Here is a 144,179-nt window from a genome sequence, read left to right on the forward strand (position 1 = left end):
AGAATTGCCTTGTTGCTTGGCTGACTGTCAGGGGTAGAGAGGAGGGACAAGATAGCCTGACAATTAATAATTGGGGAATCTTGTATATCATACTACCAGGGCCCAAGATAGGGAATATAGATGGAAAAATGGTCTGAAGGTAGATATTCTACTATTTTAGGTATATTGTTCAGGAAATGCTTGTTGAGAAGAGATGTCTAAGTAAGCAGATGGAGACATAAGTCTATATGTCAGGATTGTTAATTTAGATTTTAGAGTCAAGGAATACTTGTGAGTTGAAGGCATGCAAAAAGTGAGATCAACCAGGCAGAACCTATTACACCAGTACAGAAAAAGACAAAGACTAAACATCAGAGATATAATAATATTTAAGGGTCAGGCTATAAGGTGGGGTGGAAGTAACCCAGGAAAAGCCCCAAAATGACTAGTCTAGATAAACTAGATATAAATTAGGTATTGGGAAGAAAAATAAAGAAAGTGACATGACATATAAAACCAAAAGAAGAGAGACTTTAGAGGGAAGGTCAACAAATTATCACAGAAAAGATTAAAAACATGAGGACTAGCAGGTGTTCACTAGTAATGCTTTGAAAGCTTCAGTGGATTATATAAAAAGGAATTCATGGGGCAAAAAAGAGGTAAGGGATCTACAGAAGATAATAAGCATAAGCAAAGTCACAGAAACAGGAAATAGTAAAGTGTGCCTGGTTTATCTCATTTTTGTGTAGATTAGAAAAAAGCACCCATTTGGGCAGACATTACTCCAAAAGTGCTCAGCTAGGCAAGAGTGCAAGCTTATCCCTGTGCTTTTGTTTAGTACATAGATTGTGCAACCATTTGCAACAGCTACAGGGGAACAGTCCCATTTAGTTGAAATGCAGGGTATAGAAAAGATAGTACTAGAACATAAATATGGAAAGACGACTTATAGATCACACTTGGATAATCTTGAAAGACAGTTGAGACTTTTGTGTTCAATTCAGGGGTCAATGGGGAGCCATCCATGTCTGTGACATTCACTTAAAGAAGATGATTCTAGCAACAAAATGTAGTATGAGTGAGAGGAGGAAAATGCAGGCAGTAAGGAAACCACGTGGAAAGCTATTGCAATTGTATAGCTTAATGCATAGGTTTATTTTTCCCTTTGATCTGATTTAAGAAAATTTTAATGAAGTCTAAGGAGAAAGGCGGTGCAGAAAAAGCACAGTGTTTATCTATGGAGCTTTCATTTCCAAATGTAAAAAGAATTAGCTCCTCCAGGAGCAAATTAGGCAGATACAGAGAAAGGCACTCTCTTCTCAACTTGGCAATATGATTAAGTGTCCTGCTTTTCCAGTCCCCTAAGGAACTAAAATGCTTTGAACTACTATATGTGGCCTTTCCCTTGGGTCATCCTCATGTTTTTCTGCTACTAGGTGAAAAGCTGAGTCCTAGAAGTCCAGAACTTTAAAAACTAAAATGTTTAATCAAACCAACTATTTGGCCTCACATGGATTGTCTTTCCTGCTCATCCCAGAAAATACTCATAAAATGACTACTATCTGATTTACAATTACTTACTTGATTTTTAAAACAAATCAGTTAACCTGGCTTAATGAATCTAAAGAGGCAAGTTAAAGAAGGAAAAAGGGGAAAGGAATGAGAACATAATAGGAAAATGAAGAGAAAGACAAGTTAGAATAAGTTAAGAATTATTAAGTGCATATTTGTGCACCTTGTTCCATGTGAAAAACGAGACACATTATATAATCCTCATAACAATCCTGCTATTGTTATCAACATTTTACAGATAAGAAATACTACTTAGAGATTTGACTTGCCCAATTATACCCATGGCAACTGATTTTAAATGATGCCAAGTCATTAATAAGGAAATAAATATTGATATTATCATGATATTCCTACTGAACAACAGTTAAAATGAATATACTAATTCTACATGAATCAGCAGGGGTAAACCTTGATCCATACTGTTGAGTAGAAAAAGCAAGTTTCAAAAGAATGTATATAGAAGGAAAACATATATGTAACATTTTTAATTAAAAAACAAAAATAACATCCAGTTCATTCGCATCCAGCCAAGATGGAGTAACAGTGATCAGATTTATCCTTTATCCTCCCTACTGAAACGATTAGAAAAAATATCAAGAAAAGAAACAAATGAGGTGAGCCATAGATTACTGCCTTGAAAGAAATTTCAGTCTGTGACAGAGAAGGAATTAAGAAGACTGCATGAGTTAAAGAGACAGCTGAGATCCCTGGGAGATTAGGCAACCAGATTTCATAGGAAAAGTACCAAAGAGGACAGAGCTGCACAGGGAAAAGACCCTGGAGATCTGTAGAGGACCACATTCTGCCACCCCACTCCACCCCCATGAGCATTCAGCAGAGCACTGATCAGTGCAATTGTGTGAGAAAATTATCCAAGGCAAGGAAAAACTATTGGAAATGATTAGAGAGAATATACCCAGCACTCACATAGGGTAAGATCAGTGTCTTTTCTGACCAGCAAGACTGTAAAAGCTCTTAATTTACAGGGCAATGGAAAGAGTACCCAGGAAGGTATCATTTCATTAGTGGAGAAAAATTAATTCTAGAATGAGCAGTGAGCCAAATTTACCAGACAAATCATTTTTATAATTTCCCAGATCCAAAAGAAAACAAAGAAACTAAAAACAAAACTGTAAAGATTTATAGGAATACAAAATTATCCAGCACCAAAAAAGATAAAATTCAAAATGTCTGGAAGCTAATCAAAAAATATCATGCATGTCAAGAGACAGGAAAACACAATTCATAATGAGGAGAATAACAAATCAATTGAAATTGATCCAGAATTGACATAGAAGCTAGAATTAGCAGACAAGGACATTGAAACATTTACTATAACTATATTCTACATGTTTGAAAAGTTACAGACATAGAAGACATTTTTTAAAAGACCCAGATACAACTTCTAGAGATGAAAACCACCATATCTGAAGTGAAAAATACACTAGCCAGGATTAATGGCAGATTAGACATTGCAGAAGATAAGATGACTCAACTTAAAGGTAAAACAATAGAGAATATCCAAAATGAAATGCACAGAGAAAAGGGGAATTTTTTTAATGAAAAGAGCATCAGAGAGCTGTATGACAACATCACTTGGGGTCCTCAAAGGATAGGAGAGAGGGGGGAAGAACCAAAATAATATTTGAATAAATAATGGCCAAGATTTTTCCAAATATTATGTACAATATTCACCCCATATCTAAGAAGCTCAATGAACCCCAAGCATAAGAAACAGGAAGAAAATTTCACCAAGGCATATCATAATCAAATTGCTGAAAAGCACTGATAAAGAGAAATTCTTAAAAGAAGACAGAGAAAAAAGGTATGTGACATAGAGAGGAGCAAACCTAAGAATTACATCAGAGTTCTCATCAGAAAGAATGCAAGCAAGAAGAGAGTGAAGCAATGTCTTTAAAGTACTGGTGGGGAAAAACAACTGGCAACTTGGAATTCTATACCCAGTAAAGTCTATACTTTATTTTTCTTATAAGTAAGTTGTAGACAATGATAGTATCTACCTCAAAGTGTTGTTGTGAAGATTAAATTTTGTGATTTGTGTGTGAATGTGTGGTGTGTATGTGTTTGTGTGTGTCTGTGTGCCAGCCAGAATAATGACTGGCATAATAAAGCACTAGAATTGTTTGCTATTACTTATGGTTCTACATATATATATATATATATATATATATATATATATATATATATATAAAGTAAAAGTAGGAAAACATGGATGAGAAGGACATACATAAAACAACCCTACCACCAAATGAAACTTAAAAGATTTTGCACAGCAAAGGAAACCATAAACAAGACGAAAAGACAACCCTCAGAATGGGAGAAAATATTTGCAAATGAAGCAACTGACAAAGGATTAATCTCCAAAATTTACAAACAGCTCATGCAGCTCAATATCAAGAAAATAAACAACCCAATCCAAAAATGGGCAGAAGACCTAAATAGACATTTCTGCAAAGAAGATATACAGGTTGCCGACAAACACATGAAAGAATGCTCAACATCACTAATCATTAGAGAAATGCAAATCAAAACTAAAATGAGATATTACCTCACACCAGTCAGAATGGTCATCATCAAAAAATCTACAAACAATAAATGCTGGAGAGGGTGTGGAGAAAAGGGAACCCTCTTGCACTGTTGGTGGGAATGTAAATTGATAGAGTCACTATGGAGAACAGTATGGAGGTTCTTTAAAAAACTAAAAATAGAACTACCATATGACACAGCAATCCCACTACTGGGCATATACCCTGAGAAAACCATAATTCAAAAAGAGTCATGTACCACAATGTTCATTGCAGGTCTATTTACAACAGCCAGGACATGGCAGCAACCTAAGTGTCCATCGACAGATGAATGGATAAAGAAGATGTGGCACATATATACAATGAAATATTACTCAGCCATAAAAAGAAATGAAATTGAGTTATTTGTAGTGAGGTGGATGGACCTAGAGTCTGTCATACAGAGTGAAGTAAGTCAGAAAGAGAAAAACAAATACTGTATGCTAACACATATATATAGAATCTAAAAAAAAAAACAAAAAGAAAAAGAAAGTGGTCATGAAGAACCTAGGGGCAGGATGGAAATAAAGGAGCAGACCTGCTAGAGAGTGGACTTGAGGACATGGGGAGGGGAAGGGTAAGCTGGGATGAAGTGAGAGAGTGGCATGGACATATATACACTACCAAATGTAAAATAGATAGCTAGTGGGAAGCAGCTGCATAGCACAGGGAGATCAGCTTGGTGCTTTGTGACGACCTAGAGAGGTGGGATGCAGGGGTGGGAGGGAGGGAGATGCAAGAGGGAAGAGATATGGGGATATATGTATATGTATAGCTGATTCACTTTGTTATGGAGTGGAAGCCAACACACCATTGTAAAGCAATTATACTCCAATAATGATGTTTAAAAAAAAATTCTAAAAAAAAAAAAAAGAATAGTTGAGAAAAATGAAAAAAAAAGCAACAACCCTACCAATAAAAAGTCAGAGAAAAAGAGCAAAAGATAGCTGGAAATTGTATGTCCAATGACAAATACATGATGAGTAAGGTAATGGAACAATTCTTATCTTCACCAGCCTCATAGGAAAAAGGGAAGAATTCTGATCACAGAAAGAGAGGAGATGCTCTTCCTACTCCAGTTATATGTGAGAAAAAGACTACAGGAAATTATCCACTCAACTGTCCTTACCTTTCAATCACTATGGAAAATCAACCCCCAGGGACTGTGGACCATTGAGGACAAACATCTCTCCTATTTTGGGATGGCTGGCCATAAAATCAAACCATGAGCATCACTTAGAGGCTTAGGCAAAAACTACTGCCAGAAAGTTCTTAATTCTCAAGTCTGTGAATGAACTTCAAGGTCCCAGTATCCCTTTGAAATTGTATACAAAATGGGATATATAGGAATATGTTGTGTGAGTGTGTGTGTGTATGTGTGTGTGTGTGTGTGTTTAGAGAGAGGTCCCATAGTCTTCAACAGATTGTCAAAGTGAAGACCTTAACCACCGAAATGATACAAATGCCTGAGCCAAGAGAAACCTGATTGAAACCAAAAGGTACGTTAATTAGGTTCTCTAATTCTAAAGCTAATTCTCTTCTTTAAAAGTTCATAGGATTTTTGTCGGTCTTGGGGATTATCAAGCCTATTAAAATGGGTAAAGAATTAAGATACCAGAATATAATTTATTAGTTGACCATGACAAACATAATTGCTATGAAATCTGAACTTTAGAAAATGCATCCACAGCATTCTTTCTCTTATGATCCAACTTTAAAAAGAAGCTATCATAATCCCAAGGTTATACAGATAGAATAGGATTGAAAATATTTAAATGGTCTTATTTAAAATCCTCCTAATAAGATAGACTTACGAGTTTTTCCCACTATTAGTGTAATCCTGGCAATGGAAGCAAAAGACGTTAAATATTTTCACCCTAGGGACATGCTCTTTTCTCTAGGCATAACTGGATGGTCCTTGATCAAACCATTTAAGAGCTCCATGTTTTTTGGAACATTGTCTAGACTGTCTTCTATTACTACCCTTTTTTCTTTATATCTGTTAATAATTTTGTTTATGCTACTGCTCTAAATTACCAATATAGCCTGGAAATGAAAACAACCTCTTGGTTTCATAATGCAACTCTAAAAGTACAATGCTTTTCCTTTTATCCTCAAAGAATTCTCACATAAATTCAAGTACTAATCATAACAATAACCTTACTATTATCAAACAGAAATATCTCCCAATGGTTTACATTGAGTCTTCTAATATTGCATAATATTTATTGACTGAGTCCTCAACACTCTGATCCATGTCCACCTCACCTTCCCTTCACCATATGCCCCAGCAGAAGGTGAAACTAGTTATGCACTTGTGTGTGGGCACGTGTGCACAGCCACACACACAAATAAATAGGTTCAAGTATAAGGTCTTTGAGGTCAATATTGTTAATTGCCTCACCAATTACTCCTGGGACTGTACAGCTGTGACAAGCAGTGAATCTTAAGCACTAACTTACGGTTGATTTTAAGCAAAGAGACAAACTCTGCTCTACATGAAATGGGAACAATGTTTAGTGTGGAGATGCTGATTTGCCTTGCAAAAATGATTTGAATAACATACTAATAATGATAAATCTCCTTTAAGAAACAAAAACTTTAACCATACTGAAATCCTTTTAATGTACTATTTATATATATGTTCTCATTAAAAGAAGATTCTGAACTTTTTCTACCAAAAATTCTTTAAAAGTCTCTTTAAATATTTCAGGGCTTCCCTGATGGAGCAGTGGTTAAGAATCTGCATGCCAATGCACGGGACACAGGTTCAAGCCCTGGTCCGGGAAGATCCCACATGCTGCGGAGCAACAAATCCCTTGCGCCACAACTACTGAGCCTACGCGCCTAGAACCAGTGCTCCACAACAAGAGAAGCTACTGCGGTGAAAAGCGTGCGCACCATAACAATCTGTAGTCCCCACTCGCCTCAACTAGAGAAAAGCCCGCATGTATCAACAAAGACCCAGTGCAGCCAAAAATAAAATAAATAAAATAAATAAATTAAAATATATATATTAAATATTTCTTACAAGCACTCATTAAGTGCAGAGTTGTGGAACCATTCTTGTTATTCCTTGCTATTTCTCTTTCCTACGGGAATGGAGAAGATCTATGAATAGGACATCTGTGCCATTTCTTAATTGTTTTGAGAAGAGCATACAGGGTGGGAGAAAGGGAGTGAAATTTTTTTTTTTTTTTTTTTTTTTTTTTTGCGGTATGCGGGCCTCTCACTGTTGTGGCCTCTCCCGTTGCGGAGCACAGGCTCCTGACGCGCAGGCTCAGCGGCCATGGCTCACGGGCCTTGCCGCTCCGCGGCGTGTGGGATCTTCCCAGACCGGGGCACGAACCCGTGTCCCCTGCATCGGCAGGCGGACTCTCAACCACTGCGCCACCAGGAAATCCCGGGGAGTGAAATATTAACGGGAAAGTAACTTTGACATTCCTCTAAGCTCTGTACTAATACAAGCATGGTTTACAAAGCCCTCATTTCAAAAGTCAGAAACTCTGGAGAGATAACAAATAAAAATGATTCCAAGACAGGTCCTGGCCCCATAATATTTATACTGCATAAAAACAGAAAATACTGAACTTGAAGAAAATAAGAGCTAGAAAAGAGAGACACAAACTAGTGACTATTATAAACCAGAGAGAGAGAGAGACAGAGAAATAGAGAATCAGAAAGAGACAGAGAGAGGGGCTTTCTATACATGCCTCAAGATTTTCAATTGCAGTGCCTTATAACAAATTAAAATGGGAAACTGGTTTGGAAAATATAAAAGGGATAAATAGCTCAGGCAGTTGCCCTCTAAACCCTCACCCACACCCCACCCACAGCAACCCCCTGCCCCATTATCCCTTTATCAGGGTAAATATATTTCTACTTTTTTTAGGGTTGATAGCATAATATAGAATTACATTTTAGTGCACCTCTGCCACTAGCTAGTTGATAATTAATCAAATGTGGATTTATTGAGGATTTTCTATAGGCCAGGACTCTGCTGAGAGCCAAAGCTACACTTTGGCTACTCAGTATTCCTGTTCTAAGAAAACTCACAGTGTCTTCATTTAACAAATATTTTTGGTTGCCCTTATCACAACAGCATACCAGGTACTTAAAGATATAATGGCTACCGAGGTAGACATTGCCCCTGATCTCATGGAGATTGCATTCTAACCCAAAATTAAGACTTTAAACAGCATATTCATTTTTACAACTTATTCATAACCCATTACAACTGTGATGAGACTTAACAGCACACATACTGACTGACTACCTTGACCTAATTCTGAGAAACAAAGTATTTTTTCCTAGTAATGGTCTAACCTTTAGAGCCATTTACCCCCAAGTTTAAATCGAAGCTCCACTACTCCTAGCTTTGTAACCTTGAAAAAGTCACTTAACTTTTCTCACTGCTCTGTACCTCGGTTTCTTAATTGATGAAATGGAGATAATAAATAGAACGTCCTTTGCAGGCTTGTGGTGAGACTTAAGTTAATATTGTAAAATGCTTAAGATAGTGTCTGGCACATAATAAAGCTCAGAAAAATGCTAGCTGAAATTACATTTATCAAAAAGCTGTGGAGTAAGAGAGAAGAGTGGGAAAAGGAGAGAGAGGGAGAGGTAATGCCATACAGCACAACCTGCATGTGCAAAGGCACTGAGAAAGGTCCAATTGAAGAATGAAGGGAATTGAAAAGAAAAATATGCAAAATTGGAGAGATAGGCAGGCCCTCAAGAGTTTTAGATAGTAATCCAATTGGGTGTTGTGAAGAGTTTTAAGCAGGAGAGCAACATGGTTAAATTTTCATTTTAAGTAAAACAATCTCCAATGAAAAGAATGTTTTATAAGAGCAAAATAGAGGAAGAAAACTTAAGAAGCTATAGCTGCAATATCAGTGACAGATGATAATTCCTTAAAATTGAGAGGCAGTGGTTAGAGATAAAGAGATATTTAAGATGAAGGTGCAACTAAAAATTGAATATGGGTCAATTTGCATTAATTACTATGTTTAGTCAGATTTCAAATTTCTACACCTGGATGCATAACGGTGCCATCCACTGAAATAAGGAAGATAAGAAGAGTTGGTTTCGAGGAAAATACATGAATTCAGTACTGGGGCATGTGTATTAGTTTGCTAGGGCTGTGAAATTAAATACCACAGACTGGATGTCTTAAACAACAGAAGTTAGTTTTCTTACAGTTCTGGAGGCTAGAATTCCAAGATCAAAATGTCAGCAGGTTTGGATTCTTTTGAGGACTCTCTCCTTGGCTTGCAAATTGTCACCTTCTAGCTTTGTCCTCACATGGTTGTCCCTCAATATGTGTGTCTGTGTCCACATCTCCTCTTCTTATAAGGACACCAGTCATATTGAGTTAAGGCCCACCCTAATTATCTAATCTTAACTTAATTACCTCTTTAAAGGCCTTATCTCCAAATTCAGTCACCTTCTGAAATACTGGGGGCTAGGGCTTTAACATATGAATTCGATGGGGACACAATTAAAGCCATAATAGTTTGTTATGTTTGAGGGTACCTGTGAGAAAATGCATGAAAATAATATATGAGCAGGATATATAGATCTAAAGTTCAAAGGAAAGGTCTTGGCCAGAAGTTCAAATTAATGTATATAATTAATGTAAATAATAACTGATAAATGAAGTCAGGAGTGTGGATGACTTCACCAAAAATATAGAGATGGAGAATGGAAGAGGGATTAGCCCACTGATTGTTCAAAGTTTAGAAGAAGGAGGGGGAGAAGGGGAAAGTTTACAAGGGAAAAATCTTCGCAGGAGACAAAGAAGCAGCAGCCAGAAACAAGGGGAGGAGAAAAGTATGAGGTTTATGGAAGTCAAAGGAAGAGAGTGCCTCCAAAAGAGTGAGTATCCAAGTATGATAAATGCTGTGGAAATGGTGAAAATAATAAATCTATTAGGACATATTGATAGATAAAGAGATAATGATACAAGGCAATGTTCAAAGAGAAATAGAAACAGAGTGATATAAGACCATGGAGGGCCTAAGTTTATTCATTCAATACATATTTATGGAGCAGACACTAATCAGTATCAGAAGCTTAACAGTAAAAACACAGAAAAAGTACCTGCCCGGCTGAACTTAACAGCCTAATCAGATTTAGAGTAAAATAACCAGGCATTTAAGTACAATGATAGATGAAGTACAATTCTGGAGAATTAGAAAGAATGTTTTACAAAAATCAGTGGACAGAGAGTAGAGGCAGAAAATAAGGCATTTCTAATAAAGGGACAACTATTTCCCAAGGCGCTGAGGCATCAAAGAGCCCAGTGTTCTGGGGAACAAGAACAGAGAGATGTTCAATATTGACAGAGCTGTGAAATGAAGAGCAAAGAAATGTATGTGTAAATATGTACGTTGAAGTCATATCATGAAAGAATTTCTAGGACAAACTAAGAAATTTGCATTTTTTTCAATATCTATTGTGTCCAATAGAGATTTTTTAAACAGGAAGGGAATTGCCAGTTTTGTGTTATAGAAACATCATTGACAGTAAGCAGGAGTGTGGGTCGGATTGAATAGAAATTAGTAACCAGCACATCTATTAAGATTCTGTCGCAGTAAGCCAAGCAAGAGGTCCTGAGAGCTTTACTGAATCAGTGGCAAAAGAATATGGAGGAAAGGGACAACCAGAGCAACATTTTCAGATAGAATCGTCACATTTCATTTCCAATAAGACTGGGAGGGAAAAAAGGAGTTAATGATAGAATAAAACAAGGCAAATGGTGCTGCTCTTTTTTTTTTTTTTTTTTTTTTTTTTTTTTTTTTTGCGGTACGCGGGCCTCTCACTGTTGTGGCCTCTCCCGCTGCGGAGCACAGGCTCCGGGCGCGCAGGCAGCGGCCATGGCTCACGGGCCCAGCCGCTCCGCAGCACGTGGGATCTTCCCAGACCGGGGCACGAACCCGTGTCCCCTGCATCGGCAGGCGGACTCCCAACCACTGCGCCACCAGGGAAGCCCGATGCTGCTCTTATTGAAGAACACAGGAGACAAACATTCAGAAAGTTCAAGAATGTAATTGGGGGGCTTCCCTGAGGGAAGAGTGGGGAAATAAGGACAATAAATCACCCAGATTAGGGATTTAAGGGCAGTGAAAACCTGAAGACCTATGCCAGTTTGGGTTAGCATTAGCAGAATACAAATGAAGGCATCAGTCTCCCACGTCTCCAGATTGGCATGAAAGAGCATCAGAAAATTTTCATGTCTACACTGGGTAAATGACAAAGGGCCAAGAGTCATGTTATAAATGACTAAAGAGTGATCTGCCAGATGAGTACTGAGACCAACTAGGAATACAGCTGTCTCAACAGATGCCCAGTAGGTCAGACTCTGATAACCGGAACCAACATTAGTGAGGCTGCAAAGCAGACATCAGTAAGAATAGGCATAGATCAGATAGAGCCCTACCACCTTCCTCCCACCCACCATGATTTTTTATGGCCCTGAAACTTAAATGCAATCTCAAAGAGAAGTAGGAGAGAAGGAGACAGTGAATCAACTAAAACTAATCTAAAATCTTCTGCTACTAGATGTTGTTTGGTTACAGAAAAATAAAGGTATATTTTTGATTATAGAACTTAAGTAAAGTAATAGAAACGTATGTCTAGGACTAAAAAGAAAAGTCTGGGCCAGAGAGTCCAGTTTGGGAGCCACTATCAGACAGATGATAAACAGAAGCCGTAAAAGTCGATGAGAAAGAGTAAGGAGGACAGAGTCCCCGGTGCTGTAGCATCAGGGAACAGGCAGAGAAGATCACAAAAATAGAGGCAACTGCCTCTCTTTCTCATTATTCATTCAGAGATGAGCAGAAATGAGTACTGGTAGCAATTAAGGCAAGAAGTCCAAGGTCACCAGAATCAAAAATCATTTGGTATGCGTGCTGCATATAAGAAGATTATTGTTGGCCTGATCAGAGAGTTTCATGGGAATGAGAGAGACAGAAGCCAGATTCAATAGGTTCAGAAGAAAATGGGGAATTTGACAAAGTGAAGAAAAAATGTACAGGCTGTGTTTTGGGGGAAACAGTGCAGAAAAGAAGGAAGGATATAGGGAAGAAATCTGAAGGTGATCTTCAGTTAAAGGAATGGTTTTGGGTTTTCATTTGATTTTTATTCCGAAGATATGTTTTTCTTTTGTTTTGGGGATGAGGAAAGGAAGTATTGAGGATGGAAAGGGAAAGAAAAACAGATGAAAGGGATGACTGAGTGATCTGTGAAAGTAGTTGTGAGAATGTCAGATAGTGCAGAGTAAAAGACTTGGCTTTGGAATGAAGCAGCATGAAGGAACAAATAAACAAAGCCAGAATGAATTCTAAATATGGAGTGAAGAAGTGAATTCAGTGAATTCCACTATATTTTCTTAGGAAGATGGCAATGAGTAATCAGCTGGGAGTGAAGAGGACAGGAGGAAATCAGAAGGGCCTAGGAAGTTGAGAATTCTAGCATCAATAAATCCTAGTATAAGTAGGAGTGAATAAAGGACTGCTGAGCTGTTCTAAAAAGCCCAGCTAAAAGTGAAACCCTAAAACATTAGTGCCACCTATCAACACAGTATTTTCTACAACCAAATTGATTGATCACTGCAAATACAAAGGAAACTAAGACACATTTCCTACAGTTAGGCTGCTCAGTTGCAGGAAACTTGTAAGTAAACAATTGCAGTTCAATGTTATAAGTCCTTTAGAAGAGGGGCAAAGTGCTGTGTATGTGACAACTAACTTTGGATGTTAGAAAAGCCTTCACAGAGGACATGACATTTTACTTAGGATTTGAAGGAGGAAGTTTTATAAGGGAACAAGGAAAGGAGGATTTCTAATACAAATACAGCATACAGAAATCAGAATTATAAGAGGAGTTGGAAATTTCAGACTATGGTGTAAATTTGATGTGATTCTAGAATGGGCTGAGCAGAGGGGAAGGTTGGAGAGTACTCCTTTATGAAGGTAAAACTAGAGATTGCAATAAACTATTTCTAAAGTTCCTTACAGTTTTTCTTCAGAGATTTTGTGCTTTTAGTTATGTAGGAGAGCCATAGGAAATAAGGACTCTCTGCTATCATGAAATAGTTTATTTTTTTAGTCCAACAGTAGAACGTGTTCAAAGCTGACAGGTAGAAAAGAGACACTCTACCATCATGTTGCACATAGTTAATTAACTCTTCTGGATTGCATATCAATACCTAGATAGATACAGATAGCGGATAGCTGTTAGATAGATGACAGATAGATAGGGAGATAGATATTTCACAGGTATATTTCCTGAAACTTCTGTCATTTCTTGGTTTCCTCTTTGGAAATCATAGTTAAGACCATATTGTAGAGTCATTAGTTGAAAAGAAAAAGAAAATGTTTCCTTTGGCTACAAGTGGGAAGATATTGTTGTTGATCCAGAAGAGACTCATTTGTGAAAACTGGCACACCAGATGGCAGCAAGTGGTCTGTACAACAATCTGTTATAGTTTGATAATCACAATGTACTAAGTGGTGCTCCTTCCATAGTGCATCACTGGAGTGACAGAATGAAATGGAACTAAGAACACCATGGCTAAAAAGAATGCAGTGGACTTCAGCCCTGTAGATCTAGAGATATAAAATAATAAAGGAAAGATCACTGAACCACTTTTATTAATCCGTCGGGGTCTAATTAAGAGTCTTCACTCTCTGGAAATTGCACTGTAATCCTAATCTGACCACCCCCTTCTGTAATATCAGATCCTTTTATTCTACTCTATTCAGAAAAAGTACTTTACCATCTCTACATCTGTTTTCATTTCTTTTACTTCAGAAATGTTAACAAATTTCCTAAATCACCAGTCGGATTTACAAAAGCGAAACTAGCTAATCTCAGGTCCCCTTACGTTTTCTTAGAAATCTTAGTTTGAATTTTCACATCAGATATTTCCCTTGCTGAATGAAGAATTCATTTTAATAGTCTACCAGTTACTATTGCTGTGTAAAACATTCCTCCAAACCTTAGCAGCTTAAAACAACAATTTTTACTTAAATCAACAAAGATTCTGTGAGTCAGAAATTTGGGAAAGATACAGTGTGGCTGGCTTTTCTCTGCTCCATGATATCAGGGGCATCAGCTGAATTACTATGTATGACTAGAGAGTCTGGGGCAGGAGTCATTTAGTGGTATCTTCACTCAAATATCTGAGTCTTGGGGTGGGGTAATTGACAGGAGCACCTACACACAGCCTCTCCTTTTGGCATGGGCTTCCTCACAACAAGGCAATCTCAGTGTACTCAGAGCTCTTACATGTGGCCATGACCAAAGCTCCAATACCTTTTACGATCTGGCTTCCTAAATCACATGGCATCACTTCCACTGAACTCTATTAGTTGTGAATGAGTAACTAAGGCCAGTTCTACTTCTCCATGAAACGAATGTCAAGGAATTCGCAGATATCTTTTAAAGTCACCACAAACAAGAAGTAAAGAATTAAGCCCATTTCCCCATTTTTGTTCAATGGGAATAAAGTTTCAGTTATGCTAGATGAATAAATTCTAGAGACCTGCTGTACAACATGGTGACTGAAGTTAACAATATGGTATACATTTCAAAGTTTGTTAAGAGGGTAGATCTCATGTTAAGTGTTCTTGCCACAAAAACAAAACAAAACAAAAACCAAAGGATACAAGGAAACTTTGAGAGGTGTTGGTTATGTCCATTACCTTGATGGTGGTGACAGTAATACAGGTGTTGGCATATGTCCAAACTCATCAAATTGTATATATTAAACATATGCAGTTCTTCCTATATCACTTATACCTCAATAAACTTTTTTAAAAAACAGAAAAAGAATCCCATAATTTAAATCAGACCATTCCAAGTAGGGGAAAATATCCACTGTACAAAGAGCCTTTTAAACTCTTTAAAGACATTTTAATGTGAGCATTATATATCAAATTTTTACTTATTCTGAAAGAACAGGTAGTGGTACTCTGATTTTAACTGGGTTTCAGTTAAACATTCTCAGAGAATTCAAACCTAACAAGATATATTCAACACTATATACAATCTGAAATCTCCTAATGTAGTTATTGAAATATATTCTAAGGACAATGTCCATAATGTCATTTAGAGTCATTTATATAAAAGTTCATGTTAGGAATTCCTTTAAGAACTCAGTATTAAAGGGCTTCCCTGGTGGTGCAGTGGTTAAGAATCCGCCTGCCAATGCAGGGGACACAGGTTCAAGTCCTAGTCCAGGGAGATCCCACATGCTGCGGAACAACTAAGCCCGTGGGCCACAACTACTGAGCTTGCGCTCTACAGCCCGTGAGCCACAGTTACTGAGCCCGCGCACCTAAAGCCCGTGCTCCACAGCAAGAGAAGCACCACAATAAGCCTGCGCACCACAATGAAGAGTAACCCCCACTCACCTCAACTAGAGAAAAGCCCACGTGCAGCAACAAAGACCCAGTGCAGCCAAAAATAAAATAAAATAAATAAAATTTTTTAAAAAACTCATTCACTTTATAAAAAAAAAAGAATTCAGTATCAAAGAAAGTTTGTTTGCATTTTAGAATCAGTAAACTTCCTCCTTTTGATAAGAGTGGTATAACTGCTTTGCACTGACCACTTGGAAGCTCAGAGCCAAATCTCCAATACAAGATTTATGTTAACACATACAATTGAACATATGAACCTCCTTCATTATACCCTTTTCTGATTTTCATCTATTCCTATTTTATCAACCTTACCGTTACATTGCAAGATATCTCAAACCCTTTTAGAGAAGAAAAAGGGTACAATAAAATGGAAATAAGTAAATACTGTTTAACATTAAGGTTATCCTAAACATAATGTAATCTTTCTTCAATAATTTAAAGCATTTTACAGCTTATAATCTCTTGGGATCTGTGTGATGAACATCTATTTTCTTTTAAAGTAAATTTTAAAATTAGAAGGGATTAGGTTAAATCTAAATTAACCCTGTGACATACTTTGGAAGATACTTCATTTTGAAGCTTCTTTAAATCCACTATGTATGTTCCATCTGTTTTTCTCATAAAGACCATTAGAAAGCTAGAAACTTGAGTTCTGGTAACCTCTATTCTCCACCATTTCACCAAAAACTTACCAATTTACTTCTCCAGACCTTAGTTCTTTCATCTGTGAAGGTATAAAGTGGAGGAGAAAATTAGGAATTTTTGACCTTTCAAATCTTTTGGATTTCAGGTAAGTAAAATTTGGATATTAGGGAGGAAAGAAAACATTTATTTTTCATGTGTAAGAATTTTTATCCATATGTTTTGACCCCACAAACATATTAATACTCTGAGGAAATAAAATAGCGTTAGTCTTTCAAATGATAAAGAAATATCATTATTAAACATATACTTTGTGCATTATAATTTTTGGAATCCAAATTAGTTATTACTAGTGCTTAGTAGAAAATGTAAGATTTTCATTTTCTTATCATTTGAGGTTATACTGTATGTAGACATAGCAAAAATTATAATAAACTTACCTTTTTTTACAATTAACCAATGAGATTAAAAACCTCAAAGTGAATATAAAAACTTTTAGTATTTTAAAATAAATGTTGGAATTCCCTTATCATCAAACCAAGTTAACTGATAAATTTTTATAATCTTTATAAGTCATTCAGCAATATGAAATGTATATATATATATATATATATATATATATATATAGCTTTATGTGTGTACTACAGGTATATGTATATCTTTCCACCTTTATTCTCCTAGAGATACAGTAGAATAGGAATAGTGATGTTTTTACTTTAGGCAAAGCCCTTTTCTAACTGCTGTACATATATTAACTCATTTAATTTTTTGGGAAATGACTTAGCATTTATATACTTTAGTACCCTAATAAGGAAGTGGGATTTTGCTTACACCCCTCACTGCTCAGAAATCTAGAAGACTCTTATTTTTATTTCCATTCAGTAATTCCTGAGTTTTGTTACTCTAATACTTAGTATAAGTACTTATAAATATACTTACTAAAAATTACAATTATTTATGCATTTTCCATCCTTCCAGTAGATTCAGAAACAAATGGGCTTTATGATTTGTATTTGTACACAGGACACTGGTCCAAATAAAGCAAGCAATGAGTGAAGAATCTTTGCTTTCTCTACGAAAAGATCCAAAATTTTTTCTATGCTGGTTTCAGCAGACTTACAAAGATTTCTGAAATCATTTGTGTTGAAAAGTTTTCCAAAAGACTTCGAATAATCTTTCAAATCTCTTGTCCCTTGTTCTCTTGATCCTTAAGTGTTGCACTGTGAAATAGACTGGACACAGTAAGCAGTCTATGAACTGAAGACCCATTTCGTCATTGAAGCACAGAACAGACATTAATCTAGCAGTTCTGATTCAACCAGTCATAAAATCAATACCAGAACTTTGCGAAACTCCCAAGAATGGTAAACCTTGTATATTTGCTGTCAGAGGAAGTCTTTCATTACTACCAAATATGTTTGTGGTCTATGATGAAATGCAGCAATGAAGAGCACAGATTTTAATTAGACATAGAGAGGACTGGTGTGAATCCTGGTTCTGCCACTAGACAGAGTGGGTGGTCATGGTTCTACCATTTAACCTCTGCCATCTCAGTTTTTCACAGTGAAACTGGAAGAATTAATTCTGCTTCATAGACTGGTTGTGAGGACCAAATGAGGAAATATGAAAATGCTTAGAATGAAGCCTGGCTTATAGGATTGTGTTCCATAAAGAATTTCCATGCATATTGATGAATATAGCTCAAAGCTGCTATATTGTTTTCTGCTCTCCTCCATATCTCATGGGGGAAAAATATGCATGGTATTGCACAATAAAATATCACTTAATGACTCCAGTTGAGTGAGATTGACAATACATGTCACTCAATTTATAAGGACTTTAAAAGTCTTAAAGAAAAAAGGGACTTTGCTGGTTGCACAGTGGTTAAAAATCCACCTGCCAATGCAGGAGACACGGGTTCGATCCCTGGTCTGGGAAGATCCCACATGCCGTGGAGCAACTAAGCCCGTGCACCACAACTACTGAGCCTATATGCCACAACTACTGAAGCCCACGCACCTAGAGCCCGTGCTCCGCAACAAGAGACACCACCGCAATGAGAAGCCCACGCACCTCAATGAAGAGTAGCTCCCGCTCGCTGCAACTAGAGAAAGCCCGCACGCAGCAATGAAGACCCAACACAGCCAAAAAAAGGAAAAAGTCTTAAAAAAGAAATATCACAACAACCTTCACTCTCAGCTCAATCTCCTTTTTTCTTAAATCCTCTTATAGAGGATATCTTTGAAATCTGGTGGCGCTTTAGTGCATCCCATTGCTAAATAAGAAATATATAGCTGCGGACTTCCCTGGTGGCACAGTGGTTAAGAATCCACCTGCCAATGCAGGGACATGGGTTCGAGCCCTGGTCTGGGAAGATCCCACATGCCGCGGAGCAACTAAGCCCATGCACCACAACTACTGAGCCTGAGCTCTAGAGCCCGCGAGCCACAACTACGGAAGCCTGCGTGCCTAGAACCCATGCTCTGTCCGCAACAAGAGAACCAAGAGCAATGAGAAGCCCGCACACGACAAGGAAGAGTAGCCCCCGCTCGCCGCAACTAGAGAAAGTCCACGCACAGCAATGAAGGCCCAATGCAGCCAAAAGTAAATATATTAATTAATTTTTTTAAATTGCAAAAAAAAAAAAAAAAGAAAAAGAAATATATAGCTGCTAAAGCATTGCCCACTCAAAAATTCCAGCCGCATCCTATAAATTCCTGGGGCCTTGACAGTTTGGGCTGCAGTAATTAATCAGTTAATCCTTGAAATTTTGAAGCAAGCTCGCCTGACCTCCAGGGTAAGAATTGACTAATTCCTATGATTTTAGGACCAACACGAAAAGGTCTCAGTACAAAAGATTACCTGCTCTACTCCTACTGAATATAGATGTCTGAAATTTCTTTAACAAGAAACAAAATTATCCCTTCTGTAATTAGTGATATAGGTCAAATACCTTGAAAGAGCTAATATTTATTGAGAACCTACTATGTGGCAAAGACTTTTGTGCTTTCCATATTTTAACTCATTTTAAAACAAAAGCACAAACCTTTGACATAGAAACTACTATCTTCTCATTTTACACACAAGGAAACAGGCATAGATGGTATAAGTTACAAGCACACTGTAAGTGGTGGATCTGGGATTTGAATCCAGACAGTCCAGTTTTCAAACCTCTGCTTTTAATTACTTTGCAAAATAAGGAGCAGAGATTAACAGAGAGTTGTTTCTGGGGGTTTATTGATGGATAGGAGGAAATATACTGGAGACAGAGGGAGAAGACACAAATTTCTGCAACCAATTATTGCGAATGCCGTGAAAGGTAGAAAATGACACAGTAAAAAAGGCTAGAGGTACCTCAGTGACTTCACAGTTTTGTCAAGGGGATATCCTGATTTTCTTGGAGTCATTCTGGTAGACTTCTTTCATTTCCTAGGAACTTACTCATGAAAGCAGAATGTCTGAAACAACCACCTAGGATCTTTCTTCAGAATTTCTTCCCCATCAGCACTGAGCTAGAACTGTATTTAAAACTGCATTTTAGGCTAACTAATAGCATCATTTACTGATAATTTATTAGTCTGTAACATAACCCATTTTAGAAAGTGCTAAAAAAATAAGTATAATACTTTTTTATAAATTTTCTATATCTCTGTGAAAGACTGTAGTTAGAGCTAATGAGCATTTATTATACCCTGACACCTTCACACATGTAAATTTTAAGTGCTATGCAAATATCCTATTTTTTTCTAAGGTAAATGCCAGGTTGTTGACAAATGCTTTATTAGAAATAAGCAATGCAGAGAAGTAATTAATATTCTATTTTCAGTTTGACAAACAAGAGTTATTTAAAGATGGATTCTAATAAGGAGCATAGCTTTCCTAAGTGGTTTACAAATCTTGGAGCTGAGTAAATCAGCATCAGAAACTTGCCAGGCTACATATTCTATGACCCAAGAACCTCCCTCAGAAAATGGAGTGAAAGATCATTGGGAAGGAGACCAGGAGTCAACTACAATATTGGCAAGTGTTCAGTCCTAATAAAAATCAACACAGGTCATGTTGGTCTTGAACTCTGATATGAGCCAATGTTGAAAAAGTTTTATTTTTACTTTTCATTCGTAATATTGTCTATAACCAGATGAGGTGGCCAGAAATATAAAGATACAGAATTAACTGTCCCACCAAATTTGCTAATTTTAGGTTCACTTATCAGTGATTTGTCCATTGAGTAGAGAAGGATGAATGTAATGTCAAGTGCATGGACTGCATGCTTATATTGATCAACTTTCTTACTTCCCAGATTTACATTGTGCGGCTACTGATTGGAGAATGGCCTTGGGGTTTGGGGGTGGGGAAAAGTACGGCAGTTGAAAGATCAGTTAGGAGACTTCTGATGTAGTAAAAGTGAGAGATGATGTGGACTTCACCAGAGCAGTAGAAATGTTGAGAAGTAATCAGATTTGGGAATTCATTTGAGACAGCACCAATACGACTTCTTGATGGATTATGTATGGGATGTTAGGGAAACTGCATCATACAGCATTAGCACCTACTCTAGGCCATCAAGTACCCACTGAATTGGTCACTGAGCTACTTTGAGCTAGATAAAACAAACAAACAAAAAACACAAAACAAGAAACAAACGACTTCTAGCAAGAAAAAGTGCATAGCCATGGATATAATAGAGGAATGCAGTGGTGTGAGTTTTCACTTTGTTTTATATTGCTGAGAGTAAAGAAAAATTAAGTTTAGAGATTTCTATATGAGCTGATTATAGGCTAATCTGTTTAAGAGACAGTTTTCAAACTTTTCTAAAATGAAATTTACTGGAAGTTTTCATCTGCTTCACTCCTATGGCATTAAATGAAAGTGCAAAAAACTCAGAACATATGTGGGAACATATTGGATTTTCAATGTCTAATTCTTCACTGGTTTCATCGTAAAATCTAATCTCTAGATTCTTGGCCAATTAAAATGTTGTATCTTCATTTTCTCTTGAGCTTTTTGCTCTAATAGTTGAATTCCTATGATTATTTATTTATTTATTTATTTGGTACACAAAGCACACAACTGTTAGAAATGGATTTTAAAACTGGTCATTTTCCGTGAAGCATTTGACTTACATCAGGATGTGAGAAGGTCACAGCTTGTCAAACATGCCAATTACTGTTAATATTTTATTGATTTTAGTGAAAGTCATCTTCAGCTGTGCTAAGCATATGTCCTATTGTGTTTCCTCAATCCAGATTGAGAGCAGGTTACAATCATCCTGGTCCCCAACAGAATTGCTTTCACTTAATTGTATTTTGGTGTATAGCCATTAATCCATATTGAAGGCAATTATAAGAAACAGTCTCTGAAATTCATAGTTATATATACTTCCATGATTTATAAAGGAGTTAGTTTATTACATCACAAGCATTCCTTTTTGTGATATACTTCTATATCTGATATTCCTATCTGATCAGAATACTAAAATTAGCTGCTAATTGTACTTTTGCAAAATAAATTATTTTTGTCTTATAATTGCTGTGAATCCTCTGATTCAATTTTCCTCTTTGCATAAACTGTTAAAAAAATTCCAAGACATTTTGGGTTACATAGAAAATACTTAAATAGTCAACTACAGTGCGCACATTAACATTTTTCCTGTGTTTTTTATTTTTGCCCCAGGTTTTATAGATTCCCTGTTATACTTATTTTATGTAACTTTTTAAACTTTTGGGAAAAAGTCAAGATTGGACAAACTACTTGACCTCTTTGGATCTCAGTTTTCTGATTCTAAAACTTGAAAGTAGGATTACAAAACTTTCAGGATTCTTTCCTTCTATAACTGTGAATATTCAGATAGATGAAATATGTACTTCAGCTTCAGTAATAGGAGAAAGATTTTAGTACTTCTCAAATCTCTATATAAAAGCAGCTGCATACTCTGCCTACATAAAAAGCCAACTTTGCCTTCAGGAAATGGAAAATCCAATTCCTACCCTATCCTGTTAGGTTGCAAAGTCACACTCATTAGAACTGTACTCTTCAAGCAACATCTCTGAGTTCTTGGAACTTATGAGGTTATTTTAGGTGACTATAGCTCTCCAGCAGTTTGTAACCTACACCTAGGTGGTTCAGTTTATAACTGAACCTAAAAAAAGAAAGAAAAAGAAAAGATAAAGAAAAACATGTTTTGGCATCGGTCATACATTTCAGGGGAGTATTTTATTTTGGCATGAACTATTGCCAGTTGCCTCTGTTCTCTATGTTGTGAATCCAGAAAATCATAAAGTAAAACTCTTCCCCAGACCAGATACAGGCTCTCATCATGCCAAGCTACTACAAACACAAAAACAAACAAACAGGAGATGCTAACGAGCAAAAATTTGAAGGAAATACCACTCTGTAAATCAACAAAGAGCTATGAAGTAGTGCAGTATTTTTAAAGCTGCTTTATGCTGTGCCTATTCAAGAGCTTGAACCGTGACCGGCTCCAAGCACTATGTTTCACTGTTATATATCTTCCACTTGCAGTTTCTTAAGTGATTTGCAGACTGAAGGATGTCAGATATGACTGCTTTTGAGTCTCCCATAGTACTGCAGTCAGAATGGGAACTGAGAAACTGCAGGCCAACTGCCTCAAGACGTGCATCTTCCACACTGTGGTCTTTTCTGGCGACTAATTATTGTTTTAGATATCTCTAGGCCTTTTCTCTGCACCTTGTGTGAACAGAAAAGTAGCAAACTGAAAACAACACAGATGCCTCAACATTGACTCTACACTAACTTCTCTTAATTACCATCTTTTATTTAGATTCCCACATAGAAACTAATAGAGGAGATTGTCCACATTTTATAAGGCCTGCAAATGTAAGCAGACTGTGTGCGGGCACACATGCAAATGTGCACCTGTGTGTATAAAAAGCTTATTAACCTTGACTTCCAGAACTGCTCCTATTTTCAAACTGGATTGATAACAATACAGTTTTCCATTAATCCTAAATAAGAATCCTAGAGGAAAGAAAACCTTAGGAAAAACTTAGGCTCAAATAAACTAAATTCAGGAAGATTGTTTTCAATCATCTCCATCTGAAACTTCAGAGTTTCTGTCACATAGAATGTTCCACAATTTAGAAGAGTGATATTCTACATCACTAATAAATATGTGATTAACAAAGTATAAGATTAAGAATTGAGCAAATCATTATTATTGTAAATAACCCAGCGTTCTTAAAAAATCTGAACTTTCTTTAAGCTTATAAAATGTTTTCAAAGAACTCTGCTTGGAAACCTGCATCACTCTTATTTCCTAACTCTGAGATAATTTGGAGATAAAAGATAAATTATTTTAAATTGCCTGCTGCATAGTTTTCTCACTCAAAATGACTCAAAGATTTCTATTTTTTTCAACTTTTCTTCTGACTGTAGAATTAAAATTTTAGGATTTATATTTTATTTCATTTTATTTTATTTTTTTTTTTGCGGTGTGTGGGCCTCTCACTGCTGTGGCCTCTCCTGTTGCGGAGCACAGGCCCCGGATGCGTAGGCTCAGCGGCCATGGCTCACGGGTCCAGCTGCTCCACGGCATGTGGGATCTTCCCGGACCGGGGCACAAACCCATTTCCCCTGCGTCGGCAGGCAGACCTTCAACCACTGTGCCACCAGGGAAGCCCTAGGATTTATATTTTAAATTCACCAACAATTTTTTTAAAATTTACCTTAGCAATCAAATACCTGTCTTGAATGTTGAATCATGATCATCAGGGAGGTTTTATTTTTTTAAATACAGATTCATGAAACTAACTCCATAAACTGATTCAGTAGGTCTGAGAAGTGTATAGAAATCTGCTTTGTTTTGTTCTGTTTTTTTGCTCTGTTAGTTATATATTTCATAATATATTATGTTAATTATATAGTTAGTTAATATATAATATGTTATATATGAATTTTATACATGATATAATACATTAATATCAGAAACAGTAACCCTTAAGACAAAGAGCACCAAAGGAGAGAAGATATTCAAAATGATATAATAATGACAAAGGGTCATTCATATCAAAACCTAACAATCATAAATGTGTGTGTACCTAATAAGAGAGTTTCATGGTACATGAAGTAAAGATGGACAGAATTAAAAACAGAAATAGATAAAGCTACATAGTTGGCGGTTTTAACACCCCTCTCTCACCAACTGATAGAACCAATTTTAAAAATCAGCAAAGACGTAGAAGCTCTGAACAACACTGTCAACCATCTTAATCTAATTGACTTTTATAAAACATTACAACCAACAACTGCAGAATACATTTTCTTTTTAAGTTCACATAGTATGTTCAACAAGATAGAAACATTTCTGGGGCAAAAACAGGTGTCAGTAAACTTAAAAGAACTGAAATCACACAGCATGTGTTCTCTGACCAAAATAGAATCAAATTAGGAATAAGTAACAATAAGACATTTAGAAAAAAAACAAAATTTGAAAGGAAAACAATATAGCTTTCATATTAAATATTAATGTTTATTTAATTAATATTAAGATTTAAGGGTAGAGCTAGAAAAGTACTTACAAAGAAATGTAGTTTTTAATGCTTATAATAGAAAAGTAAAAGGTGCAAAATCAATGACCTTAAGTTCCACCTTAAAAACTGGAAAAAGAAGTGCAAAGAAAATCCAAAGTAAGCAGAAAACGATGAATCAGAAAATAGGCAAACAATAGAGAAAATTAGCATAGTCAAAACTTTGTTATTTGAAAAGATCAACAAAATTGATAACCTCCTCCACCCCCAGTATAATTAAGGAAAAAGAAAAAACACAAATCATGTTTATGCATGATTGGGGATCACATAGGTTTCCATCATAACTAATCAACATAACTTTGCTAATATAAAGTGTCCGTCTTATTTGGACTTGTCCATCATATTTTCACATTCACTTTTCAATAAAAAGCATTCTGGATGTAACTTGAAGTAAAATGTTTCCTTATAAGCCTCAAATTTTTGAAATTCAATCAGTCAGTTGAAATATGGTCGTATTTATGTTTGGATGAGAGATCTGCTCCAATAATCAACTGACTATGAAAGCTGTTAATTTTATGTATAAAACAATAGTTAAAATGTGAAATAGATTGACAGTTAATACAAATATTGAATTCACTAGTTAGACAACTTTAAAAGTTATTATATTCTTTTGAGCCCAAAAGTATGTATGAAAATTTAAATAATACAAAGCAGAAAAATGAAGACTACATTATATCTAATGTTAATATTTGTAAACTTGTTTGTTGTGCTAGTATTTTTAACACAAAATAACATAACTGAATTTGATATTTAGTTGTTTAATTCAATTTATGTTCTAAGAACTTCAAGAAAAATTCCTATTAGAGAATTATTCACATCTTTTGAGGAAAAATTCAAAGTGGACTACCTGCTTGCCCCCTCAAAATTTTCTTGAAGGAAAAAATTCTCTACAATCATGCACTGGTGTAACCATAATAAAGCCCTTAAATCATACAAAGTAAAGAATATAGGTGGTATGAATATGAGAGAAAAATGAGACATTCCAAATATTCTCATTAATTAAACTTCAAAATAACAAACTTCACCATAATGCTTTTTCAAAAAAGCATTCTTGAAAATTTCGAGTATAGGAAATCTTGATCAACTTTTTACAAAAGCTTTTAGGAAATTGTTATAGATTGTCTCTTATTTTCAGTAGATGAAGACAAAAATTTGTATGACCTTCTGAAGTTATAAATTCTCCTAGAAATACTGTTACTTGCCAGATAGAGCTGGATCAGGGTAGCCTCCTGCATTCCTCAAACTAGCAGCCCATAAAACTTAGAGCATAGAAAAGGGAAGAGAAACAGGGATGGGGGGGAGGTGGGAGAGAGAGGAAAGAGGGGCAGGGGAAGGAGGAGAGGAGAGAAAAGAGAGGAGAAAGGATCTAAGCTGCACATGACCCGGTTCTTCTCTCAAACCCCCTCCGCTCCTAAGGAATGGAAGCTTTTAAAAGGACAGACACGGGCCAGGGGTGTTACAATATTTGATGTCTTCCTCTGTGGAAGGAAACACTAGGTATGGAAAAGAAGCTTTCCTCCCAAGTAGCCCTCAGACCTTCTTTGTGCCAGGGCCTAATTTGGATGTGGAGGCTGTGGAGAAGAATCAAGTGAGGTCCCTGCTCAGGAGGAGCACACAATGTAGTAAAGAAGGCAGACATCTCAACAGCCATCTGCACCCTCTGGCTTGACTCCCTCACTTCTGCTCCATCCTCCCTTCACTGCAAAGTGGCTCTGCCCCAACCACATCATTAAAATTACTCTCACGGATACATGTTAGATAAATCTAATAAGTTTGGTCTGTCCTCTTGGTCCTCCTCTCCTGGTTCTGTGAAGCCACATATTCTTGAGTTTTCTTCTATTTCTCAGGCCATTCCTTGCTTGTGTACTTAGTGGGATCGTCCTTCTCGCTTTCTCATGCTAAGCGTTGGTGATTCTCAGGGCTCTCCCCTTCACTCTCTTGCTAGGCGGTATCGTCAGCTTCTAAATTTCACCACATTATTTCCATATGTAACCCAGTATAAGAGAATTATTCCAAGACTAAGAATGGAGGGATAATGAAAATAGATTGGATTAGATTCCTAAGTTAAACATTTACTGACACCTCAAAGTACGTGCACTCATTCAGACATCACTTATACTTGCTTAGACATTAGCCATTCTCATTTATTTTCAAGCATCACTCCGATTTTAGTCAGTATTGACTTAGTATTGAAATTTTTAAAATCAGGCTCCTGTCACCTACGTGGATATAGAAGACCATAGTAAGAGTTCTAGTTTTGTTTTTATATGTTAATTAATTCATTAATGAACAGTAAATTAATTATAACAACTCTAAAAAGTTTGGGAAACTGTGAGGTTTGTGTGATTGGCTGTGTGTTTTCCATTCATCTGCAGAATACATTTTATGTGCATGTTAGGTCTTCAGTTTCTAGTCTTCGATTAATCAGAGATGGAGCAACAGGGTTTCATGAACTTCATCCTAAGGTAACTTCAGAAGAGTTAAGTGTGGAGTCAGGTAGGCACAAGCTCTAAGTTCACAGTTCAACCAGGTCTGCATATCAATTGAACTTAACAAAAAAGTTTACTGCTTATGAAGAAGAGAGTGAGGTGGCTTCTACTAATGGGTCCTATAGATCAGCTAGGCATACATTATATCCTGGGGGTTTTTAGCTGCAAGTACATGGGGAGAGGAAGTTGAAGGAAGACTGTATCACGGAAGATTACAAGGAAAAAAGAGTGAGGGGATGGGATCAAGGAGAAGACCTAGACCCTTAGTTGAAGGACTTACCCCACTGTCTGTTTTCAGGGAAGCCTGAAGAAGGGAGAAAGGGATGGGTCAGAAATTCTGAATGGATCCTTCAAAATCTTCAAGTTTGTATTCTCATTTCACATATGGGGGTACCAATGCCTGGAAAGTGGTAGGAAACTTCCAGAATTCAGATAGTTTGAAAAAACAAATAAAATAAAATTTTAAGGTAATCATGTTTTCTTTCCTGATTTTGATGTTTTATTTTTTGCTTTTAGTTTGTTTTATTTTTTATTTTTTATTGACATAGAGTTAACATACAATATTGTTAGTCGCAGGTGTATAACACAATGATTGGACATTTATATGCATTATGAATTAATCCTCTCAATAAGTCTAGTAATCATTTGTCACTAGGCACAGTTATTTCAATATTATTGACAATATTCCCTATGCTATACATCATGTCCTTGTGACTTATTTGTTTTATAACTGGAAGTTTGTACTTTTTAATCCCTTTCACCTATTTCTCCCAACTCCTCACATCCTCCCAATTTGTTCTCTGTATCTATGAGTCAGTTTCTGCTTTGTTTTCTTTATTGCTTTGGGGTTTTTTTAGATTACACGTATAAGCAAAATCATACAGTATTTGTCTTTCTCTGTCTGAATTATTTCACTTAGCATACATAAACACCCTACAGGTCTATCCATGTTGTTGTAAATGGCACGACTTCATTCATTTTGTGGCTATTATTCTATTGTGTATATATATATATATATATATACCACATCTGCTTTATCCATTTATCTATCAATCTAGCACTTGTGTTACTTCCGTCTCTTTGCTATTGTAAATAATGCTGCAATGAACATAGGGGTACATATATCTGTTTGAATTAATATTTTATTTTTCCTCTGGGTAAGTACCCAGAAGTAAAATTATTGGATCATATGGTAGTCCTGTTTTTAATTTTTTGAGGAATTTTCATAGTGGCTGTACAAACTTATATTCCCACCAACAGTGCACAATTGTTCCCTTTTCTCCACATCCTTGCCAATACTTGTTTTTTGTCATCTTTTTGATAATAGCCATTCGGACAAGTGTGAGGTGATAATGTGCTTTTGATTTGCTTTTCTCAGATAATTAGTGATGTTGAACATCATTTCATGTGTCTGTTGGCCATCTGTACGTCTTCCTTGGAAAAATGTCCATTAAACTCCTCTGCCCATTTTTTACAAACTGTTTGTATTTTCTAATATTGAGTTGTATGAGTTCTTTATATATTTTGAAAATTAACCCCTTATCAGATATATCATTTGCAAATATCTTCTCTCATTCAGTAGGTTGCCTTTTCATTTTGTTGATGGTTTGCCTTTACAAAAGCTTTTTAGTTTGATGTCATACCATTGGTTTATTTTTGGCTTTGTTGCCCTTGCCTGAGGAGACAGATCTAAAAAAAAAAAAAAATGCTAAGATGGATGTCAAAAAGCAAACTGTGGGTGACCTTCAAGATGGTGGAGGAGTAAGACATGGAGATCACCTTCCTCCCCACAGATACTTCAGAAATACAGCTACATGTGGAACAACTCCTACAGAACACCTACTGAACGCTGGCAGAAGACCTCAAACCTCCCAAAAGGCAAGAAACTCCCCGCGTACCTGGGTAGCGCGAAAGAAAAAAGAAACAAGAAAAAACAGAGACAAAACAATAGGGATGGGACCTGCACCTCTGGGAGGGAGCTGTTAAGGAGGAAAAGTTTCCACACCCTAGGAAACCTCTTCACTGGCGAAGACAGGGGTGGCGGGGAGCGGGAAGCTTCAGAGCCATGGAGGAGAGCGCAGCAACAGGGGTGCAGGGGCCAAAGCAGAGAGATTCCCGCACAGAGGATCAGTGCCGACCAGCACTCATCAGCCTTAGAGGCTTGTTTGCTCACCTGCCGGGACGAGTGGGGGCTGGGAGCTGAGGCTCAGGCTTCAGTGGTCAGATCCCAGGGAGAGGACTGGGGTTGGCTCATGAACACAGCCTGAAAAGGGCTAGTGCGCCACAGCTAGCCGGGAGGGAGTCTGGGAAAAAGTCTGGACCTACCTAAGAGGCAAAAGACCATTGTTTCGGGGTGCAGGAGGAGAAGGGATTCAGAGCACCACCTAAACGAGCTCCAGAGACGAACGCGAGCCGCAGCTATCAGCACAGACCCCAGAGACCGGCACGCGATGTTAAGGCTGCTGCTGTGCCACCAAGAAGCCTGTGTGCAAGCACAGGTCACTATCCACACCTACCCTCCTGGGAGCCTGTGCAGCCCGTCACTGCCAGGGTCTCGTGATCCAGGGACAACTTCCCTAGGAGAACACACGGCACACCTCAGGCTGTTGCAACATCACGTCAGCCTCTGACGCTGCAGGCTTGCCCTGCATTCCGTACCCCTCCCTTCCCCCGGCCTGAGGGAGCCAGAGCCCCCGAATCAGCGACTCCTTTAACCCCATCCTGTCTGAGTGAAGAACAGACACCCTCAGGTGACCTACACACAGAGGCGGGTCCAAATCCAAAGCTGAACTCCAGGAGCTGTGCAAACGAAGATGAGAAAGGGAAATCTCTCCCAGCAGCCTCAGGAGCAGCAGATTAAATCTCCACAATCAACGTGAAGTACCCTGCATCTCTGGAATACCTGAATAAACAACGAATCATCCCAAACTTGAGGCGGTGGACTTTGTGTGATTTTATCTGTATAGCTTTGCTTTTACCATTTGTCCTAGGGTTCTGTCTGTCGGTTTGTTATTTTTTGTTTGTTTGTTTTCTTGCAGTACACAGGCCTCTCACTGTTGTGGACTCTCCCATTACGGAGCACAGGCTCCGGATGTGCAGGCTCAGCGGCCATGGCTCACGGGCCCAGCCGCTCCGTGGCAGGTGGGATCTTCCCGGACCGGGGCACAAACCTGTGTCCCCTGCATCGGCAGGCAGACTCTCAACTACTGCAACACGAGGGAAGCCCTTTTTTTTTTTTTTTTTTAAAGTATAGTTTTTACTGCTTGTAATCATTGGTGGATTTGTTTTGGGTTTGGTTACTCTCCTCTTTCTTTCTTTCTTTTTTTCTCCCTTTTCTTCTGAGCTGTGTGGCTGACAGAGTCTTGGTGCTCTGGCTGAGTGTCAGGCCTGTGCACCAAGGTGGGAGAGGCAAATTCAGGATATTGGTCCACCAGAGACCTTCCGGCTCCACATAACATCAAATGGCAAAAGCTCTCCCAGAGATCTCCATTTCAATGCTAAGACACAGCTCCACTGAACAACCAGCAAGGTACAGTGCTGGACACCCTAGGCCAAACAACTATCAAGACAGGAACACAATGCCACCCATCAGCAGAGACGCTGCCTAAAATAATAAGGTCACAGACACCCCAAACCCCACCACCAGACACGGTCCTGCCCACCAGAAAGACAAGATCCAGGCTCACCCACCAGAACACAGGCACCAGTACCCTCCACCAGGAAGCCTACACAACCTACTGAACCAACCTTAGCCACTGGGGGCAGACAACAAATACAACGGGAAGTACAAACCCACAGCCTGTGAAAAGGAGACCCCAAACACAGTAAGTTAAGCAAAACGAGAAGACAGAGAAACACACAGCAGATGAAGGAGCAAGGCAAAAACCTACCAGACCAAACAAATGAAGAAGAAATAGGCAGTCTACCTGAAAAAGAATTCAGAGTAATGATAGTAAAGATGATCCAAAATCTTGGAAATAGAATGGAGAAAATACAAGAAACGTTTAAGAAGGACCTAGAAGAACTAAAGAGCAAACAAACAATGATGAACAACACAATAAATGAAATTAAAAATTCTCTAGGAGGAATCAATAGCAGAATAACTGAGACAGAAGAACAGATAAGTGACCAGGAGGATAAAATAGTAGAAATAACTACTGCAGAGCAGAATAAAGAAAAAAGAATGAAAAGAATTGAGGACAGTCTCAGAGACTTCTGGGACAGCATTAAATACACCAACATTCGAATTATAGGGGTCCCAGAAGAAGAAGAGAAAAAGAAAGGGACTGAAAAAATATTTGAAGAGATTATAGGTGAAAATGTCCCTAATATGGGAAAAGAAATATTCAGTCAAGTCCAGGAAGCACAAAGAGTCCCATACAGGATAAACCCAAGGAGAAATACACCAAGACACATATTAACCAAACTATCAAAAATTAAATACAAAGAAAAAATAGTAAAAGCAGCAAGGGAAAAAGCAACAAATAACATACAAGGGAATCCCTAAAGGTTAACAGCTGACCTTTCAGCAGAAACTCTGCAAGCCAGAAGGGAGTGGCAGGACATATTTAAAGTGATGAAAGGGAAAAACCTACAACCAAGATTACTCTACCCAGCAAGGATCTCATTCAGATTTGATGGAGAAATTAAAATCTTTACAGACAAGCAAAAGCTAAGAGAATTCAGCACCACCAAACCAGCTTTACAACAAATGCTAAGGGAATGCTAGGCAGGAAACACAAGAGAAGGAAAAGATCTACAATAACAAACCCATAACAATTAAGAAAAAGGTACTAGGAACATACATATTGATAGCTACTTTAAATGTAAATGGATTAAATGCTTCAACCAAAACACACAGACTGGCTGAACGGATACAAAAACAAGACTCATATATATGCTGTCTATAAGAGACCTACTTCAGATGTAGGGACACATACAGACTGAAAGTAAGGGGATGGAAAAAGATATTCCTTGCTAATGGAAATCAAAAGAAAGCTGGAGTAGCAGACAAAATAGACTTTAAAATAAAGACTATTAGAAGAGACAAAGAAGGACACTACATAATGATTAAGTGATCAATCTAAGAAGAAGATATAACACTTGTAAATATTCATGCAACCAACATAGGAGCACCTCAATACATAAGGCAAATGCTAACAGCCATAAAAGGGGAAATCGACAGTAACACATTCATAGTACGGGACTTTAACACCCCACTTTCACCCATGGACAGATCATCCAAAATGAAAATAAATAAGGAAACACAGCTTTAAATGATACATTAAACAAGATGGATGTAATTGGTATTTATAGGACATTCCAACCAAAAAAAAAAAAAAAAAGAATACACATTCTTCTCAAGTGCTCATGGAACATTTTCCAGGATAGATCATATCTGGGGTCACAAATCAAACCCTGGTAAATTTAAGAAAGTTGAAATCGTATCGAGTATCTTTTCCAACCACAATGCTATGAGATTAGATATCAGTTACAGGAAAAAAATCTGGAAAAAATACAAACACATGGAGGCTAAACAATACACTATTTAAAAACCAAGAGATCACTGAAGAAATAAAAGAAGAAATCAAAAAATACCTAGAAACAAAAGACAATGAAAACACAATGACCCAAAACCTATGGGATGCAGCAAAAGCAGTTCTAAGAGGGAAGCTTATAGCAATACAATCCTACTTCAAGAAACAAGAAACATCTCAAATAAACAACCTAACCTTACACCTAAAGCAATTAGAGAAAGAAGAACAAAAAAACCCCAAAGTTAGCAGAAGGAAAGAAATCATAACGATCAGATCAGAAATAAATGAAAAAAAATGAAGGAAACAATAGCAAAGATCAATAAAACTAAAATCTGGTTCTTTGAGAAGATAAACAAAATTGATAAACCATTAGCCAGACTCATCAAGAAAAATAGGGAGAAGACTAAAACCAATAGATTTAGAACTGCAAAAGGAGACGTAACAACTGACAGTGCAGAAATACAAAGGATCATGAGAGATTGCTACAAGCAACTATATGTGAATTTAATGGAAGGAAATTAGAAAACAATTAAAGAATCAAAGAAATAGAACATTGTGTGGTATTCTCTATATTTAAATGATAAGTAAACTTACAGAATTCTAAAATGCTCTCAGTTCATTATTACTGTAATGGGTATAATTTTTCTAATTACTGCCCTCTAACTTTATTTATTTATTTTTAACATCTTTATTGGAGTATAATTGCTTTACAATGGTGTGTTAGTTTCTGCTTTATAACAAAGTGAATCAGTTGTACATATACATATGTTCCCATATATTTTCCCTCTTGCATCTCCCTCCCTCCCACCTCTAACTTTAAAATTGCACATCTTGATGCATTTGACCTTGTTGGACTGTTGAATATTTTTAAAGGTTTTTCAGAAAAATAAACTTTCCAAATATTTTAATAGTTTTACATGTATTCAAATGATTAGGATGGAATAGATATGAATCTTTAAAACAGATTCAGACCAAAATTTCATAGAATAAATGACCTTTTCTCTTCTTAAATAAGCATGTGAAAAATGGAAGTTTTGTTACAATGGCTTTAGGACTAATAGACATGGTTTTAGTCAGAACTTCAAAGATTTCAGAGTAGAAGTTCTACATTTTTATTTTATTTTATTCCGTTTTTTTTTTTTTTTTTTTTTTTGCTTAGAGAACAAGTGTGAAAGACATAAAGTAGATTATCGAAACTTCTGAAATGACCCTCTTATATAAAAAAGTTAATTGAATTTAAAAAGGAAAAGTCATTAAATCACATGAAATGATGTTGACAGCATCATATGTTTCATCATCACACTTCTTAGTCATATGCATAAATATATTGCAGAGTTAGACTAAAATTCCTCTCAGTGCAGATTCTGTTTGTACACCAAATGGTGAAGGATAGGTCATTATGTTGTGAAGTTTGGAAATTTTCTTTTTACACCTCTGTTTTCAGAGTCCTGTTAAACTTGGATCCCAATCTACCCTGGCCTAAGCCTCTCAGTGGCCTTGATCTGGCCTACCTCCATTCCACTTTATAAAACAGAAAAGTCCCTCTTATTAATGGCTCACATTTGCTGATCTGAGATTAACTGCTTTTTATTGCAAAAGAGAGTTTAATTGATATGTATATAAATTTGCATTTTGTGTCAGAATACTTATATTTTTCCCCTATTGAAGTAATTTCAGGCTTCAGCAATTATTAAATCAAATTTAATCCTTCTGTGATAACTATAGGAAGGATGGAGAAAGGAGGGAGATCTCAGGAATACAAGGACTCCTGATGCCCTGGGACAACCAACAAACCTGGCTGTTACTGCTAAAAACCTATCACGAGGTACGAGATGCTATGACTCCCCACTACCAATTTCCCAAGACCTGGAGCTCTCCCTCCATTCCCTCCAGACTCCCAGAACTCTTCTCCTCTTTCTGGAGAATTCTGCTCTCCTCTAACCACCCCTTATCGCTGACACATGCATATTTTCTTTTCTGGCCCATTTGACATTATTGTAATTTAGTTAATCTTTAATTATATTTTCTACCATAATACCCCTATTATGATGACTTGGAACACAGCCCTGTGCCTCTGATATTTATGGTTCCCACTTAGCTCTGCCTTTCTTGGAGAGTCCCAGTTTCAAATATTCTGCCCTATTGTCCTCATAAATGCACTCATACTTATCAAACCATCTGTCCTGAATTTTAGTTTCTAAAATAATGCCTTGGAACTCTTGGCTGGAATTTGAAATACTTTTTTCTCATGGAAATAATATTAAAATGTTGGTAAGACTCCTGGGCAAGTCCCAAAGCTCATTTAACCCATGGTTAAATATAATACAAATAATATTAATGAATTATTTATCAGTTAATCCACTAGCCTATAGTGATTTCAAGGTTGACAGGGGTTACAGATCATGTCAGTATTGTGGCTACAGGGGGTGATGGGCTAACAACAAAGGAGAAGGGAGCACTAAAGGAAAGCAAGTCATGCTAAAGAAAATACAAATAACTGTTATTCTGTATATGTGAGTTAGGCTTTTTCAGGAACAAAGGTATATTCTGTTCCTCTCAAATAATGAAAGTTCATTATATGGATTGTCAGGGAAGTAAGCAAGAGCAGAAAAATATCCCAGTCACCAGAGAGCTGAAGTCATGAAAAAGTCTGAAGTGAACCTGAGAACAGACTGACCAGCATGGGTGTCTCTCCAGACTAAGCAACAGCTGCAGAGATCTGGTCGGCTCTTTATGCCCTCTACAGCAGTGCTCTACTTTTAGGTGACTCAGCTATTCTCTACATTGCCTCTTGCAACTCCTCTTATCACTACTTGACTCTTATGCTATTTTTCATTAAAAATGCCCAAGTGAGAGAAGGTTATTGCTTTAGACAGTCTCCATCTAATGCACAGAGGGCCACATCAGGGCTGCTGTCCACTCAATAGACTACTGCTTTGGGGAATTCTACCAATCCTTAATCCAGTCAACAGTAGTAAGGATGCTAAATTAGGGTGGCCATATGTCCTGGTTTGTCCCAGACAGTCCCACTTTATACCTGTTATCCTGGTGTCATTATTAGCAATGCTTTCATTCTCAAAAGTGTTCAGTTTGTATTACAATTTATATTGTTTCTCTATGCAGAATCACATTGAACCAAAGCATGAGATTTGTCAGTTGGAAAACACCTGCAGGAGGACAAGTACTGACATTCACCCCAACCATCTGTCTGGTTCGGTAGGCTATTGCCTCAGCAAAGGCCAGTCCATTAAATTGCTAGATTATGGGACTCATTCTTACCAGTAACATGCAACTCATCAGTTCTAGATGCAAATAACGTTATATTAATTCAATCAATACATTTTTCATGGGGCATTTCTATCCAGACACTATTCTAGGTACTGCAGATCCACCAGTAAACAAAACATACAAGAATCCCTGCTCTTGTGTGTCTACATAGTGGTTACATATCTTCCTAATTGTAGCAAATATTCATTGAATACTCCTATAATACATGCTGGGTACTGGTCATCATATTAAATGTGTCCTCAGAATAACTCCAAGGAGTGGATCCTATTTATTGCTGTTGTTCCCATCATCATCATCATAATCATCATCATCATCAAGGACTGAGCTGCAGAGAATCTTAGAAACATGTCAGAGAGACAGCTGGTGAGTGGTAAACCAATGATTTGAACCCAGAAGTTCTAATTCTGAGTCTCTGCTCATGACTACTATATAAGTCCACTTCCCTGTTTGCAGAAAGTACAGTCTCCCTCTTGAGAACTCCCAGGAATTGTAGAAGAATCCCAGAGTTTTAAAAGTCCAAGGGAGGCCAGCTCTACTTAAAATGTCAAAAAAATATTGAACTGAAATATGATAAAGCTACTACTATCCTTTCCTTCTCCTGTCAATTTTTAGCACTTGCGTGGCACAATTTAACAGTTTTTTGTCCATTTCTTGGAGAATCCCTTGAGGACCATTTGCCCATTGGTATCATATGCTCAAAGGTTACATCCTCTTAGATCACATGCACTTGGTCTGTCATTGTTTCCCAAGTCAATACTCCAAGTCTAGAGCATTTCTAGACTTACCCACACTTTGCTAAATCCAGCCTGTGAACACTTAGGCTCTTGTCTTCCAACCTGCTCACCAGCTTAGATGCCACTTTTCCTGAAAAAACAATTAATTAAAAAACAGCAGGGGAAGGGGAGGGTGGGATGAATTGGGAGACTAGGTTTGACATAAATACACCACCCTGTGTAAAACAGATAGCTAGTGGGAACCTTCTGTACAGCACAGGGAGCTCAGCTCGGTGTTCTGTGATGACGTAGATGGGCGGGATGGTGGGGGAGGGAGGTCCAAGAGGGAGGGGATATATGTCTACGTATAACTGATTCACTTCACTGTACAGCAGAAACTAACACAACTTTGTAAAGCAATTATACTCCAATAAAAATATATATATATATTTATTTTCCTTCCTCAGTTTAATTGTTGGTTGTCTACAGGAAGATCATCTCCAAGAACTGAAGAACTTTATGCCAGGAATGCAAGATTAGATAAATATTTGAAAATTAATCAATGCAACTCACTACATTAGCAGAATTAAAGAGAAAAACATTATGATCATTTCAATAATTATAGAAAAAGCAACTGACAAAATTCAGCATACACAATAAAAATCTCAGCAAACTAGTAACAGACGGAAACTGCCTCAATTCGATAAAGGATATCTATGCAAAACTTTTAGCGAATTTCTGTAACGATAAATCAATAAATTTGTTTTCCCTAAAATCAGGAATACATCAAGAATGTGTTCTGCTTTTACCCCTTCTTTTCAACATTGTAATGGAGGTCTTAGCAATGCAAGAAGGCAAGGAAAAGAAATATGCATAATGATTTTATAAAGAAAGAAGAAAACTGCCCCTAATCCAAGACAATATGATTGTTTATGTAGAAAGGCCTAAGAAATCTATAAAATTATCATAATTAATTTTAAATTTAAAATGATTGTAGCACACCAGATCAATATAAAAATATAATAGCAAGTCAGTAAAAAAAATCCATTTCTATAAACTGGCAATCAAAAGTTATGAAATAATAATGTTTAAAATAGCTACAAAAAACAAAATATTTAGGAATTTTAATTAATGTACAAGACCTCTACACTAAATACTATTTAAAAATAGAGAGAAATTAAAGAAGGCTTAAATAAGTGAGGAGAAAAACTATGTTAATGGATTGGGAGACTTAATATTGTTAAGATATCAATTATCTCTGCACAACCAGTGGCAGTTAAGCAGGGTTTGGTTGTCAAAGAAGACTCAAAATGGCAAAGCTTATAAATCTACAGCTTACTGCAGGAGAAGAATGTATTATAACATCCATTTTAAGGGGCTTTCAGCCACTTTAAGTATTCTAGAGAGGCCACGTGCAAACTGAAATTGTCCTCCCTCTGCAAGGTTCACAGGGAAACATTTTCTCTCTTAGATCAGAAACCACCAAAATGTTTAGGGAATACTTCAGGGAGTCTGAAATGGAATCTCAGCTGTGACTTCTTATATCTTGTTGGTCACATAGGCATTTGTGGAATGTAACCAGCCCAGCAGTGGAGCCCTCCCAGGGTCTCACTGAAATGAGATGCAAGTAATCTAGCTCACTATTATCAATAAGTAATGCTGAAAAGCTGGTACACGCAACTCTGAATTTCCTTGAACTCATGACTACAAAGCAAAATTATTAATCAGTATATTTCATGCCTTAACCAGAGGTCAGTACAGTGCAGGTACTTGAGCAGAATATCTCAGGCCAAATCAGAGCTGATGAAATTAACCTTCACAGCAAAATCGCTCAACAGAACTAGAATCAACACCATCTCTACCAAAATCCTAGCAGACATATTTGTTGAAACTGAGACACATTCAAAAATATATTCAGAAATTCAAACAATGAAGTTAGAGAACTCACATTGCCTGAGTTCAAGACTTACTATAAAAGTACAGTAATTAAGACAGTATCAAGTTGACATAAGTAGACTTGACTAGGTCAGTGAAATAGGATGGAATCCAGAAATAGGCTCTCACAAATACATAACTGATTCTTGACAAAGACACCAAGGTAATTCACACTTCTCCCTATTTCTCCCACTAAGTACAGCTAAAAATATCAAAATGAGACAGAAGAACCTGAGGAACAACACATTGGTGAATTCTCTGGGCTTTATTTTATCTAATATATTCCATTCATTCCATTAAAAAAATGAATTTGAGGTGGTTGGAACAGCTGGACCAATAAAACTTCCCTAATAAAAAATGACATCTCATACTTAGTGAGAGTATTGTAGCCCACAACAAGATTGCCTACGTTCAAATTTCAGCTCTATATCATTATTTGTGTGATGGTAAGCAAGTTACTTAATTTTTCTGTGCCTCTTTTTTTGTCTGTAAAATGGGAATAATAATGGTATTTACCCCAAAGGATGGTTCTGAGGATCAAATACAATAATGCATGTAAGGAGACAAGGGAAAGATGGCGGAAGAGTAAGACGCAGAGATCACCTTCTTCCCCACAGATACACCAGAAATACATCTACACAACTCCTACAGAACACCTACTGAACGCTGGCAGAAGACCTCAGACCTCCCAAAAGGCAAGAAAATCCCCACGTATCTGGGTAGGGCAAAAGAAAAAAGAACAAACAGGGACAAAAGGATAGGGATGGGACCTGCACCAGTGGGAGGGATCTGTGAAGGAGGAAAGGTTTCCACACACTAGGAAGCCCCTTTGCAGGCGGAGACTGCGGGAGGCAGAGGGGGGAGCTTCGGGCCGCGGAGGAGAGCACAGCAACAGGGGTGCGGAGGGCAAAGTGGAGAGATTCCCACACAGAGGATTGGTGCCAACAGGCGCTCACCAGCCCAAGAGGCTTCTCTGCTCACCTGCCGGGGCGGGTGGGGCTGGGAGCTGAGGCTCGGGCTTCGGTCAGAGCGCAGGGAGAGGACTGGGGTTGGCGGCGTGAACACAGCCTGCAGGGGGTTAGTGCACCACGGCTAGCCGGGAGGGAGTCTGGGGAAAAGTCTGGAGCTGCCGAAGAGGCAAGAGACATATTCTTCCCTCTTTGTTTCCTGGTGCACGAGGAGAGGGGATTAAGAGCGCTGCTTAAAAGAGCTCCAGAGACGGGCGCAAGCCATGGCTAAAAGCGCGGACCCCAGAGACGGGCATGAGATGCTAAGGCTGCTGCTGCCGCCACCAAGAGGCCTGTGTGCGAGGCCTGTGTGTGATTCACACTCCTCTTCCAGGGAGCCTGTGCAGCCCGCCACTGCCAGGGTCCCTGGATCCAGGGACAACTTCCCAGGGAGAATGCACGGCGCGCCTCAGGCTGGTGCAATGTCACGCCGGCTTCTGCCACCGCAGGATCGCCCCGCACTCCGTACTCCTCCCTCCCCATGGCCTGAGTGAGCCAGAGTCCCCAAAGCAGGTGCTCCTTTAACCCTGTCCTGTCTGAGCGAAGAACAAACGCCCTCTGGTGACCTACACGCAGAGGTGAGGCCAAATCCAAAGCTGAGCCCCGGGAGCTGTGAGAACAGAGAAGAGAAAGGGAAATCTCTCCCAGCAGCCTCAGGAGCAGCGGATTTTAATTTGATGTACCCTGCATCTGTGGAATACATGAATAGACAAGGAATCATCCCAAATTGAAGAGGTGGACTTTGAGAGCAAGATTTATGATTTTGTTCCCTTTTTCTTTTTTTGTGAGTGTGTATGTGTATGCTTCTGTGTGAGATTTTGTCTGTACAGCTTTGCTTCCACCATTTGTCCTAGGGTTCTATCCGTCCGTTTCTTTTTTCTTAAAAATTTTTTTTTCTTAATAATTATTTTTTATTTTAATAACTATTTTCTTTTATCTTCTTTCTTTTTTCCTTCCTTGCCTCCTTCCTTCCTTCCTCCCTCCCTCCCTCCTTTGTTTCTTTCTTTCTTTCTTTCGTTCTTTCTTTCTTTCTTTCTTTCTACTTTTTCTCTCTTTTATTCTGAGCCATGTGGATGAAAGGCTCTTGATGCTGCAGCCAGGAGTCAGTGCTGAGCCTCTGAGGTGGGAGAGCCAACTTCAGGACACTGTTTCACAAAAGTCCTCCTAGCTCCACATAATATCAAATGGCGAAAATCTCCCAGAGACCTCCATCTCAACACCAGCACCAAGTTTCCCTCACCGACCAGCAAGCTACAGTGCTGGACACTCTATGCCAAACAACTAGCAAGACAGGAATACAACCCCACCCATTAGCACAGAGACTGCCTAAAATCATAATAAGTCCACAGACACCCCAAAAAACACAACAAGACGTGGACCTGCCCACCAGAAAGACAAGATCCAGCCTCATCCACCAGAACATAGGCACTAGTCCCCATCACCAGGAAGCCTATACAACCCACTGAAACAACATTAGCCACTGGGGACAGACACCAAAAGCAACGGGAACTATGAGCCTGCAGCCTGCAAAAAGTTGAACACAAACACAGTAAGATAAGCAAAATGAGAAGACAGAAAAGCACACAGCAGATGAAGGAGCAAGATAAAAACCCACCAGACCTAACAAATGAAGAGGAAATAGGCAGTCTACCTGAAAAAGGATTCAGAATAATGATAGTAAAGATGATCCAAAATCTCAGAAATAGAATAGACAAAATGCAAGAAACATTTAACAAGGACCTAGAAGAACTAAAGATGAAACAAGCAATGATGAACAACACAATAAATGAAATTAAAAATACTCTAGATGGGATCAATAGCAGAATAATGGAGGCAGAAAAACAGATAAGTGACCCGGGAGATAAAATAGTGGAAATAACTACTGCAGAGCAGAATAAAGAAAAAAGAATGAAAAGAACTGCGGACAGTCTCAGAGACCTCTGGGACAACATTAAATGCACTAACATTCGAATTATAGGGGTTCCAGAAGAAGAAGAGAAAAAGAAAGGGAATGAGAAAATATTTGAAGAGATTATAGTTGAAAACTTCCCTAATATGGGAAAGGAAATAGTTAATCAAGTCCAGGAAGCACAGAGAGTCCCATACAGGATAATTCCAAGGAGAAATATGCCAAGATACATATTAATCAAACTGTCAAAAATTAAATACAAAGAAAACATATTAAAAGCAGCAAGGGAAAAATAACAAATAACACACAAGGGAATCCCCATAAGGTTAACAGCTGATCTCTCAGCAGAAACTCTGCAAGCCAGAAGGGAGTGGCAGGACATATTGAAAGTGTTGAAGGAGAAAAACCTGCAACCAAGATTACTCTACCCAGCAAGGATCTCATTCAGATTTGATGGAGAAATTAAAACCTTTACAGACAAGCAAAAGCTGAGAGAGTTCAGCACCACCAAACCAGCTTTACAACAAATGCTAAAGGAACTTCTCTAGGCAAGAAACACAAGAGAAGGAAAAGACCTACAATAACGAACCCAAAACAATTAAGAAAATGGGAATACGAACACACATATCGATAATTACCTTAAATGTAAATGGACTAAATGTTCCCACCAAAAGACACAAAATGGCTGAATGGATACAAAAACAAGACCCATATATATGCTGTCTACAAGAGACCCACTTCAGACCTAGAGACACATACAGGCTGAAACTAAGGGTATGGAAAAAGATATTCCATGCAAAGGGAAACCAAAAGAAAGCTGGAGTAGCAATTCTCATATCAGACAAAATACACTTTAAAATAAAGACTATTAGAAGAGACAAAGAAGGACACTACATAATGATCGAGGGATCAATCCAAGAAGAAGATATGACAATTGTAAATATTTATGCACCCAACATAGGAGCACCTCAATACATAAGGCAAATACTAACAGCAATAAAAGGGGAAACTGACAGTACCACAATAATAGTAGGGGACTTTCACACCCCACTTTCACCAATGGACAGATCATCCAAAATGAAAATAAATAAGGAAACACAAGCTTTAAATGATACATTAAACAAGATGGACTTAATTGATATTTATAGGACATTCCATCCAAAAACAACAGAATACACATTTTTCTCAAGTGCTCGTGGAACATTCTCCAGGCTAGATAATATCTTGGGTCACAAATCAAGCCTTGGTAAATTTAAGAAAATTTAAGTTGTATCAAGTATCCTTTCTGACCACAATGCTATGAGACTAGATATCAATTACAGGAAAAGATCTGTAAAAAAATATAAACACATGCAAGCTAAACAGTACACTACTTAATAACGAAGTGATCACCAAAGAAATCAAAGAGGAAATAAAAAAATACCTAGAAACAAATGACAATGGAGACACGACGACCCAAAACCTATGGAATGCAGCAAAAGTAGTTCTAAGAGGGAAGTTTATAGCAATGCAATCCTACCTTAAGAAACAGGAAATGTCTCGAATAAACAACCTAACCTTGCACCTAAAGGAATTAGAGAAAGAAGAACAAAAGACCCCCAAAGTTAGCAGAAGGAAAGAAATCATAAAAATCAGATCAGAAATAAATGAAAAAGAAATGAAGGAAACAATAGCAAAGATCAATAAAACTAAAAGCTGTTTCTTTGAGAAGATAAACAAAATTGATAAACCATTAGCCAGACTCATCAAGAAAAAAAAGGGAGAAGACTCAAATCAATAGAATTAGAAATGAAAAAGGAGAAGTAACAACTGACACTGCAGAAATACAAAAGATCATGAGAAATTACTACAAGCAACTCTATGCCAATAAAATGGACAACCTGGAAGAAATGGACAAATTCTTAGAAATGCACAACCTGCCAAGACTGAACCAGGAAGAAATAGAAAATATGAACAGACCAATCACAAGCACTGAAATTGAAACTGTGATCAAAACTCTTCCAACAAACAAAAGCCCACAACCAGGTGGCTTCACAGTCGAATTCTATCAAACATTTAGAGAAGAGCTAACACCTATCCTTCTCAAACTCTCCAAAATATAGCAGAGAGAGGAACACTCCCAAACTCATTCTAGGAGGCCACCATCACCCTGATACCAAAACGAGACAGGGATGTCAAAAAGAAAGAAAACTACAGGCCAATATCGCTGATGAACTTAGAAGCAAAAATCCTCAACAAAATACTAGCAAACAGAATTGAACAGCACATTAAAAGGATCATACACCATGATCAAGTGGGGCTTATTCCAGGAATGAAAGGATTCTCAATATATGCAAATCAATCAAAGTGATACACCATATTAACAAATTGAAGGAGAAAAATCATATGATCATCTCAATAGATGCAGAGAAAGCTTTTGACAAAATTCAACACCTATTTATGATAAAAACCCTGCAGAAAGTTGGCATAGAGGGAACTTACCTCAACATAATAAAGGCCAAATATGACAAACCCACAGCCAATATCGTCCTCAATGGTGAAAAACTGAAAGCATTTCCACTAAGATCAGGAACAAGACAAGGTTGCCCACTCTCACCACTATTATTCAACATAGTTTTGGAAGTTTTAGCCACAGCAATCAGAGAAGAAAAGGAAATAAAAGGAATCCAAATTGGAAAAGAAAAAGTAAATCTGTCACTGTTTGCACATGACATGATACTATACATAGAGAATCCTAAAGATGCTACCAGAACACTACTAGAGCTAATCAATGAATTTGGTAAAGTAGCAGGATACAAAATTAATGCACAGAAATCTCTGGCATTCCTATACACTAATGATGAAAAATCTGAAAGAGAAATCAAGAAAACACTCGCATTTACCATTGGCACAAAATGAATAAAATATCTAGGAATAAACCTACCTAAGGAGACAAAAGACCTGTATGTAGAAAACTATAAGACACTGATGAAAGAAATTAAAGATGATACAAACAGATGGAGAGATATACCATGTTCTTGGATTGGAAGAATCAACATTGTGAAAATGACTCTACTACCCAAAGCAATCTACAGATTCAATGCAATCCCTATCAAACTACCACTGGCATTTTTCACAGAACTAGAACAAAAAATTTCACAATTTGTATGGAAACACAAAAGACCCCGAATAGCCAAAGTAATCTTGAGAACGAAAAACGGAGCTGGAGGAATCAGGCTCCCTGACTTCAGTCTATACTACAAATCTACAGTAATCAAGACAGTATGGTACTGGCACAAAAACAGAAAGATATATCAATGGAACAGGATAGAAAGCCCAGAGATAAACCCACACACATATGGTCACCTTATCTTTGATAAAGGAGGCCAGAATATACAGTGGAGAAAAGACAGCCTCTTCAATAAGTGGTGCTGGGAAAACTGAACAGCTACATGTAAAAGAATGAGATTAGATCACTCCCTAACACCATACACAAAAATAAGCTCAAAATGGATTAAAGACCTAAATGTAAGGCCAGAAACTATCAAACTCTTAGAGGAAATCATAGGCAGAACACTCTATGACATAAATCACAGCAAGATCCTTTTTGACCCACCTCCTAGAGAAATGGAAATAAAACAAAAATAAACAAACGGGACCTAATGAACCTTGAAAGCTTTTGCACAACAAAGGAAACCATAAACAAGACCAAAAGACAACCCTCAGAATGGGAGAAAATATTTGCAAATGAAGCAACTGACAAAGAATTAATCTCCAAAATTTATAAGCAGCTCAGGCAGGACAATAACAAAAAAACAAACAACCCAATCCAAAAATGGGCAGAAGACCTAAATAGACATTTCTCCAAAGAAGATATACAGACAGCCAACAAACACATGAAAGAATGCTCAACATCAGTAATCATTAGAGAAATGCAAATCAAAACTACAATGAGATATCATCTCACACCAGTCAGAATGGCCATCATCAAAAAATCTAGAAACAATAATTGCTGGAGAAGATGTGGAGAAAAGGGAACCCTCTTGCACTGCTGGTGGGAATGTGAATTGGTACAGCCACTATGGAGAACAGTAGGGAGGTTCCTTAAAAAACTAGAAATAGAACTACCATATGACCCGGCAATCCCACTACTGGGTGTATACCCTGAGAAAACCATAATTCAAAAAGAGTCATGTACCAAAGTGTTCATTGTAGCTCTATTTACAATAGCCCGGATATGGAAACAACCTAAGTGTCCATCATCGGATGAATGGATAAAGAAGGTGTGGCACATATATACAATGGAATATTACTCATCCATAAAAAGAAACGAAATTGAGCTATTTGTAATGAGTTGGATGGACCTGGAGTCTGTCATACAGAGTGAAGTAAGTCAGAAAGAGAGAGACAGTTACCGTATGCTAACACATATATATGGAATTTAAGGGGAAAAAAGTCATGAAGAACCTAGGGGTAAGACAGGAATAAAGACACAGACCTACTAGAGAATGGACTTGAGGATAAGGGGAAGGGGATGGGTAAGCTGTGACGAGGCAAGAGTGGCATGGACATATATACACTACCAAGCGTAAGATAGATAGCTAGTGGGAAGAAGATGCATAGCACAGGGAGATCAGCTTGGTGCTTTGTGACCACCTGGAGGGGTGGGATAGGGAGCGTGGGAGGGAGGGAGATGCAGGATGGAGGATATATGGGAACCTATGTATATGTATAACTGATTCACTTTGTTATAAAGCAGAAACTAACACACCATTGCAAAGCAATTATACTCCAATAAAGATGTAAAACTAATAATAATAATGCCTGTAAAGTGTTCACTGGCACATGGTGAGTGCCCGATTGATAGAAATTGTTACTTTTTTGTTATTATTATGATACACTTTTTCTAAGCCTATACAAACTTTTTTTTTTTTTTTTTTTTTTTTTGCGATACGCAGGCCTCTCATTGTTGTGGCCTCTCATGTTGCAGAGCACAGGCTCCGGACGCGCAGGCTCAGCGGCCATGGCTCAGGGGCCCAGCCACCCCGCAGCATGTGGGATCTTTCCAGACCAGGTCATGAACCCACGTCCCCTGCATCGGCAGGCGGACTCTCAACCACTGCGCCACCAGAGAAGCCCCTACATTTTTATATACTCTGTATATAGTATGTAAACATATACTATATATAAAATATATATAATATACATATATAAATATGTATTTTTTAAAATAAGAAGTTGGGGAAAGAAAACTTTCAGCTAAATGACAACATTATAATTTGTTTTAAGGTATTGAAACTGAGTGTAACTTCTTTATCTTTTCAATATTCCAATTTCAATGTGATTATACCTTTAATAAAAATAGATCTGTAATAATTTCCTTTAACAAATGAATCTCAACTCCCACCTCATATCATACAAAAAACTAAAAATTGAACCTATAAAGCTTTCTAGAAAAAAAATGAAAGAATATCCTTATACCCTTCAGATAGGCAAAAGTTTCTTATATACACAAAGAATGGTGGCACAAAAAATAATAACCGCAAAAAGAAAACAAATTGGACTTCATCAAAATTTAAAAATTCTGCTCTTCAAGAAATGTCATTAAGGAAATGAAAATGTAAGCCACACAATGGGAGAAGATATTTGCAATACATATACTTAGTCAAACATTTGTATTTGGAATTTATGAAGAAAGCTTACCACTCAATATTAAAAGGACAACTGACCAAAAAATAAATAAACATTGAACAAACACTTCATAAAAGAAGATATTCAAATGTGTATAAGCACAGGAAAAATATCTCAATCTCATTAGTAATTAGAGAATTATATATTAAAACTAGTGTAAGGTACCACTTCGCACCCACCGGAAGAACTAAAATTCAAGACTGACAATACCAGGCATTGGTGAGGATGTGAAGCAATTTGAACTGTTATACATTATTGGTGTATGGAGAGAGTAAGACGGTATATCCACTTGGGAAGACAGTATCATATATAAACCATAGCAGTATCATATATAAACCATGACCCAGCACTTCCACTCCTAAGTGTTTATCGGCAAGAAAGGAAAACACTTACTCTCAAAAACGTTTTTTTTTTATTTTTTAATTCTTAAAATAAATTTATTTATTTATTTTGGGCTGCATTGGGTCTTTGTTGCTGCACACGAGCTTTCTCTAGTTGCGGCGAGCAAGGACTACTCTTCATTGCAGTGTACCAGCTTCTCACTGTGGTGGCTTCTCTTGTTGTGGAGCACGAGCTTCAGCAGTTGTGGCATGCAGGCTCAGTAGTTGTGGCACACGGGCTTTGTTTCTCCACGGTATGTGGGATCGTCTTGGACCAGGGCTCAAACCCGTGTCCCCTGCATTGTCAGGCACATTCTTAACCACTGCACCACCAGAGAAGTCCCAAAAAGATGTTTTAAAGAATGTATATAGCAGCTTTTTTCATAACATCCAAACACTGGAAATAGTGAAAATGCCAACTGACAGAATGGATAAACCAACTGTAGTATAGTTATATAATGGAATACTCCTCTGCAATTAAAAGGAGCTACTAAAACACACAAGAACCTAAGTATCACGAAAATTGTACTGAGTAAAAAAAAGCCAGATGCAGTAAGCACACCCTGTATGAGTCCATTTATATAGAGTTCTAAAAAAGGCACAACTAATTTATGGGGATAATAGTCAAAACAGTGGTGCCTCCTGGGGGCGTGGCAATTCATTGGAAAAAAGTCAAGGGAGTTTATTGGAGTGGTGAAATATTCTATATCTTAATTTGAGTAGTGTTTCTAGGTATATACATTTGTCAAAACTCATCATACTGTACAATTAAAATGTGTATTTTTGGCTTCATATATATTATACTCAATAAATAATTCTAAAAGCAATAATATTTTATGTAAGTGTAATGTCATGAATGTAAGCTTATGATACAGTGTCAAGTGTCAAATCAATAGAAAATACTGGTATGTACGGGGACTACACTTACAAATGTCCATGGAAGACAGAACTCATTAGAAAAAAATATATTAAATTACGAATAATGATTGTTTTATTTTGCCAATTGCAAATAGCATAATTAACGTGTCTGGCAATTCATACCCATATCAAATGCCTTCTGGTTTTATGAGTCGTTGTTGCTGACTCTGCCCCACTTCTCTTTCCCTCCTGGACCCTGGTCCCTCCCAGTAACCACGGGAGTCCCAGAGATTAAAAAATATATGTGAATACTTGAAACAGAAAAAGATTATACAAATAAATCAATGGCCTGGATGTAAGTTACTCAACATAATTCAGTAGATTTTTCTCAAACTGCCTCCCCAAAATGCAAGATTATGTAGTCCTAGACCACAATAACTTCATTCCAAACCATACACCTGTTTTACTCCTCAGATGTGCTATCACACTGGCAATTCTAATGTGAGACTTCTTTTTATCATCTTATTAATAGTCTGCAACTTTTTGTTGTTAAAACCTTGGCCATTCCCTTTACTTTCTGTTTCCAATTCCAAGCTTTCTCTGTATGGAAATACCTCCACCAGTCTTGACACACAATTCATCTATGCCGCACATGAAAGCTTCATAGTGAACAGAACAAATACTAACATAAATTAACTTATTCTAGAATTTTGCAAGTGGAGAACTCGAAGTAGGAGAGAAATTAAAGATACATGCCAACTCCCAGTATTCAACAAATAATTAAGCTCATGGTATGACGGGGCACAAAGGTGTACAAAATAGCTCAGACTTCAAGAAATCTATAATAGAGCAAAGAAGACATACAATAGTTATTGTTTGATTCTCAAAGCAATGTAGGGGGTTGTTGCTATTATCATTCTCATTTTACAGATGAGTAAACTAATAGTCAGAGGTTCAAAAACTTATTCAAGATCACATAGATAGTAACCAGAAAATCCAGAATTGAAACTCCAGTAATCTAACTTCAAATGCTCTACTCTAAATCCCCACACCATTATAATATGTAAGCCAACGTCAGTCTTTCTTAATCTTTTTTTAATCTTTTAAAATTAATTTTTTAATTTAATTAAACCTTTGAAAAGTTTTCTATCCTCATCACATAGTGTCTAGAACATAACAAATTATTGATATAAGCTTTGTAATGTGCATTAAGATATTTATTAGTAAATCAAAATAAAAATTTATTTAACATCTACTATGTAGTAGGCTCTACGCTATCCTCTTTATATACAATATCCAATTTAATCCTCACAGCAGCCTTTATTATTAGTATAATACCATTATTGCAGCTGAGAAACTGGCCAAGTTAAAAAATGCATCCAAGGACTATTCAGCTAGTAAGAGGTGCAGCTGATATATGTATACAGTCTGACATCAAGACTCAGGTATTTCCTTTCCACCACACTAATATTTTCTGAGACATTGACAAATCGATAAAGTATTTATATCCCAAAGAAGAACTAATTCATATGATGTTGTCTGGAGTTGAGCCAGCACTAACAACATAAAGTGTCCCTGCATCTGATTTGTGTGAGGTCACTTGTACCTGATAGGTCTTCTTCTTTAGTGCTAACATTGCCCTGGAGGAACTCCGAGGAATTGCCAGAAGCGTTTCTTCTCCGGCATCTCATCTTATCCTCACCTGACCTAAAAGATGCAGGGCAGTTCACTTCTGGCTGCACTCTCAAGTTCCCTGATAAAATTTCCTGTTCTGAAAATAAAGCCATTGTTTATACCTTGTTGGGAACTGAGAGACAAATCTCACTTTGCCTCCTCAAAACAAAGTCCAAGAGGAATAATTCTTCCACTAACTGAGGTATTTTCACCTAATTAAGTGGAAAATTAAAGTTTGTCTCTTCTCAGCTAATTTTGTTAACTCTAACTTGTTAGTTATTCATTAAAAACCAGCCAGAAACTATACTCATTTTAACTCTCAAGAGACTTTTCCTCCTCTATCTCAAAATAGAAAAAAGTAATTACCTTAAAATAATGATTGTCTTTTGTCCAGAAGTGTGAGTGGGAGATAGCTAGTCCCTCCATGATGTTTACTGTGGGCCCCAGCTTCAAAAAGAGAAAGAAAACTGACAGATACAGGCTCAAAATCCAGCACAATCCCTTATTCTTTATATGACATTAGGCCAAATATCTAATGAGATCTTTGAGTCTCACTGTCTTCATCTACAAAATGAAAATGACATTACTTGGTTGGGATTAACATATACACACTACTATATATAAAATAGTCAACAAGGACCTACTGTATAGCACAGAGAGTTCTACTCAATACCCTGTCATAACCTATATGGGAAAAGAATCTGAAATAGAATAGATATATGTATATGTATAACTGAATCACTTTGCTGTACACTTGAAACTAACACACATTGTAAATCAACTGTTTTTTGATATAAAATAAAAATTAAATTAAAAAAAAGAAAATGATATTACCTAATAACTCACAAAACTGTAGTAGGGCTACAACCATAATGTATGTATGGTACTTAGCACAAGTTCTGGAATAAAATGTATGTATTCAAAAATATTAGCATCTCTCCCCTATTCACACTTTTATTCAGGCACAGTTAACATAAATTTTGTGTTTGCAGTCCAAAGCTGTCACTTACTCCAACCTTAGTTTTTTTCAGTCAATATTCTTTTCTGGAAGCCTTTGAACATTCATAGAATATTTAAACAAATATGGCTTTCTATCAGATCCAAACCAACACTGATTGCATGGAAATCAAATTGGTGGTTAACATGAAAAAACTAGAGAGAAAGCCAACATGCTAATGACAGATTTAGGAACCAAAAAGGAGTTCATCAAATCTAATTATGGGCTGAATCTAACTAGAATTTAACATGGTTAAATAAATCTAGAGCACAAGTCCAAAAATAAAGGAACACATACAAAATAGTTGATTTAATTTTCGACAAGATTAATAATGAACAACAATCTATGTGTAGGTTTATACACACTAAAAATAAACATGTTAATAAGGTATATGGCCTACTTTATCTTCAAAATGTGGAGGTTACCTAAAATTATTCTACTTTATCTGCATTATTGGATGTAAAGTACCAGAACAAGGAAGATTATCCTATTTTACCCAGAGCTAATCGAATACATTTAGATATAGTTTTGGGTATCAGAATAAATGAGAGTTTGGAACATTAAGGTAAGCGCTAAAAAGAGTTTCTGAGAGGGTGGGAGGATTAAATCCAACAGAATATGAGCTGAGGTTGAAGTCCCAGAGAAGAGGGAAGGCTTGTATGGGACATGATAATTGCTTTCATATATTATGTACGCCAGAGAGAAATTTAACTTTTTTTTTCTATGTGCCCCAAGGAGCAGCACAAAGAACAATGAGTATAATTTTCTGGGAGCCAGATCTCATTTCAATATAAGGAAAAACTTAACAATTGTATCTATTATTAAACTGAGCAGACTATCTTATATAAAAGTTCAGATCACTGGTGGTTTTAAAGCAAAAGCATCAGAGTTTTCTCTCATCAGAAAATGACCTCCAAAGTGCCTTCCAACTAAAAGTCTCTTAGGGAATTCCCTGGCAGTCCAGTGGTTAGGACTCCATGCTTCCACTACAGGGGGCATGGGTTCGATCCCTGATCCGGTGGGGGAACTAGGATTTTGCAAACTGCCACAAGGCGCGGCCAAAAAAACAAAAAGTCCCTTATTTCAGGATATGGGTTTTTTTTTTCAGCCCCGTCATCCAGGATATTCGGTAAACACATGTACTCCGAAAGTAAGCCTAGAGTAGGAAGAGAGTATAGAATTGTGTGATAGGTTCTAAACCAGACTCCTCTATACAACATATACCTGTATTTTTGCTTAAAATTATTTTCTGATTTTTTTATTGTTAATCCATTACCTAGCAATTGATAATAATATTCACAATGGCAAACTATGACATAAGCCCAATGCAAATATTCTTTATGGATTATTCCATTTAATCCCCAACACAACTCTAGGATTTTAACAAACACATACTCCTAACTATATTCAGTGTTATGGTTACATCCATTTTACCGATGAGGAAGCAACAAAATTAAGTAATGTTATTGTTATACTCATAGAATAACATAGAATAAAAGTCTAAAGTCTTTTTGGCAGAATATATGAGGCCAATCACACTGTCCCACAGTTCAGTAACATAAGTAATAATAGGAAATATCAAGAGTCCCATTCAGGACACTCAAACTCTGAAGTCCAAGATCTCCATTTATATATTTTTTACCTATAAGATACAAGGGCACTGACGGAATCATCAATTTTTTTTGTTACTGGAAATTTAAAAACAAAATTCTGACTTCCGAAGGAAAAGATAATTCTCCAACTAGATGTCAGGGCATAACTTATTGATTTTCTTCTTACAGATTTAATGACCACTAATAAATTTTGGTGGATGGAAAACAATTTTGCAACAAGATTGACTATTATTCACTGAAGACAAATGTCTTTTAGATTTCCTTGTAATTCAATGCATCCCCAAATACTAAACTACTTGAAGGGAAATTAATAATTTCTAGCCAATAAAATTCCACAGTGGTATTTAGTTTTATATACATGTCAATACTAAAATAATCTTCCAAGGTTATTACTTCTAGGTAAAATTCATGTTCACATTTACTGAGTACGATTATATGATGAAATGTGCAAGATAGTGGCTGTAAAACGATGACTAAGACATTGTCCTAATACGGAGGAGCTCAGAGTCTTTGCGGGGGGCACAGATATATAATGAGAGTATATTATCAAAATTAAATGATAAGGTAGAGATTAATCCAGGATGCTATGGGGAGCACATAGAATGAAACTTGTATTAGAATTCTCAGTTACAACTAAAAGAAAATCTCCAACAAATAAAAATATTTAAGTTTGTGGGAAGGTATTGGAAGGATTCTGTAGCACATAGGATCAAAAAAAAAAAAAAAAAACGGTGCCAAAGCCATGCTGTGTACATTAGGGAATGGAAAGGGAACTCAGTAATTGTCAGGACTCTTATCTCTCCATTTCCTGTGTCTGCTTGTCCTTTCTTTTTTTTTTTGAAGTAAAATTTAGTTTATTTAGATGTGGCATAATCATGTACTTAGACAATCCTAAGGAATATATTTTTAAAAACCTCCTACAATGAATTACTGAGTGTAACAGGTTTGCAAGATAAGAATGCAATATAAAGAATTGTTTTCTTTGTCTTGAGTATACATTGAGAACTGCAGTTATTTTATTTTTTAAAAAATTTATATATATTTAAGTGTACAACTTGATGTTTTGATATACATATACATTGTGAAGTGATTACTAGGGTTGTTAATTAACTTATCCATCTCTTCACAGTTACCATTTGTGTGTGTGTGTGAATGGTGAGAACACTTAGGATCAACTCTCTTAGCAAGTTTCAAGTATACAGTACAGTATTAGTAATTAGAATCACCATGCTGTACATCAAATCACTAGAATTTATTTATCTTACATAACTGAAACTTTTTACCATGTGACCAACATCTCCCCATTTCCTCCACCTTTCCCCTTGTCCCTGAAAACCAGCATTGTATTCTCTGCTTCTATGAATTTGACTTTTTTAGATTCCACATATATGTGAGATGACGCAGTATTTTTCCTTTTGTGTCTGGTTTGTTTCCCTTAGTTTAATGGCTTCGGGTTCATCTTTGTTACTGCAAATGACAAGATTTCCTTCTTTCTCATGGCTGAATAATATTCCACTGTATATTTATAACACGTTCTCTTTATTCATTCGTCCACTGACAGATACTTAGATTGCTTCCATATCTTGGCTATTGTGAATAATGGACATAGGAGTAAAGATATCTCTTCAAGATAATGAGTTCATTTCCTTTGAATATACACCCAGAAGTTGGATTGTTGGATCGTATGGTACTTCTATTTTTCATTTGTTTAGGAAACTGCCTACTGTTTTCCATAATGGCTGTACTAATTTACATTCCCACCAACAGTGTACAAGGGTTTCCTTTTCTCCACATTCTCGCCAACAGTTATTTTTGTCTTTTGATAATAGCTAATCTAACAGATGTGAAGTGATACCTCATTATGGTTTTGATTTCCATTTTCCTAATGATCAGAGATGTTGAGCTTCTTTACATATAGCTGTTGGCTATTTGTATGTCTTCTTTGGAAAAATATCTATTTGGATCTTTTGCCCATTTTTAAATCAGGTTATTGATTTTCCAGTTATTGGAAAATCCAATATTTAATATTTATCCAGTATTTTGGATATTAACTCCTTGTCAGATGTATGGTTTGCAAATATCTCCTGTTCTGTAGGTTGTCTATTCACTCTGTTGATTGTTTCCTTTGCTGTAGAGAAGCTTTTTCATTTGATGCACTCCCACTTGTTAATTTTTGCTTTTGTTTTCTGTGCTTTTGAGATCTTATCAAAAAAATCATTGCCAAGACCAATATTGTAGGAGATTTTTCCTTATGATTTCTATATACTACAAATTTTATGGTTTCAGGTCTTATGTTTAAGTCATTAATGGATTTTTAATTTTTTTATTGAAGTATAGTTGATTTACAATTTTGTGTTAGTTTCTGCTGTACAGCAAAGTGATTCAGATATACACATATATATGTGTGTATATATATATATATATATTTTTCATGTTCCCTGTGCTATACAGTTAAGTCCTGGCTGTTTATCTATTTTATATATAGTAGCTTGTATCTGCTAATCCCAAGCTCCTAATTTATTCCTCCCCTACCCCATTTCCCCTTTGGTAACCATAAATTTGTTTTCTATGTCTGTGAGCCCATTTCTATTTCCTAAATAAATTCATTTGTTTCATATTTTAGATTCTACTTATAAGTTATATCATATGATATTTGTCTTTCTCTTTCTGACTTACTTCCCTTAGTACGATAATCTCTAAGTCCATCCATGTTGCTGAAAATGGCATTATTTTATTCTTTTTTGTGGTTGAGTGATATTCCACTGTGTATATATACCACATCTTCTTTACCCGTCTGTCAATGGACATGTAAATGGACATGTCTTGGCTATTGTAAATAGTGTTGCAGTGAACATTGGGGTGCATGTATCCTTTCGAATTAGAGTTTTCTCCAGATATATGCCTAAAAGTGGGAATGCTGGATCATATGGTAACTCTATTTTTCGTTTTTTAAGGCAGCCGGTCCCCAACGTTTTTGGCACCAGGGACTGGTTTCAGGGAATGGTTTCAGGCTGATTCAAGTGCATTTCATTTATTGTGCACTTTATTTCTATTATTATTACATTGTAATATATAATGAAGTAATTATACAACTTTCTATAATGCAGAATTCATAGGATCCCTAAGCCTGTTTTCCTGCAACTAGATGGTCCCATCTGGGGGTGATGAGAGACAGTGACACCCAAAGTGTGTTGCTTATGTCCAGTCCACTCCATAATCTCTTTCTTGTTGATGTCACTGCAGAAAATCCTGCTTCACAAAGATAGGATGTTGGAAATGGAAGCGGTACTTTTGTGGAAATCTCAGGATATTCTGCCTTGACTTTAATCCAGAACGTATGGAGATTTGATGTTGTCTCAACCATACTTTTAAGGCTACCGTCATTTGTGATCTCAAGCAGTGGATCCTCTTCAAGCACGGACAAAGTCGATTCACCTGGCTTATTCACAAATGGGTCACGGATCCATTCCTTCCCAGTTCAGGGGTCTTTTGTGGTTGGGAAGTAATGCTCAAACTCTTTTGAAAGCTGAGATAGGTGATCAATGCACCAGCTGGGATAAAGAAGGCCCTGGCTCAGTCTCTTTCAAAATCTCTGCTAATGTTTGAAACATGTCAAAAATCCCAATGTTCACTCGTTGCCTCATAATTCCAGTTTGGCTTTGAATGCACCCCCTTCATCTGCCTACTTGAACACAGTTGTTGTTCTCCCCTGAAGTGACAGATTGAATTCATTGAGCAGATTGAATATGTCACACAAGTAAGCAAGTTTTGTGACCCATTGTGTGTCACTGAAATGTGCTGCCAGTGGTGACTGTTTTTCTAAAAGAAATCTCTGGAGTGGTTCTCACAGCTCAAAAACTCTGGTCAGTGATCTGCCTTTAGAAAGCTATCTCACTTCTGTGTATAAGAGAAGACGTGTGTGCTCTGCGTCCATCTCCTCACAGAGCTGTGCAAACAGACGCGAGTTAAGGGCATGTACTTTAATGTGATTGCTGATTTTAATCATATCCTGCAAAATATTGTTAAGCTCAGGTGACATATTTTGGCTAGTCAGCATTTCTCTATGGATGCCACAGTGCGTATATTCACATTCAGAAGCGACCTCTTTTTTTTTTCAGACGTGACCTTTGACCCGAGTAGTGAACCCAGAAAGCCACCCTGTCATGGCAGACACTCCCTCTGTGCATATATCGACACAAAATGACCATTTCAGTTTTCCTAATATGTAATCATTCAAAGACTTGAATAGTTCTGCAGCTGTGGTGTTCGTTGACCACAAAAGTGCACATTACATATCCTCATGCAAAACAAGCACTGTTGCCCTGTTGTCAATATCGGTAGATTCGTCGACCTGGATTGCGTACCATGGTGACTTAGTAATCCTCTCTAACAATGGTGCCTCAACATTCTCTGCTATTTCATCAATTCGTCTAGTTATGGTGCTAGCCAAAAGAGGAACACATGCCACCTTTTGAACTGCAGCCTCTCCTAAAAGTTCACAACGAATTTCCTTAGCAGCAGGTAGGATCCACTCTTCACCAATAATAGCTTCTTAGCTTTAGCAATGCGGTTAGCCAGTAAGAATGATGCTTTCAGTGCAGATACATTAGATGACGTGGTGGCCTTCAATAATTGCTTCTGTTTTTTGTGTTCACGTTTTTTCTTTTGAAAAACTCCAAAAGCTTGTGTTTTAATGCAGGGTGCTTGGTCTCCATGTGGTGAAGCAGTTTTGAAGGGTTCATGGCTTCGTTGGATAGCCGGTCACCATATATTATACAAAGTGGGCTTGAAGAATGTGAATCGCCTGTTGCAATGAACCCATAATTTAAGTAAGACTCTTGGTATTTTCTTTTAAATGTAGCTTTCCTTTTGTTGGCAGTCTTAGAGTCTTCTGCAGTCTCATCATTGGGTCTTTCCCCCTTTTCAAAGCAGCTCTCCAGCGACGTTTGTTTTTTACTCATTTTGGCTAGGGTTAGCTTGTGGGATTACCAAAACGGTGACTGAGACAAGTGCACAGCGCAGGAAAGAGGCACGGACAGAAGTGGTAAATAAAATAATGGGTGGGCCACGTGCGGACTAAAATAAGTGTCGGATTCTGACTTAAAGACTTCCACCAGATGCAGCTGTACAATTGAAGTACATCAACTCACTTGCCACTATAAAGCCTGCCACCAAATGCAGCTTGTCACTTGCCACTCACTGATAGGGTTTTGATATGTCTGCAAGCAATTGACTTATTATAGTCTCTGTGTAGTCAAACCTCTCTGCTAATGATAACCTGTATTTGCAGCTGCTCTCCAGCGCTAGCATCACCACCTCAGCTCCACTTCAGGTCATCAGGCTTTAGATTCCCAAAAGGAGTGCACAACCTAGATCCCTTGCATGTGCAGTTCACAGTAGGGTTCGCGCTCCTGTGAGAATCTAATGCTGCTGCTGATCTGACAGGAGGTGGACCTCAGGTGGTAATGTGAGCAATGGGGAGCAGCTGCAAATACAGATGAAGCTTCACTTGTTCACCCACCACTCACCTCCTGCTGTGTGGCCCAGTTGCCCAGGGGTTGGGGATCCCTGTTTTAAGGAACCTCCATACTGTTCTCCATAGTGGCTACACGAATTTACATTCCCACCAACAATGTACCAGGGTTCCCTTTTCACCACACCCTCTCCACCATTTATTATTTGTAAACGTTTTAATGATGGCCATTCTGACTTGTGTGAGGTGCTACCCCATTGTAGTTTTGATTTGTATTTATCTAATAATTAGCAAGGTTGAGCATATTAATGGACTTTTAGTTGATTTTTGTGTATGTTGTAAGATAAGGGTCCAGTTTCATTCTTTTGCATGTGGATATCCAATTTTCCCAGCAACATTTATTGAAGAGACTATGCTTTCCACATTGTATACTCTTGGCACCCTTCGTGAAGATTAGTTAACTGTGTATACATGGATTTGCTTCTGGGATGTCTATGCTGTTCCATTGGTTTATATGTCTGTTTTTATATGAGTACCATTCTATTTTGATTACTACAGCTTTGTAATATAATTTGAAATCAGGAAGTGTGATACCTTCAGCTTTGTTCTTCTTTCTGAAGATTGTTTTGGCTTTAATTCATTTAGAGTTGATTTTTATATATGGAGTGAAATAGGGTCCAATTTCTTTCTTCTGCTAGTGGAAAACCAGTTTTCCAAATACCATTTATTGAAGAGACTGTCCTTTCCACATTGCGTTTTTTTCCACACTGTGCATTTTTATTTCAGTAAGTACTTTGATGTGTGGTCCATCATTTTTAAAAATTTTATTTGGAAAAAATTTTAAATCCATAGAAAAGTTATAAGAATGGCTCAACATTTTTCTGTCCTGCACCTATAACAGTGATTCCCATCCAGGGGTAATTTTGCTCCCCCAGGGGACAGGTCTGGAGGCAATGTCTGGAGACATTTTTAGTTGTTTCAACTAGGACATGCTAATTTCATCTAGTGGGTAGAGGCCAGGCATGCTGTCACCACTATGTGTTCTTTACACCCTTCTCAAATATCTATTGACCAAAACTGCATGGATTTTTTTCTGGGCTCTCTATTCTGTTCTATTGGTGTATATGTCTGTTTTGTGCCAGTACCATGCTGATTTTATTACTGTAGTTTTGTAGTATATTTTGAAATCAGTAGTGTGATGCCAGCAACTTTGTTCTTTTTGTTCAAGATCGCTTTAGTTATTTAAGTCTTTTGTGATTCCATATTAACTTTAGTATTGTTTTTCTATTTCTGTGAAAAAGCCATCCATGACACTGTACAATTGAACCCACTTTCCCATTTTGCCCCCCACCACCGTCCTCTCTGGCAACCATAATCCATTCTTTGATTCTATGAATTGGTTTTTGTTTTATTTTCTTTGTTTGCTTTTTTGTTTTTTGTTTTTTTAGATTCCACATATGGGTGCAATCATACAGTATTTTTCTTTCTCTGTGTGCCATATTTCACTTAGCAAAATATCCTTAAGGTCTATCCATGAGGTTGTAAATGACAGGATTTCATTCTTTTTACAGCTGAGTACTATTCCATTGTTTATATACACACCACATTTTCTTTATCCATTCACCCATTGATGGACACTTATGTTGTTTCCATATCTTGGCTTTTGTAAATAATGCAGCAATGAACATAGGAGGTGTACATATCTTTTTGAATTAGTGGGTTTTTGTTGTTGTTTGTATTTGGAAACTTGATTTATATATACATCAAATAGAATTAATATTTTTCAGCTTTCAAATCCAATTAAGGCTGAGAAACTGTGATGCTAGTGATTACTTTCTTCCATGCGCTTCTAGACAAAAGTGTTTTATCAAGCATATTTGCATATTTACTATATCTTTTCAGGAATATGTTAAGGTTAACTTATTCTAAAAATTGTCTAGTGTCTGATACCTTGGATACTTTTTAAAGAGCAATGAGACTAATGAAAAATATTTCATTCATTGAATTAGTGTTTTTGTGTTCTTCAGATAAACACCCAGAAGTGAAATAGCTAGGTCATATGGTATTTCTATTCTTCTTTTTTTGAAATATCTCCATACTGTTTACCATAGTGGCTGCACAAATTTACAGTCCCACTAACAGTGTACTAGGGTTACCTTTTCACCACATCCTTGCCAACACTTGTCATTTGTTGTCTTTTTGATAATAGCCATTTAACAAGAGTGAGGTGATATCTCATTGTGGTTTTGAGTTGCATTTTCCTGATAATTAGTGACACTGAGCATCTTTTCATGTGACTGTGGGCCATCTGTTAAATGGCTATTATCAATTGGAAAAATGTCTATTCAGATTCTTTGCCCTTTTTTTTTTTTTTTTTTTGCGGTATGCGGGCCTCTCACTGCTGCGGCCCCTCCTTGTTGTGGAGCACAGGCTCCGGACGCGCAGGCTCAGCTGCCATGGCTCATGGGCCCAGCTGCTCTGTGGCATGTGGGATCCTCCCGGACCGGGGCACAAACCTGTGTCCCCTGAATCGGCAGGCAGACTCTCAACCACTGCGCCACCAGGGAAGCCCTCTTTCCCATTTTACAATTGGGTTGTTTGATTTTTTTTTTTCGGGGTGATATGTGTTCTTTACATATTTTGGATATTAATCCCTTATCAGAGATACAATTTGCAAATATTTTCTCCCATTCACTAGATTGCCTTTTCATTTTGATGATGGTTTCCTTTGCTATGCAAAATCTTTTTAGTTTGATGTAGTTTCATTTGTTAATTTTTGCTTTTGTTTCTTTTGCCTTTGGAGTCAAATCCAAAATAACGTCACTAAGACTAATGTCAATGTGGTTACTGCCTATGTTTTCTCCTCGGAATTTCATGGTTTCAAGTGTTACATTTAAGTCTTTAATATATTTTGAGCTAATTTTTGTGTATGGTGTAAGATAGTGGTCTAGTTTCATTCTTTTGCATGTGGCTGTCCAGTTTTCCCAACAACGTTTATTGAAGAGACTATCCTTTCTCCATTGCATGTCCTTTCCTCTTTTTGTAGATTAATTATCCACATATGTGTGGGTAAAACTGCTTGTAGTATTCTCATGACCCTTTGTATTTCTGTGATATCAGTTGTAATTTCTCCTCTTTCATTTCTGGTGTTATTTTTTTTGAGTCCTCTCTTTTTTTCTTGATTAATCTAGCTAATGGCTTGTCAATTTTCTTATCTTTTCAAAGAAACCATTCGTAGTTCCATTGATCTTTTCTATATTTTTCTCTATTTCATTTATTTTTTGCTCTGGTCTTTATTATTTCCTTTCTTCTATTAATTTTGGGCTTCATTTTTTCTTTTCTAGTTCCTCTGGTATGAAGTTAGATTGTGTGAGATTTTGTTTGTTTTTTTCTTAAAGTAGGTCTGTTTTGCTATGAACTTCCCTCTTAGAACAGCTTTTCCTGTGTCCCATAAACTTTGGTATGTCATATTTCTGTTCTCATTTGTCTTTAGGTATTTTTGTATTTCTCCTTCGATTTCTTTGATGACTGACTATTCAGTAGCATGTTATTTAATCTCCACGTTTTTGTGGGTTTTTTTCCCCATTTTTTCTTGTGATTTATTTCTAGTTTCATACCATTGTGGTTGAAGAGGATGCTGATATGATTTCAGTCCTCTTGAATTTATTGAGATTTGTTCTGTGACCCCAAAATGTGATCTATTCTAGAGAATGTTCCATGTGTGCTTGAGAAGAATGCATATTGTGCTGTTTTGGGGTGAAATGTTCTGTATATATCTATTATCTGGTTTAAGGTGTCCTTTTTTTTTTTTCTTAATTTTTGGCTGTGCCTTGTGGCATGTGGGATGTGGGATCTTAGTTCCCCAACCAGGGATTGAACTGTGTCCCCTGCATTGGAAACATGGATTCTTAACTACTAGACCACCAGGGAGGTCCCTAATGTAGCCTTCAAGGACAATGTTTCCTTATTGATTTTCTGTCTGGATGATCTATCCATTGATGTAAATGGGGTGTTAAAGTCCTCTTCTATTATTGTACTGCTTTCAGTTTCTCCCTTTAAGTCCATTAATATTTGCTTTATATCTCTTTGTGATCTTATGTTTGGTGCATATACATTTGTAAATATATATCTTGCTAGATTGACTCTTTTATTACTATGTAATGCCCTTCTTTGTCTTTTGTTTTAAAGTCTATTTTGTCTGATATGAGTATAGCTACTCCAGCACTTTTTTCCACTTTCATTTGCATGGAGTAACTTTTTCCTTTCTTCACCTTCAGTCTGTGTGTGTGTTTAGCTCTAAAATGAGTCTCTTATAGGCAGCATATATGTGGGTCTTTCTTTTTATTCATTCAGACACTGTATCTTTTGATTGGTAAATTTAGTCAATTATGTTTAAAGTAATTATTAATAAGTATGTACTTATTACCATTTTGTTTATTGTTTTCTGGATGTTTTTCTTGTTCCTCTCCGTCTTTTTTCTTCTCTTTCTTTACCCTTATGTTTTGGTAGTTTTCCTTAGTGTTATGTTTAAATTCCTTTCTCCTTTTCTTTTGTGTATTTACTATAAGTTTTTTCTTTGTGGTTACTGTGAGGTTCACATATATTGTCCTATGTAAATAGCAGTCTACTTTAAGTTGGTAGCAACTTAAATTGAAACACATTCCAAAGTTTTATCTTTTTACACACCCCCAATATTTTATACTTTTGATGACACATTTTCCATCTTTTTAATTTTCTGTATTCCTTAACTAATTGTTGTGATTGCACTCTAGAGTTCCCCTAGAGGAATAGTCAATGGATAGTTGACTTTATAATTGTTTTTGTGTGGAGTTAAAGGCTATGATCTCATGTCTGCCATTTTGTGATGTGCTTATCTTTAGTTCTTCTAACGTCAGGAGTTTTTTCCATCTTAACGACCCAACAAGAAACAGGATCCTCCTTCTCTAGATCCTGTTAGAATAAACTTGGTGAAGGATTCTGCCATGTCACTTCTACTGTAGTCAGAACTTTCAGAGCTGTAGCAAAAATAGGGAATAGTCAAAGGTACTAGTCAGATAAAAATGACCAGTATAATAGGCATTTCCAAAAAAAGAGCAGTTCATAAATCCTCAGAAAGAAGGACAAGGCAAAGTGTTTGCAAATGAGTAAGATTTTGCAAGGCACATAAGGGAAAAATAATACTATTCTAGACTGGAGAATCAGAATAAGCAAAGATATCTCAGCAAGAGTCAACCTGCAGTGTAGCTGGGATACTGTTGTAGGTGGAGATATGGGAGATAAGATTGGAGTGTCAGATAAAGGTCAAGTCATGGACTTGTACACTGTGCCCCAAATTTAAGATGATTGATGAGTCTGCAAAACCTGGAAATCTTATGTTTTTGTTTTCAATTTTGCATAGGATTTAGTGAGCTAATGCACATTATGTTCCTCATAGGCAATAGTTCTACTTTACCAAAACCCACACCCATCTTTCCTTCTTTTATTCACAACCCTTGAACTTTCTCCATCATCCCATTCATTTTGTTCTGTTGCCTCAACCTCATTAACTCTGATAATGTCATATATTTGTATGGTAACAAGCTCAAGGTGCATAACAATGGTGGCAACTCAGAGACTTTTCTTCCTGGCGGAGTTTAGCTACTTCAGTCGGGTTTCTTTCTACCATCCTATCATAGCTGAGGGCACAGAATTCACCGAGCTTGCCAATCTGTCCTAAATCCTCTCACTTGAAATCTATTTGTCATTTTATCCAAAGAATTGCCTAGGAAGAAAATCTTTCTTGAGGCATGTATAAAGTTGGGGCCTATTATAAAATAAATGGAACCAGTGGGGAAATTAATTTGTTTCAGCTGCATTAGAAATCCACATTTGTGTTTTATGTATCCTTTCAAGTTCAGCCTCCTTCTACTTTACAATTAATATTCCAGAGTTTTGATCACATAGTGAATACCCATCACAGGAAAACTGTGTCATTCTTTCTTTTGATATTTTTCTGTTTGCATGCCAAACACTGCTGTGAAGCCCTCTCAGAGGAATTCTATTTCAACTCCAAAAAGTTGCTAACATAAGGCTGAGCCTGTACTGTGACCTTATTATGACAGCTTGTTCAAAACTACAAAAGACGAAGGACAGTAAAAAGTTTAGGAATTGTGTCTGTTATATACACACATGTTCTCAACAATATGTTAACTTTGGAAATGATGGAGGCTGTAGTCCTAGAAGAAAAACAAAAGCAGTGAACCATTCCTGATCCTTTTCAGCCATTTCAATAGTCGGCAGCTCTCTGGAATCCAAAATAAATCTGACTGTTAATAATAAATGCTGGAGAGTGTGTGGAGAAAAGGGAACACTCTTGCACTGCTGGTGGGAATGTGAATTGGTACAACCACTATGGAGAACAGTATGGAGGTTCCTTAAAAAACTACAAATAGAACTACCATATGACCCAGCAATCCCACTACTGAGCATACACCCTGAGAAAACCATAATTCAAAAACAGTCATGTACCAAAATGTTCATTGCAGCTCTATTTACAATAGCCCAGAGATGGAAACAACCTCAGTGCCCATCATTGGATGAATGGATAAAGAAGATGTGGCACATATATACAATGGAATATTACTCAGCCATAAAAAGAAACGAAATTGAGCTATTTGTATTGAGGTGGATAGACCTAAAGTCTGTCATACAGAGTGAAGTAAGTCAGAAAGAGAAAGACAAATACCGTATACTAACACATATATATGGAATTTAAGAAAAAAAAAAGTCATGAAGAACCTAGGGGTAAGACAGGAATAAAGATACAGACCTACTAGAGAACGGACATGAGGATATGGGGAGGGGGAAGGATGAGCTGTGACAAAGCGAGAGAGAGGCATGGACATATATACACTACCAAACGTAAGGTAGGTAGTTAGTGGGAAGCAGCCACATAGCACAGAGAGATCAGCTTGGTGCTTTGTGACCACCTGGAGGGGTGGGATAGGGAGGGTGGGAGGGAGGGAGATGCAAGAGGGAAGAGATATGGGAACATATGTATATGTATAACTGATTCACTTTGTTATAAAGCGGAAACTAACACACCATTGTAAAGCAATTATACCCCAATAAAAATGATTAAAAAAATGCAGGGATGGCAATTATTCAGGTAGGATTCCATAGTAACTATTCAGAAGATTCTTTAAAAATATTTAACCACTTGATTCAAATTATCCAACCCCTTAGGTTAATTCTAAGTGTTAGTATGGAATTCTCTCCACCTAAGAAGGTGAAAAATCTCCTGTGTGATTCCATCTTGTGGTGTGGCTTGAAGCCTTCAGTGGTAGGCATAGAATATGTACATAATGTAATATTAAAATAAAAAAACAGGCCAAAAGTATCATAAAACAATTATTAAAACTATATAAACTATATAAATGTTATTTAAAGTGATGACAAATTAGAAGCAATCAAAATATCCAACAATGGGAAATGCTTATGTAAACTGTGGCATATTCATCTCAGGGAATGTTATATAGTTGCTAAAAATGACATTAATAAAAGTTTATAATACCACAAAGACACACTTATAATATAATAAAAAAGTAGAACCAGAAGTTGAATATTAATATGGTCATGATTTTATAAATAAAAGGCATATAAGAAAAGGTTTTAGATGGAATGTAGCTATTTTTAGTTTCCTTTTTTAAATTTTCCAAGGTTTCCAGGTATTCCTTAATGAATATGCATTTTTATAATATAAAATTACAAAATATTTGTGAAACCATACTTGAGGAGCAGTTTATCAAAATCTGTTAATGGTGAAGATGCCTATGTGTACAATCAAATAATTTCATTCCTAGGTATATAGTAGCCAAAAGAAATTTTCACACTTGTACACAAGGATACAAATAAAAACATGTTCATTGTAGCATCAACTAGCAGCAAGAGAACAGAGAAAAAACTTAAGCAGTGGTGAAACTGAATGAACCAGAGTTACATGTATTAAATCTGAGAAGCATAATGGTGACAGAAGAAAGAAAAAATCAAGTTGCCAAAAATATATAAAGTATGATCTTTTTACAAAGTTTAAAACATCCCAAAGAGTGCTATATATTGTTTATGCATGCTTATGTCTGTAGTAAACGTGAAAAATAAAAGAAATGCTTGGATAGAGTAAATACCACATTCAAACTGGTGTAAACCTCTAGGAGGAGAGAGATCAAGTCAGAGAGAGATATATAGACTTCATTTGCTGTTTTTATATTTCATTATATTTTTAAAAAGATTAAAAACAAGGTAAAAATGATAAGATTTGGCAAAGCCAGATTGTAGGAATTTGGATCCTTAGTATATGACAATGCTTTGTAATATGCTTGAAATACTTCATAATATTTTAATATATGTAGAGTGAGAAAGGTAATTCTATTAGGAAAAGGTAGCAAATTTTCATCTATACATGACAAAGTTATTTTTATAAATCAAAAAATTTTGACTACAAGAACTTAAAAGTATATCTGCTTAAAATGTGTTTAAATGGTCAGAAATGGGAGGAAACAGAAACACATTTGCACACTGTAAAAGACTGAATAGTAAATTACAGTTACTAAATGAAAAAAGAAGGAACCTAAGGGACCAGGAGTCTGAGCAGTTTTTTTGGTTTAAGTAATGTTACCCAGAAAGCTGAATAGAGTATGTTTATGAGTGTGGACATTGTATTGTATTCATACTATCAGTGTTTGAATTCTAGCTCTACCAGTTACTAGCTATTCACCTGAAGCAGGTTACATATTTTGACTGGGTGATTGTGCTTTTTTTTTTTTGCAAGTAATATATTTTATAATTATATCATTTGAACAAAAATTTTTGTTACTTCAAAATGACCCCCATGTACATACAACTCATCTCCCTGTATTTCTTGCCTAATCAGTCACTGAATAGGATAAGCATCTATGATGGGTCAAATACTATAAGAGATACAATGTTATAGAGTACCCTTTCCAATATCCTCAAGAGACAATTGGTTAGAAATATACATGTAAAATATACGCAAGGTTGACCAAATGGACAATGAGAAATGCAGAGTTACCTTGCTTGGAATCTTCCTTTCCTCTGTATTTCTCCCTCTCTCCATTGTTTAGGGCCTAATCCAAGCACTATTGTTTTTTTGTAATTTTACGTTTGTTTGTTTGTTTTTAACATCTTTACTGGAGTATGATTGCTTTACAATAGTGTGTTAATTTCTACTTTATAACAAAGTGAATCAGTTATACATATGTTCCCATATCCCTTCCCTCTTGCATCTCCCTCCCTCCCACCTTGCCTATCCCACCCCTCTAGGTGGTCTCAAAGCACCGACCTGATCTCCCTGTGCTATGCAGCTGATTCTCACTAGCTATCTATTTTATGTTTGGTACTGTATATATGTCCATGCAACTCTCTCCTTTTGTAACAGCTTACCCTTCCCCCTCCCCATATCCTCAAGTCCATTCTCTAGTAGGTCTGTGTCTTTATTCCCATCTTGTCCCTAGGTTCTTCATGACCTTGTTTTTTATTTTTAGATTCCATGTATATGTGTTAGTATACAGTATTTGTTTTTCTCTTTCTGACTTACTTCACTCTGTATGACAGACTCTAGGTCCATCCACCTCACTACAAATAACTCAATTTCGTTTCTTTTTATGGCTGAGTAATATTCCATTGTATATATGTGCCACATCTTCTTAATCCATTCATCTGTGGATGGACACTTACGTTGCTTCCATGTCCTGGCTATTGTAAATAGAGCTGCAATAAACATTTTGGTACATGACTCCTTTTGAATTGTGGTTTTCTCAGGGTATATACCCAGTAGTGGGATTGCTGGGTGGTATGGTAGTTCTAACTTAGATTTTAAGGAACCTCCATACTGTTCTCCATAGTGGCTGTATCAACTTACATTCCCACCAACAGTGCAAGAGGGTTCCCTTTTCTCCACATCCTCTCCAGCATTTATTGTTTGTAGATTTTTTGATGATGGCCATTCTGACCGGTGTGAGATAGCTCATTGTAGTTTTGATTTGCATTTCTCTAATGATTAATGATGTTGAGAATCCTTTCATGCGTTTGTTGGCAATCAGTATATCTTCTTTGGGGAAATGTCTATTTAGGTCTTCTGCCCATTTTTGGATTGGTTTGTTTGTTTTTTTGATATTGAGTTGCATGAGCTGCTTGTAAATTTTGGAGATTAATCCTTTGTCAGCTGCTTCATTTGCAAATATTTTCTTCCATTCTGAAGGTTGTCTTTTTGTCTTATTTATGGTTTCCTTTGCTGTGCAAAAGCTTTTAAGTTTCATTAGGTCTGATTTATTTTTGTTTTTATTTCCATTTCTCTAGGAGGTGGGTCAAAAAGGATCTTGCTGTGATTTATGTCATAGAGTGTTCTGCCTATGTTTTCCTCTAAGAGTTTGATAATGTCTGGCGTTACATTAAGGTCTTTAATCCATTTTGAGTTTATTTTTGTGTATGGTGATAGGCAGTGTTCTAATTTCATACTTTTACATGTACCTGTCCAGTTTTCCCAGCACCACTTATTGAAGAGGCTGTCTTTTCTCCACTGTATATTCTGGCCTCATTTATCAAAGATAAGGTGACCACATGTGCGTGGGTTTATCGCTGGGCTTTCTATCCTGTTCCATTGATCTATATTTCTGTTTTTGTGCCAGTACCACACTCTCTTGATTACTGTAGCTTTGTAATATAGTCTGAAGTCAGGAAGCCTGATTCCTCCAGCTCCATTTTTCTTTGTCAAGATTGCTTTGTCTATTAGGAGTCTTTTCTGTTTCCATACAAATTGTGAAATTTTTTGTTCTTGTTCTGTGAAAACTGCCAGTGGTAGTTTGATAGGGATTTCATTGAATCTGTAGATTGCCTGGGGTAGTAGAGTCATTTTCACAATGTTGATTCTTCCAATCCAAGAACATGGTATATCTCCCCATCTATTTGTATCATCCTTAATTTCTTTCATCAGTGTCTTATAATATTCTGCATACATGTCTTTTGTCTCCTTAGGTAGGTTTATTCCTAGATATTTTATTCTTTTTGTTGCAATGGTAAATGGGAGTGTTTCCTAAATTTCACTTTCAGATTTTTCATCATTAGTGTATAGGAATGCAAGAGATTTCTGGGCATTAATTTTGTGTCCTGCTACTTTTCCAAATTCATTGATTAGCTCTAGTAGTTTTCTGGTAGCATCTTTAGGATTCTCTATCTACAGTATCATGTCATCTGCAAACAGTGACAGCTTTACTTCTTCTTTTCCTATTTGGATTCATTTCTTTTTCTTCTCTGATTGCTGTGGCTAAAACTTCCAAAACTATGTTGAATAACAGTTGTGAGAATGGGCAACCTTCTCTTGTCCCTGATCTTAGTGGAAATGGTTTCAGTTTTTTACCATTGAGGACCATGTTCGCTGTGGGTTTGTCATATTTACCTTTTATTATGTTGAGGAAAGTTCCCTCTATGCCTACTTTCTACAGGGTTTTTATCAAAATGGGTGTTGAATTTTGTCAAAAGCTTTCCCTGCATCTATTGAGATGATCATATGGTTTTTCTCCAATTTCTTAATATGGTATATTACATTGATTGATTTGAGTATATTGAAGCATGCTTGCATCCCTGGGAGAAACCCCACTTGATCATGGTGTATGATCCTTTTAATGTGCTGTTGTATTCTGTTTGCTAGTATTTTGCTGAGGATTTTTGCATCTATGTTCATCAGCGATATTGGTCTGTAGTTTTCTTTCTTTGTGACATTTTTGTCTGGTTTTGGTATCAGGGTGATGGTGGCCTCGGAGAATTAGTTTGGGAGTCTTCCTCTCTCTGCTATATTTTGGAAGAGTTTCAGAAGGATAGGTGTTAGCTCTTCTCTAAATGTTTAATAGAATTTGCCTGTGAATCCATCTGGTCCTGGGCTTTTGTTTGTTGGAAGATTTTTAATCACAGTTTCAATTTCAGTGCTTGTGATTGAACTGTTCATATTTTCTATTTCTTCCTGGTTCAGTCTCAGAAGACTGTGCTCCTGTAAGAAATTGTCCATGTCTTCCAGGTTGTCCATTTTATTGGCATATATTTGCTTGTAGTAATCTCTCATGATCCTTTGTATTTCTGCAGTGTCAGTTGTTATGTCTCCTTTTTCATTTCTAGTTCTATTGATTTGAGTCTTCTCTCTTTTTTTTCTTGATGAGTCTGGCTAATGGTTTATCAATTTTGTTTATCTTCTCAAAGAACCAGCTTTTAGTTTTATTGGTCTTTGCTCTCATTTCCTTCATTTCTTTTTCATTTATTTCTGATTAGATCTTTATGATTTCTTTCCTTCTGCTAACTTCGGTTTTTTTTAAATTCTTCTTTCTCTAATTGCTTTAGGTGTAAGGTTAGGTTGTTTATTTGAGATGTTTCTTGTTTCTCAATGTAGGATTGTATTGCTATAAACTTCCCTCCTAGAACTGCTTTTGCTGCATCCTATAGGTTTTGGGTTGTCGTGTTTTCATTGTCACTTGTTTCTAGGTATTTTTTGATTTCCTCTTTGACTCCTTCAATGATCTCTTGGTTATTAAGTAGTGTATTATTTAGCCTCCATGTGTTTGTAGTTTTTACAGATTTTTCCCTGAAATTGACATCTAGTCTCATAGGGTTATGGTCAGAAAAGATACTTGATACAAATTCAATTTTCTTTAATTTAACAGGGCTTTATTTGTGGCCCAAGATATGATCTATCCTGGGGAATGTTCCATGAGCCCTTGAGAAGAATGTATATTCTGTTGTTTTTGGATGGAATGTCCTATAAATATCAATTACGTCCATCTTGTTTAATGTTTCATTTAAAGCTTGTTTCCTTATTTATTTTCATTTTGGATGATCTGTTCATTGGTGAAAGTGGGGTGTTAAAGCCCCCTACTATGATTGTGTTACTGTTGATTTCCACTTTATGGCTGTTAGTATTTGCCTTATGTATTGAGGTGCTCCTATGTTGGGTGCATAAATATTTACAATTGTTATATCTTCTTCTTGGATCAATCCCTTGATCATTATGTAGTGTCCTTCTTTGTCTCTTCTAATAGTCTTTATTTTAAAGTGTATTTTGTCTGATATGAGAATTGCTATTCCAGCTTTCTTTTGATTTCCATTGGCATGGAATATCTTTTTCCATCCCCTCACTTTTGTTCTGTATTTGCCCTTAGGTCTGAAGTGGGTCTCTTGTAGACAGCATATATGGGTCTTGTTTTTGTATCCATTCAGCCAGTCTATGTCTTTCGGTTGGAGCATTTCATCCACTTACATTTAAGGTAATTATCGATATGTATGTTCCTATTACCACTTTCTTATACCTATTACCATTTTCTTTCTGTTTTGGGTTTGTTATTATAGGTCTTTTCCCTCTCTTGTGTCTCTTGCCTAGAGAAGTTCCTTTAGCATTTGTTGTAAAGCTCATTTGGTGGTGCTGAATTCTCTTAGGTTTTGCTTGTCTGTAAATGTTTTAATTTCTACATCTAATCTGAATGAGATCCTTGCTGGGTAGAGTAATCTTGGTTGTAGGTCTTTCTCCTTCAACACTTTAAATATGTCCTGCACTCCCTTCTGCCTTGCAGAGTTTCTGCTGAAAGGTCAGCTGTTAACCTTATGGGGATTCCCTTGTGTGTTATTTGTTCTTTTTCCCTTGCTGCTTTTAATATTTTTTCTTTTTATTTAATTTTTGATAGTTTGATTAATATGTGTCTTGGCATGTTTCTCCTTGCATTTATCCTGTATGGGACTCTCTGTGCTTCTTGGACTTGATTAACTATTTCCTTTCCCATATTAGGGAAATTTTCAACTATAATCTCTTGAAATATTTTCTTAGTCCCTTTCTTTTTCTCTTCTTCTTCTGGGACCCCTATAATTCGAATGTTGGTACATTTAATGTTGTTTAATATCCCCATATTTTTTTAAATAAAAAGTAATTATTAAGAAAAAAATTTTTAAGTAATGATAATTTAAAAGAATGGACAGACAGAACCCTGGGACAAATGGTAGAAGTAAAGCTACACAGACAAAATCACACACAGAATCATACACATACACACTCACAAAAAAAGAAAAAGGGAACAAAAAATGTATATATCGTTGTTCCCAAAGTCTACCTCCTTAATTTGGGATGATTCGTTGTCTATTCAGGTATTCCACAGATGGAGCGTAAATCAAGTTGATTGTGGAGATTTAATCCGCTGCTCCTGAGGCTGCTGGGAGAAATTTCCCTTTCTCTTCTTTGTTCGCACAGCTCCGGGGGTGCAGCTTTGGATTTGGCTCCGCCTCTGCGTGTAGGTCGCCTGAGGGCATCTGTTCTTCGCTCAGACTGGACGGGGTTAAAGGAGCAGCTGCTTCAGGGACTCTGGCTCACTCAGGCCAGGGGGAGGGAGGGGTACGGAATATGGGGTGAGCCTGTGGCAGCAGCAGAGGCCAGCATGACGCTGCACCACCCTGAGGTGTGCCATGTGTTCTCCCTGGGAAGTTGTTCCTGGATCACGGGACCCTGGCAGTGGCGGGCTGCACAGGCTCCCGGGAGGGGAGGTGTGGACAGTGACCTGTGCTTGCACACAGGCTTCTTAGTGGTGGCAGCAGCAGCCTTAGCATCTCATGCCCGTTTCTGGGGTCCGCGCTGATAGCTGCGGCTCGCACCCGTCTCTGGAGCTCCTTTAAGCCACGCTCTTAATCCCCTCTCCTCGAGCACCACGAAACAAAGAGGTAAGAAAATGTCTCTTGCCTCTTCGGCAAGAGACTTTTTCGGCAGACTTTTTCCCGGACTCCCTCCCAGCCAGCCGTGGTGCACTAGCCCCCTTCAGGCTGTGTTCACGCTGCCAACCCCAGTCCTCTCCCTGTGCTCCTACCAAAGCCCGAGCCTCAACTCCCAGTCCTGCCCGCCCCGGTGGGTGAGCAGACAAGCCTCTTGGGCTGGTGAGTGCTGGTCGGCACCGATCCTCTGTGTGGGTATCTCTCCACTTTGCCCTCCACACCCCTGTTGCTGTGCTCTCCTCCATGGCTCCGAAGCTTCCCCCCACCGCCACCTACAGTCTCCGCCTGTGAAGGGCCTTCCTAGTGTGTGGAAACCTTTCCTCCTTCACAGCTCCCTCCCACTGGTGTGGTCCCGTCCCTATTCTTTTGTCTGTTTTTTCTTTTGCCCTACCCAGGTACGTGGGGAGTTTCTTGCCTTTTGGAAGGTCTGAGGTCTTCTGCCAGCGTTCAGTAGGTGTTCTGTAGGAGTTTTTCCACATGCAGATGTATTTCTGATGCATTTGTGGAGAGGAAGGTGATCTCCACGTCTTACTCTTCCACCATCTTGAAGCTCCTCTGGATGATTGTACTTTTGTTTCCTCATTCATTAATTGCAGAAAATACATACAATTACTTCATAAGCTAAATGTGAGGTGGAAATGAGTTAATACACATAAAATACTTATAACTGTATATAGCTCCTTTACCATGTAGATGTTATCTCAAAGATCACTGCCTCAGAAAGGACTTCACTGAAATCTCAGTTTAAACACCCATTCACTTTATTGTATCACAGTTTTGTCGTCTTCATAGCACTTAACATTTTCTCATACTATGTTATGTACTGATTTATTTACTTTTGTTTTCTACTTACCACCAGTATGATACAAGTTCCATGAAAGCAGACACCTCTCCTGTCTTCTTCACCACAGTATTACTAGGACCTAAGTCAGTGCCTGGCAAAAGAATTTATTTAATGAAGAATAAAAGGCACGTCTCTAGGAATGAGTGAGTCTTAATAGACATGGATGTCTATTCTTGAATATTCTTACAGGTATTGTGGGAATTTTGTCCAGTCAGATTTGGTAATAAATACTAACACAGTTATAACTGATACTAAACATTCAATACCCCCTGTAAGAGCATCCCTTTCAAGAGAAACTGTATCCACCCACAGCCCCTACCAAAATAGCAGAACTAAACAGCCATGTTGTATTACATGAACCTACATTCCAGCCAAAAGTGATTGGACTAGGGATGAACAAAGGGAGTTCCAGACATTAGCCAACCACATCCTTTCAAAAGAATTTGAATGAAGAGCACAGAGAATATTGTTAACTAAATGTGGCTGCTAAAACTAAGAGTTCATGATGTAGTGATGGAGTTGGAGACCATGTTGAGCCAGATATATTTTCAGTAAGCAGAAAGGAGAAACAGAACACTAAGCAGCACAAAGATTAAAAAGATAACATGGTTCCACAGAGATAATAAGAATGAATTCATATCCTGGGTTTCTGATTCCCAGCTCTGCTACAGTATACACTATGAGCCTCACCTTGGGATCCTTGAGATCCTCTGCATCTCATTATAAAACCCCTATTTTGCTATTTTGCTAGTGTGAAAGGGTGACTCTTCTTTGCAGCGGAAAGAACTTTGATTGGAACTCTATTGAAATCCAAATATTTTCATTCAAGAGAAAAAGTGATCCAAATTTACAGAAAAGAGGTGATCCTTAGAGAAACATTCAATGAATAGTGAATGATCAAAGGTATAATACAAACCCGACCAAAATGTGACTCTTACATTATTAATATCATCGTGGAAGAAGAATTCACTATTAAAGGTGTACCAAAGGTGTGATGTAAAGCATTAAAGTCCTTTGAAGTAGGTACCATGCTCTAAACTTCTTTTCACATTACTCAAAGTTCTGGGAACATAGTGGTTTCTCAGTAAATACTTTCGATTGATGTCATCACTGTGAATTTCTTGTATTTTTTGTTTTTATAATTACATGCTTATTTTTCTATAGAGGATGAGATTTGCTTTGATAGTTTTCACAGGACAAAATCTTAACAAAATGTCACACCAGCACAGCATAGCAGTTATTACCCAAGCTATTTTCATTCTGCTCGTTTGGTTTCTTTCCTCCCAGTGAAGTATAATACCACCTAGAACTGAGGTGAGTGTAGAGTTTGTCGTTATGAGAACTTAAAAAAATCAACAAACTTCTCTGAATATGAAGAAGCGTGAAAAAATTGCTTCGTCAGAAGCCGAGAAAATAATTCTGGAAAGTCACAGTATATTTTCCAAGAGGGAGAAAACTGCGGGGAAAAAACAACAGGTTTAGCATAAAGATGGAAACGGAGTGCCAAAGGCTATTTATTTTAAAGATATAGAGCATTATGGAATAGCTAATAAAATATGAATGCAGATTTTCTGTTTCACTCTGAAAATGCCAATAAAAACTTGGTCGACTGAACATTATCTTCTATCATCCATCCAGATGTAAAAATGTGGAAAACATACAATAAAATCTTTTACATGTTGAATCTTTCATGTTAATTTAAACTCTGACTTCTGAGAAGCGTCAGAAGTCTTCCCTGTCTCATGTTTATCTCTGTGCTTACCAGTTCTACATTAGCCAGAGAACATAAATAATTACCCATTGTTAAGAAAGTAACATTTGTGTCATTAAACAGTAGGAAATACAGGTTCTTTAAAACATTCTAAAAAATGTAGACATGTTAATAAAATTGCCTTTTGTTTCAAAAGCTTATTTTATTATAACCTCTGACTTCCAGGAACATGGCTCATTTGAATGAAAAAAAAATGACATACCAACATATTATGTTCTGGGTATTTTGTTTGCTTTTACCAACCTCTCATGACTATTTTGACTGGGTTGATTAGGTACAGTGAACTGAAAGCCCAGGACATGCCTTGCTTTATCCAGGATTCTAAAGTGTATCCCTGCTCTCCTAGAGCACAATGGGTTAAAAAAGCAAAATGCTTCATAATCAGCACTCTAACCCTCAAAAAAATACATTTAAAATTCTTTTGAGAAGCGGTGTTAGGCAAATTCCAAGTATGAATAGCCCTTAAGTTTAGTAGAGTAGAAAGATTTTAAAGCTGTCTTTTATCAAATCTTTGCCCATAAATAGAAAGGGCCTTTCTTGTCTCATAGAAGACAACTAAAGTAAAGAGAAGCTTTACTTAGGTAAAGAGTACAGGAGCCACAGCTTGCTTCAGCAAGTTTTAAAGACTTTCTTTTCCTTTCCATCAAATAACCCCTAAAGTGTCATATTCTTGTTAGTTTCCCAAGTAAAAGCAAGAAATACCCTATTAAAAATTTTATAGCTCGGTAAACCAAGTCCCAAAGCACAATAAAAAATACAGCAAAAGGGACAGTAAGTTTTCATGCTCTTACTTTATGAAATAAGTTTATTTCAGGTTATTTTCAGGCTTTCTTAAATAAAAAGTGATTTGTGACCAGAATTGATCCAAATTATGCTTCCAATCTTTCTCTGTTCCAGCTACGACACTACTTCATGGGTTGCCTTCAATAGAAAATTCATAGTTATTTTTCTAAAATCCAAAACTTAATTAGATTTTAAGGACTTTTTTTTCTAATGAGAGCCATAGATTTTTTTCCTAATAAAAATATGAATTTATTGCATTTTAAATTTCCTCAGAATATCCCTGATAGAGGTTGTCATGTGTGAAGATTTAACTCCTCAAACTTAGCCTCCCAGGAACCAAGTGAAGGCAGCACATTTATTTATGCCAGCTCCTTCTATATACAAGCCTTTGTCAAAAACCAGTTGAGTCAAGTAAAATAATTCCTTAATTAAAGAACACCATAAATTATAAAAAGTATCATTTGCTTAAAAACTTCTTAGGTAATTTATACACAATAGAAGTCACACAATTTCAAACGTGTTAAAACATCTGTATCAAAGCCAGGAAGAAGACCTCAGTTCCCAGAGTTTCCCATAGCAAAAACAGTGCCTAGAAAAATACTTTGAATTTGGTAAACCTGTTGACATCTGACTGATCTTCAAGTATAGACAATTCAAAGTATAGAAAACATAGAAAAACTGGAAATATTGTCAAGTGCTAGTTTCCTGAAAATATTACCAAAGCAACTTTTGATAAGACAAAAAAAGAGTATTTTTTTTTACCATGGTAAAGGAGAGCAAAATAGGGATATTTATGGAGGATTAGATTCTGGTTTAACATGGGTCTTTCAATTTACAGGCTTGGTTAGGATTGGGTAAGAATCATGATAATGCTAGTGTAGTACTGATGGACATCAACGAGGCAAGGATTTTCAGGCAAGTTCAAATACTCTTAGGAGTAAATGGTCATTCGAAACTAGCTATTGAAATGAAAATTTCAGTGTCCTTTGTAAAGTATCTTCGTTTTATTGCAACACAGACATGCTCATTTGCTTATATATTTTCTATGGCTGCTTTTGAACTGTAAGGGCAGAGTTGAGTAGTTGCAATAGAGACATGGCCTGAAGCACCTAAAATATTTACTACATGGCTATTTACAGAAAAAGTTTGCTGACTACTGCTATAACAAATACCGTCGATGTTCTACAGAGATTCCCTTTCTTTACCAATTCTGTGTGCCCCTCCCTTGACTTTTGTGTGCTTTTACTTCTACCTGCCTTCTTGTGACTCTCTTTGGAGGACTGCTCTGAAGCTATTGGAATCACTTTGCTTGGAGACACAGGTGGCTGGAAATAACAGATAGGTTACATTTCCCCCATCCCACTATGGCTCTCAGCCAATTACTGACTGGTATGGGATTGTGAAAGCAGCTCCCTTCCCTCAAGTTGGAATAAATTCTGAGGGGTAATTTATAATTCGCAGATACATTTATACTTCAGAGTCTTTTCTACTGGGGAGTGGCTTATCTTTCTGCCTGCTACCTCAGTTTTCTGTAATGCTATGGAGATGGCAAGGTTAAGTTTTTTCCGATGTCATCATCTTCCTTCTTTACAAAAAAAACAAAAATTGTAAAAAGGCAAATAATAAATTGCGCACAAACTGAAAAAATGTTTCCATTACTTAGAAAATAGGATGTCACACTATAAGCCCTCCTCTTCTTAGTGCAGTTGCTCATAATTTGCTCTTTAACCATTTAATGGCCACAATGGGGTGATCTAGAGACAAGTTTCATTTCTCCAGTTTGATTCACTCAGCGGTTTTTGACTATCCAATATACCAGGTCCTATGCTAACTACTGAGAACACATTGAATGTAAGATGACCTACGCCTTGAAAATTTCACACTTTTGTGAGGTACTTATAATTTCCTATGCCACTAGAGCAGGGACTGGAACTTCTATTATTTTTCAAATTTTCTGAGTGCCAAGCACAGCGATGTGTTGAATAAATACTTGTTAAATGTAATTGTACCTCATCATTCTCAAGAATGGAAATCTATTCACCCAGGGCAGCAGCTTAATGCCATACATAATTCCTAGTAAAGGAATTATTCACACATAACCAGCATGATATAATGTCACAGGAGTGGGCTCCAGGCTGAGCTCCTGAAGTCCAGATTCCTGGTTGCCACTCTATTAGTAATCCCCTAGGTGACCCTGGACAATCTAAGCCTCAAATTCTTCAATTATAAAATAAAGAGGCCAGACTAGATTATACATAAGGTTCATTCCAGCTCTGAAATTCTGATTCCTTTGAACTCTCCAATTACTTAGCAATGCCTGACTTTTCATGAACTAATAGACTTATTTCAGGACTCAATCCAATATTCTTACAAGAATTGAACTACAGAATTTTAAAATGTGATAAACCTTTTTGTGATAGAACCTCTATGTCCCTTGATTTATTCTGTCTACAATCTCAGGCATGACAATGATAGCTCCCCAACATTTCATTCATAGCTTTCAGTCTTTTATAAAAAGAGGTTAGCAGTAAGTTCTGAAAATATTTGCTACTTATTTTCTGACTCACATTTCTAGAAGGATCCAAGTTCCAATCAATGCCATCTTTCTTCTATTTTAGCAAATTGCCTTATTTCATCATTTTGAGTTATTTTTCAGATTTTTATATTTTTAACACACTCAAGTTTGTACCTTTTTTCTAACCACTCCACCGCTTTCTTAGGTCCTAGACCTCAGTAAGAGTCTTAAGATTTGTAGGAAATTAAAGCAAAAGTAACTTCTATAAAAGTTTGATATAAAAAACATGAATAATTTATATTTGTTATTTTGATGCAAATAATTTATTATTTGTTCACTCAGACACAATTGTAGATATGTAGTTGGATATTCACCTTGTTCCAATTTTTTATCAGGAGCACTTTTTATGTGAGTCTAAAAAACTTTCATGCATAAGAATTTTATATTCTTCATGTCTCCCTTTCTTTTCCTCATCTCTGAAACTGTACCACCCTGCAATGCCTTTCTCCAATGGAAAGAAAGAATTTTCTCACCACCAGTTTTGATTCCTGTATCACTTACCTACTGTTTCAAAATTTATTGGACACCTAGTACTTGGTCTGATGCTAGGCACTGAGAATATAAAGGAAGAAGAGAGGGACGATTTCCCAGAAAAGTTGTTAAATTGCATTTTGAAGAATGAGTGAAGTTATGAGAAAGAGGATGGAGGCTTGAAGATGAGAAAACACAGTATATTCAAGAGTCTGAAAGTGTCATAGGATGGCCAAAGCACAGGGTCCTTTATAAAACATAGTAAGACTAATCAAATATCAGTAGAATGTATGTGATTTATCTATGTAACTATCATTGTTTTCTCTTCCAAAACTGGCTCTACTATAGGGCTATTTATTTAGGTTGTGATAAAAGAAAATAAATTTTTAGAAAATTTTCACCATCATCCATTTCTATTTTTTTCTTTCTTCACAGACTTTATCATCTAACCCCATCATTCAGCTCTCCTATCTCCTTGGGTCCTATATCAGTTGTCACTGGGTAAATAGGGACCAACTACAAACTGGGCCCAAGTTCAATTCTACATTAAAATTCTGGCATTCAGCATTTATGGATTTAGAAAGACTAAAAGCTAAGCTAAAGAGATGAAAAATTGGCTTCAAACCAAAATCCAAATCTCAAAATCAGCAGTGTGTGTTGTGGAGTCCTGGGTATGGAAATCCCTTAAGACCATTTTAGAAAAAAAAAAACAAGAATTTTTAAAAAAATAATGATTTCACACACTTTCTAAAGAAAAAAATAGCATATTTGATATAAGCAGAAGTGAGGGAAAATTGCTTTTTAAAAGCAGATTGCCTGGTTTAATCCCATCTCTGCACCCCAAGAGGTCCTTAATAAGCCAAAAATAAACATAAATATAAATAATAATCCCCCCACGGACACCTATATCCTGAACGGCATTACAAATACATGTTTGCCGGTACACTCACACACACGTGCACACGTGTGCATGCACACACCCCAGATCCTTGCCCTTCAGTAGGTGATCAAAGCCCATGAAATGGAATCAGATTCAAGGACTAGACTTGACTTAGATAGGTCATCAGTGGCAGTCAAACTAAACAGATTGTCTACAATTATCTCTCACCCAAGTGCAGAAGAATGTGGCACTATGCATCATTCCCACACCTTTCCATCATATATGCTCAATATATCCATGCCTGTATTCCCTCTTTTCACACTCATTATTTCATTATCTCACCACATGAATCAGAAAATAGCTGTAGGCAAAGTGAATGCAACTTAATTATATCTAGACTTTAGTGAAATACTTTCTGGTCTAGTTCTTTTTCCTTTTACTCAGCTCTGAAGGTGACGAAATTTAGAGAATTTTTCACCTGTCATTGGCATCACTTTGGTCATTTGAAGTTTATCCTGTAAAAGTAGATATTCACATGCCAAATCATTCCCTTACATGTCAGCATGATGTTTTACAAGCCAAAAAAAAAAAAAAAAAAAAAAAAGGAGAGATGGCCATTCTTGTACTGGTGGCAGAAAACTAAGGTCCGGGACCCAAGGGTTTTCTGAAGGGTATCTACAAAAGATCACCTGGGGATAAAAAAAAAGGATTCCTCTATATATTAACAACATCATGCATCAAAAGGAAGCAATCAGATAACTATATATTTGACAGATAAAAGCACCAAAATGTTAAGGTGACTAACTCATGGTAACAGAATTACAGACTATGTTGCTCTTCTATACTTGAATTTACAAAACATAAGCAATTATATTATTAATCAGAAAAATTAAAATGTCACAATACAGTTTCAGAAACTCAATATCAAAAAGAGGCAACAATGCATAGCAAAACCAAACAAAACAAAAAAGCAATTTTCACTGGATCAACCAAACTCAAATTTTAGCTTTGCCTATTATGTGATCATCAGATTATTTAGCTTCTCTGAATCTCAGTTTACTAAAAAACTACCATAACTAACTCATAGGGTTGTAATGAGGATGAAATAAAACAAATGCATACAAATTTAAAAGAATTTTCATTAGTATTATCAAGATGAACCTTCGCCTTCCCAAAGTTAAAAGACTGTCCCATCTTCAGACTGGTGCTGCCATCTTATCCATTAATAAATGGACACACCTGTGATTTATACCCCTGACACTCATTCCACGGACATTGAAACACTTAACAAATAATAAGAAAAACCTTGTAGGTATTCATATAGTATGCCTTGCATATGTAATCCTGGCTTCTATTAGTAACAACAATAACCATAATGATAATAAAGAATTCCTGTGGTCTTATTCTGTGCCCAGTTCTAGATTAATCACTTTATGTGCACTATCTCACATTATCTAAAAAGAGACCTAGTGAGGTAAATACTATTAGAGGTTAGTAACTTGCTCAGCATCATGGAGCTAATAACTGATGGATCTGTGTCTCTAATCCCAAGTTTGTATGGTTTCAAAGAGCAGTCTCCTAACCACTTTATCATCTAAAAAAAGATAAGAATTCTGACCAAGACATACTTACAATTATTTTTTTATTCACAATCTCATTCTTAGATATAAAGTATATTAGACTCTACAATGTGCTATCCTTTCCCTGAGGCGTGTCAGAAACAGCAAAAATCCAAACTCTGCAAACAAGTTTGGTCATGGGAGCTAAAGAAACTGGCAAAACTGTGACTAACTCGCAATTTTGATGCATGCAAATTATCTGCTCCTCAGACACTATGGTCAGAGTAGCAATTGTTACAGTGTTGTGATTTTGTTTTCACAGACCAAAGTACAATCAAGTCAGACCAAGCTGAACCTATTGGAAAATAAATCATTACTCTTCTCAACTTTTTAACCATGTAATCCTGGTTAATCGAAATGGAAATTAATTCTTCATTGTCTAAATATGATGGTATTTCTGTGTCCTGGATATTTAGTGATCTTATTCCCTGAAGATGATGCCCTCTCTTCCATCTGATAAAATAACATCCTCAAATAGCAAATGAAGGAATTTGGGAATTACAGAAACAGACACTGTGCCTTTATGAAGTCTAAAAACTAATGTTGTGCGATATTTTTAAAGTGTGTTAGATTTTGAAGGAGGATGTTCTTTTGAATTTTTATTTACTTTTTTTATACAGCAGGTCCTTATAAGTCATCCATTATATACACATCAGTGTATACAGGTCAATCCCAATTGCCCAATTCATCACACCACCATCCCCACACCCCCGCCGCTTTACCCCCTTGGTGTCCATATGTTTATTCTCTACAACTGTGTCTCAATTTCTGCCCTGCAAACTGGTTCATCTGTACCATTTTTCTAGGTTCCACATATATGCGTTAATATACAATATTTATTTTTCTCCTTCTGACTTCACGCTGTATGACAGTCTTTAGATGCTACCACGTCTCTACAAATGACCCAGTTTCATTCCTTTTTATGGCTAATATTCCACTGTATATATGTACCACATCTTCTTTATCCATTCGTCTGTCAATGTGCATTTAGTTTGCTTCCACGTCCTGGCTATTGTAAATAGTGCTGCAATGAACATTGGGGTGCATGAGTCTTTTTGCATTGCGGTTTCCTCTGGGTATATGCCCAGTAGTGGGTTGCTGGTTCATATGGTAATTCTATTTTTAGTTTTTTAAGGAACCTCCATACTGTTCTCCATAGTGGCTCTATCAATTTACATTCCCACCAACAGTGCAAGAGGGTTCCCTTTTCTCCACACCCTCTCCAGCATTTGTTGTTTATAGATTTTCTGATGATGCCCATTCTAACTGGTGTGAGGTGATACTTCATTGTAGTTTTGATTTGCATTTCTCTAATAATTAGCGATGTTGAGCAGCTTTTCATGTGCTTCTTGGCCATCCGTATGTCATCTTTGGAGAAATGTCTATTTAGGTCTTCAGACCATTTTTGGATGGGGTTGTTTGTGTTTTTAATATTGAGCTGCATGAGCTGTTTATATATTTTGGAGATTAATCCTTTGTCCATTGATTCATTTGCAAATATTTTCTCCCATTCTGAAGGTTGTCTTTTCATCTTGTTTATGGTTTCCTTTGCTGTGCAAAAGCTTTCAAGTTTCAATAGGTCCCATTTGTTTATTTTTGTTTTTATTTCCATTACTCTAGGAGGTGGATCAATAAAGATCTTGCTGTGATTTACGTCAAAGAGTGCTCTTCCTATGTTTTCCTCTAAGAGTTTTATAGTGTCCAGTCTTAAATTCAGGTCTCTAATCCGTTTTGTGTTTATTTTTGTGTACGGTATTAGGAAGTGTTCTAATTTCATTCTTTTACATGCAGCTGTCCAGTTTTCCCAGCATCACTTATTGAAGAGACTGTCTTTTCTCTGTTGTATATCCTTGCCTCCTTTGTCATAGATTAGTTGACCACCGGTGCGTGGATTTATCTCTGGGCTTTCTATCTCGTTCCATTGATCTATGTTTCTGCTTCTGTGCCAGTACCACATTGTCTTGATTACTGTAGCTTTGTAGTATAGTCTGAAGTCAGGGAGTCTGATTCCTCCAGCTCCGTTTTTTTCCCTCAAGACTGCTTTGGCTATTTGGGGTCTTTTGAGCCTCCATACAAATTTTAAGATTTTTTGTTCTAGTTCTGTAAAAAACGCCATTGGTAATTTGATAGGAATTGCATTGAATCTGTAGATTGCTTTGGGTAGTATAGTCATTTTCACAATATTGATTCTTCTAATCCAAGAACATGGTATATCTCTCCATCTGTTGGTATCATCTTTAATTTCTTTCATCAGTGTCTTATAGTTTTGTGCCTACATGTCTTTTGTCTCCCTAAGTAGGTTTATTCCTAGGTATTTTATTCTTCTTGTTGCAATAGTAAATGGGAGTGTTTCCTTAATTTCTCTTTCAAATTTTTCATTATTAGTGTATAGGAATGCAAGAGATTTCTGTGCATTAATTTTGTATCCTTCAACTTTACCAAATTCATTGATTAGCTCTAGTAGTTTTCTGGTGGAATCTTTAGGATTCTCTATGTATAGTATCATGTCATCTGCAAAGACTGACAGTTTTAATTCTTCTTTTCCAATTTGTATTCCTTTTATTTCTTTTTCTTCTCTGACTGCCGTGGCTAGGACTTCCAAAACTATGTTGAATAATAGTGGTGAAAGTGGATATCCTTGTCTTAGAGTTCCTGATCTTAGAGGAAATGCTTTCAGTTTTTCACCATTGAGAATGATGTTTGCTGTGGGTTTGTCATATATGGCCTTTATTATGTTGAGGTAGGTTCCCTCTATGCCCAGTTTCTGGAGAGTTTTTATCATAAATGGTGTTGAATTTTGTCAAAAGCTTTTTCTGCATCTATTGAGATGATCATATGGTTTTTATTCTTCAATTTTTAAATATGGTTTATCACATTGATTTATGTATATTGAAGCATGCTTGCATCCCTGGGATAAATCCCACTTGATCATGGTGTATGATCCTTTTAATGTGTTGTTGGATTCTGTTTCCTAGTATTTTTTTGAGGATTTTTGCATCTATATTCATCAGTGATATTGGTCTGTAATTTTCTTTTTTTGTAGTATCTTTGTCTGGTTTTGGTAACGGGTGATGTTGGCCTCATAGAATGAGTATGGGGGTGTTCCTTCCTCCACAATTTTTTGGAAGAGTTTTAGAAGGATAGGTGTTAGCTCTTCTCTAAATGTTTGATAGAATTTACCTGTGATGTCATCTGGTCCTGGACTTTTGTTTGTTGGAAGATTTTTAATCACAGTTTCAAGGTCATTACTTGTGATTAGTCTGTTCATATTTTCTATTTCTTCCTGGTTCAGTTTTGGAAGGTTATATCTTTCTAAAAATTTGTCCATTTCTTCCAGGTTGTCCATTTTATTGAAATAGAGTTGCTTGTAGTAGTCTCTTAGGATGCTTTTTATTTCTGCGGTGTCTGTTATAACTTCTCCTTTTTCATTTCTAAGTTTATTGATTTGAGTCCTCTGCCTCTTTTTCTTGATGAGTCTGGCTAATGGTTTATCAATTTTGTTTATCTTCTCAAAGAACCAGCTTTTAGTTTTAATGATCTTTGCTATTGTTTTCTTTGTTTCTATTTCATTTATTTCTGCTCTGATCTTTACGATTTCTTTCCTTCTGCTAAGTTTGGGGTTTTTTTGTTCTTCTTTCTCTGGTTCCTTTAGGTGTAAGGTTAGATTGTTTATTTGAGATTTTTCTGGTTTCTTGAGGTAGGCTTGTATAGCTATAATCTTCCCTCTTAGAACTGCTTTTGCTGCATCCCATTGGTTTTGGATCATCGCGTTTTCATTTTCATTTGTCTCTAGGTATTTTTTGATTTCCTCTTTGATTTCTTCAGTGATCTCGTGGTTATTTAGTAACGTACTGTTTAGCCTCCATGTGTTTGTGTTTTTTACGTGTTTTTCCCTGTAATTCATTTCTAATCTCATAGTGTTGTGATCGGAAAAGATGCTTGATATGATTTCAATTTTCTTAAATTTACTGAGGCTTGATTTGTGACCCAAGATGTGATCTATCCTGGAGAATGTTCCATGCGCACTTGAGAAGAAAGTGTAGTCTGCTGTTTTGGCATGGAATGTCCCATAAATATCAATTAAATCTATCTGGTCTGTGTCATTTAAACCTTCTGTTTCCTTATTTATTTTCATTTTGGATGATCTGTCCATTGGTGTAAATGAGGTGTTAAAGTCCCCCACTATTATTGTGTTACTGTCGATTTCCTCTTTTATAGCTGTTAGCAGTTGCCTTATGTATTGAGGTGCTCCTATCTTGGGTGCATATATATTTATAATTGTTATACCTTCTTCTTGAATGGACCCCTTGATCATTATGTAGTGTCCTTTCTTGTGTCTTGTGACATTCTTTATTTTAAACTCTGTTTTGTCTGATATGAGTATTGCTACTCCAGCTTTCTTTTGATTCCCATTTGCATGGAATACCTTTTTCCATCCCCTCACTTTCAGTCTGTATGTGTCCCTAGGTCTGAAGTGGGTCTCTTGTAGACAGCATATAGATGGGTCTTGTTTTTGTATCCATTCAGCAAGCCTGTGTCTTTTGGTTGCAGTATTTAATCCATTCATGTTTAAGGTAATTATCAATATGTATGTTCCTATGACCATTTTCTTAATTGTTTTGGGTTTGTTTTTGTAGGTCCTTTTCTTCTCTTGTGTTTCCCACTTAGAGAAGTTCATTTAGCATTTGTTGTAGAGCTGGTTTGGTGGTGCTGAATTCTCTTAGCTTTTGCTTTTCTGTAAAGCTTTTGATTTCTCCATCGAATCTGAATGAGATCCTTGCCAGGTAGAGTAATCTTGGTTGTAGGTTCTTCCCTTTCATCACTTTAAACATAACATGCCACTCCCTTCTGGTTTGTAGAGTTTCTGCTGAGAAATCAGCTTTTACCCTTATGGGAGTTCCCTTGTACGTTATTTGTCATTCTTCCCTGCTTCTTTCAATAATTTTTCTTTGTCTTTAATTTTTGCCAATTTGATTAGTATGTGCCTTGGCGTGTTTCTCCTTGGGTTTATCCTGTATGGGACTCTTTGCGCTTCCTGGACTTGGGAGGCTATTTCCTTTCCCATGTTAGGGAAGTTTCCTATTATAATCTCTTCAAATATTTTCTCTCTCTCTTCTTCTTCTGGGACCCCTATAATGTGAATGTTGTTGCGTTTAATGTTGTCCCAGAGGTCTCTTAGGATTTCTTTTCATTCTTTTTTCTTTATTTTGTTCCGCAGCAGTGAATTCCACCATTCTGTCTTCCAGGACACATATCCATTCTTCTGCCTCAGTTATTCTGCTACTGATTCCTTCTAGTGTAGTTTTCATTTCAGTTATTGTATTGTTCATTTCTGTTTGTTTGTTCTTTAATTCTTCTAGGTCTTTGTTAAACATTTCTTGCATCTTCTTGATCTTTGCCTCCATTCTTTTTCCAAGGTCCTGGATCATCTTCACTATCATTATTCTGAATTCTGTTTCTGGAAGATTGCCTATCTCCATTTCATTTAGTTGTTTTTCTGGGGTTTTATCTTGTTCCTTCATCTGGTACCTAGCACTCTGCCTTTTCATCTTGTCTATCTTTCTGTGAACGTGTTTTTTTCCCCCACAGGCTGCAGGATTGTACTTCTTGCTTCTGCTGTCTGCCCTCTGATGGATGAGGCTATCTAAGAGACTTTTGCAAGCTTCCTGATGGGAGGGACTGGTGGTGGGTAGAGCTGACTGTTGCTCTAGTGGGCAGATCTCAGTAAAACTTTAATCCACTTGACTGCTGATGAATGGGGCTAGGTTCCCTCCCTGTTGGTTGTTTGGCTTGAGGCAACCCAACACTGGAGCCTACCTGGGCTCTTTGGTGGGGCTAATGGCGGACTCTGGGAGGGCTCACGCCAAGGAATACTTCCCAGAACTTCTGCTGCCAGTGTCCTTGCCCCTACAGTGAGACATAGTCACCACCTGCCTCTGCAGGAGACCCTCCAACAGTAGCAGGTAGGTCTGGTTCAGTCTCCCCTGGGGTCACTGCTCCTTCCCTTGGGTCCCAATGTGCACACTACTTTGTGTGTGCCCTCCAAGAGTGGAGTCTGTTTCCCCCAGTCCTGTCAAAGTTCTGCAATCAAATCTCACTAGGCTTCAAAGTCTGATTCTCTAGGAATTCCTCCTCCCATTGCCAGACCCCCAGGTTGGGAACCTGATGTGGGGCTCAGAACCTTCACTCCAGTGGGTGGACTTCTGTGGTATAAGTGTTCTCCAGTCTGTGAGTCACCCACCCAGAAGTTATGGGATTTGATTTTACTGTGATTGTGCCCCTCCTACCATCTCATTGTGGCTTCTCCTTTGTCTTTGGATGTGGGGTATCTTTTTTGGTGAGTTCCAGTGTCTTCCTGTCGATGATTGTCCAGCAGCTAGTTGTGATTCTGGAGTTCTTGCAAGAGGGAGTGAGCACATCCTTCTGCTCTGCCATCATGGTTCCTAATCTCTTATTTTTAAATTAGAGAAATCATGCACATATTTGTTTCTTCTGCCCTTGGAGATTATAGTCAAAGGCAACTCATTTTTGCAGAGTATTTGCTTTCAAGAAGCAATGAAGTGCAAATGGAAGCCAACTGAATTTAGCAATTTGTTTACTCAGAAAGAAAATAGCTGGAGAAAAAAATAGAGTATTTTAATAATTAGCCAGTCATGTTAGATAAGGGACATTCCAGTATATGTTTTAGCATTATAATAAGGAGGCTGAGACTTCGTATGATAAAGAATTAGCAATTAACCTTCTAACTCAAGAAAAAAGTACTAAAAAAGGGGGGAAAAAGTAGAGAAACAGGCTTCAGTTTTGAATTTTATTCACTATGTCTTCAAACTCACAATGGTTAGTTTTTAAAAGTTTTACCAGGTAATATGCTTTGAGTACTTTTGCAAATAGAAGGCTTCATGAGCCCGTGCTAAAGGTAATGTTGTTGAGGAATTATAAGATAGAGCAGTTATCATGGGAAACTTTTCTCAGCTGTCTAATGAAAACTCAAATTCTGTATTCCTTTGTCTACAATGTCTGTACCTACTGTAAATTATTAGAAGAAACGAGTTAACCTCTGTTATATAGCTTAATTATTAAATAGTTGCTGGCACAGAATACAAAATTAATAGCACTTTTCTTTATTGCAGATCTTTAATTAACCACAAAGTCCTTTCACAATGTACGTGGCCAGAACACTTCTTAAAAATATAGAAGACACATTCAAAGAATATATATAATTCTTCGTTGAGATGTGAGATTGTGACTATGGTCCAACCAGAACCATAGCAATAGGAACGAGGATGGTAATTTTCTCCAAAGCTCACCTGTTTGCTTTCCTGCCATCAGCCATCCAATGGAGAACTTGAGACCTTTCCTTTCAGAGAAGCATCCTAACTGCCAGTTCAGAAGGAGAATGGCCTCTTCTGCATGTACTCTGCTTTTGTGTAGCAATATCTAAGCAGATGGATAGGGCTTTGAAGTCCTGATGAACAAGAGGAGAGCTACACTAAATAATAGTTATATCCCATAGGTCCGAGGGAGTATGACAAAGAAGCAGTCATTGTGTGAAGTTGCTTTTGGTGCCTAGAGGAGAGAGAGGAAAGGAAGGGAATTACAGAGAGCAAAGAACTAAAAAGAGGGTTAAGGAAGAAATAAAGATGGTTTATGGTCTTATTGGAAGTTACTAAAATTGGTTACAAATCAAAATAACTCAGTATAGTAAATGCACTGAACCAGAATAACCCAACAGCTGAGGCTCAGAAAGTGCTGCTGCTATAATTATTGTGTGATTTTTGTTGCTGCTGGTGCTGATGCCGATGCTGCTCTCCTCCAAGAGGTTCTGATATATTTGAAGAATAACCTGAAAAAGATGCTAGGCTTAGAAGCCCAACACCACCATGTAGCTGAGTTACCCCAGGACTTCCAACGTCCAGAGGAGTAAGACCATGTAACATCAACATTTCTTCTCCGTAAAAACAGGCTCTTTTTCTCCTCCTTTGATCCCATAGATGTGAATATAATGAGATTTTATCAAAACCACTTCATCCTATTATTACTTCTGTCAGAGAAATAGTGCATTACACCCTCCTGGCTTTGATGCAGACAATGAACCTTTCTAATACACTGCCAATTGCTTTGACACAAAAGCTAGAGAAAATGTAACTTAGCTCAGAACCTTGTTCCCAATCTGTCTCCAGCACTGCAGCTGTCAAATTCATCCCCTAAAATGCCCTTGATTAAAGGAGTGAGCCAAAGAAAGAGTAATAGTCTGCCAAGTTAGGTGGCTATAATCCTCAATATTGGTAATTACACGTCAAATACATCAAGCTTTGTTGTTGAAGCTCAGAAAGTAAAACTCTGATTCATCTAAACAAAAGATGATTCAGATCTTGCAAGACTCAAAAAGCTCAGTATGTTCTAAAATATCCCCTGTGGCTAAATTACCTTTGTAGGATTTTGTCAGATTTCCCAAGACAGCTTTGGCCTAGTCTGGTCATCTGAAGAAATCTTAGCCAACCATAGAAAGTACTACATGTGGCTTACTTTTCTGAAGAACAGTGAGTCTGAAGCTAAGCTCTATTTGATACAACATAATCTAAGGTGTCTCCCATATTTGGCCAATAGCTCTGAGATTTCATCAAGAAGGAAGTGCTCACTTGCAAAAAACAGCCAGAGGAATCAGCTCTTCTTCCGAAATCTCTAACCATTTGCATCATGATCATAATCAAAGCCTTCGAACATGCTGTTCGAGTTCTCATATCTCAGTCAATACAAATGCATTGTTTTTCACTTTCAGTATGGCACACATTCATGAGTTAGAAATATTTACAGAATCAGTAATGCAGGGCAAACTCATCTCCTATTGGCTGGCATTATTTTTATTTATTGGTTTTCCCATGAATAATAGAATGACTTTGTTCAAATTGCCATCCTGTATCAGTTAATACATCACTTAATTTCTTCTATAGTCAACAATGTCAAAGTTCACATTATAGTGTTTCTTCTGTTTGTCTAACTTATAGATGGCCTGTTGCTAATGTAGCAACATTAAATTAAACAGTAGCATGGTAGTAGTAGCCCCTGAATAGAGTTCAGTACCTTTTACACTTTTGCCACAATTGGCATTGATTAATTCACCTTTATAAAATCATTCATCAAATATTTGAGATGAAACACAAGGATTTTTATGTTTAACCCCTCTCCCCCACTATTTGGTTATTTAACCACCAGCCAACCAAATAAAGCCAGCTTATTGCAGACAAAAACCATGGAGACTTCCCTGGCAGTCCAGTGGTTAAGACACCATCGCACTTCCACTGCAGGGGGCAGAGGTTCAATCCTGGTTGGGGAACTAAGATTCCACATGCCCACATGCTGCATGCGGTGCTGCCAAAAGAAATATTAAAAACAAAATTTAAATCATGATTATGTCCTTTAAAATATTTCTACCAGAAGTCTCTATATAGTTTCAACTTCACTCTTTCAGAACCTCCTCCACGTTCTATTTAAAAATGATCTTGAAACTCAACATCACTTTTTAAAAAGTCACATTCAGAAAACCCTCATTCCACACTGCACTCTCCAAGTATTCCCAAAATAATGGAGGGACGGATAGGTTGAAATCCCCAGCTCAAAATGTCATTTCAGAAATGAATCCCACCAGAAAGTAATGCTTATTACATGTCACAGCTATGGCCAAATTATCTTTTAGGCACTGATGACATGTTAGTCCTGATACATGCTTAGCTGAAAACACTGAGTTCTAAAAGAGGGCTTCTCTGACCTCGAGTGCACAGCCAAACCATAGCCAGAGGAGCACCTCTAAAGTTGGCACCATGTTGCTTCATGTTTTCATGATGCCACACCAATTCAATAGAGCGAGAAAGAAACCTTGTGTTTGGGAGCTTGAAATTTTAGTAGTAGGAGGAGAAGGAATAGTAGTAGAAATAATGGTAATGGTAGTACCAATTGTCATTTATTGAGTACTTCCCATGGGACAGACACCAGATTAAACGCTCTACAAACATTGTCCATGCACTTAATAATAATTATTTGAGAAAATATTAATTTTAATATTAGGATTCTCATACATCCAAATATTCAAAAGGAGACCTAGTTTTCTCTTCAGGTTTTCTATCTTATTTTTTTCTATCTTAGTTTTTCAGAAAAGTTTTCTATCTTATTTTCTTAAGATAGCAAGGAAGAACCTAATTACATAGCTATCAGCCTTAGGAAGAGGGAAATTAGTTAAGTGTGCTTGAGGGAATAAGTCCTGGTTACTTCCAACTGAACAAAGAGAGCTGAATGGAAGTCCAAGGAAAGAAATATGAAAAAAGAGAATCTATTTCAGAAATAAATCTTCAGGAAATATCAATATAACAATATCAAAGACCCAAGTAAGATACAGATAGTATATTGCCTAGGTTGAAAGAAGAAGGACAAAGAGATTGTTCTAATGGCTGGCAAAGAAAGGGTGGGTGTCTAATACATCTGTGTCAAACATGAAGATTGAAACAAACTAGGTAGGCAGTTTGGGGCCTGTACAGCTTAACTATGGCTTTGCATTCATGAACAAGGTTGGTATTTAAATTCCAGATTACCTTCACCTGATAATGTTTCATGCATATTAAAGTGAGCTAAAAGGAAAATTAGAATCCTCCCCCCTTTGTTGGTCAAACTTTTTTATCAGCATTTGTTGGAAGTATAACCTTTCTGGGAATCAGTTTCATCGAATGTATAATGAAAATTAATAAAACCACCTGCCTATATCACACATTTTTTACACTGTAGAGGGTAAGATAATAGATATGAAAGCAATTTGAAATAATATAAAGCATTATGCAAAGGTAAAAGGTGTAATTATCATTTTGTATCAAATGCAATCAACTCCAAACGGATGACTGCATGCTCTAATTTTTCATGAAGGACACGGGACAACATAAAAATGTGAAATGAATTACTGGGGTCTCTGTCTCGTTAACTTACAATGGAAAGTTATATAATGAGGATGGACTAAAAAGATCCAGTGGGAGTGGTACCTGGATGAAGAAATATATGAATATTTTCCTTGGGTCTCCACTAACTAATTTAGTCATTTATTCATTAAATCTATGATTTTCACCCTTGGGAGATTCCAAGCTTATTTTCTCTTATTTCTTGTTGAGTAGTAGTTCTTCATATATTAATTATAATAAAATCAACACCTAGATTTTTCTTCTTTAATAAAAATAATAACTCCAATGTTTTTCATTCTTACTCAATGAGAAATGTTTTTCAACTCCTTATTTACCTTTACTGAACTTGTCTGGACTTAACAGTGTGGAAACCTGGGTGTCTATCAAATTGTCAAAATGGAGAAAGGTCTCCATGTCAGATATTGTCCAGGGCATAGACCGCAGCTTGGCTTGGAGTCATCTGGGCCTGAACTCAATTAAGATTAACTCTGATTGCTACTACTCCTACATATCTGACAAAGCAAATGAAAATCCTCTTTAGAGGAAGGTAACATGATGCTCAGTCTTAAATTATTTCAACAATTAATCTTTCAAAATACAATGTGCAACACACAAGCTAAGATAACTAGGAACATGTTGGGACAAGAAACAACAAAAATAACAGGCTCAAACATTTTATTTTTTTAAGGTTACAATGTTTAATGTTTATCAAGTAAAATTTCTACAACTAGCAAGATAACACATGAGTTACTAGGACTCAGACCACGTCCTAGGGAATGTTTATTGGGCCATCCCAATTATACCACAAGCCAAATTCCAAGTCAAGCTTGAAAATGTTGGCAGGGAGCTGGAACCTATGGGAAGTGACATAGGGAACTGTAAAATAACCAAGTGAAAATGCTAGGAAAATTCTAGGAAATAATAATAGAATTTAAGAATTTGATGCATAAAACTGAAGACAGAATGAAGTGAGAAGAGGAAGAGATGTAGGAAGGAATGAAGAGCAATGAAAATGGTAAATACATGGCAGTCTCTAAATGAGAAGTAAATGAATGAAACAATAATAATATTGTTTTAAAACACACATTATGTAAATATATGTCTCACATACTGTTGTTTGTTGTTTTATAGTCATTACTCATTTAGATTTACCCACATATTTGCATATATATGCATGTATGTGTATGTGTTAGAAAATATAAGAAAACAATGGCATGTAAGTCAATGTAAATGAGTTTAAATGTTTTAATAACCTTGCAATGTCCAGGGGAAGTCAAAGGTACATGTTTTAATTTCTAGAGTGAACATATACACACACTCCACACAAGACAGACAATTCTAACTAGAGAATGAATGGTAAAAGATATGGAAAGGAAAGAGAGAGCTAGAGCTGATTCTCTGAATGCGAAGGAGACATGTAAGGAAGGGAGGTGTGCAAATTGCATCATTTTTACATTAAGAGAAATTAAGAGATAAGTAGAAAATGAATGGGGGGGGGAAAGGAGATTTACAAACAATAAAGAAACAAAATTAACCCAACAACTGAGCGAAATACTATAGTTTTTCAAAATGGGAAACATGGTGAGGTGATACAAAGCATTATAAATGAGCTAAATGTTCATCCTTCATCATAAGGAGTCAAACTGATAAATTAGGAGACAGTAAAATAAGAATCTCTTTTGATTTGAGGATATCCAAAAAACTAAAATAAAAAGTAGTTTAGTGATATTCTCTTAAAAGTGGACTGAGGATGGTAAAGACGTTTTTTATTTTCAGTTCTTGTGTTTGATTATTTTACCCTCGGTATATAAAAATTTAGATTACATATATTTATAGATGATTTTATATTGCATGAATCTACAGCTATAGTAAATTTTGCTTATATATTTGCTATATATTCCTGACATAGTATATATTTTACATTAATATAATTCTCTTTATATATTATATATTTTATTGTGTACAGATCCATACTTTATATAGTTATGTTTATATATTTATGTTAATACTGGGAAATTAAACTATAATCATCCTTATAAACAGATTTTATTTTCATTGATCTCTAATACATAAGGGTGTTAAAATCCAGATCATACTTTCGCAAATTTCGAGTCAAACGGATTAGGTTTCAAATCTTTTTTCTGCCATAACGTAGCTATGTGACATATGAAAATTCACTTAACCTCACTGAGTCTCTATTTGCTTATCTATTGATTTAAAGGAAGAAAAATTATAGCTACTGTCAGAAGTGCTGTGATAATCGAAGATAATATATTTAAAGTGCTTAGCCAGTGCCTGATATAAAGTAAGTGCTGAATAAATGAAAATAATCATTATAATTCAACACTATTACGATGCCTTTAGTTAATTAACATTTTCTGGGGCCTATTATGCATCAAAAACTCTCCTAAGACTGCCCACAAGAAGATTACAGTATGGTGGGAGGAGGTGAGCAGAGGATGCTGTGGGTGCAGGGCTGTCAGAAGAGGCTTCATTAAGTCATTAACACTTGAATAGCATTGTGACAAATAATCTGAGCTAAAGAAAGGAAATTCCAAATAGATGGAACAGTGTGGGCAAATGACATAGAAATAAAATAACATGACATGTTTTATATTTCAGATATTGACTTTGAATTTGACCACCTCTATAGATAGCCATTGAATTAAGCAGGACAACTGATATTAGAAAAAAACACTCTGTTGACAATAATGACAAACTGGAAGGAGACTACTGTAAGCAATTAAGATGAGAGAGACTAGTTAAGATAATACCATAGTAATCTGGGAAGTAAGTGACAAAGACCTGAATTAAGTCAATAGGAATGGAAAGGCAAGGTCAGAAATTTTAAAATTAAGAATTTAGGGCTTCCCTGGTGGCGCAGTGGTTGAGTCCGCCTGCCGATGCAGGGGACACGGGTTCGTGCCCCGGTCTGGGAAGATCCCACATGCCGCGGAGCAGCTGGTCCCGTGAGCCATGGCTGCTGAGCTTGCGCGTCCGGAGCCTGTGCTCCGCAACGGGAGAGGCCACAATAGTGTGAGGCCCACGTACCGCAAAAAAAAAAAAAAAAAGAATTTAGACATTAGAGACATGGACTACCTTAATGTGACGAATGATAGGGAAGTATTTAGGATGGCTTTGGAAATGGGGTGAACAGTAGTGTATTAACTGAGATAAAAAATGCAGATGGAGGAGAGCAGGCTGGGGCATAGTGAGTTCGGATAATCTCTAGAACACCAAATATGTAGTGGGTATTTAGCTTTGTGGATCTGGAGCTCAGTAAGAAGAAGGGGCTGAGGGTCTCTATATGGATCAGCACATAGAGAACAGCTGAAAATATTAATTATTTATTATTAGTTAATTTACTTAATTTAGAAAATATCATTTTAATTCTCGAAAGGAAATTACAGGAAGTGAGAGGAACAATTACTCCTTGTATAAAAACCAATCCTCCAGACTCACTCATTGCACTTGTACAAAACTTCATTCCTTCATTCACCAAACGTTTTCCAATTAAATACCTACTACTGTCTAAATGAATTGGTTTTTTGCATGTCATATACTAAATGTATGCTTTTTTTTATTTATATGTATATTTTTTATTCACGCTAGACTAAATTTTTCTAGGGTAGGAAACATGTCATACCTACATCATCTTTATCACTAGCATTGTTTCTGGCACACAGAATGCCCTAAATACATGTTTACTGAGTTCATTCCTCATGCCTCTGATAGCTTTATAATGCTATTCCTTATCCTGTGTTTGGGTCACAGCTGTTTCTAAAAAAATTTTTTTTTTTTTTTTTTTTTGCGGTATGTGGGCCTCTCACTGTTGTCGCCTCTCCCGTTGCGGAGCACAGGCTCCGGACACGCAGGCTCAGCGGCCATGGCTCACAGGCCCAGCCGCTCCGCGGCAGGTGGGATCTTCCCGGACCGGGGCACGAACCCGCATCTCCTGCATCGGGAGGCGGACTCTCAACCACTGAGCCACCAGGGAAGCCCTAAAATTTTAATTCAAGTTGTTTCTCTACTTCCCTACCTCCCACTTTATGCCATACTGCATGTTACCACTCTTGAGTCTTTTAATAAATATATGGCAGTGAAGTCACCCAGTCAACCACATGGAGCTCAAATGATTATGATATAAGTAGTGAGAGAACAAGTGAAACCTTGAAGAAGCTGAAGGCAAACATTTGCACTCCCAAATTGTCATTGATGAATAACTTCTGGGCCTGAAATACATGGTATCGTTGACATGCAATTTGGAGGGTGACTTTGATACTCTCATGATGGGGGTGATACTACTTTCAACTGGAACCAAGGTCAGTAGAGAAATGCCTTTGGTCTGTAGGAAACTTGCCCTATTCCAGGCCTATCCACCACACAAAGATTTAACCTGCAGACCTAGCAGAAATGAAGACATTCCTCCTAGATGAAAATTTTGAAAAGAATAACACTCAGTAAGACATGAAGAATATTCTTTAAAAAGTTTCATTCCAAAAGAAGCTTTTTTTCAAAATGTGGTGGACATTTGGAAAGAGAAGGTCACAGTGAAAGTCAGCTCCACATAAACGTTTGCTCACAAAAACACTAGTAACAAATAAATAATATTTGAAGCAATTGTCTTGCACCGACTATGTACAAATGGAGAAAAGTCTTCAAATACTTCAATACCTTCATTTTGAAATGCTGGTCAATCTCAGAAGCTGTCCCTTATAATACATTCCTGGCAATACTTGCACCTCTTTGTTTTCAGAGCTATTAACCAAATTTTAAATATTATGCAACTGCTATTTGAAAAACAGTGTCTGAGATGCATTTATTTCGTAATTATAATTATTATATAAGGTTCTCACAAATAATTTAACAGAAGACTATTTGGAACAAAATTTTTACCAAAAAAGTAAAAATTTCAAAAAGTGAGATACACAAAAAACAGGTGATTTATTTTTAAGTAAAAACAATGCAAAGTATGACATACAATGAATTAAGGTAGTGAAGGAAGGACACATTCTATATTTGACAGCACCTTGAACACAAGTAGCAGTGGCCTATTTTCTTGTTTTCCTTATGATCCTCATTAATAATTAAAGACAGTTAAGAATTGCCCTTCTGTATCACCTGGAGAGAGTCGTGCATTCTAGACTTCTGCCAAAGTAAGCACAGGCAGTATTTATAAAGGTCAAAAACTTAAATCATTAGTAAAAAAAGAGAGAAATGCTATTAGCCACATGGAAAAACAAAGAAAGCATTTCCACACTAGTTCTTCCATCTCGCCAATAATTAGCAGCTCAAACCCCCAATATCTACTAACTCCTGATGGTTTCCAGTATCCCCATTCAAATTCAAGGTCTTTGCAAGCCAGCCTCCTTTGTTGCTAGCCACAACGCCTAGTATTCTGCCCAAAATGCCTCTTGGTTTGCTGACTGACAAAACTTGTCAGAGTGTACATTTTCAGATAGATAGAATATTTTCCTTGGGTATAATTCTAAAATGTCATGGCCACTGTTGTCCTCATTGATAAAGGTAGAGGCATGAGACAGGAAGAGAATAAACATAAAAGGAAAGCAATTTCCCCAAGTCCCCATTAACCCACCTAATAAATAACAACACAGTCATCATATTGCTTAGCATTCTACTGTACCTCGATAATGCAGTCATCTGATTAATAGATTGCTAAGGCTGTATTTGCCTTGCAACTTAGAAAAATTAAAAGACAAGCAAGCAAACGAGATTGCCATCTTTGGCAATGTGCCCATTGAATATCTTTGTGCTTATTGAATATTATTGCAAAGAAAAGGACAGTAGTCATTCCTCAAAGGATCTGTTTTAGGCAGGGACTGACACAATGACCCAGGAGCTCTTTATCCCCATTCTTTAGAACAGTGCAGATAGTTAATGAAATATTATTTGTCCAGTTTAATTAGCCATTTTCCTCCATGTGGGTAAGAGTCAGGTGGTGTCTAAACACAGGAGGGAATACTCCTCTCCACACCAGGGGACAGAATACATTCACAAAATACCACATCCTGCAGGGATACAGTGGTGGATTCAGAAATCAGACTTCCTGAAACTGAATCCCTATCCAGCCATTTAGAACCTCAGGTAAGTTACTCTACCTCTTTGCCTCAGGGTCCTTATCTGTAGTCCACATGGATGTAATAACAACTACTTCCTAGGCTCGTTGTGAAGATTAAATAAGATAGGGCATATTTTATTTTGGGCATGTCCACTACAATGACTGGCACATGCAAAGAGCTCAAGAAACACTGACTATTACTATTATTATTATCATTACACCTGGGCTTAAATGCACAGAGCCTACAGGGGGGATATCATCTCATGTAGGGGGTCCAGATAAAACCAAGGCTGAGACACATCCAGTGTGTCATTTGGGTGGTACCCCCTCTCTCACTAAGCTTTTGTGTGCATCTACTGATTTCCTAGAGGCTGAAGAGCCCCTGGGACAAAAAATTAAACTACATCCACAATTAGGGTTCAAATCTAGACAGGAATGTGTGAGGACCTGGGAAGGGGGGATGAGGTAGCGGTGACAGGAGGGGAGTTCTTCCAAATTTGCATAGGGGGCAAAGGAGCCCTAAAAAGGAAATCACTTGAAGAAAGAAGAGCCTGGCCCAAGGAGCCAGGAACAGGAAAAGCATTAGAGGAAACAGTAATTCTAGATACAGATGGTGGTCATTACGTGAGACTATTCCAACTCAGCTGTTCTAGTGGACTGAAAAAAAGAAAAGGGCTACATTATTAACCTCTGCTGTAAATCAGAACCGGGGCAACAATACTGGGGATGCTTCTTGTCTCTGATCTAAACAGAAGGCAGACGTGGCACCAACATATGAGGTGAATCAGCAGAGATCTGACCCTCAGCAGGTCAAGACAGCTGAGGGCAGAGCGGCGCTGTTCAGACGTCAAAGGCAGCAGCTGCAGAATCCAGATCAACTAATGGTGAGGTCAGCAGATCTTTGGGGCAACCAGCGCTGAAGTTGTGAAAGGAGTCCAAACAGAACAATCGAGTTGGTGGCACAGCACAGAGCTGCAGAAATCAGCCCTGAGGAGTGGCCCGGCTGATTGCAGGTACTTGTAAAACACCTCCTAAGTGAGCCTCCAAACCCTCAGCAGAGTGGGCTCTGCCAGGGGCTATCATACTTTTGAGTGTGAGTGCAAATAGGCCTTCATTTGTGTTCTCTGGCTGCTCAGTCCTGGGACAGCTGGTTTTCAGTTATGTCATATTTGTTGCCTTTTTCACAAAAGCCTGTTTTCATTTTTGTGACAGGTGTCTGAATTCAGAGTAAGGAGTATAGCCTGACAGGTTGGTGCACAGATTTTTCTGGTAATAACTAAACCACAAAACTCAGATGTGGGAGAGCTTCTTCTCCATCCAAATCCCAGAAGCCAGGCCATAGTGCTGTTGTAGGTTCAGATGTGACAGCTGAGCTGAAAACAAAGTTTCGTGTCCCTATTTGAGATAGGAGAGTGTTGGGGGGTGGGAGGTATAGGGAATGACATCATCAGTGGATATTTTCCAATTTCTAATATTGTCTATCAAGTGAAATATAGTTAAAATGAATAACAACTTAAATAGTAGGTGAAGAGGGGAAGTTATAAGAAAACATGACTATCCTGTAGGATTCTCCGTTTACAAACTTGGGTGTGCAAGAAATATTTTTAACATTTTCTTAAACCAAAACAAAACTCAGACTCTGAGCCACCCCCATCTCAACAAACTAGCAGAAAAGTCAGCCTTGGTCCCTCTTGAAGTTTCCCATCCTCCTGCTCCTTGGCCTGTCTCCTCCCCTGTATTAAGCAAAAGTCAAGCATCTTACAAAAGAATCAAGGCACTGAGGAGGCCTTTCGGTCAAGATACGTCACTCCCTACTGTCTACCTCCGAGACAGGCATGGTCTCTTTAGAGCTGGCAGCTCTGCTGCTGCAGCGCCACCCTTGGGTTAGGAAGTGTTTGAAGAGGGCTGGAGCGTCCAAACTGGGCATCTCAGCCTCCCCAGGTGCCCCACTCAGCCTTTCTCTTGGCAGGTGACCCCTCTGCAATGTGGACTACAGAGCAGGACAAGCGGCTCCACTTTTTTTTGTTTGTTTGTTTGTTTGCGGTACGCGGGCCTCTCACTGTTGTGGCCTCTCCCGTTGCAGAGCACAGGCTCCGGACGCGCAGGCTCAGCGGCCATGGCTCACGGGCCCAGCCGCTCCGCGGCATGTGGGATCCTCCCGGACCGGGGCACGAACCCGTGTCCCCTGCAGGCGGACTCTCAACCACTGCGCCACCAGGGAAGCCCGCGGCTCCACTCTTAAAGCACACTCCCTCTACTCTTCCCCATGGAAGGAACATGTTTCCCTCTTCTTGCTGCCCTTAAACATTTTAAAAATAAAATGTAAAATAAATATCGAGAGAAGTATACAGACTAAAATATGCTGAATCCAAAAACCCCTGAGCTTAATTTCCTGCTTGCATAAAGGAAGGGAGAAAGGTGGGAGATACACAGAGAAAGTCATAGATTAACGTGTCAAAAAATCTTCCTGCTATAAGTGAAAAGCCATGGTGACAATTTATTTACTTATCAAGCCCTTACTTATTGCTTAGCACAGCCAGTCACTGTTCTAAGTACTTTACAAATATTAACTTATTCAATCCTCATAACAATCCTACATTCTCATTTTACATTGTAGAAACTAAGGCACACAGATTCAGTAACACGTGCCAGTTCACACAGCAAGTAAGTGGCAGAATCTATATTCAAAGTAAGACTGTCAGGCTCCTTAGACTCTGCTGTTGCCCGCTGCTGTGTGCTCCTTCCAGAAGGCAGAGATGGGGCTGCAGAGTACTACACTGTCTTGTCTCGTTGCTGCTTTCTCTGCTGCTGCCCTCTTGCCCTGGGTCACTGCAGCTCCCTCCACCTGATCCACAATTTGCTGGGCCCAGGTTTACATTCTGAAGTTCAGACCTTACACTGGCTCATATCCTCTCATCTTGATTCAACATTTGCTCTTTGCTCCCTGCTCTGTTCTTATATCTTCATATTCCTCCTTGACCTTCAGACTTTAGGAACAATTTGGTCTTTCTGGCTTTCATCCTCCAAACCCTCTGACTTTCCTCTTGAGCTCTTAGAGTAATCCTCTTGGCCAAGTTTAAATGCCATGAATCTAATTTGACATGAGGTCTCTGGACCTGTGTCCCCACTGAGCTTGCACTAGATCCCAGGGAGGAATCGTTGCCCGTGCAGAACTCTATGAAAATATGACACGTCCTATATCCCTTGAATGCAGGGATCTCAAAACCCTTTAAAACATAACATTTTTTTCACAATAAAATATAGTTAATGTTTGTATTTTTAAGGTACTTAATACTTTGAAAATCTTTATTTTTCAAATTTTCTTTCAAAATAACATGATCCTATTATGGAAAATTAGAAAATAAAGCACTAAGTATTACCAAGTATTTTTTATATTAGAGGTTATTTTCAATATTGTGCACAGTTACACATGAACCTTGTAATAACTCTTTGAGGTAAATTGCTTAAGAGACTTGTTACTTTAGGCCAATGCCTCAAATATTTTTAACTGCAACCTACAATAAGAAAAACAAATAATGGTACAAACGAATGCATACATACTTAAAACTTTCCTGTAACATTACTTCTTTTCCTATTTCAACACACTCTGATTTAGTGTATATTATGCTACTTCATTTTTTAAATAAATCCATTAATGTTATGTTTCAGTTTGAGAAACAACATAGTATGCTATTTACTGGCTTTTATTTTTTGATAAACCTATCTTCTTGCTGCTTACACACACACACACACTCACACGCACTGCACAGAGAATGTGTATCTCAAAAAATACACTAGGAACAGAACACTGTCTCTCAGAAGACGGCTTTTTTCACAGTCCTAACGACCATCAGGATAGCATGTGAGCACATAGATTTCCTGTCCTTCAGGTCCAAGGGATCAATTGATCAAATACTGGCAGGCTTTGTGTAAGAGTCTATCCTAAAGCAAATAGCACTGGTAGAGCTTGTTTCCTCTGTCTGAATAAGGTAGTATTGACTGTGGGACACACATTATTTGTCAAAGGAGTGTTAAGTGATACTTGAGGTTTAGAAGGGGAGGTATTTATATGATGACAAGAAAACAAACTGTAACTTTTCTCTAGAAGTGTTATTGTCTGAATCTAAAAATCATATTGGATTAAGAATATAGGATTTCTTACTAAAAGTTCACCTTAATATGCATTCTTTTCTATCTCTGTGATATAAGAATAAATGTTACTTCATTAAGTTATCACAAGACTTTAGGGACGGGCCTGGCATAACTTATCAAATTATCTCCTTCACCTAAATCCATCATACTTTATTCTTGGCAAGATCCATAACCAAGACTGTTATGGACTGAATGTGTCCCCCTAAAATTCATATATTGAAATCCTAATCCCCAATGTAATAGAATTAGGAGGTAGGGCCTCTGGGAGGTAATTAGGTCATGAGGATGGAGTCCTCATGAATACAATTAGTGACCTTAAAAAGAGACCTCATAGAGCTCTCTTGCTCCTTTTGCCATGTGAGGACACAGCGAGAAGATAGACGACTATAAACCAGGAAGCAGGCCCTCAACAGATACCAAGTCTGCCAGTGCCTTGATCTTGGACTTCTCATCCTCCAGATGTGAGAGAAATAAATGTTTTTTTGTTTGAGCTGCTCAGTCTATGGTATTTTTTATAGCATCTCGAACTGACTAAGACCCTTTAGGACAATATATTCAGTCTCCAGATTCAGCTCAGAGGATTTATTTCCACTGCATAAAGAGAGTTCCCATCTCAGAGAAACTCAACTGGTAACAAGGATCAAAGAGCCTAAGGATTCATCATGATTGCCTCACTACTCTTCAGAGCACCATTATGAAGGAAGCTAAAAACTCCACATCTGCAAGGGCTAGATGTTGCTGGAATAAAGGAAAAGGTTCATTACGTTCATTACTTTGGACTTGATTCTGTTATCTTCTTAACACTGAGGGTATAAAATAGTAAGGATAGGATAAAACCCAAGAAACAGAATGTACACCAAAAGTGGAGGTATAGAGGTTGCTGAGTTCAGTGTTTTTGCTTCAGAATGGAGAGTTAATATGAAATTGAAAGGAAATGAGGAACTAAAATACTGCCCATCAAATGAGTAACAACAGACAAACTCACCAGGTCTCTTGGGGGCAGAAAATTTCATAGTTATGGCATTTATTAATGTTTTATTTTCATCAAAACTCTAAGCTTGTCATTGCCTAGCACATTACTTAAATTATTTATGTAATTCATTTCAAAGAAACATAATCTGTCTTCTCTGGATTCAGTCACTCTTCTCTTTCAAATGTTCATTCAAAACTCACCCACAAGGTAAAGGTCATCCCATCAGTCATCTCAAATTCCCATAGTACTGATACTTATTTTCTGCACAGCTTATTTTTGCACCTGATCACACAGACAAGTTTAACTTGCCTCACCCTCTGCACCCATACAGATAAATATGGCTATTAGAAAAACACACAACCACACAGGCAGACACTCTGAATTAAGAACCACAGTTCAAGATGAGCCTTTAATGTTGTCCAGAAATCCTACTAAACTTCCCTAAACCATTTACTTTCCCACTCCCCAAGATGACAGTCCACAACTCCTTCTCATGCCTCAAACACCTTCTCTTGTATCCTCATTCCCAGTAGGAAGCTGGTCACCTTGCTTTCTATCACACTGAGAAAACGAGACCAATCAGAAGAAAATTTCCATAGACTCCACCACCTGCTAACATGTGTACTCACATACTCAGCCCTTCTTCTGTTACCATTGATAAATTACTAACGCAACTATCTAAATCCAAACCTTTCATTTTTGCACTAGATTTCCTTGTCTCTCTCCTGTACCATCAGAGTTTTACCTTCTACTGAGTCATTCCCATCAGTATACCAAAAAACCAGTCTTCTTGACCCTACTACCCCTGCCACCTATATGTCCATATCTTGATCCCCTTTGCAAAAAAACTTATTGAAATAGTTGTCTATATTAATTGCCTACAGTTTCCCTCACCCTAATTCTCTTTTAAACCCATCACATCAGACTTTTGCTCCATCAGTTCACTTAAGCTTCTCTGGTTAATGTCACAAATGACCTCCATGTTGCTGAATCCAATGGTCAATTCTCATTCTTCATCTTAGTTCATGCAGGTAATCGACTTCCCCTCCTTGATATGTTTTCTTCTCACTTTCCAAAGACTACACTTCTCTTGAGTTTCTTCCTGTTGCACTGATCACTCCCACTCCTTTTCATCCTCCTTTGTGGTCCCTCTTTGTCCCTCAAACTCTTCATATTGAAGTGCTTCAGGATTCAGTCCTTAATCCTCTCCCAAGGGAGGATTTACAGTAAAGTTAATGAAGTTTAATCTTAGCTTCAGCAACCCTCTTTTGCATGAGCCCATTTTACAATGCTAGGAAGGCCCTAGGAACATTTTCACATATTTTAACTGCATTTGCTTAAGACTATTTTTTTCCATTTACACTTCCTCTGTATCACATTTTCACACATGTCAAGTGCTGCTGAAGTAGTGGCAGTCATTTTAGGGATGTGTCCAAAAGCAAGTGGGGTTTAGTAAGGTATTTTAAGTGGTTTGCAGTCATTTTCATTTATAGTTAAGCCAATGCTATCTACCTCATAGAGGAGTGGGCTTCTAAGAGTACTCCACCATCACCCATGTGCCAGAGGTCACGTTGCAATATGAATATGTTCCAAGGCACCTGAGACTATGTAGGTGTTGGAAGGGAAAAATGGTTTAAAACATGTGGATCCAGAAACCAGTCAATGGAAAATTCTTCCAATCTTCAGACATGTAAAATTAATACCTAAACAAAATGGAAGTTCTCTCCTGTCAGGAATGCACTCAGTAATTCAGCATGTCAATTATAAATATACCATTTTTATGGGAATGATACGCAATCAAATATATTAGAATTCTTGTGTTTATAGGGTATAGCCTATATCAGTATAATACAGTATGTCTGTGAGCAAAGCCATGTGTCTTAGGCAATCAAAAACAAACTTTGATTCCAATTCCAGCAGTCAAAAAACAATTTTGATATAACATTGCTATTTTCAATGGAAACATATCTAAATTGTGGCTACAGGAAATTGTTTTAAGGATGGGCAGCCAAAAAATGTAGGGAAAAAGGCTTGAGTGGTTTATCAATTGGTAAATTAATAAAAAATACTGTTACTTTCATGGACTTTGTAATATTTTTATATTTCTCAGCTTTTTTAAATGTGTAATTTATTTTTTAACCTAAATAATTGTTTACTTTTGTACCTAATCTTGAACTCATAATTTTGTATTCTATTTATTCAAAGGGTCACCCACCTTGTGAGTCAAACCCTGGAAACCTGGATCCATTCTTGCTACTTCTCTTTCTTATCTACATTCATTCCCTTGGGGATCTCACCCAGTATCATGGTTTTAAATCTCACATCAATACTAAAGACTCACAGACTTCTATCTCCTGCCCAAACCCCTCTCTTAAGCTCCAGACCCTACTGGATGTTGACTCCTTTAGGACTCCTTTCTCTGATAGTCCTTTCTCTGATAGTCCACAGTCAATCCTGTTAGCTCTACCTTCATAGTTTATCCAGAATCTGAACTATATCCAGGTCACTTTTCACCATCTTCACTGTTTCCGCTTGGGTCCAGGTCATCATCATTTCTTGTCTGGATAACCATAGTTTCATGAGATTCTTTGCTTCTCCCCAACCCTCCCACACCCGCATCATAAGTCAGTCCATGTCTCTCCTCTTCTCAAAATCCTATTCTGGCTCCCCATTACAATCAGAATGAAATGAAAAGTCCCTACCACAAAGCACTATGTCATTTGTTCTTCTCCCTCCTATGTCTCTGACATTATCTCTTACTACTCTCCCCATCACTGTCTTTGCTCCAGGCACACAAACTTTCTCTTCCTCAAGTACCCAATCCTAATCCTTGAGGGCCTTTGATCTGACCATTACCTTGGTGTGAAATGCTCTTCCCCTCTCCTTGACTAAACTTCTCACTTCTTCAAATGTCACCTTCAAAATGAGACCTAACCTTGACTACTCTGTGTAAATTATAATGCATTCCTCTTCCATTCCTAACACTCTTAACCCTGCTTTGTATATTATTTTTTCCATAGCATGTAAGACCACCTTCTCATATGTTACATAATTCACTTATTTCCTATTATGTTATTGTTTATCATTTGTATCTGCCACACACACGGACACACCTGATTGTAAATTTTGCTCTTCTCCAAAGACATTTATTTTGTTTTTTGTTTGTTTTTTTTTTGCGGTACGCAGGCCTCTCACTGCTGTGGCCTCTCCCGTTGCGGAGCACAGGCTCTGGATGCACAGCGGCCATGGCTCACGGGCCTAGCTGCTCTGCGGCATGTGGGATCTTCCCGGACCAGGGCACGAACCCGTGTCCCCTGCATCGGCAGGCAGACTCTCAACCACTGTGCCACCAGGGAAGCCCTCCAAAGACATTTAAACAAAATTATATAAAAAGGTAAAACTAAAGATAGAAAAAAGCTATACTAATCAAATATCAATAAAAAGTTGATTGAAAATATAATATCAAAAAAATGGAATTTAAAGGAATATAAGAAAAAAAGGGGCAAACTGACCATTATCATTGCTTTAAATTAAAAATAAGCAAATATTTATTCATTAAATCAACAAATATTTGTTGATAAACTACAATGTGTCAGGCACTGTCCTAGGCTGGGGACACACCAGTAAAGAAAACAGAAACAGAATAGAAGATAGAAGAAAAATACTGCTCACCCAACTAAAAAAATAAAATAAAATACTTCTAACTAAATATAACAAAGTATTTAAAATCTTAAGATTAAACCATAAAATGGCAAAATATTCAAAAATTATAGTCATTGTAATTATAATTAGTTATTCTTTATAATTATAAAATAATAAAATTTTATTAAAGACATAGAAGGCATGAATAAATTGAGAGATACACCATGTTAATTAATTAATTCAACCTTGCAACAAGTTCCTTCCAAAGTAATCTGTAAATTCAAAGAAATTTCATTAGGGAATTCCCTGGTGGTCCAGTGATTAGGACACGGTGCTTTCACTGCCATGGTGAGGGTTCAATCTCTAGTCAGGGAATTAAGATCCCGCAAGCTGTGAAGCAGGGCCAAAAAAAATTTTTTTTCATTAAAATTCCAGAGGTTTTTTTTGGGGGGAGGTGGGGTGAGAAGGGAGCATGAGTGTTGAATTCAAATGACAATTCTAAAGTTCATATGGAATATTAAAGTTACATTAAAAATTAAGAAAATTTTAATAAAGAATAACTTGGGGTAAAGAACTTGCCCTCAAGAATTAATAACATACTTCAAAGCTAAATTAATTTAAAACAGTATGAAATTAACACAGGAAGAAAAATAATCTCAAAGGAACTGAATAAAGAGCACAGAAATAGACCCATTATATGTGGAATCTCAGAATGATAGAATGGCACTGCAAATCAGTGGGGAAAAAAGACAAATTGTGTAGGACAATTGGATTTCCATACTGAAAAAAATAAAATAAGATTTCTATTTACACCATAAACAAACCATTTCCATATGGATTAAAGACCTAAATTTTAAATAAAATTGAATTTAAAATACAAAACTGTTAGAAGAAAATGATGGAAATTATCTCTACTTTTTCAGAATAGGAAACCTGTCTTAAATGAGACACAAAGCATGTACTCTAAAGAAAGAGATAAATACACTTGATATTACCAAAATTTAAAACTATGGTATAGATGGAGAAGAGTGAAGATATCAACAAGAGTCAAGTCAATTCACCTTACAGAATCTTAGAGTCCCAGGAAATGGAAGCACCTAGTGTCCCTGAAGGCAGTTTTTGATTTAAGACTGAGAATAAGAGACTTGATTGAAAGTCTTTATAAAAAGCCACAGTCCCCATGTTCTCCTTTCATTACGAAGTGTCAAGTAACAAATCCAGTCTTACCCCACCCTCTCTCAAGCACAAGACACTATAGAGTATATACAGTATAGAGTATACCATCTATGGAGAGAGTGTAGATGGTATACTCTATGGAGAGAGTAGCCAGAGAGAATCTGGTACAAAGGACACCAAAGTTGAAGGAAGAAATGAATCATTGTACTGAAGACCAAGGGATAAATACAAAACTCTGCAAATCAAATTATGAGATGCTCAGCCCTCAGAATGATATCAGCCAGGCTTACACCCATCCATTTCCATATTCCTGGTGAGTGATTAAAAAATTTCCTGGGGAGACTGAACAGACCAAGGGGGTAGAGGTGGAGTGAGCTCTGTAGACCTACTGTTAAGGATCCTGCAATAAAATAGCAAGGTCCTCACCTTACAACCTACAATGAAATCTAGCCTGTCACACTGTGTACACAGAGCTGCAATCAGGTTTGTTGTGCCTCGTTCTTTTTCTTTTTAATTGAGCTTTGCTTTATTGAGCTTCACAGATAATTGCATTTTTACAAATTGAAGTTGTCTTGACTCATTCTTAAGTATGAATGGATAACGAAGGATCACCAAGAAATTGAGGAAAACCTCTTTCATGAAAGAAAAGAGACAAAAATAAACACATATTCTAAAGGAAGTTTAAATAAATAGACACAATATATGCAGCAGCAGAAAATTTTTTAAAAAAATGTTTATCTATAATTGATAACAGCAAAGAAAAATTAAACTGTTGAACAAGGAAACAATTACAGAATACTATTTGGTACAATAATATTCTGGAAAAAACTATTTGGAAAAACCAAATCAGAAAGATTGCCAAGGCATATGGTCAATAACACTGTAATAACTTTGTATGAGGACAGATGGTTACTAGACTTATTGTGGCGATTATTTTGTAATGTATTTAAATGTTGAATCACTATATTATACACCTGAAACTAACATAATATTGTACATCAACTATATTTCAATTAAAATAAATATGTATTGATAACATACATATATATAATAAATATAAAAATATTTTAGCCCAAATAAAAATTTAATCACAAACTTGGAAGATGAAGAAAATTTCACTGAATGCAGAAAAAAGAGAATATGAGATGGAAAATAGACAGAAAAAAAAAGAAGGAAAAAGAAAAGGAAAGGAAAGGAAAGAAAAAAGAAAAGAAGAAAGAAAAAGGATCAGGCCAGGAGGTCCCCAATCCAAATAATTAGTGCTGTAGAGAATTAGAAAAAGAATAGAGGGGGAGAAAGTATCAAATAAATAATGTAAGAAAATTCAACAGAGCTAAGGAACATGTGTTTCCAAACCATGAAGGAGTCCACACAATAAATAAAGGGAAAAATAGAATAATTTTAGACACATGATCATGAAATTTCAGAACCATAGAAATAAAGGGAAAAATCCTAAAAGTTTTCAGAAAGAAAAAAAAGTGTGTAATATACCAAGAAACAGGAGTCAAAATTTATTCAAACTTCTTAACTGTAACACTGGAAGCTAGATGACATTAGAGAATTTGGAATTATAGGGGCAACTGTTTACAACCTATAATTCTATGGGCAGACAGATGTGGGCATAGAATAAAGTGTATTCAGATTCACACTCTTTCTCTGAAAGCTCTTAAAGAATGTGTACCATCAAAATAAGGGAATCAAGCAAAAAAGGAGAAGAAATAGGACTCAGGAATCAAAAGATCCCACACTAGAGAGGGACAAAGGTAATTTATGGTATAAGTCTTAAGCTGAAAAATGAATAGCAAATCTTAAGAGTCACCGCTTCATTCCCAACAGCTAGGTATTACAAATTCTATTCAATCATCTATGTACCACTTATAAAAATTGACCACATACTAGGTCATGAAACAAATAAATAACGGGGCTATGTAGATCACATTTTTATGATAGTTAAGTTAAAAATCAAAATCAAAAGGAATTTTTAAAGTTGTGTACAGATTTTAAACATACTGCTAAATAACTCACAGGTTAAAAAAATAGTACTAAAATCAACACTACAATGAGAATCATAACAAACTTAGAATAGTTAAGTTGGACAAAGAATAAGAAAACTAAGAATATTTTGAAGGTCTAAAATAATAAAGATACATCAGAAATAAAGGTTAAAAGATACAATGGAAATAATAACATGATTCCACTTAAAATAAATAAGACAAGAATGGTCACTCTCACCACTTCCACTCAACATTTTAGTGGAGGTTCTAGCCAGTGCAACAAGTAAGAAACAGGAAAAACACATAAGGAAAAGATAGAATAAGCAAAACTGTTATTATTTTCTTATAATATAAATGTGTGCAGAAAAAAGAAAATAATCTACAGATAAGGTTTTAGAATTAGTAGAGTTTAGTAAATTTACTGGATATAGAAATACAACTGACTTTTTTGTAGTGGTCTAATATTAAGTAAAATAGAACATAATTTTTTTAAAAAATTGTACTTATACTAGCATTTACAATAGCAAATGAGAAGCCAAAAAATAAATCTAGTGAAAGGTATTCTAGTTTTTCAACAGAAAAATATTAGTAAGATCTAAATAAAAGGATAGATATACCATTATGAAAAAGGCAATGTCAATTCTCCTTAAACTGATATACAGATTCAATACAATTCCAATCTAATGTATCCTGACTTTTTTTCCAAGAAACTAAACAAATTCACTTTTTAAACTTGAAAAGAATTTTTTGAGATAGTTATAGATTCTTGTACAATTGTAAGAAACAATACAGAGATTCCATTCTCTTTACCCAATTTCCCCAAATGGTAGCATTGTATAAAGCTCTAGTGCTTTATCAGAAGCAGGATATGAACACTGGCAAAGTAAAGATACAGAGCAATTCCAACACAAGTATCTTCATGTTACCATTTTATTGCCACACGCACGCCACCCCCCTATTCTTACCACTTGGCCATCACTAATCTCTTCTCTATTTCTATAATTTTGTCATTTGAGGATGTTATATAAAGGGCATCATAGAGTATATAACATTTAGGGGTTGGTTATACTTTTTTCACTCAGCTTAACTCCCTCAAGATCCATCCAAGTTATTGCATGTATCAATAAATTTCTTTTTTATTGCTGAGAATTCCATGTATTCCATGGTATGCATGTACTACAGCTCATATAACCATTCACCTGCTGAAGGATATCTAATTATTTCCAGTTTGGGGGTATTATGAATAAAGCTTCTGTGAGCAATCCTGTCAGATTTTTGTATGAATAGAGGTTTGCATATCTCTGGGATAAATATCCAATGGTACAATTGCTTGTTTATATGGTATTTACATGTTTAGTTTCTAAGAAACTGCCAAACTGTCATCCAGAGTGGCTGTGTTCCCACCAATAATGTATGAGTGATCCAGTTTCTTTGCATTTTTTGCCAGCATTTGGTGTTGTCATTAATTTTTATTTGAGCCATTCTAATAGATATGGAGTGATAGCTCATTGTAATTTTAATTTGTGTTTCTCTAATGACTAATGATGTTGAAATATTTTCACATGCCTACTAATGATCTGTATCTTCTCATCATTGAAAAGTCTGTTCATGTCTTTTGCCCATTTTTCTAATTGGATTTTTTTTTGTACTTTACTGTTGAGTTTAAATAATTCTTCATATATTCTAGCTACTAGTCATATTTCAAATAAATGGTGTACAAACACCTTTTCTTGGTCAGTAACTTGTCTTTTCATCCTCTTAATGCGTCTTTTGCAGAGAAAAATTTTAACACTTTGATAAAGTCCAGTATTATACTGAATAACAATGATGTCAATAAATTTATATTAATATTTATGTAAAAAGTAAAAAGGCTATGAATAGCTAGGGCACTCCTAAAACACAAAAACAAGTTGTGAAGATATGTTACATCAAATTTCCAAATTGGTTGAACATATTTGTTTCTTGCCACACCACAACTCCACTTCTAGGTGTATACTCTAAAAAATCACTTGCACCTATGCTCCTGGAGACATATACAAGAAACTTCATAGCATAATTGCTCCTCAGAGTAAAATATTGGAAGCAACATCATCTGCAGAAGCATTGTTAATGTAGTAAATTGTGTATATTTGCAAAGTGGAATACTATACATTACTGACAAAGGATGATGGAGAGCTACATGAAACAATGTGGATGAATTTGACACATAAAAGACAACATACAGGAAGATATAACTTTTGAAAAACCAATTAAAGCAAAACTAAACAGTATGTTGTTTCAATATGCATGTATATGTGGTAAAACAAGGAAAACAACAAACAAGGGAATAATAAATACAACATTCTGAGTATTGATTACTTTGATTGAGGGGTAGGCAGAGAGATAGGATTAAAGAGGTACAAAGGTAGCACTAAGAGTATTGGTAATGCTGTCTTGCTTAAGTGGGATGGGGAAGACACAAATGTTGGTTTTATTATTCTTCTTTATAATTTAAATACCTTATTTTGCTTATAATAAGTATTTCATAATTTTTAAAAGATACGGAATACGCGTGCCAAACTCATTATAGTGGCTATTTCTCAGGAGAGCAGGAGGGAAAGAGAATTGGAGGTAATGGTTTAAAGGGACGTTTTTTTATTTAACATGAGGGGAAGAAAACGTAACAAATAAGGAAAATATTCACACATACCAATTGTGACAGTAGGTATAGGGAATATAGCTTTTTGCCATATCATTCTTTGCAATTTTCCTTTTTTGAATTATTTTCAAGATAAACTCTTGTATGCCCATCTCCTTTGTGCCGGGATCATAATGTCATAGATAAAGAGACAGATAGATAGACAGATTTCTAGGCAGATGGATAAGTAATAGAATAAGAATGTGAAGAGTAACACTATAGATATTTGGTTTCATCCTCTGAGATACACTGAGAGCAGCAACATGATGCATCACAGAAGAGCACTTAACTCCTGGCTGAGTGAGATGGTAGAGAGAGAAAAACACTTTTGGTTTATACCACATCTTTATATTGTATATCATTTTAACACCACCTAAATCACCACAGAATCTCTTTCTGACAACAAAATTAACAGAAGCTAAGCAGTGAAATACATTTCATTTTAGGGTAAGAAATAGTACTGAGATATTTACTAGCCATCAGTGACACTGTACCAAATATAAGCATTCAAAGATATAAAAAAATCTAAGGGCTACATCTACAATATAAACAGACAAAAATAACTTGAAGTACAATTGAAATCTGCAAAACTGTTAAAAATACCACTTGAAATCTCAGTCACAGAAGTCAGAAAGTGTGCTTTCAAAGGCTAGGGAAAGAAATTTGCACAATGGAAAGATAAAATCTTCAACTAAACAAGAGCCTTATATAAGCGAGGAAGAGAAATGAAATTGATTATGTCAAAGAACTCAGTGAAATATGGAAACTATCAAAACCAACAGAAAGGAAAATGCATGAGAAGATAAGAAAATCCAATGTGAAAACTGGGGAAAGATTCACTGAAAATGTCAAATACTTCAAGGCAGCCATAGGAAAGTACATGCTGTTTCCCTGGGGAGAAAAGACTGCTCCATATCAGCAGAAAATTGAGGACTTGTAAATACAGACGCAGTTTATAGAATGCCATTTAAACATATGGCCATTGTTTTCTACGCTCGAGTATTTGGAGTCTAACTAATTGACTTTGAGAGACCATCCCACCAGCCCTGAAGCACACTGGGTCTCAAGGATTAACACAAGCTAAAACCCTTGAATGGGGGGGTCAGTGTCTGGTTCATCATTTTTATCTCCGCAGCACTTATTATAGTACTTTGGTCATAATAGGTACTCAATAAATTTATGATAAAAATAATACCGATCCTGCTAGAGAAAATAAGTCTTTTCTACCACCTTAATAATCAAATGTGCTCTAAAGTAAATTAAATGTTTTTTGACAGTGAAATAATACAAAACAGCAGGTAAACCATAGCACTGTACTTTGAGAGAACTGTCTAATATGGTATTGCAAATATTTGTTGTGCTCAGTAAATGAAAGCTTTATTCAGAGAGTCCGTATGGAATGAGAGAAGCTCTGCACTAAGAGAATCAGATACCTACTCTACCTCTTATAGGCTATTTAGTCATGGAATCTTCCACAAATCACTTTATCTCTCTGACCCTAGGCTTTCCAATCCAGAAAATGAGGCTGTTAAACTAGAAATCCCTAAGACCTCTTCCAGCTCTGTCATACAGTCTCTGATGTGAATCCATGAAAACACTAAACGTAACCTCTGATATTCTTAGACTTCACTTTATTTAAAATAGATTTTCTTCCAAGGTGTGGTTAAAACAAACAAACAAACAGGAAATAAAATTTCCTGGAACAGCCCAGCAGGGCTTTCGTAACTAGGTAGTGATATACCACAAACACCAGCAGAACCATATGAACTTGGTGAAGGCAAAATTGCTGCCTCGTCAATTAGTGTGCATGAAAAGACCCATTAGGGAATAATGGGGTTCAAACCCATGGGACAGCATCAAGACAGAGCTGATGGAATAGCAGCACTGTATTGTGGCTGTTCTCCCACAAACAGACATGCAAGCCTGGTAGTGGAAGGAAGGCAATGGAAATGAACAGACGATAACCTCTGCTAGTGGGTGCCTATCCCACCCCTCCACTTCCATCCTGTGGAAAGCACAGCCTCGATGGAGACCTACGGTTTGAAACAATTGGCTCTTTTATGACAGGGTAACAATTCCCTGTCCTTGTCAGGTGTACTACAGTCAGTTTCTGTTAAGTTAAAAGATGCCAAAAAGATCAAGGAAAACAGGCAATGAAACCAAAATAGTGTTAACTGAAATGAATGTGAAAAAGCAAAAAGAATTGTGTAGCCCTTATGACTTGGAGGTGCACATAAATTCAACATCTCTGCAGCTACAGAAATTTATAGCCTTCCATGGATTTCAACATTTCAAATTGCCTTTGCTAAATCAGAAATGGCTCCACAATATAAGAATTATATATAACATGAATCATTGGTAAAAAGCATAGTGGCTTCTTTTTTATTCTTTCTAATAGTGCATGCTTTACAAATCCCAAATGAAGAAAAACCCTCTATGATTCCTTGGCACAGAATCATATCACACAAAAGGTATCTTCTGGAATAAACAATCCATTTCTGTGGAACTCAAAGTTCTGTATTGCAAATGAAGACTCTCTAGAGTCAGACTTTGTTTTTTAACTTTGATCATTAACTTTTTCTCTTACATGTCTGATTAGGTTTAATGAGTTAGCTAAGTTAATGAAGTGTGATGTCCCATTAAATACATCAACTGACAACAATTAATTCCTCAGAGAATGTTCTCTGTTGATTGATTATATTTATCAGTGTAGTAGAATTTAAGTGATGTAAATCTCTTAGCAGAAAATAGGAGTTGCAAATTCTGGGAGTTTAATTCAAAGAAAATGATTATTTTCTATAACTTCTATAACTTTTATAACTGATGAACTTTGTTCATCAGTTCAGCAAATGAGCCTATTGTCAACAAATTAATGAAAACTTCACAAAAACAAGTTATCAGTCAATGGAAAAAATGTCCTCTATCATCGAAAGCCTTAGCTAGGAGCCCCTAATTGTGTAGAGTACTTCTATGTAGTTGCATTAGATCTAAGTAGTACATCATTGTGCTACATCTAAATAAGAAGCCGTGTGAAGTTTAGAGGTTTAGAAAGAAAGCCCAGAAATATAGAGAAAATGTAAGTACCTTTGAATTTAGGGAAATCCTCAAAGCCCTTTATTCATTTTTGGTAATAGACCAAGTTTCCCCAAAGCACCTAACTGTCACAGGAAGCCTGCACTTTCTCACAAATCACCTCAGTAGTAATGGGCCATCACAGATTTCTTAAGTGATCCTGATACAAATAGTGCAGGATTTCCCAGGAGATTAAAACCCAGTTAAATCACCTCAGTGAGTGAAATTAACCAATGTAGGAATATCCTAGTTGGAAAAGACCAAACAACTGTTTAAACATAAATAGCTTGATAATAAGCAATAAGCAAAATGACAAAAGAATTCAAAGCTATCATTTGTAAAATACATCTATAGTTAGAATTCTGAGTCTAATTAATCCAGATTATTACAGGGATTAGCGTTAGATGTGGAGAGAAAGCAGTTAATGGATGCAAGCATCCAAATATGGATGATAGTAAGAAAACTCTTCCTCATTTCCTTGCACACTTCACTACAGTTCCCGCAAGTTGATACATTTGGGAAGACTGAAGAGCATTTACCCACGTATTCATTGAATGAACACAGCAACACAGAGCCCAGCTTGTCCTTGATCTTTGTAGGATCTTTCTGATAACAGAATAACCTTTCTTGGTTCTTATATATTACTAAACAGCTGAGAGTCCTCAATAGAAAAAACTGTGTATTCAATTAAGTAGGTGTTTAATGTTTGCAGGCTTATCAAAGAGGCATCCTCGAATCCTGATCATTTAACCAATCCATGAATGTAAGCAGCGTTTGTTAGCTATTGTCAATGGTATATTTTTGGTTGTTTGTTTTTATGGTGCCTAAACCAGGATGTAAAAGCAAATGATCAGTGATAGTCATTTTACATATTCAAGTAAAATATTTAACAAATACATTAATTGAATCAAGCCCTCCACATCCCATCCATAACCTTGAAGTTAGTATAAAAGGTTTTCACGATTACCCGAGCAAAAAATAATAAACTTACAGGGGTGAAAAGTATACCTTACCTCTTCTGTATCTATGTGAGAAACGACTGTTGAATCCTGACAGTAGATGAAAGTAAAATATTCCCAATTAAAGTGAGAGTCACTGGCTAGCCCAGCCATTGAAATTAATAGGCACCTGCTCATCTAAAGGGCCTGAAGTGGTTAGGCGTGTGGCAGACGAGAAAAGCATGAAAGTCCAGTTCTACCTATAACACTTCCCCTTTGTTTCTTTCCCTCCTTACTCCCAAGATTAGATCCATCTGCTAGTGCCTCCCTTCAATACTCCTCATTTCAGAAAAGCAGAAAGAAGATGACTAAACACTGGTTTAAGCATGAAGTATTTTCCTGGTTGCCAAATAAAACTGTTTTAACTAAGTAGGATAAACCCTCTGTTTAGTACGGCCATTCATTATTGCACAATTCTTGCTGTTGTTTAAACATTCCATTTAAATATATCAGATTCTGGATATTTAAACAAATAATAAGCAAGTAAAATGTTATATTAATTCTTCTTAAATATTATAACTAGCTCCACGTTACTATTCTCTGTGCAGTCCAATGTCTCCCAAAGCGTGGACTAAACACCATCTTAAACATCAGAATCACCTGGAGGTAAGGAGCAGTATTAGAAACACAAATTCCTGGGCCCGTACCTACTGAATCAGAATGTCTTGGAGAGGACCATGGAATCTGCATTGTTAATAAACACCCCTAGTGATCATTAGGCACTAAAATCTGAGACTTACTGTCATATCAATGAACCCTTAAATTCCCTCTTTAAAAAAAAAACTCTTTGTGAACCATCACCACAAATGAAGGCATGAATGATAAGGACATTTCATAAAATTACAAATGTACAAAAGAGGTTAGTTGCCTGAAATATGCTGAGTTACTACTATTCCACACTGTACCTTGTATTTATCTTCAAGTACAGCACTTACCACAATGTTTTATGCCATAATGTATTTGATATATCAATTTTTCCTACTTGGCTATAGGCTATTAGAAAGCAGTATCAGTGTCTTACTTTATTTTCCTAGAGCCAAAAAACAGTGTTAATTATACATACTGAAATGAAGGAATAAAAGAATAAATATTGTGCCTATTAAGTAAGCTTATTCAGATATATGAGTTACTTAGAGAAACTCCACTTAAAGTTGCCTGAAGAGCAACACAGTGTATTTCATTCCATCTAAGATGCCACTGAGTATAAGACACACCATTATTTTATATACTACCAAGAAAAAAACTCTGGAAAATAAATGTGACATCACCATTGACTATAAGATACAACCCAATTTCAAGGATAATAAAAAATGTGAAAAAGTGTGTGTCTTAGTATCAATATAATAGGGGACTTATTATATGGTACCCTGGTAGCCAGAAAGAGTAAACACACTGCCACAGAAAGTGGTTTTCTTGATTATATCATCCATTTATTCCTGACTAACCATATTACCATGTAAAGCAAGTAGGGTACATACTTCATTTCAGGAATCACAGTCTGAGAAATTCTGCATAAAGACACTTTTCCCATTGAACACTGTCCAAAGCACATGCAACTCACTGTAAAATGTGAGTCTCAACAGACCTTGATTAATTGATCATCCAAATAGGTTGCTTGTCTCTCCACCTAGTGTGCATTTGTTTAGGCCACAGAGCTCTGCAATATGAGCCTTAAATTGTATTCAGTGCTTAAATGGGAGTAATAAAAATAAGTGGGTGGGCCAGGGATTGAAGCCATCTATTTAAATGAATTTTAAACCTAATTAGGTGACTAATTGTGTGTCAGAACTCAGTTGGTGTACAACACGCACATCTGGTTAATGATGATTTATTCTAAAATTTTTCATTCAGATTGCTTTGTTTTCCAGTTTCGATGAGTCAGATCACTAAAAGAACAGCCTTAATTTTGAGAATGTTCTCCTTTTTAATCATTCTCTGTCTATTAAATTTGCAGAAATTTAGAGACATCACAAAATAGAACCCAAAGTTACAAAATGAAAGTAAGAAAATTTGCTATTCAAAGCCCTCCCTAGAGCCTTACATGTGGTACACAATTGAAGAGGTAAATTCTGGGTCATATTTTCAAACACAAAGTACTACACTGGTAATTATCAATATTTCAAAACAAAAGGAGAATTGTGTGGGTAAAACTTCTTGCAGGTCTATGTAGTATGGCAGTAAATAAACTCCTCTAATTTCCCTAAATGAATTTTTGGGGACCATGGAGGCAAAGACAATAAAAAATTAAACCAAACATATTTTACTCAACTAGCCCAACAAAGAGACGGAATTACGGTATCCAAGAAATAAAACGCAGATAATTAATCTTTTGGAAAGTTCACATGAATCAGACCTGGTAGACAGATCTTAGGATCTTGGTCTCCTCATTGGCCTTCCTTCCTAAAATACTGACCTTACTGGGATGCAGAAGGTAGGAGGGAGGTGAGAAGGAGTTGTCTAACACATGATACAGAGAGGACCCCTCCTTCCAGATGAAGGCTGGACTCTGTACATTCAGGAAATTAAGGAGAGAATGTCAGAGTCTCTTCACCCTCTTATTCTCCACTACGGTCTCCTCACTTTTTCACTGGCCCCTTGTATCAAACTGTTCCTTTTCTTTACCAGCCTCTCTGCCATCCCCAACCAGTATTCTGCATTCATGAAAGCAATGTATAACCTTTATGTTAACCTTAGGCAGAAACGGAATTTTTATTCCAGCCTCACCACTGACTCCATTCTGTGATCTTAGGAAAGCTCAATCCTTCTGATCTGTACAATGAACATAATACCTATTTCAAGAGTTATTACAAATATTAAAGAAGATAATGTATGTGAATACCTAACTTTATGCCTGGCATATATTTATGGAACCTCCTCCAACAAATATCTTTAAAAGCGTACTCTGAGTCACTTGAACTGGGTTGGTATATAGGTGAGCTAAGGGTGGAATAGTGAACCAAACAGACTTGGTACCCCTTTTAGAGCCTGAGGTCCACAGATGGGATAGAGAATTAAACAATTATAATAAATCACCCTAGTGCTCTAAAAATGGAATTACAGGGAGCTTAGTGAGGCACCTGTACTGGTCTAGCAGGTGGCAGAAAATATTACTAAAAGATATGTAAGAATTAGTCACACGCCACCTAGGGGGGAAGACTGTTCTAGGCAGAGAAAGCAGTTGAGTGAAGGCTGTGTTTATTTCAGAAAGTGAAAGAAGTTGTGTTTATATGGGATTGGCAGCTTGTGTGCAAGAAGAAAGAGCCCAAATGGAAAATAAAGATCTCTTAAGGAGTTTGGACTTTGTTGTAACCAATAGAAACAAATAAAATACCTTTAAATCAAAGAGGGTCGTGATCAGAATCGAATTCTAGAATGATCACTTTGCTTTAGTGTGAAAAATGGATTGCAATGGAGCAAGACAGAAGGGAGAGATTCATGCTGGAAGAGTTATGTCATTCTAGAAGGGAGTGGATGGAGACATGACCTGGGAAAGGGAACACTGGGGATAATTAAAGGTAGACGTGGGAAAATAATTGAAGATATCATAAAAAGACAGTTGGTAATTTATTTGGATGTATCGGTGGGGAGAGGTGGAAAGGGGCAGAAAGGAGTGATGAAATTGAGAAGGCAAGGAGTCAGGCTCCAACAACTGCGTGAATGATAGGGCCTTTCACTGGGAAACCAGAGAAGGGAAGAAGGAGGAAATCTGTTTTAGATATTCTTAGAATTCCTAGAATTCTTAGACTGCCACTCAGGAGACAGGTGAGTTCACCATGAGGACGTGACCAGTTGGCAACTGGCTGGCAGTTGTATAAATGGGTGTGACGTTTAGGAGAGAGTTTGGGTATGTGTCAACATTATTTTTTAAATATGTTTTATTTATTAACTCATTCTGGATTTTTGCCTAAGATGATCTCTCGAACCTAACAGAGGTCATACTTTCTCAGGTCACTGGAGTCAAAAAATGGCAAAACACTGTTGTAAGGGTAATGAGGAAAGCCTCTAAGTGTTTGCCAGCTCTGTTCCCAAGACACCTATAATTTTTCTGAAGAATGGTTTTCCTGATCTCAGTATGCAAAGACAGTAAACCACATTTGTTGTATAAAAAATTGATTTTGCTCAATGTACGCTATATATCTGCCATTTTCTCAAAACATTTCTCCATGTCAGCAAATCTGAAAAGGTTGCCACAGCAGATTACCGCAGCTAACATATAGCAGGCTTTAGCAAATGTGGTCTGAGGGAAAGAAATGAAAAGTGGAGGCTTTCTGTACTGAAGAGCTAAGAGAGCAAGCCGGGTTCTCTGTATTCTGTAAGAGAAACAGGTTTGCAGCACAGCAAGCTTGAGGAAATATTCTGCAAAGATCTTGCACAAATCGAACAGAACATAAAAGAGTGTGTGCTGATTAGTGCACAATTGCAAACACAACTGGAGCTTTCCTTATTCATTTTCTACTCTGGAAAGCTCTGCTGGGCACTCTATAACCATGAACAATTTCTTTGCCAATTGCATCATGGGCTTAAGAAAATATTTTTCATAACCATCTCAGGAACAGATTTTCCCCTGATGTTTGCCATATCCTTTGGGGTTTAATCAATGCTTTGCTTTTGAAATTCATTTTCTAGTTTCAGTCCATGAGCAGCACTTAAATTTAAAACCAGCAGACAGTTCTCTTCTGAGAAAATGATGATGCTATGTTTCAGATGCTCATTAATGAAGACCAACAACAAAAACACGCCAAGTCCAAAATCATTTCATCTCTCTTCCCATTTACATCTGAATCTGGGTTTTGCCACATTCTTTACGAAGTTTCCACTGTCCACCTTGGGAATCATTTCTTTGTACAAATCAAGGGTGCATAGCTCACTGGCCACATCTGAAGTCTACTTATACACAATAAGTAAGGATTATTGTTTCTCTGACAAATACAACTTTAACTTTTCTCTTCCTCCTCTACGTTAAAATATACTTTTGCTGGACAACTTCCAGCAAAAATTATGGGTTAGGATATGTAGAAAATCACTAACTAGTCTTCTTTATACTAGTAAAACTCTAAATTGCACTTTGCTCACCTGGTGTGTCTTCATAAGAACTTAATCTCCTCCTCTCTTTAGAACACATTTATATGGCTCACTAGAAAAGTGTGTAATTTCAACTCATGCTGAGGATAGAGAATGGGAATTTTAAAATACAATAATAATGATACTTTAGCCATAATAATAATAATAATGGCTACAAGTTATTGAGGATATCCTGTATAGAACTTGGCTAAGAGGTTAACATAATTAAAAAAACTTTTTTAACTCCACAAAATCCAAGGGAGATAGATATTCGTTTTAATCAAATATGCTTTTTAACCCCATTGGTTAACCCTTCCTAGGGTCCTGGGGCAGGCTGAGCACATAACACCCAATGCCTGACGGGTGAGATTGATAATTCACAAATACTGACAGCCTAGGGGAGGAGGATACCACGTGCCACACAGGGCCACCTGGGCTGCATGCAGGGACAGAAGCAGGGCTTGGGAGGCAGGCTTTGCAGTGTCGAGAGGGTGAGGGGCCCCTGGTTCTGATGGGAGCATGTGACTGGCTTCTTTGAATAATCCTGCGGGCTGGCAGGGAACTACATCCACAGGGATCAGCAGAAGTGGCACTTGGCCAATTTGGTAAGGAAGCATGCTTGGCTAGGAGGTCTTACCCATGGGAGCAGGGGAGGGAGGGGAACTTGGGCTCAGGATATTTGAGGCCCTTCCAATTTCAGCAGATGTCAAGGCAGCACTTATTTTAAACCTTAATTTTAGACCTTACACTCTAAGATTTTTTTCACATTACCAGATGTAGAGACTGAAATTCAGAGAGGATTGATGATATTTGGGGTGACACAGGTGGCAAATGGTACAGCCAGGATGTAGACCTAGTTTTCTTAGCCTCCAAAGATTAAGAACTATTTAGTTTTTGTCTTAAATCAGTATTTTGTGTTATATTTTTAATCTTGCTCTATCTTCCTTTTGAGATACAATAGAATTCTCTGTTTAAAATCTAATCACATTGACTTTACCTTAATAAAGGCAAACACCTAAATCCTGCTTAGGAATTGTGGTAGGCAGAATAATGGCCCCTTAAAGATGTCTATGTCCTAATTTCTGGAACCTATGAATATGTCACCCTTCATGACAAAAGGGACTTTGAAGATGTGATTAAGTTAAGCATCCACAGATGAGGAGATTATCCCGAACTACCCAAGTGGGCCTAATGTAATCACAGATGGGTCCTTATAAGTGAAAGAGGGAGGAAGGAGAACCAGAGAAAGAATGTGATGACAGAAGCAGAGGTCAGAGCCATGCAATTTCTGGCTTGGAGCCATGAGCGCAGGCATTTAGGTAGTCTCTAGTAGCTGGAAAAGGGAGAGCAACAGATTCTCCCCTAGAGCCTCCAGAAGGAACCAGCCTTGCCAACACATTGACTTTAGCCTGTGAGATCCATTTCAGATTTCTGACCTCCAGAACTGTAATATAATATACTTATTTTGTTTTTAAACCTTTCAGTTTGTGATAATTTGTTACAGCAGCCACAGGAAACTAATACAGTCATGGTAACCATCAACACTTATTTCAAACTTTGTTTTTTTCTTCTCCCACATCTCCAATTTTCCCCTAGGAGATTTTGATAGCCATGAACACTAACCTCTGCTCCTGTGGTCTCTCATAGGTGATTTCAATGTCCCTCTCTACTCAGCTTCTCCACATTCTACCTTATCTCCAGCATCCTACTTCACTTTATTACTTCCCCAATTCACCTCTTATTTTCTTCTCAAGGATTCTCATTCCCATTTTGTTTCTGCTTCCTACTTCCTTTAATGTAAACCTCAGGCCTTTCTGCCTTCAACTTTTATTTTACTGATTCCTTCATGCTCTATGCTTCTTCTATCCACTTCTGTGCTTCTTCTCCCTCTCTGATCTACTAACACTATCTATTATTCAACCCAGGACTTGGCTTTAAGGTATTTCCTTTTAAGTCTTCCTTATTCCTCAGACATGGTTAGTACCTCTTGCTCATACAAGATATGAGCAATCATATCACTGTTTTTGTAGCACTGTAATTTACTAAATAGTTTTCCATTAAGGTCTATCTTTCCCATTAGACACAATTCTTGCTCAAGGATGGTTAGTGTCTTGTTTATAACTGTATCTCTAACATTGGGCCAACTATCTGGTACATAGCATATGTTCAATAAACAGTTGTTGAATGAATAAATAAATACAAAGTCTCACCGGTACTTTCTATAACTCAGAAGACAATACAACCATCCTTTATTCTAATACTAAAAGGAAAATTTTCTCAATAATCATAATTAAGAGGAAATAGAATATTATAATCAACAACACTGGTGCAATAACTGGAACATTTATATTGGCATTTATATTGGCATTCAAGACATAGTCAACATTTATGTGATAGTCAACATTTATGTGAGTGCATTCATACACACACACATACACACAAAACGAATTTCATAGAGCCATTCTTCATGATATTCCACTGTAAAGGCTAAAATTTCAAAATAAAATACCATTGAGTACTATCAGTTCTACAGCTGGGCCAATAAAATATGGTAGAATTTATATCAGATTACAGGTCACTGAATACAAGACTGACTTCCATCAGGGCTAGCTTCATGGGTGCACAACCTAAGAAGTGGCACAGGGCCCCAAACTCAGGACGATCTCACACCCAGTTTAATTCTCTACCTTTACTGTCTTGAAATTCTTAATAATTATTGAACAAGGAGTCCCATGTCTTCATTTTGCACTGGAATTCACAAATGATGTAGTCAGTCCTGTTCCTCATGGATGGATTCATTCCACAATAGCTTTTAAGATCCTATTATACATCAAGCACCATTTGTGGGGATACAAAATATGAATAAGATGATGTCTTCACAGATGGTATAGAGAGCCAAATAAATATTTACAAATAATTACAAAATAATATGACAAAGTCTATAATGGAGGCAAACGAAAAGGACTGTTGGAACACTAAGGGTGAAGTTAAGGATGCTGCCTGAGAGCTCTCAGGGAGGCTTCTCAGAAGAGATTACAACTGAGTTGAATCCTCAAAAATGAAAAGGAATTCTCCAATGGAAAGGGTCATTACTAATATAGTGACTAAAATTACTTAATAGAGGGATAATAGCAGGATAATAGGGCTGTCACCGACTACTTTCCAAGGTCAGAGGGTATCCAATATGTGCATTTCATTACCCCCCAAGAACAAATCCAAGACTGCTTCCCCATAACAACCCAGTTAGGAAACAAACAGACTGTCCACTTCTTTGCAGTTTACAAAGTTCTGTGCAGGTGAGATGGGGAGAGGATGATAAACAGTGAGCACAGAGCAAAAGGGATCTGCTAGAATTAACTGACAAGGACAGAACAGAAGGCCCAGGCAATATGACAGGCTATTTGGTACAGCTTTCTAAGCATCCAAAGAATCTTAGCCAGGGCACTCACATGGGTCCTCCCTCTTTCTGGAAAACTTCTCCAGGGTCAGCCTGTTGATTCTTTGGCACCTCTCTGATGACTCTCTCACTTTCGCCCTCTTTTCTCACCTCCTCTTAATCTTAGGTTAATCCTTCCCTCTACAACTTTTTCCAGTGTTCCTCAAAGGGAGGCCCTCCCTCTCTTCTCAAAATCTCTTTGTGTTTTTTTTTCACATTATTCTTTAATAGCATATTAAGCCCTGAGCCCGAATCATTAACAATTAAATAACCAGTTCTCCTTTCTTTAAAGGGTCAGAGGGCTTAATATTTAAAACATCCCAGGAGATGAAGAATAATATTTGTGTCCTATCCTTCTGGTACAGAAGAAAACTAAAGAGTTAACTCTCTACCTAAGAGAGTCTGCAATTGTTCATGGAGCACAAGATGGAAGATTCTGGCTCAGAATCCTTGGGGCAGGTCTTAAGAGATCCTGATGGGACCATTTAGCATCAGTGAATTCTTATGGTTAAGGTGGAAATTTTGGCTTCATCTTCTCCAAACTCTTCCCTTTTCTAAAAGAATAGCCTAAATCTGGTCTGGTCTTCTCTTTAAAGATCTAGAAGTTATGGCTCTGGAATCTGTGCGGTCCACTTTTCTGTTAAAAGATTTACCTCAGGGGAAATGGCAATGCCTAGACCTTGCTCAGAGAGATGTAGATAAATTTGCGATTCTGAGGAATTATAACAAACTGGATCATTTTCAGGACTTTCCACTTCTAAGCCAAATGTCATCTCCTTATTGGAACAAAGGAAAGAGCCTTAGTTTTGCTGTCAGAGAGCTAGAAGGATGCCTGTACCCAAACAGCATATTGGTGGATATTTCTGTCCAATATTAGAATCTCCAACTTTTAGTTCATTTTGATATCAATGTTATACTGGTCTCACAAAACAATTTGGGAAGTGTTACTTTTTCCTATTCTCTAGAAGAGTTTGTGGAAGATTGATTCTATTTCTTCCTAACTTATACATGTGTCAGAAGATACATTATTTGAAAATGCCAATTCTCTCCCAATTGATCTAAAGATTTAGTGGAATCTCAATAAAAAATCCCAGCAGTTTGTGTGTGTATGTGTGTATAAATTGACAAGCTGATTGTGAAATTTATATAAAAATAAGAAGGGCCAAGAATACCCAAGGTAATCTTGAAGAACAAAGCTGGGGACTTGTGTTGACAGATATCAGGACTCACTATAAAACTATACTGTTCTATTAATGTAAGAACAGAAAAACTATCAATAGTACAGACAGGAGATTCCCACAACCAGTGCCATATATACATATTGTATCAGCTTGCACTCAGGACAGGATCTCTCACATTACTTGCATCTAACACCCTATGCCTTCTGTTCCCAAGGAGAGTTGGATAATCAGGGAAGAAGTCACTAACCAGTCTTCTTGATGCATTGGCATAAGTGGAAAAGCCACAGTTTGCAGAGATACCTGAACACCTAAGCAAAACCCCCAGATGTCCAGCTGCAGACCTGAAGAAGAAAATGGTGGAAGGTCTACAGCACACTGTTGTCTCCATATCTTGCCATACCTGTGGGTGTACTGCCAAGCACCTGGTGGTGGCCCAGGGCTGCTATTGGCCAGCAAGGGTAGCAGTCAGCAAGAGAAGCTAGACATGGACATAGGAAGAAAGAGGAAAGCTAGAATCCACCAGCACCATGTGTCTTTCCATGGCCATATCTAAGAAGACTTCCAAAGAACAATGGTAACATCCTCATTTTTTCCTTCCAAATCTTGTGCTAGTTCCTCTATTAACCAACTCTAATGGAAACCATTCAAAGAAGAAGATTCTGGGGAAAGTGCTTCTCACCTTAACCAAGTTAGCACAGAAGAATTCAACATATATGGTCACCTGCTTGACGACAAATGTAACAATGCAGAAAGTGCAATGCAGAAAGAATGATCTTTTCAATAAATGTTCCTGGATCAATTAGATATCCTTATGGGAAAAGAATAAATCTTGATACCTAGCTCACACCATAAACAAAATCAATATCAGATGGATTATAGCCCTAAATGTTCATGATAAAACAAAATTTTACAAGGAAACATAGCCCAATATCTTCATAACATTGAGGTAGGCAGAAATTTCTTAAACAGGACAAAAAAGCATTAATTACTAAATTAATTACTACATTAATTACTAAAGGCTAAAATTTTGATTAAATTGACTGTATTAAAATTAATAATCACTGTTCATCAGAAAAACTCTACTTCATTGGAGGAAGCAAGCAAGGTGGCAGGAGTGCCAGCAAAACATTCAAAGTCACAGTTTTTACAACCTAATCTCAGATGTAACATTCTATCACTGTTGCTATATTCTATAGATTAAAAGCAAGTCACTGGGTCCAGCATACACACAAGTGAGGGTTGTAGATTACATAAAGGCATGACTATCAGGACAGCTAGAACTCTCAAACACTGTTGATAGAAGTATACATTGTTACAACTGTCTTGGAAAATATTTTGGTAGTATTTATTAAAGTTGAATATATACATAACCTCTGACTCAGCAATTCCACCTCTTTGTAGATGACCAAACAAAACGTATTCATGTGTTCATTCAAAGAAATGTAAAAGAAAAAAGAAAAGTTCAAAGCAACACTGTCCATGACAGCCAAACCAATTTAAACGTCAATTACTAGTAACATGCATAAATAAATTGTGTCATATTTGTACAAAGTCAGTACAACAATGAGGATGATTAAATTACAATTATATCTAACAATATGGATAAATCTATCAAATATAACTTGAATAAAATAAGTTAGAAAATCAAGGGAGCATACCACACAATTCCATTTATATAAAGTTCAAGTCAAAGTAATCTATGGTGTTAAAAGTTAGAAGAGGTTACTCTTGGAGCATTGACTACAAGGGAACATAAAGGGGCTTCTGGGGCTTTGCTCAAAAACTTTCTATAACTTCACATCTCATTCAGAACTCATTGAACCACTAGAGACTATATGATTTGTACCTAAACTGCCCCTACTTTCTCTTTGTCGTCATTTACTATTCTCCTCACTCACTACTCTATGTTCCTTGAACTCTCCAACCATACTTCTACTTCAAGACCTTGTCTCTTATTGTTGTTTTACCTATAAACTTCTTCCCCCAGATTGTGAAATGCACTGCATTCTCACCTTTTTCAGGCTTTGTTCAAACGCAGCCCTATCAAAGAGGACTTCCTGAATTACTCTATGTAAACTTGTCTTTAATCTCCTTCATTTTTTACCATGCAGTTATCAATACCCGGTATATAATACATTTACTTGCCTAATATCTGCCCTCCTCCACTACAGTGTAAACTCCATGAGCAGGGATTTTGGTTTTTTATTACTGTTTTCATGGAATCTAGAACAGTGCCTTACATGTAGTAGCCACTCTTTAATTTTTTGTTAGATGAATAAAGAGACCAGGAAGCCCTGTAAGAGATGAGGAAGGATCACAGAAACTGAGCCAGGATGAGTACAGGCAGGGACCAGGGAAAATCACGTGCCATGGAGAGGCTACCCATTAGGGTTAGTGAAAAGGAAGGAGTTAGTGTTCCATGTTCAATACCTTAAGACCAAGAGGCATGGAGAAGGCAATATTCACTTGATGCACGTGTTAATATCCCATGAGTTCATTCTGAGAAAGATGAGAACAAGAACCAGCATGAATACTTCTGGGTAGCAGTAGTTCTCCCCATAAGGAATAAATCTGAGTCTTGCTTGCATCAGGGTAATCTTAGACTACAGAAGACACCACTCAGGCTTCCTGAGTGCTTTTTATGTCAACAGAGTTCATTCCCTCTGATAAATGCCTAATGGAAGGGTTCATAGACATCTTTAAAAAATAATGCATATAAATAGAAAGTAATGAAATCAGACTTTCAAGGAACTTGTAGTACATCAAACAAATTGTTTAATTGATTATTGTAGCCATTAGGGTAAGATGGCTGTTCATAACTACTGTTAAGATTATTGCTTTGGTAGATGAATTTATCTACGGAAAGTGGCAGCTTTTAATCAGTTGCCACTATATTGGTCACAAATAGAAACAATATGACAAATGTTACCAATGAACACTTAGTTCATAATTCTTTTTATTCCATGTTCCTATTTGTCTCAGGTCATTTGATTCACAGATTTATCTAATTCACATAAGCAGCTCATATGCCGACATTAGCAGTCTTCCTTTATATTTCCATTATTTGCACTCTGAAGTGTTTTATCTTCCCTATTGTCTCTATGGATTAATCACCATTTACAATATTAAGACGAAATGCGTTTTGTCTGGAGTTTTCAACTCCTAATAAACAATGAACCCGATGTAATATAAGTTAGTATTTAAATGCATACATCCTGTAATAACAAGATTACATTCAATTTGGTTATTAGCCCTTTATGATAGCATCTGTCTTCTAATTGCATTTTTAATGGTAGTTGCTCATGCATTTCATCATCTGAGAGAACCTAAGAGATGGTATAAATAGATGTCTTGTGAACAGAACACATCAACATGTTAGCTAAGTATAAATACCCACATATAACCAGGAGACAGCACTTCAAATCTGACCTTCAAACTTCTTTTCAGGAAACCATAATGTGTGTTTAGGTGTGGCACAGAAAATTATGCATTTATTTATAATCTGGCAGTTTACATATAAAATATTTCAAGAAGTATCTGAATGCATGTTTATTTAACATAACCATGTATTTACAAATCAAGAGGAATAGCATGAAATAGTTCTTTTTCTTGCTAGCATGTTAAATTCAAATAAAATCATACATCATGAATTAATTATGTAAAAATAGGGCAAATAACTACCATTAGGAAAAAGTAAGTGTGAAAGAGCTTCTATATAAACTGCATTGAAAAAAGCAATATTGACCTTGTTTATCTTCCTCTTCCAAATTATTAAACTTCTATGGCTACTAAAGGAAAGTAGCAAGCATATACAACTCAATTTGACCTTCCATTAATAAATCAATCTCAGTTTTAGGCCTACAATTGCCCAAAATAAGGAAACTCCCCTTTTTATAAAATTAACACAATATTTTCTCAAAAAATCCATGTCTTTTCTCAAAACAAACAAATAAACAAACAGACTTACTTCTGGTATTTCCAACTTCATTTACACTTTATATACTCACTCATTACTTCATTTATTGAGAATCTAATATGTACTTCATCTTAGCATTTATTTCTTATCCCTGCCTGGTTCCCAATGGCCATGATGCTACACAGAAACTGCCCAAAGATCCTTATTTCAAGCCCCCAAGAGCCTGCTTTTTCCCTGAAGCATTCTTAGTTTTCAAATTGCTATTTTCTTTCCTTTGTGCCATCTCACTATCGAAGCCCCACGTTTGCCTTAATGATTCTAGCTGAGGAAATGCAGGCAAAAAAATCTACTTATGCTAATATTCACTAAAGTAAGAATGAATAAATTATTGGACCCCAATCATTCCCTACATACCTTCTGCTTAAAAGCCAATAAGAGTTAAATCAAACACTCTGGAATATGGTGGGCATGCCAACAAAATGACAGTGAAGGTAGGCAGGGTATTAGAAATTTGAGTAGACACTGTCCTCTAGCAGAATAAAATCTTATGATGTGGGTATGTTCCACCATTTCTGTCATTGGTTGAAGACGGCTTCTGGAACCATGTTCTCTCCTTGGAGGCATAGTGTGCTCTTACAACCAGAAAGAAAGCCCCAGGATATAGTCTCAGGTGTTAACAATGCTCAGCCTTTAGTGGGTAGAGTTTCAGGCTGTGAGACGGAGTAAACAAAAAGCATCTGCTACATAAAGGAAGACAGTTAAGAACAATGAACAATCTCACGATTATCTTCTCCCATACCTAAGTCTTCACAAGTGGGAATGAGTCAGTAAACCTAATGCATCATCAATATTATTCCAACAAATCACCATCGTCTTCATTCAAAATATTTACTGAGTCCTCTGTGCAAATCTCTGGGTGGAAGAATATAAAAGAGTAGAGAAATAGTATAGGCCTTCTAGAAATGTACTAGTAAGATACGGTTATAAGGATAACTACAAAAGAATAAATGAGTTAATAGCAGCACAAGATAATATGTTTTATATAACCTAAGTATTATTAATTCATAGACATTTTAGCAGCAATCAACCTTAGATATTCTTCAGTCTGGCTCCACTATGGAGTCATAGAGGTTAAGTGGGTTGTCCAATGTTGCATGACTTAAAACTGGCGCCAGCAATTATATCCCAATAAAGATGTTAAAAAAAAAAAAAAAACTGGCGCCAAAACTCCTCATATTGAAAATAAGTGTTGGAAGTAATTAAAGAAAGTAACTCGGTCAACATAAAGCCAAGACAGGAAGAGAGGTCATTGTTTCTCTTTCAATACATGTACCATTTTATATTGTAATATCCAAAATCAATGGTGGTGGGTGGGTCTGTATTCATCTGGTGAAAACAATCTTCAGTAGAGTAAAAATGAGCCCTGAGTTTTGCTGCTGTCAGGTTTCATAATGACCAGCAGCAGGAAAACATAAGCCTGTTTTGAACATGCTGTGATCCATTTTACTAGTCAGAACAACTGGTCATCATGTAATGAGGTTCTGAAATATCTGCCTCTGCTCTTTATTATTCATTTATTAAATGAATTAGGGAAGTTCTCACATATTAGTTAGTATTTGTGAAGACAAGATTAAAAGAATTAAATGACTATCCAACTTTGAAATGAAGAATCTTGCTTATGAGAAATATTATTCTCTTATTCAAAGTTTCATAGAAGAAAATAGCCATTCTTAGAAAGATAAAGAGATGAGGATGCCACTAAAATATAAAGAAACTAATTTTCCTCAGTGGCCAAAGGGGGAACTAGGGAAAAAAGATACAAACAAAGTAATTTCTTAGGTAAGTAAATGAAAATTGCATTCACTTTCACAATATTGTTGATTTTTTCACAGTTAAAATTCCCAAGTATATACACCACTTCAGAGTCACCAAGGTTACCCCTTTGAACATCTTCACGAAGGACAAAAAATAATTATTGGCCTACAAGAATGGCCAGTTGATCTCTTCTGAAGGGCCAACAGAAACCACATAGATATTCATTAAGAAATGTTCAAAGCTCATACATTATCAACATGGATAGTAGTGGCAAGCAGATGTCAGAGAAATGAATATAGGATGAAATCACAAAACACTCAGAAAAGTATGAAGTGGTAAAAACACAAGGTGATAAAAACTATCCAGGATGCTTTCCTAAAGAGTAGATCTGTTCAAGTAAATGTGGTAGAAATTTTAAAAAATAATAATAAGTTCAGTGAAGTGAATCACTGGGTATTAGCAAATCCCAAATGAGTTTGAAATTTGTGCCACATAGTCTTCTCATATAGAGAAATCCAGTGGAGATGGAGAGGGTGGAGGGGCTGCGGGGAGGAGGAAGTCTAGTTAGTAATAAGCAACCAAGTGCCTTACTGAAAAGAACTTGCATTCCTTTAATTTAGGCAAATGCTTGCTTTATAGCTGGTGGTCAATATACATTTGCTGTAGAAAACAAGAAAGAAGAAATTTGCTTTCCAGACAGTATCTAAACTGATGAGGTACTCAAGAGAAGACCATAATTAATTTAGAAATAAGGAAGAACTGATCCATTAATATATAAAACTCTGTATTAGGGTCATGAATGTTTAGAAGAGAAATTCGTTTGAGGAAGCGTTGGAAACAGGAGTATTCATCTCAATTTAGAATTATATAAGCATTAAGACGGACAAAATGAAGCTTCTCTTTTGTAGGGCACAAGATGGACATTATGAACTTTCACTTGGGGATTTCCTTTTTTTAATTATACAAAAAAATGATATACTGTGAAGTTCAAACAGTCTCTCAAAGCTTTAGCCACATCTCGATTAAACAGCACTGGGAATTGCATAAGGAACCCTGCTAGAAATGAGAACAAGTATGTAAAAGCAACTTTGATCAAGTTAAGATTTGTTTCCAAAGTAGAATTTTAAAAATAAAGAAATGGAAAAAATGGTTCTTGTCTTTTACTGTTTTGTCAACTTAACTTGAATCTTATGCCCAGCTCATTAATTATGTAGTATCCTCGCTGTTTGAGTGAAATATTGTAGCTATGAGTTTGTGCCTGCCCAACACATTTCCTATCTTTCTATAACTGGGAACAACATGCCCTCTTTTTTTCAGGAACCATATAAATAATGATACCCTCTACTTCCTCAGTCAAGGTAGAGGCATTTGGCATAGTATTGCCTATCAACATACCCTATTCCTCCGGCCAGGAAGAGGCCCATGGTATAAACAAGGACTGTAAGAATCAAGAATTTTTGAGATTAGCCTGACAGAAAGGGTGCTCAATCAACATTAGTTAAAAGAATGTCAGTCAACTGAATGAATAAGTTATGGGAATAAGCTAGACCTTTTTCTTTGCTTTAGAGTCTGATGCTAGGAGAATATCACCCTGGGCTTCTCCAGCCTTTATTAACTTACTAGAAGAAGCTCATCATCAGTAGATAGATGATAATGATGCTGAGATTAAAGGAAAGCAGAGACAAGTATTACTAAGAGGTGAATGAAGAGAAAAAAATATTCATGGAACCCTCCTGGAATTTCTGGTTTTGTGACTAATAAATTTCCTTTTCAGTGGAGTTGATCTAAGTTTCTACCACTTGCCCAAAGAAGCTCATGACGAAAACCACAATATTCAGTAGGGCTTTAACAGACCCTCAGAGTGCCTAGCAGAAATGGAAGTGATCAAACAAGCAATCATTATAGATTTAAATAAAATGTATTTCATCATAGATGTAAATAAAATTAAAAATTGCTGTCGGAATAAGCAAAATTTTGCTCATGGTGCACTTTCAGTTCACAGTTACTTTCACATCAAGTCTAATAATATTACTTTAGAAAAAAATAGATAATATTAAGTTCATATATACTGCATATCCTGTATAATATAGAAGACTCTAAAAGGATAAATGTTTACTATTTCATTTTCATGATTTAAGACTTTCATATCGTATTAAAAACATTTACAACTTATTAGCAACTGCCTCTTGCATTTCCTGCTTTCTTATTTCTTTGGAAGGCTATTTTAAATTTACCATCAATTGATGAGTTTCATCTTACGGACATTAAGTTTCAGAATCATAAGTTCAGATTCCCACAAGGCTGTAAAACAGGCTTTACTCCATGGTAAGCTTAAGAGTGTTTGAAACTATAATTTTGGTGAAACTAATTCTCCTTATCAGCCTTTGGAAATCAAGGCACAACTGTAAATTACTCCTCTGAGTGTAGAAGATGAGTAGGAAGAAAACACCTCAACTGTAATTCAACATTCATCTGATAAATATCTATGGAGTTCACCATGATAGAAGTATTGTTCTAAGTTCTAGAGATAAAACCACGAAGAAGGAGACAGAACTCCGATATTGTAATTGGAGACAGAGCTAATAAAGTAAACAAACGAATGAGATAATTTCAGATAGAGATAACAAAATTTAAAACATACCGTAATAGAAAATGGTCAGGTTAGGGAAATCCACTGTGAGGAGATGATGTAAAAGCTGAGATCTGAATGAAGGTCACCAGACACTGAAATTGGGAGACATGCATTCTGAGCAGAGGGAACTGATATGCAAATGCTCTAAGAGGCAGTGTGTTTGAAATTCAAGAAAAGTATATGGATACTAATGTAGCTGGAGTGTGGGGAGCAAAAGGGAGAGTGGTAGGTGATGAGGTCAGAGAGCTCTGTGGGCATTGGTAAGTTTGAGAAGCCACTGAGGAGTTTTAGATGAGGAGTGACACTATCTAATGTCCCTTTCAGAAGGGTCACTGGCTCGAATGGGAGGCTGGATTGTAGGGCTCAAGATTAGAATGAAAGATATCAGTAGGAAGCTATTATGATAGTCCAGGGGAGACATGATGGTAGCTTGGGCTAAAAGGTTCAAATGAAGTGAAGTGGAATAGTACAGGATCCTTTGAGAAGTAAAGACTATGAGATTTATAAGATGCAGGTGAAGAAGAAAAGAGGAATCAAGGAATCTCATAACTACATCTGACGATCAACTTTAAGAATGTGACTCTAGATAACATGGTATACTTACCAGATTTCCAAGTTAAACTAAATTATTAAATTTACTCTCGTTTTCAGGACTCTTAATGTCATGAAGTAAAAATGACTAAGCCAAAAAAATAATTAAGAATGTGTATGACCAAATTTCTTCGCAAGAAAAATAATCACTTTTAAAAGCATTGTTAGGAAGAAGTAGATGAAGGCAGTTTGAATATTTAGGTCTTTAAATTGACAACGTTATACAACCTTATACGGAAATCCCCTTCTGAACATTTTTTAGACCTTCTCTCTGTATCACTTAAAATGATATTTAATTATTCTCTCTCATTTTCGTGTATAGGATTTACATCTTATTAAATTCTAAGTTTATACTCCTTATATCCTCTCCATAATTTAACACATTTTTTTCTCACAATAATGGCTCAATAAACATTTTTCAGTATACGAATTATTTCCTTTTAGAGAAACGTCTCCCTCGTCTTCACTTTTTCACAGTTTACTCATTCTTCCAGGACAATTCATCAACAGCCCCTGCATATGCCTTCTCTGCTGTCTCCTCAGTCCTCCCAGAGCATTTCATCCTCACCAGTTTCATTGATCGACTCTTGATTCTTCTCTTAGCATTGCGGTTGCTGGGCCACAATTGGTCCCTCCATCACTAATGGAACTTCATGTCCCATACTCTAAAAGTGAGCATCTCAACTGACAAAGAGAATCTTAATGTTTTACTCCCCTGGGCAAACACTGAAATCCCTTCATAGATCTTGAATATTTTTTTCTCCTGTACAAATCCAATAACCCTTTAAAAGATCCTAATGTTTTACTAGACAACGGTTGTGACCAGTATGGCATTTCTAATGCTATATCTCAAATTTGGAATTTCTATGGTAATTTTTTTCAAATAGTCCAAAGCTCATTAAGGAATGACAGACTCCTCTTTCCTTCTGCTACTAACCATTCACCATAGTTCATCTCCCCTACCCAAGTGCATGAGGCACCTCCTTTCCTGCAGAACACAAGACAAATCTGGAAAAGGGTCTTTTATACTTAAGTGTAAAAGGAAGCCTGTAACTTTGATGTGTTTAAGAAGCAGTGTGTGGCATCCCCCAGAGCCTGGCTGGTGGGTACTCTCCTCCTTCCTTCTTGAAATACATTTCTATCAACAGCACAATCTTTTAAAGTTTTGTGGTGTTTTTACAATATCTCACCTTCCCTACTGAACTATAAACTCTTAGACCAGTGCTAATAACCACCACAGGGTGTTCAGAAAATATTTGTTTAATCAATTATTGCATACACTTAATTAAAAAACAAATCAATGAATGAAAAAATGAATAAACGTCTTGATGGCTAACATTTGACTATGAAAGCAGTCTCATTTGGGCCAAATTTTTAAAAACGTTTAATACAGTCAGATTTGCATTAGAAAGCCTCCTTTTTGCAAACACTCCAGGGGAACTGTGCAAAGTCACTTTGAAGGTAAATGCCATCAAATATTAATAAGATAAGCCAAGGGAAATAAGCTTGTAGTTTAGCCCAGATAAAAAGAACATATTTTTCCCCTGAAGTATGACTACATACAAGAATTTAAAGCTCCCTTCTAGATGCCAGACAGAGGCATGTGTGCAGCAAAGCTGATTAGGGAAAGCAGAGTGAGTGAGGCATATTGGTAAGAATGAGTGGGTGGAAAACCCCTCATACGGTGAACAAGAATCTTAGAAGATGCTGCTATTTTTCTCATTAGATTTTCTTCCCAGAATATACTTACTTCCATATCTACCCTAAGGTAGAAATAAATTTAAAGTTCTATTTTAACAAGCCTTCAATCACACTGTAACCTTCTAAAATAACAAAAGCAGGGCTTCCCTGGTGGCGCAGTGGTTAAGAATCTGCCTGTCGATGCAGGGGACACGGGTTCGAGCCCTGGTCAGGAAAGATCCCACATGCCGCAGAGCAACTGGGCCCATGAGCCACAGCTACCGAGCCTGCGCTCTGGAGCCCACAAGCCACAACAACTGAAGCCCGCGCGCTTAGAGCTCGTGCTCCGCAACAAGAGAAGCCACCTCAATGAGGAGCCCGCGCACCGCAGTGAGCAGTAGCCCCTGCTCGTCCAAACTAGAGCAGCAATGAAGACCCAACGCAGCCAAAAAAAAAAAAAAAAGTCCAGGATCTCTACTCTATGGTCAGAAAGACTTCACATATTCTGACCAAAGAAGAAAGAGAAGGGGTGTCTTGGTCTGACAGAGCAGCAGCAAGCCTGGCTGGAAATGGAAGAAAACAGGTCCCACAAGGTCCCCACTCAAATGAGTTTCCAGTGAATTGTGAAATGTATCTTATTGGCTCAAGAAATTAAACACTGTAGAAAGAGCCAATTAGTCATTAAACAAGAGCTGTATGTCCTAGTTCCTCCCCACAGCATCTGCCTGCTATGCCCAGGGAGTCATCACCAGCTCTAGGACGGGTCTTACATCATAGACTACCTGTGGTAGTAACAAAAGCATTGGATTGTCAAAAGAGCTGGATTCTAATTCTAACTCTGCAACTTATTAACTGGTTGGCCTCAGCCAAATCATTCACTTCTCTGAGACTTATTTTACTTACCTGGAGTAAAAATACAATATCAATCTGATATTGTATCAGATATCAATCCCACAGGACTATATGCATATATGTAAGATATAAGCAGAATAAACTCCAGCCTACACAGTGTGTTGAGATAAGCCTTCTGCCACCCAAAACTCTCTCCCACATGCTTAGATAAATGTTGACGTTATGTAAATAAAAAAACCTTGGGCTTCCCTGGTGGCGCAGTGGTTGAGAGTCCGCCTGCCGATGCAGGGAACACGGGCTCGTGCCCCAGTCTGGGAGGATCCCACATGCCACGGAGCGGCTGGGCCCGTGAGCCATGGCTGCTGGGCCTGCGCGGCCGGAGCCTGTGCTCTGCAATGGGAGAGGCCACAACAGTGAGAGGCCCGCATACCACAAAAAAAACCCCAAAAAACCTTACATGTAAAAGTATAAACTTTAAATTTCAGGAAACATGTCATTGACTAATTAATAATAATTAATTAGCCACTGACTAATTAATAATATGATGTAACTAACATGATGTCATATTTTCCCTGAGTATATCCAGTGTAGCTCCTCTCCTGTCAGAGAGCTCCAGTAAAGAATGGACCAAGTGAACCTATGCTAAAGGAAAGACAACTGTGCATTGAGCCAGAAGGAAAGTAAGAGAATCAATCTGAGAAAGAAGATATACAGATTTCCAACAAACACATGAAAGGATGCTCAATATCACTAGTCATTAGAGAAATGCAAATCAAAACTACAATGAGGTATCACCTCACATCAGTCAGAATGGCCATCATCAAAAAGTCTACAAACAATAAATGCTGGAGAGGGTGTGGAGAAAAGGGAACCCTCTTGCACTGCTGGTGGTAATGTAAATTGATACAGCCACTATGGAGAACAGTATGGAGGTTCCTTAAAAAACTAAAAATAGAATTACCATATGACCCAGCAATCCCACTACTGGGCATATACCCTGAGAAAACCATAATTCAAAAAGAGTCATGTACCACAATGTTCATTGCAGCTCTATTTACAATAGCCAGGACATGGAAGCAACCTAAGTGTCCATCGACAGATAAATGGATAGAGAAGATGTGGCACATATATACAATGGAATATTACTCAACCATAAAAAGGAACCAAATTGAGTTATTTGTAGTGAGGTGGATGGAACTAGAGTGTGTCATACAGAGTGAAGTCAGAAAGAGAAAAACAAATACTGTATGCTAACACATATATATGGAATCTTAAAAAAAAAAAAAAGATGGTTCTGAAGAACCTGGGGGCAGGACAGGAATAAGGACGCAGACATAGAGGATGGACTTGAGGACAAGGGGAGGGGGAAGGGTAAGCTGGGACGAAGTGAGAGAGTGGCATGGACATACATACACTACCAAATGTAAAACAGATAGCTAGTGGGAAGCAGCCTCATAGCACAGGGAGATCAGCTCAGTGCTTTGTGACCACCTAGAGGGGTGGGATAGGGAGGGTGGGAGGGAGACGCAAGAGGGAGGAGATATGGGGATACATGTATATGTATGGCTGATTCACTTTGTTTTACAGCAGAAACTAACACAACATTGTAAAGCAATTATACTCTAATAAAAGTGTAAAAAAAAAAGAATGGACTAAGTGAGCCCATGCTAAAGGAAAGACAACCATGCATTAAGCCAGAAGGAAAATAAAAGAATCAATCTGAGAAAGAATGTCAAAAATCAAGCTGAGATATTGTGTCTAAAAGTGCTCCTCCAAGCTGATAGCATTTAGGGTGTTAATTGTATTAGGGTGTAATTAAGGATTAGTAATCTCAGCAGTGCCATTGGTACCTCCCGGCCACTAGGGGGGGCCAGCAATGCCCTGCTCTATAAAAGGAAAAGGCTTGTTTCAAAGTCAAAAGGAAAAGGCTTGTTTCAAAGTCAAGTCTGGACTTATCAAAGGGCAGGAATTATTTTGATTTTATAGGGCCACAGGAACTCTTGCCATCAAATTATTCCTCTGAAATATAGAAAGAAAAATGGCAGTTCTATTCCCTAGAAAGAAAAATGAAACAAAACACAAATTCAGGAATTAAAAATCAGATATTCTGAGCATAACTGCCTTAAAAATTCATTTGCTAATCAGTGGATTAAACTAGAGACAGCACTCCGTATATTGTCTCCAGGTAATGCACACATTTATTTATTTTTAAATTTGATATTCCGTAGATATTTATTTCCATTTGTGTCCCACATGGGCCAGAGAACTTGAATACGCCTTTGCTTTTGCGCTAAGTGATAGGACCTGACCACTTGTAGCACATGTGCATGGCAAAATGGCACTGCTATACTGCTTGCTTTTCTTTTCCTCTAAACTTGTATGTGTGTATATATATATATGTATATATATATTCACATTTTTGTTTATGTATATATGTGTACACACTATATATAAATAATATATATAAACAATATTTATAACTATTTGATACATGCAAAAGTAAATAACATCTATATAAATATTGAAGAATATTAATAGAAAAAAAATAAAAACTCTGCACCAACTAGAACATAACTTTAAAATGTCTGTTGTCTTCTTCCCAAACCCAATTGCCTGTTTCTACTCATACTGATTCACTACTATTAATATTGTGTTTATCACTTCAATGCTTTTTAAAAAATTTGTATCACACCTATGTGTACTTTTAACAATACATATTTTTAATTTCTTGGAATTTTATTAAAATTATATCATTCTGTATGTTGCTTCTTGTGATTTTTTTTTCTTTCAAAAATATGCTTCTATGATTCATCCATTTTTTCCATGTAGGTGTCATTCATTCTTACTACTAAATAGTACTCCATGGTGGAGAATATCACACTGTATTTAATTACTATCTTCTTATTGGACATTTGGGCTGTTTCTACCTTTTGCTCTCATAATCAGTTAACAATTCTGCTATGAGCATTCTTGCTTATGCCCCTTAGGACACAGAGGCACATACCTAGGAGGAGAATTTCTGGTTCATAAGTTGTGTACATCTTCAGCTTTCAAGAAAATACTAAATTGCTTCCAAATTTGTGGTTCCACTTTATACTCCCACTAACAATGTGTGAGAGTTCTCATCGCTCCACATCCTTACCAAGAGATTGGCATTGTCAGACTTCTATTTTTTTTTAAGTTTTTCTAGTTTTGTCTTTTACATTTCATTACATTTTCTCTTTCACCCTGATATATAAAAATGCAACTGCATTTTTTTAAATGGGTCTTATATCTAGCCACCTAGCTAAACTCTCTTATTAGCCTTAATAAATTATGTGAACAATCATATCATCTCTGTAATTATTGTGCATGTTCCTTTCTATAGTAGGCTGAATAATGGCCCCCCAAAGATGTCAACATCCAAATCCCCAGAACGTGTTAATATGTTACCTTCCATTGTAAGACGGACTTTGCAGATGTGATTGTGGAAGATCTTAAGATGGGGAGATTATCCTGAATTATCCCAGTGGGCCCAAATAATAACCAGTATCCTTCTAAGAAAGCAGAAGAAGATTGGATTACAATAGTAGATGTACCAAAGAAAGCACAAGATTGTAGTGATAGGAGGAGGGGGATCATGAGGCAAGGAATGCAGGCCTCTAGAAGCTGAGAAAGATAAGGAAACAGAATCTCCCCTCAGAGTCTCCAGAAGGAACTAGCCTGCCAACACCTTGACTTTATCCCAGTGAGATTGATTTTGGGCTTCTGACCTCCAGAGCTATAAGATAATAAATTATTGTTGTTTTCAGCTACTAAATTTGTGGTAATTTGTTAAAACAGCCATAAGAAAACAATACACTTTCCTTTTTATTTCTTTTTCTTCCCTTAACTCTTTGACTAGAAATTCTAGCCAAATATTTTATTCTGACTACATGCTTTTCTAACAGATTCTTAAATATGATAGGAAGAAAAACTTATAATACTCTAGACATTTTCGGATTTATTAACTATAGGATATTTCCAAAGAAAGATCCAAATTATTTTCTAAAGTCTATAATTTTAGTCTGGAACATGTACTTTCAAATATTCCAGGCACACTGCCTTTAATGATAACCTCCTACTTCTCACGTCTATAATAATGATCTGGTCCGTATATATTCTTTTTTTCATATATATTCTTTATTTGTGATTGATTGATACTTTATCTCTGGAAAGGACTGAGGTATCAAAATAGTTAGAATAGGAAGATTAAAAATAACAACAAAAGAGCACAGCATTCTAAGGAGGAGAGAAAATAGATGTACCAGGTGCCTGGAATGAGTAGTGAGCACAGTGGGAATTCTGAGAACACTGTCACTTTGGAGAACTTAATTTGCAAGTCAGAGATTGACCTGCCCATCAGCCAAATGTGAGAGTATCTTTCTAGATGTATAAATAGCCATAATTATTAATAACTATGGCATCATGAAGAAGTGGGAGTCAACTGTAATTGACACCATGGTCAGTAAAATTTGGAAAATTTCCATCAAAGTAAAGCCATTGTCACTCTGTTTATAATGTAATAATTTTAGTATGTAAACCTGATCATTTTTCCATTGAATACAGAGCTTAAATTAATATTAAATATGATTCAACAGAAAGATGCAGAAAAAAGCTAAAGTTCACTTTTGTGCTTTTTATGACTTTATACCATAATTCTTATCATCTTCCTGAGGGGAAGTATTATATATTCTATTTTCCATGATTGAGACATATACATTGAATCTACTGATTCACTCCAATAAGAACTGGATAATCAATGGATTGTAAATGCTTATGTACAGAAGTTCTCTGAGAAAACAGTGAAATTAAGAAGAAGGGGCAGTTGTACTTCCTACTTCCTCAGTAAGGACTAGAATAATCATAAAACTATTAACTAGAAGTGTAAGAAAGAGTACCCTAAAAAGTTTATTTCGTACTCCCTAAGATCTGGTTAGATTTTGTTAAACAGTTCAGAGTTTTTGAAATCCCCGTTGCCTTTCCTAGTCTAGTCTTGTGTGATAAAAGCTGACTTCTTTAGTTAGTTAGACTTCTCAGTTAGTTCAGCTCATACATATTTTGGAGACTTACACCCAAGGTAGCCAAGAAGATTTCTTGCCTCAGGTTCAGGAATCTGCTTACCAGCTTTTCTCATAAGTTGTACCTTCTTTTACTGATTTATTCCTGAAGAGCCAGCTCATTACACTGGATTTCCTTCTGTAAAGGAAAACATCAACACAAAGAAAATTTATTTCCCTCAGTGAGTAT

This window comes from Leucopleurus acutus (genome assembly GCF_964270905.1).
Source record: "Leucopleurus acutus genome assembly, chromosome: 2".
In the NCBI taxonomy this organism is placed as follows: domain Eukaryota; kingdom Metazoa; phylum Chordata; class Mammalia; order Artiodactyla; family Delphinidae; genus Leucopleurus; species Leucopleurus acutus.